The sequence below is a fragment of the Medicago sativa genome, chromosome 6, assembly GCF_051527215.1.
Source record: "Medicago sativa cultivar Bolivia chromosome 6, Bolivia_mono, whole genome shotgun sequence".
Taxonomy (NCBI): Eukaryota; Viridiplantae; Streptophyta; class Magnoliopsida; order Fabales; family Fabaceae; genus Medicago; species Medicago sativa.
Genome location: NC_140754.1, coordinates 83,842,183 through 83,983,093, shown reverse-complemented (window position 1 = coordinate 83,983,093; position 140,911 = coordinate 83,842,183). Strand labels below are relative to the sequence as shown.

At 34.5% G+C, this 140,911-nt stretch overlaps 5 protein-coding genes, 5 long non-coding RNA genes, 1 other non-coding gene and 2 pseudogenes across 24 annotated transcripts; 5 read left to right on the top strand and 8 right to left on the bottom strand.

Annotated features, from left to right (window-relative positions):
- Window positions 1-5,973: 5,973 nt before the first annotated feature.
- Window positions 5,974-7,692, bottom strand: LOC146917506 (uncharacterized). 2 transcript variants are annotated; one of them, XR_015015661.1, is made up of 3 exons: window positions 7,460-7,692; window positions 7,252-7,340; window positions 5,974-6,649 (listed from the first exon to the last, which is right to left on the bottom strand). It is a non-coding gene; the product is annotated as an uncharacterized LOC146917506 (long non-coding RNA). The 2 variants fall into 2 exon arrangements; XR_015015662.1 differs by having other exon boundaries at window positions 5,974-6,568.
- A 4,340-nt stretch (window positions 7,693-12,032) lies between these two features.
- On the bottom strand, window positions 12,033-14,199 carry LOC146917505 (uncharacterized). The gene is made up of 2 exons (XR_015015664.1): window positions 13,535-14,199; window positions 12,033-12,242 (listed from the first exon to the last, which is right to left on the bottom strand). It is a non-coding gene; the product is annotated as an uncharacterized LOC146917505 (long non-coding RNA).
- Window positions 14,200-47,118: 32,919 nt separating this feature from the next.
- On the bottom strand, window positions 47,119-47,847 carry LOC146917504 (uncharacterized). The gene has a single exon (XM_085721885.1). The coding sequence runs from the start codon at window positions 47,845-47,847 to the stop codon at window positions 47,119-47,121; it is 729 nt and encodes a 242-aa protein (XP_085578011.1).
- A 15,075-nt stretch (window positions 47,848-62,922) lies between these two features.
- Window positions 62,923-85,855, top strand: LOC146917502 (uncharacterized). Of its 2 annotated transcripts, none has more exons than XR_015015660.1 (4): window positions 62,923-63,258; window positions 63,501-63,600; window positions 63,936-64,033; window positions 85,518-85,855. It is a non-coding gene; the product is annotated as an uncharacterized LOC146917502 (long non-coding RNA). The 2 variants fall into 2 exon arrangements; XR_015015659.1 differs by lacking the exon at window positions 85,518-85,855 and adding an exon at window positions 65,727-66,073 and having other exon boundaries at window positions 62,925-63,258.
- LOC146917503 (small nucleolar RNA R71) lies at window positions 67,462-67,569 on the bottom strand. The gene has a single exon (XR_015017132.1). It is a non-coding gene; the product is annotated as a small nucleolar RNA R71 (small nucleolar RNA).
- A 3,504-nt stretch (window positions 85,856-89,359) lies between the features above and the next one.
- On the bottom strand, window positions 89,360-93,041 carry LOC146917501 (uncharacterized). 7 transcript variants are annotated; one of them, XR_015015656.1, is made up of 6 exons: window positions 92,907-93,041; window positions 92,472-92,562; window positions 92,320-92,384; window positions 92,173-92,215; window positions 89,851-89,907; window positions 89,360-89,779 (listed from the first exon to the last, which is right to left on the bottom strand). XR_015015656.1 is itself a non-coding variant. In XM_085719333.1 (5 exons), exons 1-4 carry the CDS (start codon window positions 93,017-93,019, stop codon window positions 92,179-92,181), a joined length of 306 nt encoding a protein of 101 aa, XP_085575459.1. In that variant the 5' UTR covers window positions 93,020-93,041; the 3' UTR covers window positions 89,360-89,907; window positions 92,173-92,178. The 7 variants fall into 7 exon arrangements, 5 of the variants coding, with proteins under 5 accessions (XP_085575459.1, XP_085575455.1, XP_085575456.1 ...); XR_015015655.1 differs by having other exon boundaries at window positions 89,851-89,902; XM_085719333.1 differs by having other exon boundaries at window positions 89,360-89,907.
- Window positions 93,042-93,348: 307 nt separating this feature from the next.
- LOC146917500 (uncharacterized) lies at window positions 93,349-93,681 on the top strand. The gene is made up of 2 exons (XR_015015657.1): window positions 93,349-93,470; window positions 93,505-93,681. It is a non-coding gene; the product is annotated as an uncharacterized LOC146917500 (long non-coding RNA).
- A 2,986-nt stretch (window positions 93,682-96,667) lies between these two features.
- On the top strand, window positions 96,668-98,699 carry LOC146917499 (uncharacterized). Its single transcript, XR_015015658.1, has 2 exons — window positions 96,668-97,356; window positions 97,478-98,699. It is a non-coding gene; the product is annotated as an uncharacterized LOC146917499 (long non-coding RNA).
- Window positions 98,700-99,407: 708 nt separating this feature from the next.
- On the bottom strand, window positions 99,408-102,149 carry LOC146917498 (eukaryotic peptide chain release factor subunit 1-2 pseudogene; annotated as a pseudogene). The gene is made up of 2 exons (XR_015015654.1): window positions 101,189-102,149; window positions 99,408-100,056 (listed from the first exon to the last, which is right to left on the bottom strand). The product of XR_015015654.1 is annotated as a eukaryotic peptide chain release factor subunit 1-2 pseudogene (transcript).
- A 3,794-nt stretch (window positions 102,150-105,943) lies between these two features.
- LOC146917497 (uncharacterized) lies at window positions 105,944-119,629 on the bottom strand. 4 transcript variants are annotated; one of them, XM_085719324.1, is made up of 9 exons: window positions 119,217-119,629; window positions 118,617-118,759; window positions 116,265-117,931; window positions 108,484-108,721; window positions 108,084-108,270; window positions 107,207-107,347; window positions 106,980-107,121; window positions 106,756-106,899; window positions 105,944-106,172 (listed from the first exon to the last, which is right to left on the bottom strand). In XM_085719324.1, exons 4-6 carry the CDS (start codon window positions 108,700-108,702, stop codon window positions 107,253-107,255), a joined length of 501 nt encoding a protein of 166 aa, XP_085575450.1. In that variant the 5' UTR covers window positions 108,703-108,721; window positions 116,265-117,931; window positions 118,617-118,759; window positions 119,217-119,629; the 3' UTR covers window positions 105,944-106,172; window positions 106,756-106,899; window positions 106,980-107,121; window positions 107,207-107,252. The 4 variants fall into 4 exon arrangements, with proteins under 4 accessions (XP_085575450.1, XP_085575453.1, XP_085575451.1 ...); XM_085719327.1 differs by having other exon boundaries at window positions 107,238-107,347; XM_085719325.1 differs by having other exon boundaries at window positions 118,641-118,759.
- Window positions 119,630-125,838: 6,209 nt separating this feature from the next.
- LOC146917496 (heat shock cognate 70 kDa protein-like) lies at window positions 125,839-128,665 on the top strand. 2 transcript variants are annotated; one of them, XM_085719322.1, is made up of 3 exons: window positions 125,839-125,895; window positions 126,297-126,531; window positions 126,650-128,665. In XM_085719322.1, the coding sequence occupies exons 2-3, from the start codon at window positions 126,312-126,314 to the stop codon at window positions 128,281-128,283; spliced, it is 1,854 nt and encodes a 617-aa protein (XP_085575448.1). In that variant the 5' UTR covers window positions 125,839-125,895; window positions 126,297-126,311; the 3' UTR covers window positions 128,284-128,665. The 2 variants fall into 2 exon arrangements, with proteins under 2 accessions (XP_085575448.1, XP_085575449.1); XM_085719323.1 differs by having other exon boundaries at window positions 125,839-126,100.
- Window positions 128,666-129,670: 1,005 nt separating this feature from the next.
- On the bottom strand, window positions 129,671-130,728 carry LOC146917495 (eukaryotic peptide chain release factor subunit 1-1 pseudogene; annotated as a pseudogene).
- Window positions 130,729-132,120: 1,392 nt separating this feature from the next.
- On the top strand, window positions 132,121-138,492 carry LOC146917494 (dehydrogenase/reductase SDR family member FEY-like). The gene is made up of 8 exons (XM_085719320.1): window positions 132,121-132,422; window positions 134,386-134,512; window positions 135,122-135,239; window positions 135,486-135,622; window positions 135,744-135,845; window positions 136,858-136,950; window positions 137,363-137,435; window positions 137,907-138,492. Exons 1-8 carry the CDS (start codon window positions 132,187-132,189, stop codon window positions 138,167-138,169), a joined length of 1,149 nt encoding a protein of 382 aa, XP_085575446.1. The 5' UTR covers window positions 132,121-132,186; the 3' UTR covers window positions 138,170-138,492.
- Window positions 138,493-140,911: the final 2,419 nt, after the last annotated feature.

Genomic DNA, 140,911 nt, shown 5'->3' with positions numbered 1-140,911 from the left:
GATTGTTTGAAATTAGAGAGTTATGGATACTTATTTTAATAGAAATACTTTTTTTGCCGGTACAAATACTACACAAAGGATCTTGCACTTGTTAGCCACTTAATTAAATAGAAGATTGAGTAAAACGGCTCACAATGTAAGTATCAAATATCTAATTGTTATAATGCTCATTAAACATTCATGGTTGATCTAAATTTAGAGTCAAAGAATGTTCGGTGTAGTTGCCAACATTTGAATATATGGGAATACTTATGTAGACTCATTATGGTAATTTTTCAAGCTATAAGTATACTTGAAATTCCGAGTCAATATATTTTGCAGCGCTGGACATAAGAAGTCAATAGATACATGGAGATTAGTGTGGCATATGTTCACAATCTTGACTCGGATACTGTGAGAAGCATGCATGTGGAGCAACAATTTAGCAAAATTATATATTTTGCTAAAAGATCATCAGTAGCATACAAGTTTATTATGGTAGAACTTAACTTAATCGCATTTGTAATACACTTGCAACGATGGGATTAGATCCATCGGATGTAAATGTAGCTTGTGTGAAATTGTTGCAACAAAATTTTTTGAGTGACACATTTCATAATGTTTCAAATTTGAATGTCAAAGACCCTTGTGTATGGAAGAAAAAGGAAAGATTATGACAATGCACCTACAGCATCAAGGTATAAAGTGGTCTAGAATTATCAATAGATAAGAAATTAGTTAAAAGGAGGACATTCAAATCTCCTAGAGAATATGGTCAATATTTCGTTTTAGTTTGAATAAACATCTTAGAATCATACTAGCATGGTGGTATATTTCTTATGTTTCCATTCAATTTTCCAGGTATTTGTGCAATTAACTAGATGAAATAACTCATGGATACAATTTTTGTATATTGATAAGAGATTGATGCTATTCTTTCATAGAGGAGATTACTTCTGATTCATCTGAGAGTCGTAAAATACAATTTTGATATAATTATAGGTATTATGAGATCCATTTTTTTCCAAAGAGGGACTATTACGGAGTTTGATTGATTTGTTATTTTCAAACAGTAAGTTTAGGATGTGGTATCAATGTTGATCTCTTGTGTTTTTTATGCTAAATTCTGGTGCTAAGTAGCTTGGAGTTAAGTCAAGAGTATCAGCTATATTAGGTGCCTATATCCATAGTGCTTTTGTGCAATTTTAAGGCCTACTGTTTCAGCAATGTGCCTCTTTGTGTTGCTGTCCTATTTGATTCTTGTTAGTATCATGTTGGTAGTTGTGTTTCCAGATTGGGAGGGGTGTATTTTTGTTGAGATTACTCTGGGTTCGGTAACCGCAGACTGAGAAATTGCAGAAACCATGTTCGGCATTTTGCAGAATTTCAGTCATGAAAAACAACAGATGGCAGAAGACCAAGATATTTAGGTTTTGGCGGACTTTTCTTCTGTTTGATCAACTTGCTGTATTATTTGTCACTTTATGGAGAATATCAAAACAAAGGAATAATAAGATTTAGAATAACGTATCGGAAACTCGAGCTCATGTTTGTGGCCGTGGCTTAACTCTTTTAACAGGTTGAAAAAATGCTCAAGATATTTGATATAGGAATTCGAGCAGCCAGTGATATTATCTTTTTACTCAAGCACAAGTAGAGGGAATAAATATAATGTTGATTCTTTGTACTCAAGCACTAAATTTAATTTTACATGTCAACCAAAAATATTATCTTTTTCATTTTAATACCATATGTCTAAGTGATAGTAAATAATGCAGAACATTGTATGATCATTTTGTATCGATTGTCACTACTCAAGGTGACAACTAGAGTATATTAATTTTTTTAATCTTTTTCCTTATCAGTTGTTTGATCATTTTGTATCGATTTAGAGTTCTCTTTGGTAATCCATTTGGAAACTTAACATAGAGTAGTTCTATCTCAAGGCGGGCAATGAAAAATTTAAATCCACTATCAATAATGACAACATCTAAATTTTCAACTAAAATATCTTCATTATTATCTTTTTATTTTTGACAGTAAAACAACTGGAAATCAATCATAAATGACAGCTCCAGCATCATTCCTAGATATTAAGCCCCAACAAGTGTTGCCATTGTTCATACATCCGGCATCAATATTAACATAAATTTGGTCGTGCCCGCAGCAAGTGCCTCCTAACTGATGTTTTCTGGGACTGGAATCGAGTGTGGAGCAGCAGTATTAGCAATACTAAAATCGTCCACAAAGCCTGCAGCTGATTTGGCTAGCAGCAGCGGATTGAAAACATATTTATTGAAGCATCTTTCTTTCTAAGCTCTACAATAATCATCTTATTTTTCTGCAAAAACCCCTGCACTAAAAAGACATAAACCTGCCCCAAAAAACAACAGATAAATTGCCTCATAAAGTGGCATAAACCAAAGCAACCTCTTACAACAATCCGCAGCGACACCTCCAAAAAACTGAAACCCGACACAATGGAAATAAAACAAAAACAGTCTCTGCAAAATAATCACAGAAGCGGAACACTCCACTCAAGCACACAAAGTATCGTTGGCAAAAAAATGTTCATAGTATTTAATTCCTTCAATGTAATTAACTAATTTAATTTTTTGGCAAAATAATCACATAAGGAACTAATTACATTGCACAAGATTAATTAATTACATTTGCAAAAAAAAACCCACATTACTTGAAAATCAAGGCTAATAGTATTTTATAAACCCTCACACTTGTCTACCCATCAAAACGCCTTTTATAAATAAGAAAACTATAAGGGCTCACACAAATCTAAAGCGAACAATACATAATAGGGCTTAAGGTTGAAGACTTTTTATCACATTTATGATAGAAGACTTAAGGCAGAAGACTTAGGGTTTAGGACTTAAGGTAGAAATATTTATACGTAGACATAGTAATCACATCATGTTGAATTTAACTCTTCAAAATTCATTATACTTGATAAAATAATAAAATCAAAATTTTAAATAAAAATTTAGAATAACAAGATTCCTAATTTCGTATATGATTCCTAATTGATTAAGATAGCATAACAGTAGCTCATTATCATAATTCCTTTAATCTTAGGGTTTTATCTTTTTTGCTTATAACAAAAATTATACTTTAAAAGATAGCAAGAGGTTCCTGTTAAGGAACAGACACTATAATCATTGCATTTAGTCATGGAATGTTGGTGCTTCTCGAGAAGAAACATAGCTATTTCTTTTCCATTGCAAATTATAAGTATGAAATCATTCGCTATTCAAAGACAACCAAGATATGAACCATCCTTAAAACGTCATTCAATGCAAAGAGGTAAAAGTAAAAGGAAGCTTTGCTAGGCAACGTAGACAGACAGGTTCAACAAAGACTGCAACACAGAAATTATATAAAATATACAAAAGAAAAAGAAAGCTCATAACTCTATTATACAAGCAGGTAGGAGATGAATAACACTCTAATGGGGAAACTTTCACCGGCTGTCGGCAAAGTTTGCACTGACTCATCTGACGGTACTTTTGGGGCAAAGCAGCTGAAAACAAATACAAACATAGTTTGTGGAATCTATTTCTGCCAAAACAAATAGACATATTCAATATGAATTCTTCAAGATATATGAATTTCTTCTGCTTGAAGGCAGACTTGTGCCCCGACTATTCCTTGGCCGGTTGAGTATATTCCCCCATGAAATCCAACCTTTTTTCGGAGTTAGCAGGGCCGCTATCATGACACCGTCAACCGAAAAGGATGGGTTGCATGGGGGAATAAATCCAACTGGGTAAAGAATGGTCGGGACTCAACTTGATCTTTATTTGTTATTAGAGACGAAAGCTGCTAATACTGCAATGTGCTCTCAAACCTTTATATAAAAGAAAGCTCCTAATTAATTCGTAAAAGAAAGTGGAAAATTGAAACCGTAAATGCATGTTATTAGGATTGACTAGCTAATATCAAATAAATAGCAACAAATTTTGACCGGGCAACAAGGACGTTTCTTTTTTGAAGGATCAAGGCAACAAGGACATAAAATCGTGCATCATGTAATTTAATAAATAATTTTCCCTAAAAAAAGTAATTATAAATAATTAATAATAACAGTAATATTAATTCTTTAAAATATATAAAAATGCTTATAACATTAAAGAACATTAAAAAACATGGATTGTACACAGTACCATAAGAAATCAAGAGAAATTCTAAGCAATTCAAAATACATGGGACGACTTTGGGTTATAATAACTTATATATAATTACTAATACGGGCTTTATTAGATTTTAGAGGAAATAATATAGAGACTGTTAAAGTTTTATTTTTAACTTTTGAAGGCAAAATAAAATATATTAAGCAAACCGCCAAGTTTTTCTAACACAAAAATTTGTCAGAAAAGGACTTAGAAAATGTTTAAACAATAACAATGCAATACTAGATAAAACACGTAATCAAGTAATTTAATAAATAATTTTCCCTCAAAAAAAGTAATTGAAAAATAATTAATAATAACAGTTATATTAATTCTTTAAAATATATAAAACTGCTTATAACTTTAAAATAATTTGTAACATAAAAAATCCAACATTAAAAAATAATATGGATTGTATGCATGAGTAGAGTAAGAAAATCGAAAAAAATGTAGAAAATGTTTAAACTGTTACAGTGCAATAATAGATAAATAATCACAAACACATAAGGGATTAAACCACAAAACATGTTAGTCGAAAACAAAAGTGGCATATTTTGCCATTGACCAACAAAAAGACTAAAGATTAATTTTGTTAAGTAAATGTTGCTAAGTTTCCTCCTTATGCTGGAAAATTTGAGTTTATTTTTCTTTCCGGATAATCCAAATGCGTGAAAGCAAAATTAGATGCAAAGTTGACCGTATATTCTTTGAAAATCCTCCTAAAAATCCAAATTGAAGTAAATGATATGAGAGTCGCGTTAAAATTACCATTTTAATAACTATCAAATACGAAATTGACGACCTTATTTCTGTTTATTGTTTATATATTGTGCTATATTGTCGTAACTATTGTCCGCGACATCAGGTAGGACATCTGTCCAGCGATTGCCAGAATTTCAAAGATCATACACATTGTCGACGGTATATATTTGTTGTACGAGAAATGATATTTTTACAACAGTTTTGTAAAAATTATTTGAACAACTCTCTATCATAATCTATCCAAAAATGCTTATATGAATACGATAAAGAATAAACAACATGCTTTTCTTATTTTAAGAAAAAAATAAACAAGCAGTATGATATTACTTCAAAAGTAGAATAGAAAAGTCTTAAGTTAACAAATTACAGTTACTAATGAAGGTTTTCCACAAACTTGCCACCATCTATTCTTATGGCACATTTTCGTAATTTTTTAAGCTAAAATTACACTTGTGAACGTAGCGTGTTAACAACGATTTTCTATTTTTCAGGTTTTGTTAAAAATCACCAGAAGCATACAAGTTTATTATAGTAGAACTTGATCACATTTATTATACACTTGCAACGATGTTATTAGATGCATATGATGTAAATGAAGCTTGTGTAGAATTGCTGCAACAAAATTTCTTCAGTGACATATTTGATAATATTTCATATTTGAATATCAAAGACTCTTGTGTATCGCAAACAAAAGAAAGAAAAAGGAAAGATTACGACAATGCACCTGCAGCATCAAGGTATAAAGTGGTCTAGAGTTATCAATATAGAAGACATTAGTTAAAAGGAGGACATGCAGATCTTGTGGAGAAAAAATAAAACAACTTAGCATTCTGGTATTGTAAGCATCATAGCATCATACTAGCATGATTGTATAGTTATAATATTTTGCAGGCAGTTGCTTCTATTCTAGGATATTATATTACAACATTAATTCCATCAGATTTGATCATAGATGAGATTGCTTCTGATTCATACTTGGGAGGGGTGTGTTTTTGTTGAGATGGCTCTGGTTTAACTTTTACTCAAAGTTAACCAAAAACATAAAATATAACACAAGCACTAAATTTAATTTTATATGTTGTCAACCAAAAATATTATCTTTTTCATTTAGTACCATATGTCTAAGTGATATTGAATTATGATATATTTCCTAAAATATCTTCACTTTATCTTTTTTTCTTTCGAAGGTAAAAAACAACTAGAAATCAAGCCTAGACATCAAGCCCCAACAAGTGTTGCCATTGTTCAAAGTGGCTGCATAAATGACAGAAATCAAGCCTAGACATCAAGCCCCAACAAGTGTTGCCATTGTTCAAAGTGGCCGCATAAATGACAGCTCCAGCATCATTCCTAGAAATCAAGCCCCAGCATCATCCTGCACCGCTATTAACTTTAATTTGGTCGTGCCCGCAGCAGGTGCCTCCTGACTGATGTTGTCCGGGACTGGAATCAAGCGTGCAGCAGCAAAATTTGCAATATTAAAATCGTCCACAAAGCCTGCAGCTGATTCGACTAGCAGCAGCAGATTGAAAACATATTTATTGAAGACTATGTCACATTGGATAATGAAGCATCTTTCTTTCTAAGCTCTAAAATAATATCTTATTTTTCTGCAACAACCCCTGCACTAAAAAGACATGAACCTGCCCCAAAAAACAAGAGATAAACTACCTCATAAAGTGTCTTAAACCAAAGCAACCTCTTACAACATTCCGCAGCCACACCTACAAAAAACTGAAACCCGACACAATGGAAACAACCAAAACAATCTCTGCAAAATAATCACAGAAGCGGAAGACTCCACTCAAGCGCACAAGAATCGTTGGCAAAAAAAATGTTCATATAATTTAATTCCTTCAATGTAATTAATTTATTTATTTCTTTGGCAAAATAATCACAGAAGGAATTAATTACATTCCACAGGATTAATTAATTAATTAATACATTTTTTTGTGAAGGAATCAGTTACATTTGCAAACAAACTCACATTACTTGAAAATCAAGGTTAACAGTATTTTATAAACCCTAACACTTGTCTATCGAAACACCTTTTATAAATAACAAAACTGTAAGGGCTCACACAAAATCTAAAGCGAATACATCATAGGGCTTAAGGTAGAAGAGTTTGTATCACATTTATGATAGAAGACTTAGGGTTTAGTTAAGGTAGAAAACTTGGATAAATTCTCTAATCAGAAAGGTTCAACAAAGCCTACAATACACAATTGTTATATAAAATATACAAAAGAAAAGGAAGATAGAACATAACACTATTATACAAGCAGGTAGCAAATGTTTATTTGGCAAAGGAGTAACACTATTATACCAGCAGTTGTTGAAGTTTGCAGTGCCAGAGACCGAACGAAGGGAGAACAAGATAGTAACTCATAAGACTGCACTTATGGGGCAAAGCACCTGCAAAACAAATACAAATTAAATATTAATTCTTCAAGATATATTGAAAAACATAAACTTGATGCATGGTCAAAAAACATTAAACATGAAACATAATATCAAATCAATTAATCTTATACTTTTCTTTTGTTTGAACGCAGACTTTTGACCCGACTATTCGTTGGCCGGTTGAGTATATTCCCCATGAAATCCAACCTTTTTTGAAGTTGACCGGGTGCTATAAAGACAACAAATACTTCTATAGGGGCCGTCAACCCAAAAGGTTGGATTGGATGGGGTATAAATCCAACCCGGCAAAATTCAATATTTGATATGTATTAGTTATTAAAGACCAAATGAAAAGAAGAGAGAAAGCAGCTATTACTACAATGTGTATGTTCTCCCTCGCACTCAGTACCTTATATATACAGACACGTAAAAGAAAGCTCCTACTTAAGTGGAAAATTAAAACTATAAATGCAAGTTAATAGGATTGACTAGGTAATACCAAATAAATAGCAACAAATTTTGACCAGGCAACAAGGACATATAAACGTGCATCAACTAATTAATAAATAATTTTCCCTAAAAATAGTAATCAATAAATAATTAATAATAACAGTGATATTAATTCTTTAAAATATATAAAAATCCTTATAACTTTAAAATAAATTGAAAAATAAAAAAAAAAAACATGGATTGTACACAGTACCATAAGAAAATCAAGAAAAATTCTAAGCCATTCACAATACATGGGACAATTTTGGGTTATAATAACTTATATATAATTCCCAATATATGCTTTATTAGATTTTTGAGGAAATAATATAAGGACTGTTAAAGATATTTGAGGAAATAATATCAAACAGCCAAGTTCTTTGAGCACAAGAAGTGTCGGTAAAACAATTACAACGCAATACCAAATAAATCACATAATCGAAAGAAACATGAAAACAAACTAAGAAACAGCTTCCAAACACATAAGGGGATTAAGCCACAAAAAAATTGGTAGTCGAAGACGAAAGTAGCATATCGTGCTTCCGATCACCAAAAAGACCAAATCTTAATTTTGTTAAGTAAATGTTGCTAAGTTTCCTTCTTATGCCGGAAAATTTGAGTGTTTTTTTTTCTTTCTAAACAATCTAAACGAGTGAAAGCCAAATTAGATGCAAAGCAGAATGTATATTATTTGAAAATCCTCCTAAAAATCCAAATTGAAATATATGATTCGAAAGTCGCGTCACATTTACCGTGTCAATGACTATCCAATACAAAACTGATGACCAAATTCTTCCGGAAAAAAATCATATTTCAGGATTAGATGATCCACATCCTCGTGATTACCACAATCTTCCACACAAAGCTGCACATTAGTCTGAAATACCCCCTCGCGTAAATTGCTACAATTTTGTTTTTAAAATGATCTTTATAGTGTATCAATTTTATTATATTATCTTTCAAAATTGTTTAAATAGATTGTAAGTGTTTTTGTAACGCCCATACTAAACTTATCTAGAATGTTTAGAATGTGTGTTAAATTTAGTACTGGATACATTAAAATTACAATAATAAAAATTTCAACTGAATAAATATATACATCATTGCAAGATCGTACATTTGCTATCTGAATACATGTCTGGAACCGTAATAAATAATCTGAACTATTACGACACGAACATGTGAATCTGATATCTTTCGAGTAAATTCCTTGTTCCACATACTCTTTATAAATTGTCTTAGGTTACTCCTACTTGTTTACCTTTACTGAATTCTTGAAAAATCTCATATGTCTACTAGAATAACACTTTTATCGACTTCGTCAACTTTTATCTTGTCTTGGACGGATATGACCTTTGAGTGATCTTTCATGCTATGTCTGGTCCCAATAAAATTTTATTTCTGAACTATGCCCCAAATAACGAGGTCTTATAATGATAATCGTATCATACTCTATATAAGATCGTCCCTACTCTGAGCAATATCTGACGTCAAGTTTATTTCATTGAGAGTAAGAATTGTTTCAACTTTCTCCGTTAATCAACAAATAAATAGGAAAATGTTTCTTCTGATATCTGTTATATTTTATATGAATAAACTCAACATGGTGCTACCTCAAACATCTGTTGGAAGTACTAACTGACGAGTACAATCCATAAGTCAGATTTAAATACATAGTGTACTAACTGGCTAGTACATTAAATATATAAATCTTATATGAGAATGGTGCACTGACTGGCGGGTACACAATACAAGAGGTAGTAAAACTGATAGCTGAATATATGACATATATCTATAGTCATCCGACTTTACATCATCTATACTAAACTTTCAACATTCCTAAATCAATCAAAATACACCTTGATCGAGTCAGAATAAGTAGAATCTACAATCATGGATTTTCTCTTGAACTCATCTTTTCAAAATATAAATTTCATTCTTGAACAATATTGTTATAACTGTTACTCTAGGGAATGTCTTATCATCTTTTTCTTAATTCCATACTCATAACCTGAACATGTGTAGTCCCATATCGTAGCTCACATAATTTTCTAACTTGTGTGATATCAATCTTTTCTTTACCTCAAAAAATATGGAGTTTAGATTCCTGAACTTCACGACTAAAATTGCATTCAAGCATTTGCATTCATACTCTAAGTAGTATATGTTCCCTCAGATACATGTTAATATACCTGATATTCCATGATAGTATTTCAAACCAAAATAAAATAAAATCTTCAAGATACAACATTCATATTCGTTGCCTCATACATGACTCCTTTTTAACTAATCTGATGCTTCTAAGTCATTCTTCGAAATCACCGCGTCGATTAACCGGGTTATATACTATAGGTGATTCCAATTTCTTATATTTAATAAGGTAGGAACACCTTCATCATACTCTTACCACTTGAACTTTTAATATCTATGAATTATGAGGTTTGGAAAATTGTTTAATTCGTCTCTTAAGATCTCCCATGAATATCTCATTCAAAGTCTTAAACTTTTGCACATTATGTTACTTCTTGCTGATTAATATCTCGCTGCGCTACTCTGATTTATTAGTTCACTTCGCTCAGACGTACTGCTCCAACCATACTGTAAATTTCTCCATCTCATTAATACATGTTATGAACATGGGGCTAACTCTACACTTCTTGCTATTTTGAGCACCGACTTATAATCACTGATGAGTCATTTTCAAATACTGAATTTTTTCTTTAAACATGCACTACATACTTGTTCTCGCAAAGTGTTACTTGAATGATTCTCACATTCATATTATTTATGAACTAAAACATACTTGACAATTCGCGGCTTATTTCCATTCTATTTCATTCGTGTCGTGCTGATAATTATACTTACGAGCTCTCTTGAGATAACTTCGATTCTCAAAATTCATTCTAATCGACCAATTCATTCTTTTAGTTTTTAGAACAATTACGTGTGAGAAAAATCATCAAAAGAAAATATTTGATTCCTTAATACTTTACTTCATTCTTAACACTTTCGCACTAACAACAACCTTCCATATAACGGAACCTTAAAATAAATTCTCAAATTCAAAAATCTTGATTAATCTTTATCACATCAACCTATTGTATTCATGCGTTAATACATTTTTTCCTCTTGATAGAGCTTGACATCATTCGTCCATTAGTTCACTGTACTTTGGCAACTTCTTATTCAGTCTTCATTTTTTTCGATTAAAAGTTACATCTTGTCTCTGACCATTACCGGGATCTCTTTCCACTTTCTGTTATACTTGTATTTCTTAGTTCGAAGAACAACTTAATATCATGATATATGCAAGGGGTCTTATTCAATTTCCTTAGCGTACAATTCTTATTAGTTTAACTTTTCTGCAATTCCTTGCTAATAAAAAATACATCCAAATCGTGCTCTAATCCGTAAGGATCTTTCCACTACTATTTATTCATCCTTCTTGACTCTTATGCTGCATAGCATCTTCACTTTACTGATTCATAAATCGAGCACTTTAGATTTCGGGAGGTGCGACTAATCCAACATAGTTTATCTGACTTACGTTGTCCATTCTTTGCTCACATCGAGGGGGTTTCCTTGTCTGTTCCAAAATGATTTACGTATTCCTTAATTAGTTCGCTTAACAGTTCAAGCATCGAAATCCAACTCGTTTCGGCATTTCAAGTCCTTCACTTCTTACATACTCTACATCCATCGAGAGCTTTTAGATTCCATTAATCATCTGACAATTTTTTTTCATACCTTACATCATACTTCTTATATTGCGACTCTACTTAAGGTTACAATCGTCCCTGAGCCTCTTACTTCTCTTGTATCCATATACGAAGTGCAGTTTAATAATATCAAAGTACTCCGCTTTACTCATAACATTTTCTATCCATTCCTGAGGAATTTCCTTCTTCACAAATCACCAGCCACCTTTTGGCATTAAATACTTCCTTATCAAGATTCGTTATAAAACCTGACTTTCCTTCTTCATGCGCTTCATTCCTCCTAGGTCCTATTCAGCTCTCAGACATTTTTTATAACTGTCATATACTAGTTTGAGTTGATCAGGCTCAGCTAGATACGACATTTAGAATAAATATCCGAAACCCAATTGTCCCACTACATTTTATTGAATTTTAATGACCCAAGGCACAATCTGAATCGACCTGCTCTGATACCAAATTGTAACGCCCATATTAAACTTATCTAGAATGTTTAGAATGTGCGTTAAATTTAGTACTGGATACATTAAAATTACAATAATAAAAATTTCAACTGAATAAATATATACATCATTGCAGGATCGTACATTTGCTATCTGAATACATGTCTGGAACCGTAATAAATAATCTGAACTATTACGACACGAACATGTGAAAATATATCATTCAGCCTCCTGTATTGTCTCCTTGCCACGTACAACCTGCTGATCTGAAATAAAATAAAAGAGATTGGGGTGAGACGGGATGTCTCAGTGAGTTCCACCTATCCTAGGCTATAGGCAATCTCAGGGAACCTAGGATTGCCATCTGTCTCTAAGCTCAACCCGTTCCGGGTTTATATTGTTCTTATCTGCATAACTCAGCGATTTGGGAATAACTACGATCGCTGTCTGAAATACTAATATAATTCTGTTACCAATACTAAAATCATAACCATAATTATAATCATAATGTCTGTCATATTATGTTAGAAATGTTAGCATTGAACAAACAATATTATCTGAATTGATTTTACGGAATAAACCCAGGTGGAGTAACCCCGGAATTTATTCCACTCTGACCGGTAATAATTTCCAACTGGCGGGAACCCAACTGACGGGGATACCGGACTCCTCTGATTATCGTGAGGTCATCCTTACGGATAGTGCCTGTTCCAACTGGCGGGAACCTTTTGTATCCTAACTGGCGATGCTAGCAAAAGCCACGACTTATAAATTATTTAATATTATAAACTGAACTGATTCTCTGATAACTAAGTTAATCCTCAACCCCACTACTGACGGGGAGCTAGAGAGGAATAACTTATCTTAACTGATTTCTTATAATAACAACATTCTTAGTCTAATAATAAAGACGTAGTAATTTCGTCTCTATTCAGGTTCTAGGCATATCGTTGTCATATGTCATTCCTAAAAGGTTATAAAATTTTCTCCATATCCTGATAAATTAAATTCGACTAATTAAGTCGAACTTCCATACTTAGAATTCTTTTCTTTCCAATATATTGGAAATCTACTCATGAATGATTTGTTCCAATGCCTAATTTACTCTAAACATTCTTTTACACAAATAAATATACACTATGGTAGCATATGATCAGAGGATATTCATAATACAATTTCGGCTACATATTCGATAAAAATGAGAATTTAGAGTCTTAGCCAAACCAAACCATCATATCACTTTAAAAGTATAATTTATGTTAGCTAAGAGTCGAAATAAAGTAATAAAATCCAACAATTCTCACTTTCCGGAATGTTAGCCGAAATTGCATATTTATTCATACTCACGTAAAACTTATCATAATAATTTTCCTCTAACTCCTACATTACCATAAGCATATTTATCAACATAAAAACTATTTTAGAGTACACTAGCAAGGGTGTGAACCTTAAATCATAATGTCACTAAATTATGTTCTAATGTACCAAATTATATTCTATTATTCTAAAGGCATTATTTAACAACCCAAAGGGAAGTTTTCTAACTAAAGGAACTCACCATGAAAGTTCTGAGATCTCTCCAAGCTTTCCCTGCTCCATGCTTCTGCACTCAAACCTTTCCCTAAGCCGTAAAACCATTCTTTAAACTAACATGAAAACAATGTCTTCAACTCAAATCCTGCATCAGTCACCATACTTCAAAATCGTCTCCGGACTTCAATACTGAGCCAAAATTCGTGAAACCAGTGCCAAAACGACGGCAATTTCGTTAGCTAACCATAGAAACAAGAACCACCTGTTTCGGAGTTACAGAGAGAAAGTTATTACCATTTTAGTGGAGCTCTGTCCCAAAACCCGTAACCAAAAATCCAGCAGAATTTACTCAACTTCAAACGCACTTTCCGAGTTCATCACTAATCCAAAACACATGAAATTTATAACCAAATCGTAGGGAATTAAATGTAGAATCCAAAAATCCAATAATTACTTGATTATGGATTACACAGCAGTATGCACAAGCCAGTGAAGATCATACGAATTTCGTCTCAAGGTCCTAAATTCAAGTGTAATTACTTATCTAAACATTCACCATTCAAAACACATCAACAATTCATCAAAGTTTCTAAATCACTTTTCTATATTAATTTCCTTCAATTCCAAGTTTCTACTACTAGCCCATTCTCCAAAAACTCAACTTACTAGTAAACTCACCTTGAATGTAATTCATAAGCTCCTTGTGCATCAACTTGTCACTACCATAATCACTCACAACACAATTTTGCATTCCTATAACATTGAAATGAATAATTCAACAAAAGAGACATTAGTGGTAGTAGTGTGGTTTGGCCCCCATAAAGAAAGGAAGAGAGGAAAAGATTGAAGCTTGCCTAGTGATTACTCCATCATGGGTATCTCTAAAAGCTTGCTTACAAGTGATTTCCAATGGATTGGAGTGAAAAAATGAAAGATTGGAAAGAAAGAAAGAAAAAATATGAGAGAGGCGGTTTGCTTTAAGGAGAGGGAAGGATGAATTTTTGTTTGCTAAACACTTGTATTAGCACCACAAGGAACCTATTGGTTGCTTAATTTTGATGATTCCATGAAGAAATGAAAGTTTGTGATGAAGAGGGTGTTATACCCTAATTTTGGACCTAAAAATACCAATCAATTTTCCCTTTCTTGCATTTCAAGTTATTTGAATTGTCACTGATCAACTGCATCTTTCTCTGCATTTTATTTCAATATTGTTTGCAAAATTCACAACAGAAGGGCATTTTAGTCATTTCTTATGTCAAAATCTCTTCCAATCTTTAAAACTTTGTTTGAGTCCTTTCAAGTAGTTTGAATAAGTCTCTGTTTCATTCTATGTCAAAATCCATTTCAAAAATTGCATTTGAAGTCATTTTGAGTCAGTTTTTGCCCCTAGGGGGCATTTTAGTCTTTTCAAGTGTCAAGACTCTGTTCAAATCTTAAAAATTGTCTCTGAGTCTTTCAAGTTGGTTTAAATAAACTTTTGTTTCAATTCTCTGTTAAAAATCATTTTAAAGTTGCATCTGAGTCATTTTTAGTCGTTTTAGCCCCAGGGGCATTTTGGTCATTTCACACGAAATTTCGGCAGAGAGAGGTTACTTTAAAGTACCTCATTTAGGCCATTGGTTCATTTTAGTCCGTTTTGTCAATTTTAGGCGTTTCACTTTACGTTTGTTTCAAATTACATTTTTTTTTTTTAATTCAATTTTATCATTTTTTATTTTTAAAAGTCCCAACATTTCCAAAATTTGCATATAAGTCCTTTTCCTAGTTTAAATTTCACTTTTAAGTTTTTATTATTTTCGAATTTCTGAGTTTTCCTTTTTAAGTCCTTTTTTTGTCCAAAGTTTTGCAAAATAGTCCTCCAACTTTCAAAAATTGCAGAAAGGGTCCCAAGTCCAAATGCAGTCATTTTGTTCGAACCTTAGTCCAAGTCCAGGTGGCAATCTTCTATTCGTCCAGTGGCACACATGGCACCTATAAAGCCCTGCCAACTCAAGTCAAAGTCAGAATTTTCCCAATTACTCAAAGACACATCATCATCAGAGAAACTCTAACAGAATTTCTCTCTCCCAAGTCACCACCGTAACAGAATCCAATCACCACCGTAACAGAATCCAAAACCGCCACAACAGAATCAAAAACCACCGCACAAATTCTCAATTTCGTACCAGTTCCACCAAATTCATCATCGAACATACAGAATCAATATGAATTTCTGGAAAATCAGAACCGAAGCATTAAATTCAACAAAGTTCTTTTGAATTTGGTGCGTTCTCAGAGATTTTCCACGAAAATCATCATCATCGAACTGTTTTCCTTCACTTTCTTGCAATTCAAGTCCGAAGACGATCACAAGAAAATTTGAGGGAGGGAAGAAGAGAAATTGAAGAAGAATCAAACCAGTTCGAAGAAGAAGAAGATTGAATACCGATTTATTTTCGGTTTCAAAGCTTACCAGAGGGATCAAAAGCTCGCAAGGATTCACTTGTCCAAATCTCCAAGTAATTCAGGTAAAAACACAAAGAAACTTTCTCATAATCATCATCGAAGCTTTGTGTTGAAAGATGAACGGTGAATCCAATTGAAAAGCTTAAAAAATTCGAACAAGTCGAAAACTGAAACCCTAAAAATGCAAGATCGTGAAGATTCACCGTTTACCTTTCAATTCAGAATGCAAATTCATCATTAACGAATCAAATTAGGGTTTCAGTTCCAAGAAAGTCCCAAAATCCAAAACGCTTCGAACTTGCGAAGAATTAGGATAGGATCCGTTCGAATCAGTGTAGTTTGAAACGTTTCGATTCAATTTTCCTCAAAAAACATCAAGTTTAAAGTGATTCAAACAACTTCCTTCGAAAAATCTGGATTGAAACGTTTTAAACGGTGTTCTTCAAGAAAACACCAAGTTTAAAATATTTCGAATGGTTTTCTTCAAAAATATCCAGATCGAAGCATTTCTAAACAAAAAATATCCAGATCGAACTATTTCAAACGATTTTCGTCAAAAAGTAGCAAGATCGAAACGTTTCGAACTGATTCCATAGAAAGATGCTTAGATCGAAACGTTTCAAACGGTCTCCTTCAAAAGGCAACAACAACGAAGCATTTCGAACGGATTCTCTTCGAAAAAGTACCAAGATTCAAAAGCGTTTTGACCAGGCTATGTAGGTGTGTGGTTTTGTTTTGTCATATGTGATTTGAATCCATGAGTATGGTAGGAAGAAGATGAATGGCGCCGTTAGGGTTAGGATGAGAGGAAGAGAGAACGAGAGAACGAAAAGAAGAGAGAGGGATTAGGTTTAGAAATGGTTTAGACCGGTCCTTCTTGTTTTTATACAGGTGTGAACCGGATTGGTTCATGTGAACCGGTCTGGTTCACTCCTGGATATTGTATCAGCCGTTGATCTTGCATTCAGATTAGATGTGTGGTCCTGATTTGTTCTTGTTGTGTGTCTATCTGAGCTTATCATGCGCCCTGCATTCCTGGCCTTTGGATTTAGGGTTTCCTAGGAGTTGGATCAATCCAACGCCTCTGAGGCTGTTGGAGGGTCCAAGATCCATCAGGAACCCTGGGCCTGGGTCCTTTTTGCTGGTTTTTTTTTTTTCGTTTTGGCTTATTTCCTGCTAGTTGTACCACTGGACTTTGCTTCCTGCACCTCTTGTGCATCAAAACCTTTTACAAAAAATTCCAAAATATATTTTCATGATTTCTTGATGATTTTTAGGTGTTTTTCTAACATTTTTGCAAAATAAAATTTGATGAAAAAAGACATGTGTAGTAACTCTTGTTACTTGTTTACTTTTCTTAAACTTCTTGAGGAATTTTGCTATAATTTTGATTGTGATACATTTGTGCATAATATAGGTACCTAATATGTGATTGTAAGATGTGTTAGCCACTGTTTGAACCTGATTTTGATACTTGTGTATAGAATTTAGTTAGTTACTTAGCTTACAAGTTAGTTGTGTAGTTAAAAAATGTAAATATGCTTAAAATTTGTTTTAAAATGCCAAGTAAATCATGTTGCCTTAATTCCCATTCCAAGACCTGTTTCTAAACCTTTAAGAATGTATTGGAATGTGAGAATTATAGATCATATGGTTCTTGCATTCTATGAACAAATTTTAGCCATGTTTGCACTCATTTTCTATCCTTTATGTTCTAGTGTTTCTCTTGCTTTATTTCCTTTGATATTGTCATGTGCTACTAACTCCCTTCATTTCATGCTTCATCATTTCATAAGCATCTCCATTTCATCCCATATTCATCCCTATTTTTTCCTTGCAATTTAATTTGTACCAAAGTTAGAATGTAAACACTTAGGAATTGTGTAATATTTTACTTCATGCAATTTTCAATCTCTTGGCAAAGAGGCCATAGAATGTATCTAGGCCAAAGATGTAAAGGACAATGGACTCTAATGATGTACACCGACACAAGCACCTACACATGCACACACATCACTATATAGTTAGAATATGCATGTTTAGATGTATGTTTAGGATTGTATGTTTAGATGTATGTTTAGGCTTTAGACTTAGAAAAAACCAATTTTCCAAAAAATGTGAACAAACATCATTCAAACCATTTTCAAAATAAACCTTGGGGTCCAAAACCCCATTGAATTTTCCTTTTATTTTCTTAATCAAATTTCAATGAAAATAATCAAACTTAGACCACATTTTGCAAATGACTAATTCAACCTCACAATTTCCCAATCTCATGCCCTTGAGGCCTCTTTCTATTCTTCAAATTCCAATTTTCAAACTTAAAATCAACCAACAAAAACAAAAACATTTTTGGAAGAGAACTACGGTGGATTTGATCCCTTAAACGGGTACGTAGGCAAGGAACAAAATTCCTTCAATTCAAATAAAATAAAAATTCAAACACATTCTTCTCCCTCCAATTCTTCACTTAGAATCCCTTTAGGTGTAAATAACATTTCAAAATAGCATTTAAAAATAGAGCGCGCGCGTAGAAATTAAAGACGGTTCCTATAGGTTACTATAGTCGTTATGGGTGCCTAACACCTTCCCGTAGCGAAAACAACTCCCGGACCTCGATTCTCAAGGGTTTTGCTTACTTTTTCCCTTCCCAAGAAAAAATAAGATATCACCGGTTTAAAAGGTTCAAACGTAATCAATGTTTGACACCCGAAAACCAAGATAAAACAGCTGGCGACTTCACTGGGGAGTTTCGAGAGTTACGCCTAGTCTTTATTTCCACGCTTGCGCTTGTATTTTTACTTGTTTCTTTTACTTGCTTTCCTATGTGAATAAATGTTTAATTTCTTGCAAACGTGTGGGGTGAGAATATCAAAAGTCCTGCACCCGGGCTGAGTGAACTTAGGATTTAGGAGGGATATAATCGACAATTCATTCCGGGGGTTGCCTCGTGTTTTGGATTATGCGATCAATCCCACATAGCCGAGGCATTTTAGGGGTGATGTTGTCGGCGCGTGTTGTCGCGTTTAGGCACTTTACTTCTAATTATTCTATGACGCTATGAACCGTAGATAACCAAACCCATCCATGGCCATTTTCTAGGATGTAGTGCGGAGGCTAAACCGAGTGTCGTCTCGAGTTTTAATCGTCACGCGATACTACACTCAAGTTAGACCTTCCACGTATAATCATGGAGCGAGTGTTGTCTCGTGACACCATGAGATACGTCGGAGAGGTTGCAACTTGGGAACCTTTTTAGAACCCGGTTACTATTTCCTAAAGCCTTAGTTTCACCGGACACCGTGTCCACCCATGACTCCTCGACTTTGAACTTCAACCCACCATGTTTTCTCCGAACTTGAACATAATCATGCATTCATGCATACATGCATACATGCATAAATCTTTTGTCATGCATTGTTATCGAAGGGCTTAGACAAGTTGAATTTGTAAACATTGTAGGGATGAAGATGACTAAGTCCTACAAATTCAAGGAAGTGGATTTGGCTAGTTTGAGAGATTTGGCACTCAAGATTGAGGATCCGACTGGTTTCCGACGTCGTTACGGGGCTTTACTTCCTATTCTCCATACTAATGTGGATGAGAAGCTTGTGCACACTCTAGTGCAATTTTATGATCGGGGGTATCGGTGCTTCACTTTCCCAGACTTTCAGTTGGTGCCTACTCTAGAGGCTTATTCTTCCTTGATGGGTTTATCTATTGCTAAGGGGATACCTTTCTCAGGACCTGAAAATCCTCCTACTCCATTGGTTATTGCTAAAGATCTCTATCTCAAGACCACCGATGTCTCCAAGAATCTTATCACTAAGGCACGCATCCGAGGGTTCACTTCAGAGTATCTTCTTGGGAAAGCCAACCTCAATACCACTTGTCAGGACACTCTTGAGGCTATTCTTGCACTTCTCATCTATGGGCTTATTCTCTTTCCGAATCTTGATGGCTTCGTGGACATGAATGCTATTATGATCTTCCACTCCAAGAATCCGGTTCCTACTTTGCTAGCTGACACATACCATGCCATTCACGATCGTTCCGACAAAGGTCGTGGATACATTCTTTGTTGTGTGCCTCTCCTCTATAGGTGGTTTATTTCGCACCTTCCGCAGTCTTTCCACGACAATCCGAGGAATTGGTCTATTTCACAGAGGATTATGGCTCTCACTCCTAATGAAGTGGTTTGGCTCACTCCCGCTTCTAGGGTTAAGGAAATTATCTTTGGCGGTGGAAAGTTTCTTAATGTACCTCTTCTTGGTACCCGGGGTGGAATTAACTATAACCCGGAGCTTGCTTTGCGACAATTTGGTTTCCCGATGAAAGATAAGCCCATCAATCTGGCTACAGCTCCTTACTTCTTTCACTACTCCAGTGCTCCCACCGGCATAAAAGAGGATTTCATGGATGCTTGGTCCAAGCTTCGGAAGAAAGAGGTGAAGCATATGGGTGTAAGGTCCGGTATTGCTCATGAGGCCTATACACAGTGGGTGATAAACCAAGCTGAGGAGATTGGTATGCCTTACCCCTCTATGAGATATGTGTCTGCATCTGTTCCTACCATGCCTTTGCCTCTACTCCCACCTACCCAGGAGATGTATCAGGAGCATCTAGCTATGGAGAGTCGGGAGAAGCATCAGTGGAGAGCTAGATACTATGAGGCTGAGAACTTGATCATGACTTTGGATGGAAAGGATGAGCAGCAGACTCATGAGGTCTTGACACTGAAGAAAGAGCTAGCTAAGGCTAAGAGAGAGATTGAAGAGAAGGATATGTTGCTTATGAGAGACTCTAAGAGGGCTAGGGGTGCCCGTGACTTCTATGCACGATACTGCGACTATGAGTCTGAGTCTGAGGACGACGCTTCCACTTCCTATGCTTGAGGATTCCCATTTCCTGTTGTTATTTCCATTTGTTTATGTCGGAATTGTCTTGTAAAACTATATGTTGATTGTTTGTTTCTCGTTTATGTCAACTGTTGTTTAGTAATGTTTACAAGTTTCTAATTTGTCTAAAACCCTTCGATAACGCAAAAAAGAGTCTTTTGCATATGCATTAACACATTTCATGCATCATACGCATTCATTGGTCACAAAAAACTTCTCTCGTGCTCATTGCCTCCTGGTTTTGTCCGCCGCAGTCTGAAAAGTGGCTCGTGTTCGCAAGGTCTACCAACCAGATAGAATTCATCAGACAAGATTTCACAAGAGAAGGATGATGGCTAATTTTGAAGAAGAAAATGCTCAGCTCCGTGCCGAATTGGCTGCTATGAAAGAAGATTTGGCTAAGGCTCATGACGCTATGTCCGCTATGATGGCTGCACAGGAACAACCAGCCACTTCTGTTCCAGTTACTGCTGAGGTGATTCCCTCTATCCCTCTGTCTACTGTGGCTACTGATGCTCGGTTTGTTATGCCCAACGGCCGTCCTTATGGACTCCCACCTTTCTATTCTCCTAATACTGCTGCTGGTGTCTCTGGTTTTGCTGGTCAAGGACAGATTCCTGTGTCTACTGCTATGCCCCAGGTGACTACTGTTGTTACCGACCCTATTGTACACACTGTGCAACAGGTGATTGATGTTGACACTCCGCGGGGACAAGATCCCGCAATGGAAGCTATGAAGAGACAGTTAAGGGAGTTGGCTGGAGAACTCCGTGAGGTCAAGGCTAGCCGAGGAAACAATGGTGCTCCTGCTAAAGCTCGTGATCTATGCTTGGTATCCCGATTTGAGGTTCCTAAGAAATTCAAAGAGCCAGAATTTGACAAGTACAATGGGACTTCTTGTCCACACAACCATGTCATCCGGTACGTCCGAAAGATGGCTAACTATGCAGACAATGATGCACTAATGATCCATTGCTTCCAGAGTAGTTTGACAGATGATGCAGCAGATTGGTACACTAGTTTGAGCAAAGACAACATCCATACCTTTGAGGAACTCGTTGCTGCTTTTGAAGGTCAATATGAGTTCAACACCCGTCTGAGGCCAAACAGGGACTCTCTTAAAGCCCTATCTCAGAAATCAGATGAAACCTTTCGAGAATATGCTCAGAGATGGAGAGGGGCAGCTTCCCGTGTTTCTCCTCGACTTGATGAGGAAGAATTAACACAGACATTCCTGAAGACTCTGAAGAAGGAATATAAAGAGAGAATGATAGTCTCTGCTCCAAACAACTTCTCTGATATGGTCACAATGGGAACTCGGTTAGAGGAGGCTGTCCGAGATGGTATTATTGTTCTTGAGAAAGGTGAGTCTTCAAACAGTGCACCAAAGAAGTATGGTAACGGTCATCACAAGAGGAGAGAATCTGATGTAGGGATGGTGTCTGGTAACCCATCTGCAGCTGCTACACAATTACCTCTGCCTTATCAATACATGCAGTACTCTCAACATCCTTTCTTCCCACCATTCTACCAGCAATATCCTCTGCCACCGGGACAACCACCAGTGCCCGTCAATGCCATTGCTCAACAAGTACAACAACAGCCTCCCGCTCAACAGCAACGGCAGCAACAACAGGGTCCCCGACCCAAACCTTCTTTTCCACAAATACCAATGCGGTACAGTGAGCTGCTCCCAACTCTACTGGCTAAGGGACACTGTGTCACTAGACCAGGCAAGCCTCCGCCTAACCCATTGCCTCCCAGGTTCCGTCAGGACCTGACATGTGAATTCCATCAGGGTGCTCAAGGCCATGATGTTGAAGGTTGCTTTGCTCTGAAATATATTGTGAAAGACCTGATAGAAAAAGGACGGTTGACTTTTGAGAACAGTGTTCCTCATGTCCTTGACAATCCACTTCCAAACCATGCTGCCGTTAACATGATTGAGGCCTTTGAAAGGGTTCCCGTTCCTCAAGAGGATCCCATGTTGGATGTCCGCAATGTTGTTACTCCCTTGGTGCCATTACATGTCAAGCTATGCCAGGCTTCTCTGTTCAAACATGATCATGATTCTTGTTCAGAATGTCTGCAGAATCCTATCGGCTGTTGTATAGAGCAAAATGATATCCAGAGTCTGATGGATAACAAGCACTTGATTGCCAGTGATGTATGTGTGATTGTACCAGTGTTCTATGACTCTCCTGTTGAAAGTGTAGCTCAGGCAAAGAATGTTGAGCCTTTGGTGATCAGGCTACCTGGTCCGGTATCTTATACCTCTACCAAAGCAATTCCCTACAAGTACAATGCAACCATGATTGAGAACGGGGTGGAGGTGCCTCTGGTATCCCCAGCTACAGTTGACAATGTTGCCGGTGAAATTACAACTCTGAGAAGTGGAAAAATCCGTCCACCCTTGTTTCAAAAGAAGGTGGTGACACCTATTGCCACAATAACTCCACCAGTTGTTCCTCCTGTTGACAAGAACACCGGCCCAGCAGGCCAATCTATTGAAGAGTCCAATCTGGACGAAATCCTGAGGCTTATCAAGAAAAGTGACTATAAGATTGTTGACCAGCTGCTACAAACCCCATCAAAGATATCCATCTTGTCTCTGCTCATGAGCTCAGAAGCTCACAGGAAGGTGTTGATGAAGATACTTGAGCAATCTTACGTTGATCACGAAGTCTCTGTGGAGCAATTCAATGGAATAGTGGGTAATATCATTGCTTGCAACAGTTTGGGATTCGGTGATGATGAACTCCCCGAAGCAGGGAAACATCACAACTTGGCTCTACATATCTCGGTGCACTGTGGGTCTGATATGATATCCAACGTTTTGGTGGACACCGGATCATCGTTGAATGTAATGCCTAAGTCCACACTAAGGCAATTAAGTCATCACGGAATTTCCCTGAGGGGTAGCAGCTATCTGGTTAAAGCTTTTGATGGGTCCCGCAAAGATGTTCTTAGGGAAGTAGACTTGCCAATTACCATTGGTCCTGAGACATTTCAGATTACTTTCCAAGTCATGGACATCAATGCTTCTTACAGCTGTCTCCTCGGAAGACCGTGGATCCACGACGCTGGAGCAATCACTTCTACTTTACATCAGAAGCTCAAGTTCATGAGGAATGGTAAGATTGTTACTGTGCATGGTGAAGAGGCATTTCTGGTTAGCCAAATATCATCGTTCTCTTGTGTTGAAGCAGGGTCCGCAGAAGGAACGTCGTTTCAAGGCTTGACTGTCGAGGGTGCAGAACCCCGGAGGGCTGGTGCTAGCATGGCCTCACTGAAAGATGCCCAGAAGGCTGTCCAAGCAGGGCAAGCTGCTGGCTGGGGCAAGGTGATTCAGATCTTGGAAAACAAGCGTAAAGAGGGCCTTGGATTCTCCCCGACATCTGCTGTTTCAAAGGGAACCTTTTACAGTGCTGGGTTCATCAATGCTATTACTGAAGATGCTGCTGAAGGTGGTTACGTGCCCGCATTTGTTATACCAGGAGGCACTGTGAGAAATTGGGAAGCCATTGATGTTCCCTTAGTCATGCATGCTTCCATGTAATGTGTCCTGTTGCTCATGTTTTTTGTTTTCAAAATAACAATCCTTTCGCTCTGCCCAAGGCGAAAGTGATATCATTGTAAGGGCGTGTTTGTTTCGGCATTGCCGTTTTCAATAAAAGTTGTCGTTTTTCTCACGACTCTTCGTTTTTTACTTTTTAGTGCCTTTTTCTTGGAAATAATGGTAATGCCAGAAAAAAACCAAAACATTTGTTGTTTTTCTTATTAATTTCAAAAATCTGCATAGAAAAACATTTTTCTAAAAAAATCATCCCAATCATATTATGCAGATTGAACCATAATAAACCCGTTGAACACAGTGACCCTATGGTTCCTCCAAATTTTGAATTCCATGTATATGAAGCTGAAGATGAGGATGAGGATGACGAAGAGATACCGTATGAGATCACTCGACTGCTTGAGCAAGAAAGAAGAGCCATTCAGCCTCACCAGGAAGAGATTGAGCTTATCAACCTGGGTACTGAAGAGAACAAGCGAGAGATCAAGATCGGTGCTGCACTTGAGCCAGAAGTGAAAAAGAAGATTACTCAGCTTCTCCATGATTATCCAGATGTCTTTGCATGATCCTATGAAGATATGCCGGGTCTAGATCCCAAGATTGTGGAACACCGGATACCGACAAGACCTGAATGTCTTCCTGTCAAACAGAAATTGAGAAGGTCTCGTCCAGACATGGCTCTTAAGATCAAAACTGAGGTGCAGAAGCAAATTGATGCGGGTTTCCTCATGACAGCTGAATATCCTGAGTGGATTGCCAACATTGTACCGGTACCAAAGAAAGATGGGAAAGTTCGAATGTGTGTTGATTACAGAGATCTGAACAAAGCCAGTCCGAAAGATAACTTCCCATTGCCTCATATTGATGTACTTGTTGACAGTACTGCTCAATCCAAAGTGTTCTCCTTTATGGATGGTTTCTCTGGTTACAATCAGATACGAATGTCACCTGAAGATAGAGAAAAGACGTCCTTCATTACTCCGTGGGGAACGTTCTGTTATAAAGTGATGCCGTTCGGCTTGATAAATGCTGGTGCTACCTATCAAAGGGGTGTGACAACTCTGTTTCATGATATGATTCACAAAGAGATTGAAGTATATGTTGATGATATGATTGTGAAGTCAAGTGATGAAGAGAAGCATGTTGTGTATTTGAAAAAGATGTTTGAAAGACTGAGAAAGTACAAGCTGCGGTTAAATCCTAACAAGTGCACATTCGGTGTAAGATCTGGAAAGTTGTTAGGCTTCATTGTCAGCCAAAGAGGCATTGAAGTTGATCCTGACAAAGTCCGAGCCATCAGAGAGATGCCGGCCCCTCAAACTGAGAAGCAAGTCAGAGGTTTCCTCGGACGTCTGAACTATATTTCAAGATTCATATCTCACATGACTACTACCTGCGGACCAATTTTCAAATTGCTCAGAAAGAACCAGCCTGTTGCATGGAATGATGAATGTCAAGAAGCTTTTGATAGCATTAAAGAATACCTGTTGGAACCACCCATCCTTGTCCCGCCAGTGGAAGGAAGGCCTTTGATTATGTATCTGTCGGTGTTAGATGATTCCGTGGGTTGTGTTCTCGGTCAACAAGATGAGCCCGTAACTCTCTCTGTTCTCACCTTTTCTCTTCATTTTGTTTCTTCCTTTCCCAAATCATCAAATTACATCACCAAACCAAGCAATCATAAGTAAAACTCTTCATCTAAGCAAAGCTATAGCCAATCCTACAAGTTAATTTGGGTTTGATTTTGGAGATTGGGGTTAGTGTTCTAAGAAAGGAGAAGAGTGCCCACTTTTGGTAATTACTCATTGAGGTATATTTATCAACATACATTTCAATTAATACATAGTAAGAAAGAGCATGCTATCTACTATCTGAGCAAGAAGTTCACCGACTGTGAGACTCGGTATACAATGCTTGAAAAGACTTGTTGTGCTTTAGCCTGGGCTGCCAAACGCCTGCGTCATTATATGGTGAATCATACAACTTGGTTGATATCCCGAATGGATCCAATGAAGTACATCTTTGAGAAGCCTGCTGTTACTGGAAAGATTGCACGTTGGCAAATGTTGTTGTCTGAATATGATATTGTGTACAAAGCTCAGAAAGAAATCAAAGGAAGCATCCTTGCTGAGCATCTTGCTTGTCAGCCTCTTGATGATTACCAGCCGATTAAGTTTGATTTCCCTGATGAAGAGATTATGTACTTGAAAGCGAAAGACTGTGAAGAACCACTGATCAATGAAGGGCCGGATCCCAATAGCAAGTGGGGACTGGTGTTTGATGGTGCTGTTAACGCTTATGGTAAAGGAATTGGAGCCATTATTGTAACCCCGCAGGGGCACCACATTCCTTTCACTGCTCGAATAATGTTTGAATGCACCAACAACATAGCTGAATATGAAGCATGCATCTTGGGCATTGAAGAAGCCCTTGATCTGAGAATTAAGCACCTTGACATCTATGGAGATTCTGCACTTGTTATTAATCAGATAAAGGGCGAATGGGAGACTCATCATGAGAAGCTGATCCCTTACCGTGACTATGCAAGACGTCTGTTGACGTATTTCACAAAGGTTGAGCTGCACCATATCCCTCGGGATGAAAATCAGATGGCTGACGCCCTTGCAACCTTGTCTTCCATGTTTCGTGTCAATCACTGGAATGATGTGCCCGTAATCAAAGTGCAGCGTCTTGACAGACCCGCTCATGTGTTTACCATTGAAAATATGCCAGATCAAGCGGATAAAGATGTGAATGACAAAAAGCCTTGGTATCACAACATCAAACAATTCTTGCAGAATCATGAATATCCACCTGGTGCTTCCAACAGAGATAAAAAGACTTTGAGAAGATGGGCCATCAAATTCCTTCTGGACGGAGAAATCCTATACAAGAGGAACTACGACATGGTCTTGTTGAGATGTGTTGACAAACAAGAAGCTGAGAAATTAATGCATGATGTACATGACGGCACCTTTGGGACCCATGCTTCGGGCCACACCATGTCAAGAAAACTGTTAAGAGCCGGCTATTACTGGATAACTATGGAGCGTGATTGCCACAAACATGCTAAAAGATGCCACAAGTGTTAAATTTATGCTGACAAGATTCATGTGCCTCCACACGCTCTCAATGTTATATCTTCCCCATGGCCTTTCTCTATGTGGGGCATTGACATGATCGGAAGAATTGAACCAAAGGCTTCCAATGGACATCGTTTCATTCTAGTGGCAATTGACTATTTCACCAAGTGGGTTGAAGCTGCCTCCTATGCCAATGTGACCAAGCAAGTGGTTGTCAAGTTTATCAAGAATAACATCATCTGTCGATATGGTGTTCCCAACAAGATCATCACTGACAATGGTTCCAATCTGAACAATAGCATGATGCAAGCTTTATGTGAAGAATTCAAGATTGAACATCACAACTCTTCTCCTTATAGACCTCAGATGAATGGTGCAGTTGAGGCCGCTAACAAGAACATCAAGAAGATTGTTCAGAAGATGGTTACCACTTACAAAGACTGGCATGAGATGCTACCATTTGCCTTGCATGGTTATCGTACTACAGTGCGTAGTTCAACCGGGGCAACCCCTTTCTCTCTGGTATATGGTATGGAAGCAGTTCTCCCTCTGGAAGTGGAGATTCCATCTCTTCGAGTAATCATGGAAGCAAAATTAACTGAGGCTGAATGGTGTCAAAGTCGGTATGATCAATTGAATCTGATTGAAGAGAAACGTATGGATGCTATGACTCATGGACAGTTGTATCAGGTGCGAATGAAGAATGCTTTTGACAAGAAAGTCCGACCTCGAGAATTCAAGGAGGGCGAACTTGTATTGAAAAGAAGGATAAGTCAACAACCCGACCCAAGGGGCAAGTGGACACCTAACTATGAAGGTCCTTATGTTGTCAAGAAGGCTTTCTCTGGTGGTGCTTTGATTCTTACACACATGGATGGTGTTGAGCTTCCAAATCCTGTTAATGCCGATATAGTCAAGAAATACTTTGTCTTGAAAGAAAAGAACAGCGTGGTAGGTCGAAAACCCGAAAGGGCGGCCTAGGCAAAAATGCGCTTCCCGGTGGATCGAAAACCCGAAAGGGCGATCCAAGCAAAAGTTAGGGACAAAAAAAAATGAATATGAAAGAGCTCGCTGAGATTGTACGCAACTCAGGCAAGAATGAGCGCCTCGATGAGCCGAAAACCCGAAAGGGCGGTTCATGCAAAAATGAGGTTGACAATAAAAGACAAGTAACTATATCTGGCAAATCACCATCACCCTTGCAGCATCCGCAACTGTCAATAATCATCTTCATCAGAAGTTTCTGTACTTGTGAATTCAAAATTTCTATGAAATGTAGCGGTCACCGTGTTCAATGTATCACCAATCAATCAAATTACCATTTTCCAAGCTTTGTAAATCCGTGAAGTCATGCCTTTGGCTGACTTTCACTCTTTTACATCAATTTGAGCCTTTCTACTGTTTGAAATTCTATTTTTCTTTCTACTTTCAATGCTATATACAAAACATTTTCTTTCTATTTGATAATGTCAATGTCTGAAACAAACATCTTTGAAAATTGAAAAATCTTTTTTTGTCTATTTGGAAGCAAACCTGAGCAACAGGGTACATTTCAATGAAACATGCATGAATGAATGAGTGTCAATGTCTATTTCAATACATGTCGCAAGCAGGTTACTCCCCAGGATGATCTGTGGTCAATGGCAAGAATGAAAAAACAGAATGAAAAGAAAAAATTGGAAAAAATGGAAATGAAAGGCTCGCTAAGTCGAAAACCCGAAAGGGCGGCTTAGGCAAAAATGAGCACCCCGCTGATTGACAACCTATGAAGGCAATTCAGGCAAAAATGGGGCAATGAAAAGAACTTTACTCCCCGGTGAATCGAAAACCCGAAAGGGCGGTTCAGGCAAAAGTGGGGTTTGAAAATGAAAAATGAAATAATGAAAAGCATTGACCACAGATGCGAACATCCAATGATTACCCAGCACTGACACGCCTAGCAACGGCGACCTGTATCCAAGAACCTTCCAAGGGTCCTCCCTTTACAAGTTTTATTGCCCTCAGCCATGGTTTCGATACGTCTCTCAACGACGGTTTCTCCAAAGAGGTTTTTCCCCTGTGAATATGATGCAGCACGAGCCACTACGTGCCCAATCTTCCAATGTTTTGTCTGTCTCTGTGAAACTTTCTCTGTCAAATTACAAGCCAATCATGCATTTCAAGCATTCATACATGCATAATCATGCATTTTATGTGCTCATACATCCAATAATCCTGCTATACCATGCATACATGTTGCATACCCAAATCTCCACTGTCAAATTCAATTTCAATCTCCAATTTCAAACCAATCACAACTCCAATTCCAATGTCAAATTCAATCCAATTTCAACTGCCAAATTCGATGCAATCTCAACTTTCCAATCTCAATTCCAAACAATGTCAACTGTCAAATTCGAAGCAATCTCAATTCCAATTCCAATTCAATGTCAATTCGAAGCAATTTCCAATCTCCAATTTCAATTCCAATTTCAATGACAATCTCCAATGTCAATATCCAATCTCAATGTCAATGTCAATGTCAATGTCAATGTCAATGTCAATATCCAATGTCAATGTCAATGTCAATGTCAATATCCAATGTCAATGTCAATGTCAATGTCAATGTCAATGTCAATTTTCAGTTCAATTCCAATCCAATTCCAATGTCAATTGCAACTCTCCAATCCAATGTCTATGTCTATGTCTATGTCTCTGCTCAATCTCAATTTTCAATCTCTCTTTCAATGTCAACTTTCACTTCAAATCAATGTCAATTCTATCTCAATTTGCTTTTGGGCCAACAAAAATGGTCATGTCTATTTTCAAATCAAGTCAATGACAATTTACCCTCAATGGGTATCTTGTTAAACCAGACTTTCAATACTGGTCAAGTGCCAGGTTCGATCCAAAAAAGAACCACTTGTACCTGCTTATATGCCTATGCTTCCGGACAAACGACAAGTTCGATCTAAAAGAACAGTTTGTACCCAGCTTATGCTTTGTTATCAGTCAAACGGCAAGTTCAATCTAAAAGAACAGTTTGTACCCAGCTTATGCTTTGTTATCGGTCAAACGGCAAGTTCGATTTAAAAGAACAGTTTGCACCTTCCCACATGATGTGGTGATAATCCAACAAGCAAGTTCGATCCAAAGAAACAGCTTGTATCAACCCTTTTGTCTATGTCTCCAGCCAAACAGCCAGTTCAATCCAAAAGAACAGTTTGTGTCTGCCTATCTGTTTGTATCTTCAATCAAGTGTCAAGTTCGATCCAAAGAACAGCTCGTGTCTGCCTATATGTCTATGTTTCCGGTCAAGTGCCAAGTTCAATCCCAAGAATAGCTTACACCTATCTCTTGTTTTGTATTCCTTGGTCAAGTGGCTAGTTCGACCCAAAGAACAACTTGTACCCTATTTTCTACTCCCTGGTTTGTCTACCCTGTCAATGTCCACCTGAATCCCCAGTGACATGACAGGTTCCATAGACTCCAGTTGTTTGTCTTACATTCATAATCAAAGTATTGCATGGCATCCATATCTTTGAAACTCTGAAAGCGTATTTTTATGTCCAAAAACAGTGCAAATGCTAATATTTAAGTATCTTCGTCCCGTCAACTCTAAGACTTCGTCTCTTGACTCTCCGGACAAAGAAACTTAAATAGGGGCAGCTGTTATACCCTAATTTTGGACCTAAAAATACCAATCAATTTTCCCTTTCTTGCATTTCAAGTTATTTGAATTGTCACTGATCAACTGCATCTTTCTCTGCATTTTATTTCAATATTGTTTGCAAAATTCACAACAGAAGGGCATTTTAGTCATTTCTTATGTCAAAATCTCTTCCAATCTTTAAAACTTTGTTTGAGTCCTTTCAAGTAGTTTGAATAAGTCTCTGTTTCATTCTATGTCAAAATCCATTTCAAAAATTGCATTTGAAGTCATTTTGAGTCAGTTTTTGCCCCTAGGGGGCATTTTAGTCTTTTCAAGTGTCAAGACTCTGTTCAAATCTTAAAAATTGTCTCTGAGTCTTTCAAGTTGGTTTAAATAAACTTTTGTTTCAATTCTCTGTTAAAAATCATTTTAAAGTTGCATCTGAGTCATTTTTAGTCGTTTTAGCCCCAAGGGCATTTTGGTCATTTCACACGAAATTTCGGCAGAGAGAGGTTACTTTAAAGTACCTCATTTAGGCCATTGGTTCATTTTAGTCCGTTTTGTCAATTTTAGGCGTTTCACTTTACGTTTGTTTCAAATTACATTTTTTTTTTAATTCAATTTTATCATTTTTTATTTTTATAAGTCCCAACATTTCCAAAATTTGCATATAAGTCCTTTTCCTAGTTTAAATTTCACTTTTAAGTTTTTATTATTTTCGAATTTCTGAGTTTTCCTTTTTAAGTCCTTTTTTTGTCCAAAGTTTTGCAAAATAGTCCTCCAACTTTCAAAAATTGCAGAAAGGGTCCCAAGTCCAAATGCAGTCATTTTGTTCGAACCTTAGTCCAAGTCCAGGTGGCAATCTTCTATTCGTCCAGTGGCACACATGGCACCTATAAAGCCCTGCCAACTCAAGTCAAAGTCAGAATTTTCCCAATTACTCAAAGACACATCATCATCAGAGAAACTCTAACAGAATTTCTCTCTCCCAAGTCACCACCGTAACAGAATCCAATCACCACCGTAACAGAATCCAAAACCGCCACAACAGAATCAAAAACCACCGCACAAATTCTCAATTTCGTACCAGTTCCACCAAATTCATCATCGAACATACAGAATCAATATGAATTTCTGGAAAATCAGAACCGAAGCATTAAATTCAACAAAGTTCTTTTGAATTTGGTGCGTTCTCAGAGATTTTCCACGAAAATCATCATCATCGAACTGTTTTCCTTCACTTTCTTGCAATTCAAGTCCGAAGACGATCACAAGAAAATTTGAGGGAGGGAAGAAGAGAAATTGAAGAAGAATCAAACCAGTTCGAAGAAGAAGAAGATTGAATACCGATTTATTTTCGGTTTCAAAGCTTACCAGAGGGATCAAAAGCTCGCAAGGATTCACTTGTCCAAATCTCCAAGTAATTCAGGTAAAAACACAAAGAAACTTTCTCATAATCATCATCGAAGCTTTGTGTTGAAAGATGAACGGTGAATCCAATTGAAAAGCTTAAAAAATTCGAACAAGTCGAAAACTGAAACCCTAAAAATGCAAGATCGTGAAGATTCACCGTTTACCTTTCAATTTAGAATGCAAATTCATCATTAACGAATCAAATTAGGGTTTCAGTTCCAAGAAAGTCCCAAAATCCAAAACGCTTCGAACTTGCGAAGAATTAGGATAGGATCCGTTCGAATCAGTGTAGTTTGAAACGTTTCGATTCAATTTTCCTCAAAAAACATCAAGTTTAAAGTGATTCAAACAACTTCCTTCGAAAAATCTGGATTGAAACGTTTTAAACGGTGTTCTTCAAGAAAACACCAAGTTTAAAATATTTCGAATGGTTTTCTTCAAAAATATCCAGATCGAAGCATTTCTAAACAAAAAATATCCAGATCGAACTATTTCAAACGATTTTCGTCAAAAAGTAGCAAGATCGAAACGTTTCGAACTGATTCCATAGAAAGATGCTTAGATCGAAACGTTTCAAACGGTCTCCTTCAAAAGGCAACAACAACGAAGCATTTCGAACGGATTCTCTTCGAAAAAGTACCAAGATTCAAAAGCGTTTTGACCAGGCTATGTAGGTGTGTGGTTTTGTTTTGTCATATGTGATTTGAATCCATGAGTATGGTAGGAAGAAGATGAATGGCGCCGTTAGGGTTAGGATGAGAGGAAGAGAGAACGAGAGAACGAAAGGAAGAGAGAGGGATTAGGTTTAGAAATGGTTTAGACCGGTCCTTCTTGTTTTTATACAGGTGTGAACCGGATTGGTTCATGTGAACCGGTCTGGTTCACTCCTGGATATTGTATCAGCCGTTGATCTTGCATTCAGATTAGATGTGTGGTCCTGATTTGTTCTTGTTGTGTGTCTATCTGAGCTTATCATGCGCCCTGCATTCCTGGCCTTTGGATTTAGGGTTTCCTAGGAGTTGGATCAATCCAACGCCTCTGAGGCTGTTGGAGGGTCCAAGATCCATCAGGAACCCTGGGCCTGGGTCCTTTTTGCTGGTTTTTTTTTTCGTTTTGGCCTATTTCCTGCTAGTTGTACCACTGGACTTTGCTTCCTGCACCTCTTGTGCATCAAAACCTTTTACAAAAAATTCCAAAATATATTTTCATGATTTCTTGATGATTTTTAGGTGTTTTTCTAACATTTTTGCAAAATAAAATTTGATGAAAAAAGACATGTGTAGTAACTCTTGTTACTTGTTTACTTTTCTTAAACTTCTTGAGGAATTTTGCTATAATTTTGATTGTGATACATTTGTGCATAATATAGGTACCTAATATGTGATTGTAAGATGTGTTAGCCACTGTTTGAACCTGATTTTGATACTTGTGTATAGAATTTAGTTAGTTACTTAGCTTACAAGTTAGTTGTGTAGTTAAAAAATGTAAATATGCTTAAAATTTGTTTTAAAATGCCAAGTAAATCATGTTGCCTTAATTCCCATTCCAAGACCTGTTTCTAAACCTTTAAGAATGTATTGGAATGTGAGAATTATAGATCATATGGTTCTTGCATTCTATGAACAAATTTTAGCCATGTTTGCACTCATTTTCTATCCTTTATGTTCTAGTGTTTCTCTTGCTTTATTTCCTTTGATATTGTCATGTGCTACTAACTCCCTTCATTTCATGCTTCATCATTTCATAAGCATCTCCATTTCATCCCATATTCATCCCTATTTTTTCCTTGCAATTTAATTTGTACCAAAGTTAGAATGTAAACACTTAGGAATTGTGTAATATTTTACTTCATGCAATTTTCAATCTCTTGGCAAAGAGGCCATAGAATGTATCTAGGCCAAAGATGTAAAGGACAATGGACTCTAATGATGTACACCGACACAAGCACCTACACATGCACACACATCACTATATAGTTAGAATATGCATGTTTAGATGTATGTTTAGGATTGTATGTTTAGGCTTTAGACTTAGAAAAAACCAATTTTCCAAAAAATGTGAACAAACATCATTCAAACCATTTTCAAAATAAACCTTGGGGTCCAAAACCCCATTGAATTTTCCTTTTATTTTCTTAATCAAATTTCAATGAAAATAATCAAACTTAGACCACATTTTGCAAATGACTAATTCAACCTCACAATTTCCCAATCTCATGCCCTTGAGGCCTCTTTCTATTCTTCAAATTCCAATTTTCAAACTTAAAATCAACCAACAAAAACAAAAACATTTTTGGAAGAGAACTACGGTGGATTTGATCCCTTAAACGGGTACGTAGGCAAGGAACAAAATTCCTTCAATTCAAATAAAATAAAAATTCAAACACATTCTTCTCCCTCCAATTCTTCACTTAGAATCCCTTTAGGTGTAAATAACATTTCAAAATAGCATTTAAAAATAGAGCGCGCGCGTAGAAATTAAAGACGGTTCCTATAGGTTACTATAGTCGTTATGGGTGCCTAACACCTTCCCGTAGCGAAAACAACTCCCGGACCTCGATTCTCAAGGGTTTTGCTTACTTTTTCCCTTCCCAAGAAAAAATAAGATATCACCGGTTTAAAAGGTTCAAACGTAATGAATGTTTGACACCCGAAAACCAAGATAAAACAGAGGGTTGAGGGAAGAAGAGGCCGATTGTGTTCTTGGGAGAGAAGGGAAGGTAATAATGAAAATGTTTTTTAGAAATAGTGAATGGAAGTGTGTGGATTTTCCTCTTTAAAAATATCTCTTGGATGGTAAATGCCCATTTTGCCCTTGGTTCAATAAAATCTCATAGATAATTTGAAAAATAGCTGACACAGATAAATGACAAATGACAGTGTTGTTAAGCGGGATATTACAGTTTTATCACATTTACAAACTAAATTTGTTCTTTACCCAATAAATGGTGTCATGTGTATAAAATATGACTGGCCATTACAACTAACAAAAAGTAGAATCAAGTAAACATAAGAGAGAGGTTCCTTCAAACAAAAAAAGTAAGCATAAGAGACTAAACTCAATAACGGAAGAAAGATTCATGGAGCTTTGAATTTTATTTTATTTTTACCGTTACAAATGTTAGTATTGTTAATTTTTATGTGGAGGGTAGCGATCAAACTATTCATGTTCTTTTCACTATACTTTTTTTGTCAAATATAAAATACACATTTAAAATGAACAAGTTGGATGCCGGGGTTCGAACCCAGCTCCAGCAGGAACTTTCAGTATACTCTTTAACTCCTCCATCTCAGTCAAGAAATATTCCCAACTCTTTCATTTTATTGAAATAGGGGATGAGATTCTCTCATAAGTGGAATATTAACCGTAAATGCAAATTATTAGGATTGACTAAGTAATACCAAATAAATAGCAACAAATGTTGACCAGGCAACAAGGACATGAAATCGTGCAACAAGTAATTTAATAAATAATTTTCCCTCAAAAAGGTAATTAATAAATCATTAATAATAACAGTGATATTAATTTATAAAAATATATAAAAATGCTTATAACTTTAAAATAAATTGTAACATACAAAACCCAACATTAAAAAAACATGGCTGGTATATACAGTAGTATAAGAAAATCAAGAACAATTCTAAACAATTCACAAGAACGAACAACCTTCCCCTAAAAACAAAACACTATCCCCTAAATTTGCTAACTTCACCCACTTCTTCTTTTTCTCATCAAGCCTCAACACATCAATCCTTACATCATCGCCACCATCACCATCATAGCTATCCACTAGCAACAACTCACATTGAGTCTCCTCCAAGAATTTAACAATGCCACCAATCAACAGCTCAACCCAAATGAATGCTCAAGTCTGATCCGATCATCATTGTCCGGCTGGTTTTGTCTACCACACATGGCTGCCCTTTAAAAATGAAAATGTCTTTGTGAGATTTTGCAACTTCGGGAATCCTCGTCCAATAGTCGCCACCACAGAGGAACATTTCCATCTTACCATAATAGTCATGTGTGACAATTTGATAGATTGTTGCTCCTGACACGTGGCAACAATGACCTTTTCAGAATATACATCGCTCCATGTATATGAAAGTATTCTCTCGTGAATGTAGAACATGTGTCCGAGATTGATGACGGAGAATTGGTTGAAGTCGAGCTCTTCGTTATGGAATGGTAACAGTTGGTCACGTGAACAGTCGAGTTTGATGATTATGTATTATGGGTGGTTTGATGAGAAAGATGTTGTGTTTGAAAAGCTTGCAAACTATGTTCTCTAGGTCAGAGAAGGATCGAAGCTTCAAGGGAAATGGTTGTGAGGGTAGTTTTCACCGTTGTTGAGTTTTTTGGAGATTATTTGAAGAAGTGTAGAGTTCGTTGAAAATGATAATGAAGAAGTGAATGACATATTAAGAAGATTAGCATCTTTATCCCATTAAAACATAATCACAATGAGAAGCAAGGGAAGTAAGATTGAATGAAACAGGATCCTTAGTAGGTTGAATAAAAAGGAAGGAAAAAATCTATAGAGGAATTAAGGTTAGGATCGATACGAATGCGGAATGGGAAATTTCGATTGAGAATGGGTTGATAAAGTTTTTTTATTTGTTTTAGAGGCTAAGTCATAAATTGGGTCTTTGACAAAAATTGGGTCAGTTGATATAGTTTTTGTTTTTGAGAAAATGAATTATTATATCTTTAAATCTAAATCACATTTTTTAATTACATGCAGATCGACATTAGCAAATTGGTAAACAAAGCTGGAAGATTAACATTAGCTTCATCTACGCTCTCATCCATCCCATCTTATTACATGCAAATTGCACGACTTCCTTAAAACATTTGTGACGTTATTGACCAAACTATTAGAAATTTCATTTGGAGAGATGCTAACAACAAAGGTATTCATTGGATTGGTTGGAAAAAAAAATTGCTAGAGCCAAGTATCAAGGTGGCCTAGGAATTAGAACATCCAGGGAAAACAACATATGTCTCCTTGGGAAGCTAGTTTGGGATATGCTCCAATCTTCTAATAAATTATGGGTTGATCTCCTATCCGATAAGTATCATGATAACGCGCGTCTTTTGTATGCTCCTGCTCGGCCTAGCGACTCCTCCACTTGGTCTGCCATAATTCATGCTAAAATTGTCTCAAATCTGGTTTCTCGTGGTGCGCATGGTTAGGTAACTCTTCTTTTCGGTAATATCCTTGGAGCACTCTTGGTTACATAGGAACTTTGGTACCATACATTGGTATCCATGATATCCATTTATCTGTTAAAGATGTGTTAGCCTACAACAACCCTCATACTCAGGTTCTTTACACTTATCTCCCCCACATAGTGTCTGATACCATTAACAACATGCATATGAAGTTCAATGATGCCATAGAAGATAGTTTCATCTGGTCTACCAATAACAACGGTGTCTACACCCCAAAAGTGGATATCGTTGGCTGATTTCTCATGATAACTCCGCTCATAATCACTCTTGGTCTTGGATTTGGAAACTAAAAATTTCGGAAAAAATTAAATACCTTATTTGGTTGGCTTGCCATTCTTCGGTCCCTACCTTGTCTTTACTCAACCATAGGAACATCTTCACATCTGCTACTTGTGCTAGTTGTGGACTTCATGAGGAGAATTTTTTTTATTGTGTTCGTGCTGCGAATTTTTATGGAATATTTGGTACCATTTCAACTTCAATCACTCATCTTTATTTGACTACTTGGTTCCTCATGATTGGCTCAAAGACGGGTTGTTGTGAGCTCATTTCTTTACCTTTGCTGCCATTGGTGGGCTTGGCGTCACTGAAACATCATGTGTCTTAGTCATGAACATTGGTCCCTAAACTGCCTCGTCTTCAACATCTAAAGCATGATAGTAACTTTCAAAAATTGCTTCTCTATCAACCAAAAAGGTGTTATTGAAGAGAGATTCACCAAGTGGAATGGCAACAACCACAATGTGATTCTTAATGTTGATGGTAGTTGTCTTGGCTCCTCTCCTAGAGCTTGCTACGGTGGTCTTCTTCGTAATAATGCAGGCTACTACCTCACTGGACTTTCAGGTTACATCCATAATTCTTCCGACATTCTTTACGCGAAACTTTTTTCAATTTATCAGGGTCTCTTGTTAGCCAAGGAAAAGAACATTGTTGATCTTGTTTTTCTATTCAGACTCATTGCACTATATTAAATTAATTTAAGGGCCAACTATGAAATTTCACAGTTATGCAATGTTGATTCAAGACATAAAGGAGTTGTTTGATCTTTTGAATGTCACTATTTGTCATACTTTGAGAGAAGGGAATCAATGGGCGAATTTTATGGCCAAGCTTAGAGTATCCTTGGATATGGACTTATGCCATCATGCATCACCGCCGGAGGGCCTCCAAAGGATTTTAAGGATTGATGCAGCTGGAACTATCTTTCCTAGATTGTAGTTTGCTTTGTTTCTTTTCTTTTTCTTCTGTTGTTCTTATTTATCTTCGTAACAAAAAAAAAATTAACAAAAATCTAATCATATTTTAGAGATTAATTTTCATGTAAACAATTTTGCATTGTTTATATGTTGTTTGATTAGAAAATAATAATTACTGAACAGGAGAATGCAATTCTTTAAGATATTATACAACTTTTGTCTTATAGGATGTTTGATAGGCAATAAGGGAGAGATATAGAGAAAAGATGAGGGAGAGAGAATATTTTTTTTAAATTAAAAAATGTAAGTTATTTGTTATTTTAAACGAACAAAAAGTTCTCTCCTATTTTAACGAGTGACAAAAATATCAATCTTCATTTTGTTTGTTCATAATAAAAGTTTTAAAATCAAACACAATACAACGTAACTAACTTAAGTTTCTATATAAGGTGTTTTCGTTGTTGGTTCTGGGGGTTAGCCATGTTCGTTTGTGTTTATGTCTTGGGTTTTAAATCATCTGTTTATCCTTCTATCATTGAGGTTTTTGGTTGGGTCTCTTTGATTGTTTGTGGATTAAGTGTGGTTATGCGACTTTACCTAATTTGCAGTTTTTGGTGTATGCGGCATGGGATAGTCATGTCCGTTTTTTTCCTGTCTTTTTTCTTTCTGTTGTTGAATAAAACAACAGTTGTGATAGTTTTGTTAATGAAAAGTGAGTTACACATAACGTCGAACACGTAGAAGAATGAAATTAAAATTACCTTAATTGACATCTCCAAAGGAAGAGAAAGCATCTTTAAGGGATTTTTCATCCACAGACCAATATAGGCCTCCTACGAAGAGCTTGTAAGAAGAAGCTGATGATGATGATTGTGAAGAAGAGGTGAAGAATCTCCATTGAGAATGAGAAGAAGGATGTAGCTCATGCTTCATTGAGAACATTGATATCAATTTAGATCCTCTCATAATTGTTATTACTAAAATGAAATTACTAAGTCCCTCAACTAAGTCCCACATCGATCGATTGAAAAATTGTGTTAGTCTTTATATACGGATAGTGTCAAGTGGAGAGCACCGGGTTTGGTAACGCAAACCTATCACCCAAGTGGGGGTATTAAAATGACGGGAAATATCAAAGTATGATCAAGGTTGAGTTGCCCAAGGGCAATCACTCAAGGGTTGCACCCTGAGATTGGTGACTGAAGTCTTATAATTTCAAGCATGTCATAATGTTGTCTTAACAGAGCAGCGGCTCTTGGTGCATGCAAGTGTTCCCTCAGGTGCTCAACCCATACGCGGGTAATAAACCATCAATTTTTGTAATGATGGTTATATCAATAAATGAGCTGTTTAAAAAAAAACCTATATAAATTCGGGATGCAGATCATCTCCATTTGTGGAGGAAATTGCAATCTCAATTTCCTTTCATAAACACCAGACACGTGGAAAAGTAAAGTTGAAAGGTTCTTATTCATTCATAATGTTGTTATTTTATTTTATATTAACAAACAAAACATAGAAAACCGCATCGCTTCTCTCTGTTATTTGCAGTTCCTGGACAAATTCTAAAGAGCCCATATGCGTATCGTCACCCACCATACGTCATCATTCTATCGTATCGCCGTCGTTGTCGTGTTACCGAACATGAAGTTGTCGTCGTTGCATCGACCCATTTATGTGTTGCTGTCGTTGTTCCGGCTCATCGTTGTCTCTATGATTCCCTTCTATTTCAGTTGAATCAGAGGTGGGTTTCAATTTATAAATGAACAATCTAACCAAAAGCCAGAAGGTTGTGAGACTATAAACAGTAAAAAAATTAACATGGTAAAAAAATTTAAGGAAATTAACATGGACCAAACCGAAAAAATATCCGACCTTGCTTGGTTCGGTTTGAAACCGATCCGAACCAATTGAAACCGATCTAGTTTGGTTTGGTTCATGGTTTTTCATTTTGAGATCCGTGAAACCGATGAACCAATCCGATGATAACCACACTCCTTATTTTACTAATATTATCCTACCTCATACAAACTTATGGTTAGGCCCAAAATTAAAGTCAACATAAAATACTTTTTAATCCATTCATTTTCTCTCATTTTTATCTGAGATCTCATCTCTTTCATTTCTACTAAAAAAGAAACCCTAGCCGTTAACCACACCAAACTCATTGTCCATCGCCACCACCGGTCACCGCTAAGATCGTTCATCTCTTGGTTAGTTTTATCATGTTTATGCCATTGATTTATACTCATTATATTTCATTGTTTTCCATGTTCATTTTCTATGTCATTGATTTATTTATACACGTTATAACTTATAAGTCATTGTTTAGTGAAGATTAGAAAAAGCCATTAAAAAAAGAATTGCGATTTGCGCACCGTAAATTTAGAACACCGTAAAAGCCATTCAAAAAGATTAGAACACTGTAAAAGCCTAGAAAATTTTGTCAACAGTAACAGAAATTGAATGTGTATCCCTATAGTAACAAACCGATCAACCAAATTAATCCAAACCAAACCAAACCGATGAAGGTTTCATCGGTTCGGACAATTTTTTGACTGAAAACCAATCCAAACGGAACCGTTACACCCCTACGGACAGAGGTGGCAAGCGGTGGCAAGTTGTGATTCAGCGGTCGACGGAAATTACAAAACTGGGCAAGGGTTACGAGATTACAAAATAATATTATTATTTTTTAAGTGTTTTAATTGATAGGAGCTATGTAACAAATAAATGTCGGTCGTTGATATTTTACATTCCACGTGTCTTGTGTTTATAAAAGGAAATTGAGATTGCAATTTCTTCCACAAATGGAGAGGATCTGCACCCATAAATCCGAGCCTCTCAAGTGTATATGATTTTATAAGAAGTTATTTTATTAGTAATAATTACATATGATGCTTTTTTCTTTTTAGGGATGAAGATTTTTATTTTTTTTATATATTTTTTTGGATTTGGAATAATGATTTTTTATTAAGGGACACTATGTAAACTAAGAGCCTGTTTGTTACGGATTAAAATAAAAGTTATTTTTTTTTGTTACATGAGAAAAAGGAAAAAAAGGAAGAAAAAGACGGGAAAAAAAAACTAAGTCCTTGAAAAGGACACGCCTAAGGCATCGACTAGTAAAGCTGATGCTAAACAATGAAGAAGTTCACTGAAAGTAACAAGATGGTCTGAACTGTTAGCTCCCATCTTAGCAAGAATGTCAGCACAAGAATTCCCCTCTCGAAGGATATGATGAATCGAAATAGACTAATCATTAGCAAGATACATCCGAATGAGTTCTAAGAGATTTGCATAATGGTGGAATCTTGTAGTCTCCTTCATTACCAATTGCACTACGTGAAGAGAGTCGGAGTAGCATATGAGCTTTCTATATCCTGCATCCCAACACAACTTTACACCAGTCAATAGAGCTTGAATTTCAGCATGTAGGATATTTGAGATCCCTACACTACCAAAGAAACCAAGTTGAAAACTTCCGTCGTGCTTACGAATTGGACCACCATAACCTGCCTTTCCTGGATTTTTCAACGCGCTTCCATCAACATTAAGAATCATGGTGTCCTCATCCCCATGCTGCCAACTCACCATCCTTGAAGTATGAGTACGAGTCTCCAAGGAGTTAGTACCAAAAGCCTGGTGAGCAAGATGATGCTGGGAAAAAATAGTTACGACCATCGAATGCATGTTTGGTTGGATATTATCAAAAACTAACTTGTTTCTTGTACACCAAATATTCCACATAATCAAAGCTGTAAGAATCCCAATATCACTTACTATTTTGTGGATGATCTTAGCTATATTATTCATGTCTATCATCTAGCACAAAGAAAGAGGGTTTGGGAAACCACATATGTGCCAAACTGCTGTGGATCTCGAGCAAGAAAGGAGACAATGAAGAATAGTCTCATCTTCATTCAGGCAAAATGGGCAGTGGGAGAGACATTGACGCCTCTGTGTACCAAAACTGATTTGGTAGGAATAGAACAGTGGCAAGTTTGCCAAATAAAGAATTGTACGCTAGCTGCCACAAGTAATTTCCAAATCCAATTCCAAGTTTCTTTAGAGGATTCCATTTCTCGTTGAGAAAGAAGCCAATGATAACCACTACGCGTTGAATACTCTCCATTTAAACTAGCATTCCAAATCCAGGTGTCCTCCATCGACGGTATAATGCTTTAAACTTTTGATGTCCTCGGAAATTGTAAGGGGTAAAGCTGTATGCAAGTCATCTACAATACATCTATCATTATTCCACAAATTATTGATCTTGAGGCATAAATCTGTTGGAGATATATCTTGAATCAAATCGCAAAGTGGTTGCTTACGGATCCAAGCTTGAAACCAAATGTTAGTATCCCCGTCACCAATTTTGAACGAAAAACCATCTTCCAAGATACTCAGAGCCTTGATAATAGATTTCCAAGTTGAGGAGCCAATAACTTTCTTATCAAGGAACAATTTTCCCTCCTTTAAATATTTGTCTTCAAGTAATGATACCCATAACTTGTTTTCAGATTGAAGTAGGCTCCAAACTAGTTTACCAAGTAAGGCGGTATTTTGAAGACTTGCAGGGTGAATCCCTAAACCACCCTCTTTACGAGGCTTAATTATCTTGTTCCAACTAACCATATGCATAGCATGGTCATTCATTCCATTCCAAATAAAGTTTCTAACACTTTTATCCAAAGTATCACAAGCATATTGGGGAAACCATTGAATTTGCATACTATAAGTTGGGAGAGAGGTAAGCACAGCCTTTGCAAGAGTAACTCTTCCAGGTTTATTCAAAAGGCGACCCTTCCAAGAAGCAAGTTTTGAGGCCACCCTATCATAGATATCAAGAAATCCTCTTTTGTAGTATGCTCATGTTTCATCTTGAATCCCAAATACTTATCTAAGCGATCTGTGCATTTCATATGCGTAAGTTGCTCAAGAGACTCCTTGGTGGATCTACTTACTCCTTTGGAAGCATACATTCTTGATTTCTCAAGACTCACTTTCAAACCTGAAAAAACACAAAAACTATTTAACAAGGTAGCTATGTGTTGTGCTTGACTGTGTTTTGCCTTAGCAAAGAGAAGCACGTCATCTGCAAGGAATAAATGAGAAATCTTGGGTCCTCCTGGAGAAAGTTGTAAGGGTTTCTAGCTGCCATCTTGAACCGATTTATCAATCATGTCACCAAGCCTCTCCATGCAAAGTACGAAAAGATAGGGTGAAAGAGGATCCCCTTGACGAAGACCCCGAAGAGGACTGAAATTTTCTAACCTACTCCCATTCCATAATAGAGAAACAGAAGTAGCTGAAATACTACTCATGATAAAAGAAACAATAATAGGAGGAAAACCAAAATAATTTAGAGTGTCTCGAAGGAAACCCCAATCCATACGGTCATAAACTTTCTTAAGATCCAATTTATAGATAACATCACCTTGCTTCTTCTTAGATTTTTGCATGTGATAAATAAATTCTTGAAGAATAATGGCATTATCAACCGTACCTTATCCGGGTATAAAACTACTTTGCAAGGGACTAACAATGTTAGTTAACATGGGCCTAAGGCGGTTAACAAGAACTTTTGAAACCAACTTGCATGTTACATTACATAGACTAATGGGCCTGAATTCTTAAATGTGCGAGGGCTATCCACCTTAGGAATCAGAACCATAAGAGATTATGCGCTTTGAGGGTCCATGATACCTGTCTCAAAAACATTTTTGACAAACTTCCAAACATCATCACCAATATCCTCCCATAACATCTTAAAGAAAATTGGTTGAAAACCATCTGGTCCCAGGGCTTTATATGACTTCATGCTCATAAGTGCTTGATATACCTTAGGTTTTGTAACCAGAGTCGTAAGCTTTTGTACTTGAGACTCCTGAAGATGGGATGAGCTAGAAGAGGGAATGACAGCGGTAAGTTGTTCTCGAGTACAAAAGAGACTTTTAAAATATCTTAAAGCTTCAATTTGCAATACCTCATTGCCGGTGCACCAAATCCCAGAAGGGAGGGTAATTCCATGAATTTTACTTCTTTTACGACGAATGACAGTTTGTGCATGAAAGAATGAGGTGTTGCGACTTCCTAGTCTAACCCACTGCTCTCTAGATTTTTGAAACCAAAGAGTCTCCTCTTGCTGAGTCACAACGCTCCAATGATTTTTGAATACCATGAAGTCGTGCCTCATACTCTATCTTTCTCAGAAAAATATTACCAAACACCTCCTTATTGAAAATTAAAGACTCATGTTTCACATTGTTGAGGGATAAAGAGACATTCCATTGGTCTTTCCTCCATGCTTGTTTAACAATGTCTGAGTGTGCCTCATGAGTGCACCATGCTGCCTGAAATCTAAATGGACGTCCTTCTCTTGAAGATATCCCAGTATGACATTTCATCAAAATAGGATTATGATCAGACTGACGACGAACTAAGTGCTCCACTGTGGCCTCAGGAAATTTGAGATGCCAATCCATATCACACAACCCTCTATCCAAACGACGAGACACCAAACGACCCCCTCTACAATTAGCTTGCCAAGTATACTTGCTACCAAAGGAATGAAGATCTAAAAGGTTACAATCAGTAATTACCTGGGCAAATTTATTCGCTCTAGATTGAGAGAAAATGCCTCCTCGTTGCTCCGACGGAAGTAATATATCGTTGAAATCACCAAGAAGTTCTCACGGTTGATTTAAACAATTTCTCAAATCTCGAAGATAGTCCCATAAAGTCTCGCGTATAGAAATGATAGGGCTAGCATAAATACCGGAGCAGAACCAAGAACTATTACCACGGTTAACTTCAACAGTGGTACATTGATAAATGCTCTCAAAAACGGTAAAGGAGTAAAGACAGTTTATATTACCAAGAACCCATAAACTTCCAGAGTGTCCCACAGCTTCAATGATATTAACTGTTGTGTGCCCCTCTTTTTCCCAAAATCGCTTGGAATTCTCAAATTGTGTATGTGTCTCACTAAGAATAATTAAGTCAGGTTTAAACCTACCCAATATCTCATGCATATGACGATGACTTTTGCAATTTGCAAAGCCACTAACATTCCATGCTAACACAGAGAAATCATTAAAACTATCCATGATAACAATAAAAAAAGAAAACCTACTCAATATCTCATGCATATGACGATGACTTTTGCAATTTGCAAAGCCTCTAACATTCCATGCTAACACAGAGAAATCATTAAAACTATCCATGATAACAATAAAAAAAGAAAACCTACTCAATATCTCATGCATATGACGATGACTTTTGCAATTTGCAAAGCCTCTAACATTCCATGCTAACACAGAGAAATCATTAAAACTATCCATGATAACAATAAAAAAAGAAAAGAAAAGACTATTGCAAGTCTTATGTGGGGGTCTCTGCCACCGTATCAATCATATCCTCTTCCATACCTTTTCCCTCTTCTTCATGGGAATTGTCTCTATTATTCCTGGAGGCTTGGTTCTTGGAGATGTCAGGTGGTTTAGCGTCCTTAAATAACTGAATATGATTTGGCGATACGACTCTAGCCGGCATTGTTGTTTTAATACCAAACGGGAGTTCATGGATATTTTTTGTTGAGCTCTTAGCATGATCAGAAGCTTTCAAGTTAATGACCTTGTTTGAACTTGTGTTATTATCATGTATCAACATAAATTGTCCAGGGAATTTGGAGTTGTGGGGTCCCACGGTGATGGGGCGGTTTGTTATATGTGTAGCATTAGCAGGCTGTTTTTTAATTGTATCAATTTCTTTGCGTGCTCTCTTCTTTCTATCCACAAATTTTCGTTTCCCTTGATGATAGGAGACAATATTGTTTGCATCAATTAAGGGAAAATTATGTGTATCTTTTTCTCTCTCCTCATTGAGTTGGAGGATTTGAAACTTATTTGTATCAAAACTTGTTGTTTTCTCGCTTGACTTGCTAATAGAATTGCCACGCTCCTTGCCTTTTTTTATGGGTTTGGAAACCACCAACCAGTCGCCGTAGTTGCTAGTTTTTGAATCAACTCCTTGATTATCGCTGAAAGTAACATGAGGTTCAGGTGTATTGTGCATGGAAAACGGATTATGCTTATCAGAATCAGAACTTGTAGGCACTGCCTTTTCAATGTGTCACCGGAGTTGGATTTTCTTGTGTCGCCGCCAACATACAGTTTCGGTCAACATGATCGTAATGCCCATAATTTTTACACAGGAGGAGTAATCCTTCGTATTCAACATGAAACCACTTATCACGGAACCAAACTTGACCCACAACAGGCAGATTGAGATCAATCTCTATGCATATGCGAGCAAATCTCCCCCGAGACGCATCAATCGTACGAAAGTCTACCTTCACAGGCTTTCCTATAGCTGTTCCTAAAGCAAGAAGCACACTTTCATCATAATACTCCATGCCTAACCTGGGAATACGAACCCAAACCGAAGTACGATCGATACTAACCTCTTCTGGATCGTAGTCAGGTGTCCATGCACGAACTGCCAAATAATGATCAAAGATCATCCAAGGACCTTCACCAATCACTTTCTCGCGGTCTTCCCTTACATCGAACTTTACCATGAAGAAGTCATTACCGACATCCACAATTTCAATTCCTCCAGTAGGCTTCCACATAGCATATAGTCTATTCATCATCGTGTTGTAACCAATTTTCTTGTCGAGTAACTTGATGATAACAGCATCTTGAAGAGGTTTCCGCAGCCCCTCTACAATATTCTCATCCAAGAAACATCTTGGCTTCAAACGATCGCCGTCTTGTAGTTCTATCTTGAATAGATTCTTCTCAATTAAATTAGTTCTTTCTAACCTCGGGAGAGGCTCTTGGCCTCCCATGAGTTTGTCACGGAAATATATTTTTTGCAGATTAGGATCGTCCGGTGGTTTATGAGATTTCGCATTGAACTCCACAAAAGAAACCTAGCAGAGCCACACTTTTGGAATCGCTTTTGTATATCGCTCAGTGCAAATCGCAAATCGCTCTATTTTTTATAATCGCAAATCGCATATCCTAAAATCATAAATAAAAGTTAGAGCCCGTTTGTTATAGCTTTTTTAAGAAAAAAATCACTTTTTTTTAAAAAAATAATCACTTTTAAGAGTTTTGCATTTGTTTGTTATAGTTTTTTAAAAAAATCAGAATCTAAAAATAATCTAAAAACAGCTTCAAATGAGAAGCTGTTAAGAGCAGCTTCTCAAAAAATAGATTTTTTTTAGAGGAGAGAGAAAATATTGTTTAAAAGATTGAAATAATTTTGTAACAAAAAATCCCTTTTATATAGTTGTATACAAAAAAACTAGATTATTTGTTTAAAAAAAGTGTTTTTTATTACGGTAAACAAACGTAAAATAGATTCTGATTTTTCGTAAAATCTTTAAAATTTAATCTCTAAATTATTTTATGTCAAAATATATTTAAGTTCTTATATATTCATCTATGTCAAATCACAATAAGTTTTGGTTTAGACTAAAATATTATACCAAACAAATTCTATTAAAATTATGCTATCAGATACATGGCAGCGAATTATGTTAATTATGATGATGTGAATGCAAAGCAACAAATTATGGTTAATTGGACTTAACACAGTCAGGTTGGGTTACAATCAACTCAGATGGTGCGTGTCAAGGTGGCTTGCGAGCAGGGTGTGGTGGTTTGATTAGAGGAGATGCAGGAGAGTGGTTAGTGCATATGTTGCAGAGTTGTGGGGTGTTTTGGAGAGTTTGAGATTGGCCCAGAGATATGGATTTAGCAAGGTAGAGGTGCATGTGGATTCTAAAGTGGTTGTGAACAACTTAACTAGTGATGGCGATGTTGGGGCTGTAGGGTTCCGGTTAGTTCAAAAAATTCGTCAATTGTTGGAATTAGATTGGGAGGTTAAGGTGTGACGTCACACGTACCGCGAAGCTAACTTTTGTGCAGATGCCTTAGCAGCAATGGGTTGTAGCAGTGGTTCCAAGATGATTATTTATGAGCAACCACCAGCTCATTTTAGTTCGCTTCTTTTTGCTGACTCTATTGGGATATTACATTCCCGTAGTGTTGCCGTGTAGTTGTTTCTTTCGGGCTCAGATCCTCTTTGTTTCCAATATATATATATATATATATATATATGGGGAATGCTAATGCACACACACTCATTTTTATGAAGGTGTATATTAGCAAGATGCACATTTTAGAGTTGGACAAAAGTACCCTTATGTTTAAACTAAAAGAAAATAAAATTAGGGGTAGGAATGTAATTTTGTTTTGTTTTCTCTCACATGGCCATCATCATGCCCACCTACTGATTGAATGGGTTGACTTAAAAAACCCCACCGCATCTGAATTTTCTCCAGCATCTCGCCGCCGGAAAGCCACTTCCTCCTCCTATGTCGATGTTGTCTTTCTCGGAGAAGCACCATGCCAACACAGACGACGAATCAGAAATCCCAACGTTTCCTCTCCCTTTGGTCCTCTTCCCCGAAGCAATCCTCCATCTCCAGATCTCCGATCTCCATGAAGTCGGATCTTAATTTTTGTTTTTTTTTTTGACAAGAGATCTTAATTTTTGTTATCAAAATATGGATTAATATGTTTTTAATTAGTTCTTCTGAAAACAAAATAGATTTTTTTAGCTTTGTTTCTCGTTTTAAATTCACAACATGAATTGGGGATCTTGAATTTTTTCTTTCTCGTGAAATATTGTACCTAGGAATGAGATGCTTCATAGTATAGTCATGGCAAAAGGCCAATTTTTGCTTTTGTCTACCCATACTGAATGTGTTGTGAATGTGTTCTGCCGAGGAAGATGGAGATGTGAGAGAAACACAACAAAACTACATTCTTACCCCTAACTTTATGTTATTTTGATTTAAACATAAGGGTACTTTTGTCCAACTCTAAAATGTGCATCTTGCTAATACACACCTTAATAAAAATGAGTGTGTGTGCATTAGCATTCCCCTATATATATATATATATATATATATATATATATATATATATATATATATATATTATACCAAACGATGACTATTGAAGGAAAAGCACGTTGGAAAACAGCTATGAATGTGAAAGTGTAGAAACAAAAAAGCGTACGATGCAAATAATGTTGTTTTGAATAATGATGTGAAAGTAGTGGTACCGTGGAAATAATGATGTTTTGAATATAGAATCATGAAGATACGAAAACCTAAAACAAAATGAAAAATTGGAACCTTTTACATCTTATTTTTCATTTGTTTAATGTAGGGGTGGGAATAGGCTAGGCCGCCCGTCAGGGGCCTATGGTTCGGCCTACTAAAAGCCCGGCTCGGCCTAGCTCGTTTAATAAATGAGTCAAGCTTGAGCTTTTTAAAAAGCCTATTAACTTAATTAGGTCGGGCTTAGGCTTATTAAAAAGCCTATCAAGCCTATCAGGCCGGCCCGTATATAAGTATATTACATTTTTCCACATTTATATATATATATATATATATATATATATATATATATATATATATATATATATATATATCAGAAAGAATTACTGATCCTTCAAATTTTCGTACCACAATTATTATTATTTCAGTTTTTATTTATTTATTTTGTATTTGGGATACAACACAACTCTTGCTATTTCCCTCATATATCAGATGAAGTTCATCTAACGAGTCAAGAGTTACTCACATCAATTGTGTTTTATTAGTTTAATTTGTATCTAATTAATGTTTATCTCTATATTAAGTATGTTGCACAAATTGAAAGGAAAAAATTGATGAACAAACTCTGTTTGAAATTTATAACACAAACTAGGCTTTTAGACAGGCTAATAGGCCAGGCGAGGCTTTTAAAAAGGTCAGGCCAGGCTTAAAATAAAGCCTTTGACAGGTAAAAGGCCAAGGCTTAGGCCTTAGTTTTTTCAACTAGGCCTAGCCTATTTAAGCAAAGCCCGGCTCGGCCCGGCTCATTCCCACCCCTAGTTTAATGCAATTACACATAAATATAAATGTTAGAAAACAAAAAGAAAAATTGAAACCTTTATTTTATTTGTTTATGTTAGATTTGCAATTATTCCGTCTTAAAAATGTTGGTTTAAGATTTTCAAACCATTTTATTTGATTTTTTAAATTCTATTTTGAAAAGAAAAAAAAATTATCTACCAAATCTGTTACTAGATTGACCTAAATACAAAATGAGCATCCTCAAATAACGGTTAAACCAATACCTTGAGATAAATCATTAATAAAAATCATATATTGTTTCAAAAACATATCATTCAAATATGCTTTTTATGACAAATTTGACATAGCTTTTTATTTTAAATATTTTTTGAATTTTTATTATCCAAAAAAAAGTTATAACAAATTGATAGAATACTTAAAATGACATTTTAAAAAAAGAAGCTAGTCAAACAAATTTTTATTTGAAGCTTTCTTTAACGGTGGTGGAGAGTTAGGTACAATTTGCAGGTCAACACAAGACATGTTATTTATTTGCTTTTGTTTTGTGTGTTTAATTTGAGCTAATAATTCCTTAAGTTAGTGGAATTCCCATAGCCTCCCATAGACTCTCATGGAATCGCACATGTTCCTATTAAAATGGGGGCAATGCTAAAATGTCTTTATTGAAAGCATAGTACTTGTCTGGTTAGATAAGTTAGATAATCACTTTTCTTTCTTGCCAAGAAATTGAGCTTACATGTCAACTTTAATTTGGAATGGACAAGTTTCCTAATTAGGGTGAAAAAAAGATTGTCAAGTAATTACATTAATAATCAAACTTTAATTTGGAATCTAAGCTTAATACTACATGTCACATTTAAGCTTTAATCTAGTAATTTTTTTTAAAGGACGAACCCAATGCATTATGTTCATAATCTAATCAACAATACAACTAATTTCATTTTATTACTGTTGTATATTTCTTAAAATTTCGAGTCTAGAAGTGTTCAAGTTTTGCCTATCTCATGATGCAAAGAGAAGGCTCGCAACGCGCATGCAAGAAAGATTGCAGGATATTCAGCTCCTACCTATCTCATGATGCGGGTAATGGAATGGACTCACAAAACGGATGTGCGATTTTTCTGTTTTCTTAGTCGCCAAGATTTAAGGGATGGTTGAATCCTACAAATAGGCAGCTTAGGATTAGGGTTTAATGACGTGAAAAAAATAAGGGTTTTGCAGCCAACACTCAAACTAGGGTTTAGAGAAAATTATTAGACTTTCTCTTATTAAGATCTTTAGGGTTGGAAGATCTTTGTTGGATTCACCTGTAGAAAATTATCTACCAAATTATGCAGAACATTGTTTGATCATTTGGTATCGATTGTCACTACTCAAGGTGACAACTAGAGTACATTCAAAAATATTATATTTTTCCTTATCAATTGTTTGATCATTTTGTATTGATTTAGAGTTCTCTTTTGTAATCTATTTGGAAACTTAACAAAAATTTAAATCCACTATCAATAATGAAAACATATAAATTTTCAACTAAAATATCTTTTTTCTTTTGACAGTAAAACAACTAGAAATCAAGCCTAGACATCAAGCCCCAACAAGTGTTGCCATTGTTCATACATCCGGCATCAATATTAACATTAATTTGGTCTTGCCCGCAGCAAGTGCCTCCTAATTGGTGTTTTCTGTGACTGGAATCGAGCGTGGAGCAGCTGCATTTGCAATATTAAAATCGTCCACAAAGCCTGCAGCTGATTCGGCTAGCAGCAGTGGATTGAAAACATTTATTGAAATAATGAAGCATCTTTCTTTCTAAGCTCTACAATAATCATCTTATTTTTCTGCAACAACCCCTGCACTAAAAAGAGATAAACCTGCCCCAAAAACAAAGAGATAAACTGCCTCATAAAGTGGCTTAAACCAAAGCAACCTCTTACAACAATCCGTAGCCACACCTCCAAAAAACTGAAACCCGACACAATGGAATCAAAACCAAAACAATCTCTGCAAAATAATCACAGAAGCGGTTGACTCCACTCAAGAACACAAGAATCTTTGGCAAAAAAAATGTTCATAGTATTTAATTCCATCAATGTAATTAATTAGTTTAATTTTTGGCAAAATAATCACAGAAGGAATTAATTACATTGCACAAGTTTAATTAATTAATACATTTTTTTGTGAAGGAATTAATTATATTTGCAAAAAAATATCTCCCATTACTTGAAAATCAAGATTAATAGTATTTTATGAACCCTCACGCTTGTCTACCCATCAAAACACCTTTTATAAATAACAAAACTGTAATTAAGGTAGAAGACTGTGTATCACATTTATGATAGAAGACTTAAGGTAGAAGACTTCGGGTTTAGGAATTAAGGTAGAAATATTTATCCGTAGACATAGTAATTACATCATGTTGAATTTAACTCTTCAAAATTCAATACTTGATAAAATAATAAAATCAAATTTTTAAAAAAATTTAGAAGAAACAACCATTCCAAATTTAAATCATAAGGGTAGCTCATTATCATCATTCCTTTAGTCTTAGGGTTTTATATTTTCTGCTTATAACAAAAATGATACTTAAAAAGATAGCAAAATGTTATTACTAACGTCACTTGGCATGTTTTAAAAGTGATACTTAAAACAAAGCGTTTGAACCCCTCCCCCCAAACAAAGCATTCCAATTTCCAACAGGATTTCAAGAAACTTTTTTATTTTAATAACAACAAAATTAAGTTTCCATATAACAAAACCATTTTACGAATTTAACTCGGTTAAGGAATAGAAACTGAAGTTAGTCATGGAATGTTGGTGTTTCTCGAGAAGTATGAAATCATTTGCTGTTCACCATCAAACACCGAATAAATTCTCTAATCAGAAAGGTTCGACAAAGCCTGCAATACACAAGTTATATAAAATATACAAAAGAAAAGGAAGCTAGAACATAACACTATTATACAAGCGGGTTGCAGATGTTTGCAGTGCCAGAGATCGAACGATGGGAGAACAAGATAGTAACTCATAAGACGACACTTTTTTGGCAAAGCAGCTGCAAAACAAATACAAACCAAGTTTGTGGAACCTATTTCTGCCAAAACAAATAGACAAATTAAATATTAATTATTCAAGATATATAGAAAAACATAAACTTGATGCATGGTGAAAAAACATCAAACATGAAACATAATATCAAATCAATTCATCCTATACTTTTCTTTTGTTTGAACGCAGACTTGTGACCCAACTATTCCTTGGCCGGTTGAGTATATTCCCATGAAATCCAACCTTTTTTTGAAGTTGACGGGACCGCTATAAATACAATAAATACAACTGCTCCGTCAACACAAGGAATGGACATCATGGGAATAAATCCAACTGGGCAAATAACGGAACTCCCTCACACTCATACCTTGTGCTCTAAAACCACATCTTATATACATGTAAAAGAAAGCTCCTATTTGAGTGGAAAACTGAAACTGTAAATGCAAGTTATTAGTATTGACTAGGTAATATCAAGTAAATAGTAACAAATTTTGACCAGGCAACAAGCAGATAAAAACGTGCATCAACTAATTAGTAAAAAAAAAAAAAAAATTCTCTTTTCTAAATGCAAAGTAAAGAATGAAAACACTAAACCTAAACCTAATAAAGAGGGTATGAGTCTGAAGTGAGAGCTGAGTTGCGTATTTATAATCGAAATGCAGGGCTGGGCCTAGGAAACATATCGTGGCCGTTTATTTTGGACTGATCCGATCTGATGGATATAAAGGAGGTAGTAGAAATAAAACTTAATCAAATTCCTTAAGTTAGTGGAATTCCCATAGCCTCTCATAGACTCTCATAGAATCGCACATGTTCCTATTAAAATGGGGGCAATGCTAAATTGTCTTTATTGAAAGCATAGTACTTGTCTGGTTAGATAAGTTAGATAAGCACTTTTTTTTTGTTCTTGCCAAGAAATTATGCTTAATACTACATGTCAACTTTAATTTGGAATGGACAAGTTTCCTAATTAGGGTGAAACTTTAATTTGGAATCAAACTTTAATTTGGAATCTAAGCTTAATACATGTCACATTTAAGCTTTAATCTAGAAATTTTTTTTTTTTTAAAGGACGGACCCAATGCATTATGTTCATAATCTAATCAACAATACAACTAATTTCACTTTATTACTGTTGTATACTAGTACTTTTACCCGTGCTACCGCCCGGGACATTAACAATAGAGAAGCTGATATATTGCAATATGATCTATTACATCGAAAACAAAATGATTCAATATTTTATGTCCTTAGATCAACCACCCGTGCATCGTACGGGCGAGATATATGTAAAATATATTACTGTCATGAATTGATATAGATAAAATTATCGTTAAGAATCCAATTCAAAGACAATGTATAGTAACACATAAAAACACTATTAAGATAACAAACATGATCCATAATTGGATAGCAGTTCAGATTGTGAAATCTCACTCTAAATTTGTATCTAATTGAGTATGAAGAGTTGGTAGGTTTGGATAGAAGCTAGCGTTAAGCCTTTTTGTTTTATAAAAAAATTGACTTTTTATCATCAAGTTAGTAGATCCAACTTTTAGAGTTATCTTGGTAGAGTGGATGTTGGATTCAAGAATATCAAATCCCAAAAATCATACACTTTAGAGATTTCTTATGAATCTTTCTGTTTACCTCATCCTTGCAACTATATCAGTTTGTTTGATTGTAAAAAAATAATCAAGTTTGCATTCAAACGTGGCTATTTAATGAAAAATTAACATTACTAATGAAAGAAGCATGGAGACAGCATAATTGTGCCAACACTACCAATTACAATACTCATTACAACTTTTCACAAATTGCCATACTACAAACCTTTGTCATAGTAAATATCAAGATAAGTCCCCTAAGCTGTTTTAACGATCATCAAATCTCTACCACTTCCATCAACATATGCCATAAAGTGTGTACTTGAAGTGTTTAGCGCTTCCAATTCCTTTATGCATATTCTTGGTTGAGATACCTATAATTTTGAAGGCATGTTGGCGCCACACCAGTCCGGAACGGATATAAATACACGCCACATCAACCAAATCATGTGCAACAAAAGAATAGCTCTATCAACGATTCGATATACAAAATCAATCTAAATTAGCTACACAAAGTAATGCTCCTTGAAAAATCATAAAACAAAGCAAAGAAAGAACTTTTAAACAGTGGTTGATACCTTACAAATTGATCAAAATGGCCAAAATAGACTCAAAATCCCAATATTTACTTTTTACTTACAACTCAAAACAAACTGATATAGTTGCAACTTGCAATCAACATACATTTATAGCGCACTGCAGAATATGTGATCCTTGATTTTACAAAGACTTTAATTGTTAGATTGATAAATTGTCTTCTTGCTGTTCAATTTCACATTTCTACAACATTTAAAATAACTACCAACAGGGGCACATTTATTTCAATTAAGCATAGAAAAATTGTAGACTTTTAAAAACATAACACAATTATCTATATAATATATGTAAATTATTTGATAAAGCATTATGAATGAGTTAAATTTAATCTCTTATAAACGGCGAATGACTATGAATACGTTAACAATGCGCTTAGCAATAGTAAACATACACAATCACTATTGGAGCATATAATAATGTCTCAACAATGTCATAAAACATATAATCAAAAGACATATTGACGGAAAGGTCCCGTAACGATATTAGTCATAAACAGTCTCAAATAAGTTGCATACTTAGTGAATAGAAATTATTTTGTTATCGGTGGGACAACCCTTTTAGTGGCTGATATGAACCTGATCACACATCCATAGGATTAACAATGTTTCATTTATAGACTATAAACCTTAAATATGATATCTTTCACATATCCCTCATCTACACACCAGCACATAACTTATTGTTATTACACCAGGTTCGCATTCATTATGAATGTAATTCTAACTCCAATATCTTGTCTGAATTAATAGGCTTATAATCAAAGCCTCAAAGCACGAATTCTCAAACACAAATGACTTTGCATATAGGTAAAACTGAAATCAGCAAAAGTATTAATATCAGAAAAAACTTTGATTCATTCAGACAAATTATTTGACAGCAACATGAAAGGATAGTATATGAGACACTTGGGTCTTAGGTTCAAAAAAGAGTACACCGAAAACAGCAATAGTTTCAGGAAAATAAACTAAACATCCTGATCCAGAACAGAGACAAAATCTGGTATCAGATAAAATAGAAATAAAAAACATCCTTCTCAATCTTGACGTATTTCATCTTATGTGGTATGTTAATAGATCTTTCTCCAAGGTTATTACATAAGAAACAATTAAACAAAAGTCACCATGTTGTTCACAATTCAATTTCTACTATCTACCTTACAACACAAAGAGGACTGTTGAAAACACAAATTATAGATTATTATTAACATTGACACAAAATCAAACTTTCAACCCCCAAAATATATAAATCAAGATCGGTGGGCATATAAAATCAAACTCAAAATAAAAAAAATTCATAAGCTTTCAAAATATCATGATTATCCCCTCAAAATCCCTAAAAACAAATAGAAAAATGAAATTCAAGAGATACCGTTTAGCTTGCAATCACGACGATACACCGTCAACAATGAATCCAGTCTTCCTAATATAGTTATCTGGATGCACCTGTATTGAATTCATTCAACCGTGTTCTTCCTTTTTACTGAACACAGAGTGTCGTGACTCTAGGGTCCTTTCCTTGATACGAATTTCATCTGCAGGTAGTCTCTACATGTACACTTTTACGGTAAAACCCTTGAAAACCAAATTGCAAAATCATATTCTAAAACTAAAAGAAAAAACCAAGGTTTCAATTGCTTGAAATAAAAATCCATATATGAATAGGATAAAAAAAACAACAATAATTGAAGATGGAATTTAATCTTGCAAAGAAACAAAGGAAGAGAAACGGCATCGTGGGGAAAAAGAAAAGGCAAACCCAAAATACAGAAAAAGTTGATTGAGCTTAGAAGCAACAATAAAATCAAATTAGAATCTGACCAGAAATATATTCCAACTACAACAATAGTTAAACAACAAAACTAAAACGAAAATAAACAGAGAATTCAATCAATCTCACAGGCAAATATGATGTTCAAAGTAGGGATGGTGAACAGGATTACGGTTTTAAAAAATAAATAAATTCTTGAGCACAAACTGAGCAAAGTAAGGAAGAAGAAGACTAACCCACTAAACGATGCAGTATCCTGTATAATCAATAATTTCACAAATAGAAATGGGTCATCAACAGTTTCTGAATTCCTATCTAATCACACCATGATCTTCATACCACCGTTGGAATTATCTGAGAATCTCGCCACTCCACCGCCGACCTCGTCAAAGCAGGCTAGAAGGAATAATGGGAGAGGAGAGAAGAGAACGTGAGAAATGAAGGAGAAAGAGGTGGTCATCGATAAGTGTGGAGTCAATTTGGGAATTGGAGGATAATAATGAGTGAAAACCATAGGAAATATACATCAAATTTGAAAGTTTGACTCAGATTAGATCAAAGGATGAGATGCATGCTTAGCCAAATGATGAGATCCAACGGTCTTCCTTGTTTTGGAGCCAAAACCATTTAGGTTTAGGGTTTGCAAAGTTATTAGCATTGTTAACAAAGATTAGATATAAGTATGATTTCTTAAAATCTTGAGTCTAGAAGTGTTCAAATTTTGCCTATCTCATGATGCGAAGAGAATGCTCGCGATGCGGATGATGCAGGAAAGATTGCAGGATATTCAGCTCCTACCTATCTCACGATGCGGGTAATGGACTCACGACACGGATGTGCGATTTTTCTGTTTTCTTAGTCGCCAAGATTTAAGGGACGGTTGAATCCTACAAATAGGCAGCTCAGGATTAGGGTTTAATGAGGTGAAAAAAATAAGGGTTTTGCAGCCAACACTCAAACTAGGGTTCAGAGAAAATTATTAGACTTTCTCTTAGTAAGATTTTTAGGGGTGGAAGATCATTGTTGGATTCATCTTTTAGAACACTAAAGAAATTGAGTCTCTGGGCACGGGAAGAGATTTGAGAAAAGAGTCAAATAAGGTTTGAAGATCAATTCCTGTAATTAGTTTTAGGATCTTTGTTTAAAGTTACTCTCTTAATTAATGGAACGAATAGTTGCTCTCTCCTCTTGAGTAAGTCATTATTGAAGCGAACTGGATAGACAATATTGTGTGTTTTTTTCTCTTTTATTTTCTTCTTCCTTCAAATTGGTGTTTAATTTTGTTCGTGATTATTATTGCGGTCTTTTGGTTTTGTTGTCATTGATTTGATTCATACATCAAGTATTTGTGTGACTTTATCGGAGAATTCACAACAATGACTTGTTCTCTAATCTAAATTAGACTCTTGATCTTTCTTTTTTGGTTTAAATGTGTAATTGGTCCCTGCACTTTTAACAGATTTTGGCATTGGTCCCTGCACTTTTTTTTGTTTGGCATTGGTCCCTGCACTTTGTAAAAATATTGGCATTGGTCCCTGCACTTTTTTTTGTTTGGCATTGGTCCCTGCACTTTGTAAAAATATTGGTATTGGTCCCTGCACTTTGAAAAAATATTGGTATTGGTGCCACGTGGCATGAAATGATTGGGACCAATACCAATATTTTTCCAAAGTGCAGGGGCCAATACCAATATTTTTACAAAGTGCAGGGACCAATGCCAAACAAAAAAAAGTACAGGGACCAATGCCAATATTTTTACAAAGTGCAGGGACCAATGGCAAACAAAAAAAAGTGCAGGGACCAATGCCAAAATCTGTTGAAAGTGCAGGGACCAATTACACATTTAAACCTTCTTTTTTTATCTGTTAAGTTATTTTTAGATATTATTTTGATTTCTTAAGTTTTTTCCTTTAAGTTACAAACACTAGTCATTGTTATCCTGTACTTAATTGTGACATAATTAATCAATAATTAAAAATAACAGCTCATCTTTGAAGAACTAAGATTCCTTCAAAAAAAAAAATCTTTGAAGAACTAAGATAATATTACTTTACTATTAAGATTATATTCAAGTTCTTATATATTTATCATTTATCTATGTCAAATCACAATAAGTTTTGGTTTAGACTAGAATATTATACCAAACGGTGACTATTGAAGGAAAACTCTCTTAAGTTTTTTTTTTTTTTTTGTGGTGGACGGAGTTTGAACCCAGGACCTTGCATATTATCATGCGTTGTCCCTACCAACTGAGTTAGGTTCACGAGGACAAACTCTCTTTAAGTCTTTGAACACATATATCAAAGGATCTATAATCATGGGTGGCATTTCACATGGGAAGGTGGAAAACCTTCCCACCATGGGTCAATTAATTTTTGCCATTTGATTAAATGAAGCACACTGTATTACCATGTTCTCACAGCACTAGATTTTTTTTCTCATTATCTTCCTTAACCATTCTCTCTCCTTCATTCCCATTCCTCATCCACCTGCAAAAAAATTATTTTTCCACCGAGTTAGCCACCGAATCAACTCGTTAGCCACCGAGTTCTTCATCATCGCCATTTGGAATGAGGATTTTTTAGGGCTATATAAGGGAGTTCCAACTCGTAGTGTGGAGATGGGAAGGTAGGCTAAAATTCAGGCAAAGTAGCCTAGTGGAATCAAGCAGCCTCCAAGGGGCTTTGTGCCATTTGACTTGTATCACAGCTCCCAGGAAAAATTTGATTCTTGCATATTTTTCCAAAAGTGTTTGGTTTTCCAAAGTAGTATTTTGTAAAATTCCCAAAAACACTCATGAATAGATATGTTGGGGTTTTGGCGATAATGGAATCTGGGAACAGCAATCGCAAGCCGCAATGGCTGCTATTGTGGTGGTGGTGCTGGTATGGTGGGTAGAAAGGATGGAGGAGTTAGTTATGTTGGCTGGGTAGTATTATTTTTTTTCAAAACGGGATCCTGGGTGTTAAAGAAAAGCTTGGTTTTTGGCTAAAACAGGGGAATGTTGCATCATTCAGTTTAAGACTCATTTTATTGAAGAACAAGGATGATTTAGGTTGACTCGGTCAACAAGGATGATTTAGGTTGACTCGGACCGAGTCAACTCAGTTTAAGACTCATTTGCATGAAGAACAAGGATGATATAGGTTGGGAGTGTGTGATGTTGCTGGAGAAGAGAAGGTTGAGGATGATATAGTGTGGGCAGACCATTATAAAATATGTGTTCCCTTTCAATCTCATGGTTAAAAAAAAATTTCCCATGGTGGGAAGGGATTGTCCCTTCCCATGTGATCCGCCACCATAATCATGCCTTCTGGAACCATGATAGACAATGTACGTAATAGACCATATGCATCCAAAGTTCCTAACCACCATCATTATATACGGTATAAAAGGTTTTGCAGCTCATGTGAATTTATTCGCTGAGTGGGCCTTCTCACTTACCATGATTTCCAAACTAGAGAAAGGGGTTATAGGTTCATAGCTTGAGTGACTATGATAAGTGTTTGAACAAATATGTGAAAAGTCCCCTCTGTGATCGAGAGGTTTACGAAGCACTAGCTAGTTAAAGAAAACCATTGTAGAAATATTGGGAGTGCGGAAAAGTTGTATATGACATATGTTAAACAAACTCTAAAAGAAAATATGAATGAATGACCTACATTTGAGGTCCAAACAAAATATCTAAAAGACTTTTGAAATTCAAATAAAATATCACTTTAACTCTCAATTTATTTTTAGGGTCCCAGTTGAAAATGTCAGCTTGATTTTTAAGGCATTCACATTGGTTTACATAAGATAGGAAATGAGAAAGAAGTTTCCTACCTGGTACACAAACGGAGAACCTCATAGTAAGGTGATAAAATTAAAAAAATATTTAAAGAGTAATAAATAATAGATTTAATGGTTAAATATATTTTTTCATGACCAACAAATTATTTTAATTTAATTTTTTCTTCTCTAGAAAAAAATGGTGACGCTTTTTGTTCCCCTGAGGTACATTAAATAATGTATAATTCCAAATATGTAATAGAAAAGGTAGAATACAACATTATTGTGAAATATGAGGGAACACGGTTAATACAAGACTTTGAAATTGTGTTAAAGGCTAAACCATTTATTTTTTCCTAGAGAATGAATGTCATGAAAGCAAATGCATTATCACACCTGCACCATCATTCATCACCATCCAACTTTATCATCACCACTTTGAATAAGAGTCATCAAATGGATATTCTTTTGGCACTTATAATTTACAAGCACTAGTGAAAGTGAAAGTTGTGTGCTTTTTTGACAGACAATGTTAATCAATTTCATTCATTGAAAGTGGAACAAAATTGAAAGATTAGACTACTATATTATTTGGTTATTCAAAAAATGAATAGTAATCTTTGTCAAGAAATTACATGGAAGAAGATTGATGAGGAGAGGTGACAATAGTGAGGAAGATGATGAAAATAATGTACCACATGAAAATTATTTGTCTTCCCATTTAATCCATTATTTCCTAGTGAGTATAGTCATTGTCTACCACATGAAAATAACCATGCCTACACCTGCAAACCATCAAATATGTTTTTCTAATTTCAGCAATATGCATATGCACAAATACCCCACACACTGAAACACTAATTACAAATTTTGACAAAGTAATAATAAACATCACCAGATCATAACATCACATTGGAGGTTCGATTGCTATGCTCATTACATTTGATTTCATCAAATTGATTTAACATGACTAAATAGCGTGCATCAAAATATAAATATATTTTTATGGAGATAAAATTAAAATTAAAATTTACAAGTTTTGTGAACTAAATTCAATTTTTAAAAAAGACGGAAAAAGAAGAAAAAGAGAGGTCCAAATCATCAATTTTGATTTTGATCAAACAACTGAGATTTGCTAATGGAGATCCTTCTTCTCACTTTACCCACTTTATTAACATTTCAAATCCCTCTCCACTCACTTCTCCAAACAACGGAGAAAAAAAAAATTACTACTCTATATGTTTGTTTATGATATATGATATGATATATGATTGTAAAACTTTACATTAAATTAAATATTGTCAAATTAATGGTAACATCCATCAATTACTATGCTAGCTCTTCATCTATCTATAAATAAATCAACCTCTTCCTCAAAATCAATATCAATCTCATCATCCCTCTACGTTTCTCCCAAAATCAATTTCTTCAATTCCAATAACAACATAACCCCTGCAACTTTATTAACAACTCTAACACCTCTAACCATTTTCTAAGTCCAAACCGTTTCAAAATCCATCACACAGCTATTGAGGTAATACATGTTGCTATTTCGATTTTTCTTTTTTACTTTCTTGATTTCGTCTTGAACTTTCATCAAGTTTCTATTAGTATTTATATAAGTTAAAATTTTCAATGTTGAAATTTACACAACACAGTTTTCTCATATTATTATCGTGCTAATTAAGGACCACAATATTTTTTTACTTGTCTACCTTTGTTTTATGTCTTTGAACATGATTTTTAATTTTATACATTTTTTACAATGTTTTATAGAATGAAGATAACTTTGGTCCTGTGCTAAGAAAAAAAAATGCCACAACGCATGGCAAGAAGTTCAAGAGGCCTCAAAGTGGTAGGAAATGTTTTGTACACGGTAAGTATTTCTCTGGCCATGTATTTGTTTCCACATGTTTTTAGTTGAGAAAAAAGTTTCAATTCAAAATGTTTTTAGTTGAGAAAATATTTATCTTCTTCTTTGTTAGGTCTAATTCCATTATCCACTGAATTTAATTCATGTGTTGTTCTAATCGGGAGAAGATTCCCTCCAGTGAAATCATCTACACCATTAAATACACTATCTCTCTTAATTTTAACATTTAATTGCTCATGTGTATTTATTATTCAATGGTTGAGATTACACTTGACCCTCCAGTCACTGGAGAGGATCCTTTCCCGTTCTAATCTTTGCTATATTAAATTAATCTGCAGTCTCCACTGCCGGAGGACAGTCTCATGCAGCTCCATTTAAAGATTTGATGCTTTTGTTGAAGATTATTTCTATGACTATGATTTCCGTGATTAATAAGGTAAAATCGTAAAGCTTTTATCTTATTAATACTCCCTCCGATCATATTTAAAAGAAATAATTTACTTTTTAGATACATTAAATAATTTATGTATTTGGTTTAGGTTCTTGACTAGATACATACATTATTCAATGTATTTAAAAAGTCAACTTTCTTTTGTAAATAGGACCGGATGGAGTAATTAATAATACCATGATTATGTTATTTAAATTTTTTGCTGATCGGTATTAGTATATTTTAAAGAGTAATTTTGGCTAGTAATTTAACTGAGCTTATAATATTTTAATATAATTATGAAAATAATTACAATGATGAGAGAATACAGAGTTAAAGGTTAACCTATTTTATGTAAACTACATCACATTATTTGTTATATTCTCATGAACAAAGCGCACAATATTTATTTATTTATTTTTCATGGGAAGAAAGAAAAGGAATTAGAAGGAAAAACTGGATTTGAAAAAGGGAATTTGAACATGAGAGAAGAAAATGGAAAAAAAATACAAGTATTGTGCGTTTTGTTCGTGAGAGTATAGCGAATAATGTGAGTTGTCGGTAATTTCATGTGTTTTTTTTTAAGAAGTTGGAAGCTTTTGGATAATTACTTTATCAAAAAATTAGATTCAATTTTAAAGTTATCGTATTATTTCCTAAATAATAAAATATAATATTCAGTCTAAGGTGGGTTTGGAGAGGTTTACAAGGTGAGGAAATGCAAGATACAGTTAAAACTCTATAAATTAATAATGTCAGGACCGGAGAAATTTATTAATTTAGAGAGTTATTAATTTATCGATAAATTAATAATTATTAATTTAAAGAGTTTTTAAGTAATTATACTGTACATACCAAACAAAAAGGCAAATTAGTCTACGCCTCTTAGAATTACGTTGCAGCGAACCTTGGGACTCAACATAAATTAGTAACTATTGTGTTCATATGCATTGGAAATCAATAATGACTTTTGAAGTACAGTAAATGTAAACAAGAGGAACAAATGTGTTCAATGTATTCTTAATATATTTTTTTCAGTATCTATGAATTATTAATTTATGATTTTATTGGGACCGAAAATTATAAAGGGATCTCCCGAAAAATTATTATCTTAATATTTTATCGAGTTTTTCAATTTTTTACATTGGCCCAAGTCGGGACCGGACAAATTTATTATTTTAGAGAGTTTATTAATTTACCGAGTATTAATTCAAAGAGTTTCTACTGTAGCTTAGTGTCTATTTACTTATAATATGATATAATAATTCTTGTCTTTATTTTCTAAGATAAACAAAAATTAAAGAAGAGGTTATAAAAATTTTTGAAAAACGCATTTGAAAAAAGTATCTCTGTAAATTTTGAAAAAACTCAAATATTGTTCTAGTATTTTTTAAAGTGCGTTTTTTCTCTAGTTAATTAGCTTTCTTCTTCACTTTATCACAAATGAAAACAAAAACCCATAACCAAATGTCACATAAAGTAAAATTTGAAATTTTTGTTTAAAATTAAATGAATCCTTATTTTTATAATCTCATTTTTTTTTTATAATTCTATTTTATAGGGTGTGCTTTGATGAGTCATAGATAGTCTAATTTATTGCCTTATTTAGTTTAGTTTTATTTTAGATTTGATTTTATTTTATTGCATTTTATTTTAGTTTAGAATATTTTACTTCAAATTGTCTTTTATTTTATTTTAGGAATAAATATATGGTGGAAGGTGCCTTGGAGCAAAAGAAAGAGGACTGGAGCAAATACAGCGCAAGAATACAAAGATACGGGGCAAAAATAAGTTCCCCCAAACTCAGAAGCTTGGCACGGCCCGTGCCAACATCTGGCACGGCCGTGCCCGTCTCCAGGACCTGTTTTGCTGCTTTTCTTCAAGCCCAAGTTACCCTGTTGCAGCTTTACCGTTTTACCCTTTTAGTTGCTTAGTTTCTAAGTCAGATGTAAAGCTATAAATAGAGTAGCTCTCCACCATAAACAATCATCTTTACTTTGTTTATTTCAAGTATTATTTTAATAAAAGTCTTTATTTTCCCTTTTACTTTCTTTGCAATTTATTTTACCGTATTTCTCTCCTCTTCCTCTATGTCTACGATGAACATGAGTGAGTAGACTTCTTAGTCTTAGGATTATTGGGGAGTCTAATGACTCAATCCTAAACAAAACATGTCTAAACCCTAATTTCTATGTAACCCTAATTTCTAATCTAGATTCACCGTCTTCACGTGGATTAACAATTATCAAACTGTGGAAGCGAAAGCGGAGGGTTTGATAATCGTTAATCCATCATCCCAAACATCAATTCATAAAGCGAGAGCGGAGTCTTGATGTTAGAACAAGTGAATCTAGACAATAATTGCAAAACAGTGAAATAGTCTTTGCAATTATTGAGACAAAGAGTAGTTTCAATCCTCTATGCATCTTCTAGTAATCATGTCAGTGAAATAGGCTTGGTTGCTAGAAGTAAACTCTCACCGGACTTTCATCGGAAAGGTGAGGGGCTAAGGGAAACCGGTCTTTAGAAATTAGTGTGTAAATCATGAAATTAGATGTTTAGGTTTTGTCTAGTGAAGGATTAGTTATTAAGATGAACCAATGATCCTAAGGCCTTTATTATTATTGTTTTTACCTTCAGCAATCAAACTCTTTCTTATCAACTTTCTCTCCTCTAATCATTCATTAAAAGTTAATTAAGTTGAACAACTCCCTAGCGGAACGATACTCTACTTACTACTATTACTTCGATAGGCCGTGCACTTGCGGTTTGGCTTTATCAAGTTTTTGGCGCCGCTGCCGGGGAGTTGTTGAAATTTGATTAACTTTTTAATAGTGATTAGACTATAAAAAAATAAAAAAATAAAAATCTTTTTCGTTGTTTTATTTTATTTTATTTTATTGTTTCTATATTTCTTTCTAAAAAAAATAAAAAAAAATCTTTATTTGATTCTATTTTATTTTATTTACTTCATATAAAAAAAAATCTTTCTCTTTATTTTATTTTATTTTATAAAAAAAAAAAATTCTATTTCTTCTTTTGCCTTTAACTTCTTGGGAAGATAATAACGATATGGCTAAGGAATGCACTCTCATAGAGTATGCAATCCCATCTTCAAATGAGTCATACGATGCTATTGTGTACCCAACGGTTGATGACAATTTTGAAATAGAACCTGAACTTATTGAGTTAGTTCAGCAAAATCAATTATTCGGATCAACCACTGAGGATCCGAATTTTCATATTTCAACTTTTTTAAGACTCAGTGGAACCGTGAATGCAAACCAAGAGGTCGTAAGGCTGCACTACTTTCCTTTTTCCTTAGGGGGAAGAGCTAGTGCTTGGTTTAATTCATTAAAACTTGGTTCTATCACTTCATGGCAACAAATGAGGCAAACTTTTCTTGCCCAATTCTTTCCTCATTCTAAAATTGTTCACTTAAGAAAACAAATCATACAATTCACTCAAAAAGATGGAGAATCTCTTTACGATGCGTGGGAGCGTTTCAAAGAAATGCTTAGACTTTGTCCCCATCATGGTTTAGAGAATTGGCTTATTATTCACACTTTTTATAATGGCCTTTTGTATCCCACAAAAATTTATGTTGATGCAGCTGCAGGTGGAGCTCTGATGAACAAAACATACACAGAAGCATATGCTTTGATCGAGGACATGGCACAAAACCACTATCAGTGGACCTACGGAAGGGACACCACTAATGTTGCTCCTTCACCCTCTCAGAAAGAGGTAGGTATGTATGAAAATTCTTCCCTTGATCATCTAGCTGCTAAAGTTGACGCACTCACACAAAAATTTGATAAAATAAATACTAGTGCTGTCACACCTCCCCCTGTATCACCTCTTTGTGAAGTTTGTGGTGTATTTGGCCATATTGGCATTGATTGCCAACTAGGTAGTGTTGTTAGAAGTCCTGAGCAAGTAAACTATGCTCAATATAATCAAGGGTTTAAAAATAACCAAATTTTTTTTCAAACCCCTCAAAATCTTTTTGGACAAGAAACAACACCACTCAGTTATGCAAACAACCAAATAGTCCCTCAAAAATCCAGCTTGGAACTTTTTTTAGAAAATTTTCTTATAAATCAATCTGAGCAGCTTCAAGAGTTTAAAAACCAAACTGAATTTTTGAAGGACTCTCTTGCCAAACATACATTGAACGTAGACTCCATAGTTACTCACAGTAAGATGATAGAGACTCAGACTTCCCAAGTACCCCAACAGCTGGCTACTCCCTCTCAAACCTCCGAAGTCCTTCTAAGCCAAACCGAAACCAACCCCAAAGACCATATACGTGCTATTATTTTTAGGGATGGTAACCAATTAGAGGACCCCGTAGTGAAAATTAAGAACAATGAACGAGAGATAGGAAGTGATAAGCCTCAAAGTGAGAAAGCTATAGGAGAGAATGACAAGCCATTTGTTTCACCATCTCATGAGCCTAAAATTCCTTTAACACAAGAGTTTGCTAAATCCAAGTTAGATGAGCAGTTTAGAAATTTTATTGAAATACTTCCAAACAAATTGCCACCTAAACTTAAGGATCCAGAGAGATTTTCCATACCTTGTGTCATAGGATATAAAACATTTGAGAAAGCCATGTGTGATTTGGGAGAGCATGTTAGTTTGTTGCCATTATCCCTTTCTGAGAGATTGGGTATAGGATAGATAAATCACCTTCTAATCGTCAAGCTAGTGACTCTAAACAAGCGCTTCGTGGGAGGCAACCCATGATTTTTATTGCTTTTATTTTTGTTTGTTTTGTGTTATTTTAATTTATTTTGTATGTATTTGTCCAAATATGATACAAAAAAGTGAAAGAAAGTTGAAGCCATTGACCTGGAAAAAAAAATTGAAAAAAAAAAATTTGAAAAAAATAAAAATAAATTGTGTCTAAGGTCCAGAGGCTAGGCACGGCCCGTGCCTAAGGTGGCACGCCGTGCCCAAGAAAAAAAAACTTTTTTTTAAAAAAAAAAAAAAATTATTTTTTTCCATCATTCAAAATAACCTCTTTCATCCTTTATCCATAACCCTCTAAACCAAATTCATACACCATTAAACCATAACCCAAAAACCAAAACTTCTTCACCAATCTCCATCATTCAACTCTTAAACTTCACTTAAACCACAACCCCATCACTAAACCAACCCTTCCCAACCAAAACCTTGCCTAACCCTAACCTTCACCCAAAATCCACACCAAGTCAAGTTAAGGTCAATGGCATCAATGAAGAAAGGTAAGGAGATTGAAGACTCCGGAAGTGGTGCAAGAAGCAATCAACAACCTGCAATCATAGGATCAAATTCAAGGATCCCGAGCAAAGAAATAGGTATAAATCTCTAATCTCTAGAACTATCTCTACTTGCAGGTACCTTGATGTTAATGCTATGGATAGACTAGGAATAGAGGATAATGTGATTAGGCTGTTGAATAACACAGCCCTATGCTTAGGTACCTTGAAAGGTTTATGGCTTGCACCGTATAGAGTAGGAAAGAGGTAGGGAATGATGAGAGCTGTTTATGTTGTGGGTTATGCTTTATAACCATCATATTAACATTTGCTATTATTTGCTTGATTATCTTGTTTCAATTGTTAAAAAGAAACCGGATGATAAGGGTGATATAATGGTAGGTGGAATCATCACTTTTCTTGCTAGGAAGTTTGGGGTGAGTGTGAATCAAGGGATCAAGAGGATAGAGGGAAACTTTTGGCTAGACTTATATACTATCACTACTTTGTCCTTAGAACCCATGAACCTACTCACAATTACCAATATGAATGGAGAATTATTAGAGCTTATCATTCTACCTAATCCGGACATAACTAATCCGGAGGTGGTGGAAAATTTGTTTTATGTTGGCACTAACCCACAGGTACATAATGATGGTGATGATGATGGTAATCAAGAAGGAGGTAGGTGCAAACTTGCACCATGAGCAAGAAGCCGGTGGAAGCTATAATGAAGAACGGTGGGCATGGATGCAAACCAAGGTTCACAAAATAAGCACCGAGAAACAAAGACAAGGTGTTGAAATGGCCGGGCTAAGAAACAATGTCCTAAGGGGCAATCGAATAAATGAAGAAAATAATCAAATGCTACGGAACATGATACAACACCTTCTCCTCCATGGTCTACTTTATAAAATTGTGAGCTTTCCTCTTCCTTTACTCTCTCTTCTTCCTCCTCTTCTTCTACTTCTTCTTCTACTTCTTCTTCTTCTTCTTCTTCTTCTTCTTCTTCTTCTTCTATTCTTCTTCTTTTATTTTTCTTTTTGAATCATTGAGGACAATGCTTCTCCTAAGTGTGGGGGGGGCCTAATAAAGTGTCTAGAGTCGTAGTGTTCCCAAACTCCCTTGAACTTTATTCTTTTGTTTTGTTTTTATAGCAAGAGGCATGACTAAGTAGCTTGTTTTTAATGTAAATATGGCATGAAAATTTTTGTTTTGTCTCTTCTTTAGGTCGCCTCTTGTACATGAAAATAGTTTCTTGTGGTTCTTATGTTCTTGCTATACCCATGTCTTGTTTTAATGTGAAAATTCTCCAATGAGAAAAGCACCCGGTTGCAATCCTTGAGTAAATGTATGAATAGGTATTTTAAGGAACACGTTCTATCTTTAGTGTTAACTTAGACCCTTTAAAGTCTTAAGAGTAAAAGTAGTATAAGTTTGTGTGGGAAAATTAATCAAATTGTTCTTAATTGTTATATTCTTTTTAATTTGTTAATGTTAAATGGGGCGGGAGAATGGCACCAACATGTGGGGGAAAGGACAATCCCTAACTTCCAAATTGTGGTGGTGACTCCCTAATTGAACTTAAGTTCCAAATCCCTCAAATGAGGAAAACAAATTCATCAATGCTAGGGGGAAAGGACACCCTCTCCAAAAAGACTTCCTACGCGGAGATGATAAAATTTTGCAGCACTACTTAGGGTGATTTTGAATCTAGGAGGAAAGGACAATTACATCCAAAAAGACTTCCTATGAGGATAGATAGCCCCTAAGCATCTGCAGCCCCTTGTGCTTAATTGTTAAATTAATCTAAATTAAATTTTAACTCAAATTCCCATCACTCTTATATGAAATGAAGAAAGGACTTTTCTCGGTTACTTTAGCACTAAGGATAGAACCTATTCCTCATAATATCTGTCTTATACAGGAGCAAGAAAAGGGTTGAACTGCACACACACACTCACTAGAGACTTGATGTTGGGTAGAATAGGTTCATGAGAAGTATTTGAAATTGTAATTAGTGTACTTGAGGCAAAGCCTTTCTCTAGAGACATTTGTTCTTAATATTGCCGTAGTAATCTTTTTGTTGCTGCTATGTTTGTTGCCTTTTGCTTGAGGACAAGCAAAGATTCAAGTGTGGGGGAGTTTGATGAGTCATAGATAGTCTAATTTATTGCCTTATTTAGTTTAGTTTTATTTTAGATTTGATTTTATTTTATTGCATTTTATTTTAGTTTAGAATATTTTACTTCAAATTGTCTTTTATTTTATTTTAGGAATAAATATATGGTGGAAGGTGCCTTGGAGCAAAAGAAAGAGGACTGGAGCAAATACAGCGCAAGAATACGAAGATACGGGGCAAAAATAAGTTCCCCCAAACTCAGAAGCTTGGCACGGCCCGTGCCAACATCTGGCACGGCTGTGCCCGTCTCCAGGACCTGTTTTGCTGCTTTTCTTCAAGCCCAAGTTACCCTGTTGCAGCTTTACCGTTTTACCCTTTTAGTTGCTTAGTTTCTAAGTCAGATGTAAAGCTATAAATAGAGTAGCTCTCCACCATAAACAATCATCTTTACTTTGTTTATTTCAAGTATTATTTTTATAAAAGTCTTTATTTTCCCTTTTACTTTCTTTGCAATTTATTTTACCGTATTTCTCTCCTCTTCCTCTATGTCTACGATGAACATGAGTGAGTAGACTTCTTAGTCTTAGGATTATTGGGGAGTCTAATGACTCAATCCTAAACAAAACATGTCTAAACCCTAATTTCTATGTAACCCTAATTTCTAATCTAGATTCACCGTCTTCACGTGGATTAACAATTATCAAACTGTGGAAGCGAAAGCGGAGGGTTTGATAATCGTTAATCCATCATCCCAAACATCAATTCATAAAGCGAGAGCGGAGTCTTGATGTTAGAACAAGTGAATCTAGACAATAATTGCAAAACAGTGAAATAGTCTTTGCAATTATTGAGACAAAGAGTAGTTTCAATCCTCTATGCATCTTCTAGTAATCATGTCAGTGAAATAGGCTTGGTTGCTAGAAGTAAACTCTCACCGGACTTTCATCGGAAAGGTGAGGGGCTAAGGGAAACCGGTCTTTAGAAATTAGTGTGTAAATCATGAAATTAGATGTTTAGGTTTTGTCTAGTGAAGGATTAGTTATTAAGATGAACCAATGATCCTAAGGCCTTTATTATTATTGTTTTTACCTTCAGCAATCAAACTCTTTCTTATCAACTTTCTCTCCTCTAATCATTCATTAAAAGTTAATTAAGTTGAACAACTCCCTAGCGGAACGATACTCTACTTACTACTATTACTTCGATAGGCCGTGCACTTGCGGTTTGGCTTTATCATGCTTCATAATGGCGACGCCGTTGCAATAAAGAAAATGACAAGATTGTTGGAACAAAATGTGTTTAACAATGAACCTTAAAGAGTTTTGATGATAACAAGGTATTAAAAATTGTAAATTGGACTAGCTAATATTTGTTCAAGTGTACAGGACCATAATTAAAAAGTTACATCATTTATTGGTTCTGAATGAGCAAATAAAGAGCAAAGGAAACAACAAAATTTGATGCTTGGACGCTCCTGAAGGCAACTTGCTACTGAAGAGAAAAAGCGCTCCTGAAGTTTAGTCGCTTCTGAAGTAAGAATAGTGCTTCTGAAGAATAGTGCTCCTGAAGACAAGAGGTCGAGAAGTCGTATCATCAGAAGCTGTATCATCAGAAGCTGTATCATCAGAAGCTGCAGAAGCTGCCTCATCAGAAGCTATTTCACCAGAAGCTGAATATCAACTGGATTTGCAAAGATTCAAGAATTGAAGAATTATCACTGCAAAAGTTGTCTATTGGATTCGAAAACACAACAAAGGATTAGTGGAATTTTGCAACGGTCATTTCAAAGGTGTTTGAAGGCATGTGCTTTTTGGACGAAAGCGTTGACATTTGTACGAATTGTACAACCACGTTCTCCACTACTCTGTTTTGTGTCCACGCTACAAGACAAGAAAACAGCTCCAGAATACGGCTTCGCCTGCATAGATGTTCCTTTGGATAAGGAATGGATTTCAAATTAGTTCTTCATAGGACAACAACCAAATCAGGCAAAAGATCAAAGGTGAAAGATCAAGCTTCAACAACGACTCTTTGGTGTGCTGGCAATTTCACAACGTCTCTTTCACACCTCAATATAAAGGAGTGAAGACCTAGAGATTTGGTAATGATGAACAACAGACTCTCAATATTTTTACAAGTGCCAAATCTCTGCTGAAATTGTTCTGCATTCACTTAGAATTTATGTGTCTCAAAGTCATTTCTTAGAAATTCTTAAGTCCATTGAGTCTGTATCTGATTTGTATTGTGAGCACCTCTGATTGTATATCAAGTGTTCAACCTAAACAATTTTTTGTGTAATTTTGTTTAGTTAGGAAGTCTCTTGCAGTTGTGCTTGAGCAGGAAGTCTCTTGATTGTGTTCTTGAGCAAAGGAAGTCTCTAGCTTGTGTGCTTGAGCAAAGGAAGTCTCTTGCTTGTGTGCTTGAGCAATTGTAATCAGATATTACTCTTAGTGAAATCTCCTTGGAAGTGCAAGGGGGACTGGACTACTTCCGGATTGTGGAAGGAACCAGTATAATTGTTTTGTGTCGTTCTTCTTCTCTCTCTCTCTGTTTTATTCCGCTGCATTTAGATTCTGATTATCACTTCAGAAGCTGTCTCACTTAGCTTCTGATCAGTGTGTTTAGGTTTTAGGAGAAACGAAGAATTTTTCAAAACACAATTCAACCCCCCTTCTTGTGTTTTTCTCACCTTCAATTGGTATCTAGAGCCTTGGTCTGTTGTGAAACACTTAACCGTGCAACAGTCAAAGATCTGAGAAAAACATGTCTACTCCTCCTCCTACTGGTTCTGGTGATACTAGCTATAAAAATGTCTCACATGATTATAGTGATAGTAAGAAATCCAGTGTTGGGAAGATTCCAAAATTCAATGGAGATGCTGAAGAATTCTCTTGGTGGAAGACCGACTTTTACAGTTACATCATGAGCCTAGATGAAGAATTATGGGATATTCTGGAAGATGGTGTTGGTGATTTAGTCCTTGATGAAGAAGGAGCTGCTGTGGATAGAAAGAAACATACTCCAGAACTGAGGAAACTCTACAAGAAGCATCATATTATCAGAGGAGCTCTTGTCACTGCCATACCCAAAGCAGAATACATGAAGATGAGTGACAAGTCCACTGCCAAAGCTATGTTTGCTTCTCTCTGTTCAAACTACGAAGGGAGCAAAAAGGTCAAAGAAGCAAAGGCTCTCCTGCTTGTACATCAGTATGAGTTATTCAAGATGAAGGATGATGAAACTATTGAGGAGATGTACTCAAGGTTTCAAACCTTAGTCTCTGGGCTACAGATTCTGAAGAAGAGCTATGTTGCTTCTGATCATGTAAGCAAGATACTCAGAAGCTTACCTGCCAGGTGGAGACCAAAGGTGACTGCCATTGAGGAAGCTAAAGATTTAAACACTTTAAGTGTCGAAGATCTTGTTAGTTCTCTCAAAGTTCATGAGTTAAGTCTTAATGAACATGAGTCCACTAAGAAGAGTAAATCAATAGCTCTTCCATCCAAAGGCAAGTCATCAAAAGCTCTCAAAGTGGTTGAATCTAAAGAGGAAGAACAGTCAAGATCAGATTCTGAACCAGATGCTGCTGAAATGGCCATGCTCTCAAACAGACTTCAGTATCTGGCCAAGAAGAACAGAAAGTTTCTTGCCAGAAGGGGTAACTCCAGAAGCTCAAGGAAAGAAGATCAGAAGGGATGCTTCAACTGTAAGAAGCCTGGACACTTCATTGTTGAATGCCCTGATCTTCAAAGAGAAAAGTCAAAGGACAAGTCAAAGAGGTCTACATTCAAACCAAGCAAATTCAAGAAGTAGATTAAGCAGAGTTTAATGGCAACCTGGGATGATTTGGGAAGTGAATCTGATAAAGAGGAAGCTGATGAAGATGCAAAGGTAGTTGTTGGGTTGGTAGCAACAGCAACTTCAGAAGCTGGATCAGATTCAGACTCAGAAGATGAAAACGAGGTATAATCCAAAATTCCCAGAGATGAACTTGTTGAGTCACTTAAAGAACTCCTTACACATTTTGAAGTAAGAACCAATGAGTTGAAGGATTTAAAAGAAAAATATGCTGATTTGGTAAAACAGCAAAAATCAACTCTATTGGATCTGAAAGCTTCTGAACAAGGACTTATGGGCTTTGACTTCATGTGTAAAACGTATGAAGATCAGCTCAGGTTCTTATGTCAGAAGCTACAAGATAAGTGTAATGAAAAATCTTTAAGTAACCATGAAATTGCTCTTGAAGATTTTATTATATCTGGCATTGACAGAAGCAGAGTGGCTTCTATGATTTATAGCATTTACAAGAACAATGGCAGAGGAATTGGTTTTCCAGAAGTGAAACTTGAGAAAACCAACCTAAAATCTTGTTGTGAATGCATCAAGGAAGGTCTGAAAACCTTCTTTGTACCAGAAGGGGCTGAGTTGGAAACTGTTGTTCAATCAGAACCTGAAGCTTCTAGTTCTAAGGCTAAGATTACTTCAAAGCCAAATAACTCTAGGTCAAAGGCTATGATCAAATCTGATTCCAAGATTTCAAAGGTTAGGATCCTGAAAAGATCAGAACCTATTCCTCAGAGTCTGGTGAAACCAAAATCTGAGGTTCTGAAGTCTAAGTTTCAGAAGAAGACAGTTGCTGCTTCTGAAGTACCAAAACCTAAGGTGATGGTTAATCAGAAGCAATCCAACTCACAGCACAAGGTACAGGAAGTGAAGAGTAAAGCCTCAAGTACTAACCTTCCAGGACCCATAGGACAATGGGTACCTAAATCTAAAAATGTCAATGATGCAGGTATGTCTAAGAGCAGTGTCAAAGCAAAGATCATGGTACCTAGACAGCGGTTGCTCAAGACACATGACAGGAGACAAGTCCATGTTCCTCAGCCTAACAATGAAAGAGGGAGGAAATGTGAAGTTTGGAGGCAACCAGTCAGGCAAGATCATAGGTACAGAAACTATTGGTAATTCCTCTACCTCAATTAATAATGTATGGTTGGTAGATGGTCTTGAACATAACCTTTTGAGCATTAGTCAATTTTGTGATAATGGTTATGATGTGCTTTTTGAAAAACCCAACTGTACAGTAATCAACAAGGAAGACAAATCCATTGTGTTCAAGGGAAAGAGAGTTGACAATGTCTATAAAATCAATTTTTCTGAACTGGCTGATCAGAAGGTAATTTGTCTACTATCAGTGAATGATAAGAAATGGATGTGGCACAGAAGGTTGGGACATGCTAACTGGAGGTTAATCTCTAAGCTTAGTAAGTTACAACTTGTGAAAGGGCTACCAGACATTGACTATCATTCAGATGCACTCTGTGGTGCATGCCAGAGAGGGAAAATAGTGAAATCATCTTTTAAAACCAAAGACATTGTTTCAACCTCAAGACCTTTAGAATTACTCCATATTGATTTATTTGGACCAGTGAGTATTGCATCCTTATATGGAAGTAAATATGGATCAGTCATTGTTGATGATTACAGCAGATGGACTTGGGTGAAATTCCTGAAAAGTAAGGATCATGCATATGAGGTATTCAGTAACTTCTGCACACAAATTCAAACTGAAAAAGAGTCAAAGATTTTGAAAATCAGAAGTGATCATGGTGGAGAATTTGAAAATGAGCCATTTGAAGCTTTTTGTGAAAAACATGGAATTATCCATGAATTCTCTTCTCCTAGAACTCCACAACAAAATGGGGTTGTAGAGAGAAAGAATAGAACTTTACAAGAAATGGACAGAACCATGATCCATGAAAACAATTTGGCTAAACATTTTTGGGCAGAAGCAGTGAATACAGCATGTTATGTTCAAAACAGGATCTATATTAGACCTATTTTGGAGAAAACTGCATATGAACTCTTTAAAGGAAGAAAACCCAATATCTCTTACTTTCATCAATTTGGATGTACATGTTACATTCTGAACAACAAGCTCTACCTAAAGAAATTTGATGCCAAGGCCTAAAGAGGAATCTTTTTAGGTTACTCTGAAAGGTCAAAGGCATACAGAGTGTATAATTCAGAAACACTCTGTGTTGAAGAATCTATGCACGTTAAATTTGATGACAAGGAGCTTGAAGATAAAACTTCAAAGCAAGATGAAAGTTTTGCAGAGATACAGGTTCCTGAAGTTACTCCAGAACCTGATCAGATAGCTGAATCTGAAGATAGTCCAGAAGTTGAACCCATATCAGAAGCGCAAGATGAAACTGCTTCTGATGAAGCACAAGATGGCTCACATCAAGCAGATCCTCCCAGAAACACATTCAAACACAAGTCTTCACATCCTGAGGAGCTAATCATTGGAAACAAAGATAGTCCAAGAAGAACAAGATCACATTTCAGACAAGTAGAGTCAATGATTGGACTAATCTCAATGATTGAACCTACAACAGTTGATGAAGCACTTTCAGATGATGGATGGATCCTAGTTATGCAAGAAGAGTTGAATCAATTTCAAAGAAATGATGTGTGGGATCTGGTACCCAAACCTCAGCACAAGAACATTATTGGAACAAAATGGGTATTCAGAAACAAGCTGAATGAGCAAGGTGAAGTAACAAGAAACAAAGCCAGACTTGTTGCACAAGGGTATAGTCAACAAGAAGGCATTGATTACACTGAAACGTTTGCTCCAGTTGCAAGATTGGAAGCAATCAGGTTACTTCTTTCCTATGCAGTTAATCATGGCATAATATTATATCAAATGGATGTCAAGAGTGCATTTCTAAATGGTGTCATAGAAGAAGAAGTGTATGTCAAGCAACCTCCTGGATTTGAGGATATTAAATATCCTGACCATGTTTTTAAACTGAAGAAATCACTATATGGCTTGAAACAAGCTCCCAGAGCTTGGTATGATAGACTAAGTAATTTCTTAATCAAGAATGATTTTAAAAGAGGACAGGTTGATACAACACTCTTCAGAAGGACCTTTGGGAAAGATATTCTTGTTGTGCAAATATATGTTGATGATATAATATTTGGTTCTACTAATGCATCCCTTTGCAAGGAATTTTCTGAGTTAATGCAGGATGAATTTGAAATGAGCATGATGGGAGAGCTGAAGTTCTTCCTGGGCATTCAAATTAATCAATGCAAAGATGGAGTCTATGTTCATCAATCTAAGTATACAAAGGAGCTTCTGAAGAAGTTCAAGCTTGAAGATTGTAAAGTGATGAACACTCCAATGCACCCTACGTGCACCTTAAGCAAAAAAGTTGAAGGAGCTAAAGTTGACCAGAAGCTGTATAGAGGTATGATTGGTTCTTTGTTATACCTCACTGCATCTAGGCCAGATATTTTATTCAGTGTATGCTTGTGTGCAAGATTCCAATCAGATCCTAGAGAATCTCATATGACTGCTGTCAAGAGAATCTTCAAGTATTTGAAAGGAACAACTAATCTTGGACTCCTTTATAAGAAATCCTTAGATTATAAGCTAATTGGATTCTGTGATGCTGATTATGCTGGTGATAGGATTGAAAGAAAGTCAACCAGTGGCAATTGTCAATTTCTGGGTGATAATCTTATATCCTGGGCTAGCAAAAGACAAACAACTATTGCTATGTCTACAGCAGAAGCAGAATACATTTCAGCTGCAAGTTGTTGTACACAACTACTTTGGATGAAACATCAGTTGGAAGATTATCAGATAATTGCTAACAGTATTCCCATTTATTGTGATAATACTGCTGCTATTTGTTTGTCTAAAAATCCAATTTTGCATTCAAGAGCTAAGCACATTGAAATCAAACACCATTTTATCAGAGATTATGTTCAAAAAGGAATTTTAGATATACAATTCATTGATACTGAAAATCAATGGGCTGGCATATTTACTAAGCCTTTAACTGTTGAAAGATTTGATTTTATAAAGAAAAATTTGAACATGCACTTTGTATCTGATTAAATGCTTGCTTGCTCCTGAATAGGATTTTAGGTTCTGAAGTCAGTTCAGAAGCAGTAGTCCATCAGAAGCTCTTTATTGAGGTTCTGAGGAAAACTCGCTTCTGATAATAATGATGTCAGCATCTGAAGTCCAGAAGCTGGATTTGTTGCTTCTGAATAGTTGAATTAGTGGAAACATTGGGAGTTACTTTTTAAAAGTAACTTCTGGCCCACTAACTTGGTAGTTACTCTGTGAACTTCTGACGTGGCCTGTATGTATTGGTGTATAACTAAAAGGGCAATGATGATTTAATAGCTTTGAAAGTACTTTTCACGCGCCCCCAATTTTGTCATTAATGTTATGTTTGTTTGTCTCTTTTGAATTGCAATCGTTTTACTTTTAACACTTTGTCAATTCACACACTACTCACTCACAACAAACATATTTGCTTTCAAACCTCTTGCGAAGTAAGCGCATTCTCTCAACCCTAGAACCCTAAAATCCTGATCTTCTTCAAATCTTCTTCAATCATCAAATGGCATCATCAAGCTCAAAAGTTTCAGAATCTACCTCAAACATGCATAGCGTACCAGAATCTGGGTCCGTCTACAAAGAGAAGACTATGGATATTCCATGGAAATCCTTAATAGTTCAAGTAGAGTCACCGGTGGATTTTGCTTCACTCAAGAAGTACGAAGTGAATATGGAAGGATTGATAGAAACTCAGAAGTTGTCTGAGTATTTCAAGATGCTAAATGGGCCAACATATGTGAACTTGGTCAAGGACTTTTGGTTAAAAGCTGAAGTGTACAATGAAAAGCCTGCAAAAGTCGTAAGCAAACAAGCTGGGTCAAAGAAAGGGAAAATGACCATGGATATGAATCCTACATCATTTGATAGCTTAGAAATAAGGTCTGAAGTGATGGGCATTCCTATAACCATCACTGAGGGCGTTATAGCTAAAGCTTGTAGAATGAATGCAGAAGGAAGATTCCAAGAGATAGTCAAGAAGGAAGATGTCCTGCTAAAAGGCTACTACAACACTCTTCTGGGTGGAAAGAAAGATGCCAAGCCTTCAGAAATGGAGATTCACAACAGGATGTTGGTGAAATTCAGTAATGATTGCTTCTTTCAAAGAGCAGGAGGGTCTGATCAACCCAACAACCAACAGAAGCTAGCAATTTACTTCATGGCTATTCTGGAAAAGATAAACTTCCCCAGATATGTAATGGATCATCTCTGCTGGGCTATAAACGAAAGCACTATTAGAGGAAGGAAACAAGTGCCCTATGGAAGATTGCTCTCTGAGATCTTTCATCAAGGAAGGGTGGTGGAGTTCTTAAAGAGGACAAGGAGTGCTTCTGATAGATGCTTCGAAGTATCTACTGCTGAAAGGACTATCAGTAGCAGGAGTTTATTCTCTATGAAGTTTATCAAGGAAGCCCCTCAAGATGAAAAGTGGTTGGAGATGACCACAGAAGAAATTGAGATTATCAGGGACTTTCCTTCCATCTTTAAGGAAAGCAATCCTGAAATCTTAGCCAAATCAGTAGCTGAGTACGTCCTGGAGGGAGATGCTAGCCCTCAGAAGGAAGCTGTTCCTGGAAAAGGAAAGAAGGTTAAGGGTGCTACTGCATCAGAAACTGCTACAGATAAGGGCAAGCAAAAGAAGGATGTTAAAAGAAAGAGGGGGAAAGCTGAAACAGTTTATCACAAGGAAAAACCGGATGAAGCTTTGGATGAAATAGAAAAGGAAGAAGCTGAGCCCAAGCTGAAGAAGAAAAGGGCACCTGTTGAAATGAAAACATCTTCTATTGAAGTGACTCCAGCCATGAAGAGGATGGCTAAGGAACATTCTGATGATTATCTAGCAAATTGGCGAGAAGCAAAGGCTTTGAAAGAATTTGCTGGTGCTGATAACGTAGAGCAAGAACAGATGGATCAGAATGTGAATCTTAGAACTCCAGAAGCTGATGCTTCAGAGTCTGATGCTGCAAAGGATAAAGGAAAGAGGCAGAAAGTTGGTGCTGCTTCTATTCCTATAAAAAGAAGTAAAGGCAGAACCTATCATAACCAAGGAGCATCTGAGTAAAGCTCTTGATGGGATAAGAGCAAAAGATCACGAGAAGAAAGCATCTGGGCCAATCTTCACTCCAATGATGGAAGTTACTTCTGACATGAAGAAGAAGGCTGATGAAGAAGCTGCTCAGATGATAGCTGAACTGCAGGAAAGGGAAGCTCAGAAGAGAAGGGATAGGGATGAAAGTCTTAAAGCCTCAGGCCTTGAACATTGTGATGAGTTCTTCAAGGATAAATCTGCAGAAGTCAAGGAAGTGGCCGTTCAAACTTTGAAGAAAGTTGGAACTTCAGAAGCTGTTCTAAAAGCACCAGATGCTACCACTTCAGTAGCTGGCTCTTCAGTCAAGGTAATTCAGATTCCAGTTACCTCACCCCTCATTTCACCCTCTTCATCACAACCACCTGCACCTGAACCTTCAGAAGACACTTCTGTCTTAGAAAGCCTTGCTCTCCACTACTCAGGTGAGTTACCTATAGACAAACCCACCTCAGAAAAAGCCTCTGAGACAACTCCAGAAGCAGCTGCTTCTGATAAAGTTGTTTCAGAAAGCCCCCATCAACAAACACCTGAACCACACAAATCCACAACACCCCCACAATCACCAGTAGATACCATTGACCTCCAACTCAACAATCAACCATCAACTTCACCACAACAACCACCAACTGAAACTGAAACCCAACCAGAGCACATTGAACCCCAACCAACTCCCATGGATATTGACAACTCTCAAGTCAATGTCCAAGACCTAACCTCTACCGCACACATTGCTTCTGACCAGCCTTCATCTTCAACCACACAAACACACATTACCATTCCAGTTCCTAACCCTGTTCAGGACCTTACTCACAATGATTCTGATCTTGAAACCCTTGAACAACCACCCACAAACATCCTGGAATCTGGATATATTAACGCTGAGCTTCTCACAATCCTAAGTCATATGCATAATCTGGTGGATCAAAGAAGGTCAATTGATCTCACCAGTGCATATGAAGATTCCTGGGCATCACTTCAGAACCGGGCAGCTGAGCTTATTGAGGACATAAAGGCTAAGTGCATCAGAGTCAAGCAAGCTTCAGTCAGAAGGCTTATGGAAAATCTGAATCAGAGTCTCAGAGTTAGAAATCCTACACTGCTCCTGGCAAACCAGCCCTTCTTCTTAGAAATGGACTACTTGACCAGAGAAGCAAGGTTGTGTAAGCTTCTGAAGAAACAGATGGCACAGCAGCAGCAAGAAGCTAGAGCAAGGGAACAGGCTCTTCTCCAGAGGCAACAATATCTTGAAGAACTGTTGCAGAAGCAAACGGAAGAAATGGAGAAGATGAAGAAACAACAACAAACCAACCCATAGTTGCACACCTTAGTGTTATTTTTTTTGTTTGTTGTTTGTTTTAGATCTGCAGTTCTTGCTTCTGAAACTTTCTTGTTTTATTGCTTAATGCTTCTGAATGCTTAATGGTTCTGACTGCTTAGCTGGTTTTGATTCACATATGTCTGGATATTCTTGTTCATATACATATACATTGCTCTGATTTATTTAGTCGTTTATGCTCTATATTATTGATAAGTCTATAGGCTCTGAGTTTACTTATTATACTCTCTTCATGTTTGAGTTTTTCTCAAATCTTTTTGTCTTTTATGTTTATTTGTTTTTTTTGATAATGACAAAAGGGGGAGTATATGTGATAGTATTTAAAGGCTCTGAGCCCCATTAATGATATTTGAAAATTCTTTTGAAAAACTTCTATCATTTTTTTTACCTTAAGGGTATAAGCTATGAACGAAAGAAGGAGTATCAAATTTCAAATAAAATTAATTGAATCATTCTTCTTATCTACAAGTTAATTCTTTCAATTTTGCTCTGATTTTTTTTAAGCGCTAAAATGAATTTAATTAACCTGGATAGAACTTAGGGGGAGCTTACAAACCTCACCTTAAAGACTATCAAACTCAGGGGGAGTTTGAGCTTACAAACCTCAGATTCTGAGCTTACAAACCTCAGAACCCCAAGGTCAACTTGTTAATTAGATTAACAACAATTGATCAATTTTAAATACTATTGTTTGTCATCATCAAAAAGGGGGAGATTGTTGGAACAAAATGTGTTTAACAATGAACCTTAAAGAGTTTTGATGATAACAAGGTATTAAAAATGGTAAATTGGACTAGCTAATATTTGTTCAAGTGTACAGGACCATAATTAAAAAGTTACATCATTTATTGGTTCTGAATGAGCAAATAAAGAGCAAAGGAAACAACAAAATTTGATGCTTGGACGCTCCTGAAGGCAATTTGCTACTGAAGAGAAAAAGCGCTCCTGAAGTTTAGTCGCTTCTGAAGTAAGAATAGTGCTCCTGAAGAATAGTGCTCCTGAAGACAAGAGGTCCAGAAGTCGTATCATCAGAAGCTGTATCATCAGAAGCTGCAGAAGCTGCCTCATCAGAAGCTATTTCACCAGAAGCTAAATATCAACTGGATTTGCAAAGATTCAAGAATTGAAGAATTATCACTGCAAAAGCTGTCTATTGGATTCGAAAACGCAACAAAGGATTAGTGAAATTTTGCAACGGTCATTTCAAAGGTGTTTGAAGGCATGTGCTTGCAATTTGGACGAAAGCGTTGACATTTGTACGAATTGTACAACCACGTTCTCCACTACTCTGTTTTGTGTCCACGCTACAAGACAAGAAAACAGCTCCAGAATACGGCTTCGCCTGCATAGATGTTCCTTTGGATAAGGAATGGATTTCAAATTAGTTCTTCATAGGACAACAACCAAATCAGGCAAAAGATCAAAGGTGAAAGATCAAGCTTCAACAATGACTCTTTGGTGTGCTGGCAATTTCACAACGTCTCTTTCACACCTCTATATAAAGGAGTGAAGACCTAGAGATTTGGTAATGTTGAACAACAGACTCTCAATATTTTTACAAGTGCCAAATCTCTGCTGAAATTGTTCTGCATTCACTTAGAATTTCTGTGTCTCAAAGTCATTTCTTAGAAATTCTTAAGTCCATTGAGTCTGTATCTGATTTGTATTGTGAGCACCTCTGATTGTATATCAAGTGTTCAACCTAAACAATTTTCTGTGTAATTTTGTTTAGTTAGGAAGTCTCTTGCAGTTGTGCTTGAGCAGGAAGTCTCTTGATTGTGTTCTTGAGCAAAGTAAGTCTCTAGCTTGTGTGCTTGAGCAAAGGAAGTCTCTTGCTTGTGTGCTTGAGCAATTGTAATCAGATATTACTCTTAGTGAAATCTCCTTGGAAGTGCAAGGGGGACTGGACTACTTCCGGATTGTGGAAGGAACCAGTATAATTGTTTTGTGTCGTTCTTCTTCTCTCTCTCTCTGTTTTGTTCCGCTGCATTTAGATTCTGATTATCACTTCAGAAGCTGTCTCACTTAGCTTCTGATCAGTGTGTTCAGGTTTTAGGAGAAACGAAGAATTTTTCAAAACACAATTCAACCCCCCCTTCTTGTGTTTTTCTCACCTTCAAAGATCTCCTCCCATGTGTGGTGACAAAGAATTTACATCCGAGATCACAACAATAGGAAATCTTGTGAAATTAGTTGGCTTTGCTATTAACGAAAATTAGACTCTTTGCGATAATACACCTCTTCGCGAAATTTGTAAGTAGAAATTATGGAGGAAAAAAAAAAGTCTTTTGTAATTGTATTTCTTTTTTATAAGCTTCAGCAAGTTTAATATATAATTGTTTAAACACTAAATCATATAATTTTTATATAGTTGGTGACGGATATGTAAGTCTACAGCATCTTCAATTTACTTGGTCTGAAATTGAAGAAGCAACCAATAGATTTTCAAGTGAGAATGTTATAGGCAAGGGCGGGTTTGGAGAAGTTTACAAGGTGAGAAAATGAAAGATAGCTTAGTCTCTATTTACTTGTTTTTATTTTCAAAGATAAACTAAACATTAAAGAAGAGGTTATAAAAGTTTCTGAAAAATGCATTTGAAAAAAAGTTAAAATATTGTTCTAGTATTTTTGAAAATGCATTTTTTTTCTAGTTAATTACCTTTCTTCTTCACTTTATCTCAATTAAAAATAAAAACCCATAACCAAATGTCATATAGAGTAAAATTTGAAATTTTTGTTTAAAATTAAATGAATCCTTATTTTTTAGGGTGTGCTTCATAATGGTGCCGTGGTTGCTGTCAAGAAAATGATCGGATCTCGCATGAGTGATGACATACAATTCCCCGCATGAGTGATAACTGTTCCTTGTCAAAACGCATGGCAAGAAGTTCAAGAGGCCTCAGAGAAGCTCATAAACTAATATTTTTTTCTTCTTTCGTTAATAGCAAAGTCAACATCGTAATTTGGTTACATTAGTTGGCTTTGGTATTAACGAAGAAGAAAAAATATTAGTAAAACAAAACACCATGTTTAAGATTGTTACGAAATGGGTCCCTAAATATTTTGGATAAGAAAATGTTCATGCAATGGTGAATATTCTTCAAACTTTCTTTCTGGTTCTTTACAAATTTCATATTGTGCCAATAAGAGATAAGAAGTTCAACATGAATCCATTAGATAACCGGTAGGCATAACACAAAAAGTATGAGTGACACTGCAAGAAGTTTTTTATTAAAAATAGGGAAAACATTATAAACTCTTTAAAACAAAGTTGTTTAAAACTTGAGTGAAGCTATTAATATTTTACTAATATATAGCTGAAAAGGCACGTGTAGGTTTTTTTATCTTCTCTACTGTAACTTTGAGCTTGAGTGTGCTTGCAAGAATATGCACTTATGGACAGAGTTATTTTAGGTATGGAAAGAGTGGAAGAATGGAAGTCCATTAAATTTATTGGATCCAAGTATTCCTGAAAGTTGTTCTCATGAAGGCATAGGATATATTCAGATTGCTTTAATGTGCGTTCAAGAAGAGAGGGCTAGTAGTACAAGAAAATATAGGTTCCTTCATCTTGCCTATGAGAACCTATAAAACCTGAAAAGCCTTCATGATCTCTAGTTCAATTTTTAAGTAATCCATAAACACAATCCTCTACAAATCAAATTTCAGAAAGTACATTTAATCTTAGATAGTTAGTTAAATTTATTTTAATTGTATTATGTTGTTGTCAATCAAGTGTTAGAAAATACTTTGTATATACGGTAATCAGTGTTCTAAGATTGCCACATTAACTGGATAAACATCTACATTAACAGCAAGAAAAGAATTTAATTTTCCAATCCATAACCATGTACACATCTTTGAGAAAAAAAATAAATAACATGACATGTTCCAAAGCAATTAAAATATGTGCAACAAATATTTCCTTGTGTCAAACTGCTGGCCATTCTAAGTATATAAAATTCAACAAATTATGGAACAAATTCACTTTGGTTAGGCAAATATATTTGAGTAGAAATATAGATTATTCATACTACGTATAAGCTTAACTAACTAATGGAGTCACTACCTTAATGCATGTCATTCAATGTTGGGCTTCGTATCAAAGGAGTTGCAATTGTAAATTGCATATCAAATTGGCTTAATAGTCATTGTTTTATCAATGGAATCCCTCAATTTCTCCAATGTACTTTTTCTTCAATAGTCATTAAATTGGATATTCATAAAAATTTACATGCAGATGTCGTTGGACAACATCTAACTATCCAAATATATATATATATGAAATCATCTATAGTCCAAATGTTTTGTCAAATACAAAATTAAGAAAACAAAGCTCTCCCAATACTATCACTGCCTGCATAAAAAGCAAATCACTGCCTGCATAAAAAGCAAATCAATAAGAATTAGTATAAAGCAATTACGAGAGAAGCAACATGATATTCAAACAAGCAAAAATTATGGTGTGGTACAATGTAAACTGGGACAATAAATTAGATGCAAAATTAATTTTTTATTTCTCTTAGAAATTTTTTTGGGAAATGTTGCAATTTAATTTTTTAAAAAGGCCTATTTTGCAAATACAAATTCTATGTAAGAGAGGGGACACCTTAAGTTACCCTTCATTCATCATAGTTAGATAATATTTAATTGAATAATTAACTCAATGGTAAAAAAAGGCAATTCAAGATGCTAAATGCCACTCTGAGAAATGAAGTCCTTATCGTCCAGAATTTGTGGATGGTCTGGTCCACATTTTTATATCTTCAGCATTATATTATAAAGGGTCTTGTTTATGACTGCCCCGGGACACTATTTAACTATGTTAAATAAAGTAATTATTCTTTCAGAACTTAAAATTTTTTAATTTACAATACACTAATCACACAAATTTTTATAAAAAGTTACTATTTAAAGTCCTTAATCAGTGTCCCGGGGGCACTAGTTAACATTTTCATGTTATAAAAGGGAGAAGACCATTATGTCTGGTCCACATTTTCTTAAAAGTTGGAAGCCATTTAACAGACATGCAGTTACGTACCATGACCTTATGAAACAAATGTTTAAAATATACTTCCTCCGTTTCAAAATGAGTGTCGCTTTAGGCTTTGGCACACAGATTAAGAAATGGAATGAAATAATCATTGGATATAACGCTTTTACTAAACTGTCCTTACTTTATTAGAAAAAGACAAACTTAAAATTGCATTGAAAATTGTGTGAGAGAAAAGTTTGAGAGGGTAAAGTTGGAAGAAAAAAATTAAAGTTGTATTGGAAATGTAAAACGACATTCATTTTGAAACAAATTTTTTTGATTAAAAGTGACACTCATTTTGAAACAGATGGAGTACGGAACAGCCCATGTGAATCTATTCATTGAGGGGCCTTTATAATTTACATCACTTTATTTGGTTATTTTTTTCCTTTCAGCCAGTTAGGGTTACAACTTACAAGCACTAGTGAAAGTGACCATATACGAACTTCATGATGAAAGGGACCACACGGTTATTGAAGATTCAAAGGAAGTTTCTCACATGATGAAATCAAACCACATTTTCATAGGAAAGATTCCACAAAATTATTGAGTGCCCGAGAAGATGTAAAGGAAAGTAAATTCTGCTCCTGGCCTACTTAGGTGAATTGACCTTAATAAGGACAAAATTGACTTAATATGTTATTATTATTAGTGCAAAATGATCAATAAACCAACTTGTTTTTCCTTCAATAGTCATCGTTTGGTATAATATTTTAGTTTAACCCAAAACTTAATGTGATTTGATATAGATGAATATATAAGAACTTGAATCTTAATAGTAAAGTAATATTATCTTAGTTCTTCAAAGATGAACGCTGTTATTTTTAATTATTGATGATTTATTGATTAATTATGTCACAATTAAGTACTAGATAACAATGACTAGTGTTTTTAACTTAAAGGAAAAAACTTAAGAAATCAAAATAATATCTAAAAATAACTTAACAGATAAAAAAAGAAAGATCAAAAGTCTAATTTAGATTAGAGAATGAGTCATAGTTGTGAATTCTTCAATAAAGTCACACAAATACTTGATAAGTGAATCAAATCAATGGCAACAAAACCAAAAGACCGCAATATAATAATAATCACAAACAAATTAAAAACCAATATGAAGGAAGAAGAAAGAAAAGAAAGAAAAAAACACACAATATTGTTTACCCAGTTCGGTCCAATAATAACCTACTCAAGAGGACAGGGCAGCTCTCCTTTCCATTATTCAAGAGAGTAATTTTACACAAAAATTCTAAAAGGAATCACAAGAAACATTCTTCAAATCTTAGTCGACTCTTTTCTCAAATATCCTCCCGTGGCCAAGAGACTCAATTTTTTTAATGTTCTACAAGATGAATCCAACAATGATTCTCCCAAACCTAAAGATATTACCAACAAATCAGAATTTTGGTGTAATTATTGGTCTTGCCGTGTTTTTTAATTTTGAACAACAAATAAGAATTGATCTAAGGGTGTAGAACAATTGGCAATTGATGTGAAGTGGACCTGCTTCTATTTATAACCCCTCTCCCCTCAGCTCTTCTCAAACAAATTTAGAACTTCAACCCTCTTCCACTCACTTCTCAAAGTCCAAACCATTTCATAAGTATTCATCTTCTCATGTATTTGATACATGTTTTAAGTTGGAAAAAAAATTTCACTTCTTCACTAGATATAGTTCTACTACACATAATTTCATTCCTATTTTTTGTTATAATTCATGGAGGCCTGAAACCTGCTAACATTTTAGAAGAGGTCGAAGTAAGATTGGTAGCGTAGTTATGTGATGGGTTAACCGGATCATGCGAAAATCTAGAATGAGTCAAAAGAGTCAGATCAAGATTCATGACAAATGAGTCAAATCAAAATTCTAGATTTTCTCATGATCCAATTTACCTTGTCACGTAATTGCTCTACCAATCATACTTCGACCTCTTTTAAAAACCTTGATTTTCTCCTATCTAATTTGGCCACCAAGGTCACAGCTGGTAAGACTTCTTACAAAGTTACTGTTTATAGGTTATTGTGGAGCTGTATAGTTCCTGTGTTAGCTTCTGTCATTTTTCTTCTTTCTGTATTGCTGTTTTGGCTGGGTCCTTGTATTTTTCTTTGCCATCATTTCTCTATTCTAAAAAAAAAAAAAAAAAAAAAAAAAAAACAAGTTACTTAAATTTTATTTTAATTGTATTATACTGTTTTCAGTAAGACTAGACATGATAGGATTAGGAATGACATCATTAGAGAGAGAGTGGGGGTAGCACCTATAGTAGAAAAGTTGGTAGAAAATAGGCTTAGATGGTTTGGACATGTAGAGAGAAGGCCCGTAGACGCCGTGGTAAGAAGAGTAGATCAAATGGAGGAGAGTCAGGTTAAAAGAGGTAGAGGAAGACCTAAGAAAACTATTAGAGAAACCATTAGAAAAGATTTAGAGGTCAATGAGTTGGATCCAAATATGGTCTTTGATAGAACATTATGGCGGCATTTGATCCATGTAGCCGACCCCACTTAGTGGGATAAGGCGTTGTTGTTGTTGTTGTTGTTGTATTATACTGTTTTCAAGCTAATGCTAGAAAGTACTTTGTATCTAGAGTCATGTTTGTGTGGTAACTAGACCAACACATCATTTATGGGCAATTCCAATTAAAACATTACACATCATTCAATTAATTTAAAAAAATCGATTGTAAGGGTTCCCAAATGGGGATCTCTTGAGATTTTTTTTTTTACTATATGACATTAAGATATGATTTATTGTCTAAATACTTTCAGATTATTATTTTCATTGAATTCTCTGTGTCCAATTCCTAGATAACAATGAAATGTAAACAAGAAAAGTGATATAATCAGTGTTCTAAGATTGCCACATTAACTGGATAAGCATTTTCATTAACAGCAACAAAACATTTAATTTTCCAATCCATAACCATGTACACATCTTTGCAACAAAAAAAAAAAAAAAAGACATGTTCCAAAGCATGGGTAAAGAATTAAAATATGTGTAAGAAATATTTCCTTGTGTCAAGTTACTGTTGCCCATTCTAAGTATATAAAATTCAACAAATTATGGAACAAATTCACTTTAGTTAGGCAAATATATTTGAGTGGGATATAGATCATTCCTAGCTACTACGTATAAGCTTAACTAACCAGAAAAAAGCCAAATTTTTCGTTGTCTTATAGCATAACAATCTTATGTAATGTAAGTCCAAATCATAAGTATATCATGAATGGTTAGAAAACATTCAAACATGAAAAAAAGATAATGGATTTAATACATGTATTCAAGCCCTATGGAACAAATGTTAAAAAATTATACGCATAGACCATGCATCCTTACCATCAAACAGTGAAAAAGGCTTTACAGGCCATGTGACTTTATTAATTGAGGGGCTCACTGCAACGTATATGAGATTTAGTAACATTTGAAAATTGTAACTAAATGAAGAAAAATGTTACTAATTAAATTTAGTAACACTTGAAAAATTGTTAGGTAAAGTCCTTGTTACTAAAGAGTTTAAGTTACATTTTATAGTACTATCTGTAACAATCAAAAAGTGTCGTAAATGTTACATTATTGCAACACTTTTTGTATCACTAGTTACAAAAAAAAAAATGTTACATTTATAATTTTTGAGAAGTTGTAAAAAGTGTCGCAAAATTGTCTAGACTAATTTTTTTTGAATCTACCAAGTTTGTCTTTGCGTAGACTTCATTCATATTTGAATTAACCAAAATTAGATACAAGTTTTAATAACTAGTTTGACTTACATACTCTAAAATTCCCCCCTTCACTGTTCTTATTCTTGCATAATGAAAATGAACTATGCAACACAATTTGAATGACATACTAACCATTACAAGTTTTCATCCAATGTAACATCTACTCTAAAAACTATTCCACTTCACTGTTCTTATTCTTCCAACCATATTATCAACCTTCCAGTTTGTTTTCTGCTTGAATCTTTTTGCTCCAAGTTGTTGATGCTCTACAAATTTATTTTTCTTGTCTTTCTTCTTCAAATCTTCTCACATCCTTTTACAGTATTCAACTTTTTGTCCTGCCAAAATAAACAACATAATGCATCCTTAAGCAGTGGTCACATATAAACTAAAAGATAGTCATAGGTAGCAACATAGAAAAACTTGCAATGATATCAACAATCACAAAGCAATATACAATAGCAAAGTCAAATATTGTTGAACCAAAAAAACAAAACAATACTTAGAACTGAGCAACAAAACAAACACTCCAAAACCCAAACATAAATCTAAGCAATAATGCCATCCTAATTAGTGATAGTATCAACATGAAGCAGAAGGATGAAACTAAAGCAATCCAGAGACATTAACACTAAATTTGTTATCTAAAAGAACAAGGCAATTTAAAAATTACCATTATTCAAATTGTGAAGCATTCCACCATTCTCGGAGTCACCCTATTCAATCAAACACACAAAGATAATTCACACAATTATAAGAATATTATTAGAAATTGAGTTCAGTAACACAAAATCAATTAAATTTGGGATAAACATAGTACCTTTTCTTAAGTTTCTCATGTTTTGCCTTGCGCTTAGATGCTTTATCCAAATAATGTTGTTTATCCTGATTAAATAATATAATCAATTTTAAAAGACAAACATTATTTATGTTCATCAAATTGCATGTGTTGTAATATACTAGAGGACTTACTTCATTACTCATGGAGTTCCATGCTTTAACAACCATTTTATTAACATCATAATTTTGATCTAATTCTTTAAAAAAATTGCCAAACTTATCCCTGAAATATAAATTTTATACTTATTAATAAATAACGCAAAATTAAAAAATATATTAAACAAAGAAGATTTCTTATTCTTTGGCAACATCAAACACATGGATTTCAAAGAAAACATAAATCACAAATGTGAAACAGAACAAGAAGAATTTGAGTTAAATTGTGAAACGAAAATTAAACACAGAGAATTTCAAAACGAAAATTAAACAATGTGAGCGAAATAGATCAAAATTGTGATTCATAATATAGAAAAAGCATGAATCGAAGATAATTGCGCTGAAATCTAAAGAAATCAAAATTGAAAGCGCGAAAAATGCAAAACATAAGAAGAATTCGAGAAGTGTTACCTGTGAGCGAAAGAGGAAAAAAGATTTGTTTCTATCTGCAACTGTGAAATTGGAGGATGAAGTTCAATAGATCCGGGACTGTGAAGCTCGATCGGTGAAGTGTGAAGCTCCATGGTAAGATTCAATGGTGTGAGTTCATCGGTGAGAAGCTCGAAGGTATGAGAATGTGTGATGGTGAAGGGTGAGAAGAATGAATAACGGTGTCAAATTCATCGGTGAAGCTCCACAGTGGTCGAGGGTGTGAGCATGACGGTGGTCGCGGGAAGTGCGGCGGTTGAGAAAAGGGTTCCGTTGAATTGAGTGTGAGTGTGACGGTGAGAGAGAAAAGTGTGACACAATGGCTTATACTCCCTTCGTTTTACAATACTTGTCCATTTTGAATAAATTACACATATCAAATAATCAAATAAATGTTGTCATTTTTATGAAATTCTTTGTGTTTTTTCTATAATACCCTTACTCATTTATTATTTCATTCTATTGTTTATCTCTCTACAATAAATAGGTAAAGGGTATTATTGATAAACCAATAATTAATGTTGCATTGAAACTTGAAAGTGACAAGTAAAGTGAATCAAAATTATTATTTTTTTTGAAGGAAAAGTGAAACAAAATTATTCTCCAAAATATACAAGTATTGTGAAACGGAGGGAGTAACACCTTTTTTTGACTATTTCTTATTATTGTTGACTAATTGACTATTTTATTTTTACTATAGTTGACTAAAATTGTTAACACGTGAGTGAATAATGAATGGGTTATATTGTTGCTTGGTGTATTGGACCTAACACTTTTACTCAATTGTTACTATATCATTACATCAGCTAACAATTTTTCAGGTGAACCCTACAATAATTCTTTAAAAATATTATCTACTAGGGCACCAAAAAAATATATTATCTAGTAGGGTTCACATCGGTAAAAAAACATATGTGTCTTAATTTTTTTGTATTATAACTATATTAAAAATTTAAGTTACACACATCACATGTAAATTGCTACTTTATTTAATGGGGATAATAATTTTCCTGTAAGAATTTATGACATAAAAGTGAATGTATTCCTTTTATAGAGAAATAAAAAATTATTTTCAACGAAGTTTTAAATAGATACTAAATGTTGAAGAAAAATAAATAATTAATAAACATAATCATAAATTTGCAAGATCCGAGTTCAAACTCCGACCAACAAAAAAAAAATATATTCTTATAATCATGCGATAAAGTTGTTGATTGTGATATCTTGTATAAGGAAATTAAGGTATGAATACTTCCATTTTATAATAGTATCCTTTTGTGTTTGTGATAAATATTGAAAAGCCATCGAAATATGAATCAAATTTTGAAGTAAATAATAAAATTACAAACATTTTGATGTATAAATAAAATTATAAGGGGAATTAGTCACTTTAGTCCCTGAATGGGAAAGGAGTAGTCACTTTAGTCTCTGGATGCAGAGAAATTGCAAAACAGTCCCTGAATGTAGACTAGGGACTAAAGTGACTACGGAGTCTACATTCAGAGACTAAATTGAATAACGGAGTCTGCATTCAGGGACTAAAATAACTAACAGAATCTACATTCAGGGACTATTTTGCAATTTATCTGCATTCAGGGACTAAAGTGACGACTCCTTCCTTATTCAGGGACTAAAGTGACTAACATCCCAAAATTATAAACTTAGAGGGAGCATAATTATTTCTAAACATCAAGGTACTCACAAAATCCACCAATACAACGCCATAATGTATGATAGTCAAGATCTGGACAATCAGTGATAGAATGGCAGGGAATTTTACCTACATTGTCATATGAAAATTTTCTTTTACTAAAATATGATAAAATATTGTGTTAAATATATTTTAAAATCAAAAAAAATGTTAAAAAGATGACATACTTCTGCTGGTTACAATAAGAAATAGAGAAAGAAAGATGATCAAAACATAAACAAACATGAGAGTTTGATCCATATTTTTTATTCTTTGCATGTAATAAACAAATTTTTTTGAAAGCTTTATAAGTAAAAAGAATGGATTTTTTTCTCGGAAAAAGCATAAACAAATGTTATATGTCTCTAATAATATGTTGTGTGTATCCCTTTATAAGCTAACTAAATTATTCAAAGCATAAACAAACATAATAGTTTCATCCATAGTTTCAATTAAATAGTTTTAGCACATAGGAGTTGCAAAAAGCCATTTACAAATTTGGAAGAAAAATATTATATGTCTCTAGTTAATGTGTCGTTTGTATCCCTTTAGCAAACTGAAGTGATCACTTAACCCTCAGTAAAAGATCTAACATAAAACCTTTATGATCATAATAATTCATCTTTTTTTATTATATTTTATTATTATTTTTTTATATTTTAACCTTTCATAATAGATAGGGGAAAACCCCCAAAAGAGAAACAATCATATGAATGGTGAAAATAATTCAATGTATAAATAACACATCGAAGAGGTGACAAAATATTTATTTATAAATTAAAGTATCATATTGATGGATAATTTTTTGCAATATTTTATATCGAAGTTAATAATAATACATAACAGGTTTTGGGTCAATTCTTGACCTAAAATCACCCTTCTTCATCTTTTTCTCTCTATTTTAATCTAAATAAGTGATTTTCACATAGATCTAGGTTTTTTTTCTCTGTGATTTCATCATCTAAGTGTGGTGGTTTGTTGTTCGTCGTCTTGTGCGGCGTTGTTTGATTTCCCGTTTTCGTGCGGTGTTCATTTGATTCATATTGAAAGATCAATTATTCAATCAAAGATTTGGGCGACAACGTTGCAGATCCGGAGGCCATGGATATTCCGGTCACTTTAATTTTATCATGTATTTTTGTAGGCATTATGCCGTTATATGCTATTAACTTGGATGCTGTGAGTTTGTTCGCAGATTCATCATTTACGTTTTTAGCGGTGTTGAATGATGTAATCTCTCGATTTGAATAAATGAATATCATTTTGTTTTTGTCAAAAAAAATAATAATACATAACAAACGTAGAAAGTGTTAAGACTTGAGAAAATAATCGACTTTTGGTTAGCAATAATAGATTGATGAAATATAAAAAATAAAAATAAAAATAAAAACTTGAAATTACTTAAGCGGGGATCTAAATCTTATATTATATTTCCTTAAAAAAAATCTTATATTATATTATAAATTAATAACAATATTATTTGATTAGTTAAGTGATCAAATTAGGTTTAATCAAAGTTTAGAGTTAACTGAGATTTTGAGCTTCATAAAATCGATTTTTGGGCTGATGAGAATTGAAAGACCTTAGTTGTCTATAAGGAATGACTAGTTAAATCTAAATAATTTAGATAATGAACTTAATTAAGGTATGGATATAGACTAAATCTACTTGGGTTAGTCTCATGGTGTATTGGTGTTGGCTTAAGACGTTGAAGTGTGCTTCTCTCAAGGTCTCAAGTTTGATTCTATCCGGTGTCAACTTCATGGATATTATGTTGTGTGCAGTGGCGGAGCCAGAATTATTATAAAGTCTGGGCAAAAAAAAAAATTGCAACACATTCAGAGGGGTTTACATAAGAAATTACAAGTAAATAATCAATAAATCTAAAGAAATTGCCCAATTTATAGGGATTTACATAAGAAATTGCAAAAAAAATTGGGTCAGAGCCCGGGCAACTGCCCAAGCTAGCCAGGCCTTGAAACCGCCCCTGGTTGTGCGATTATACTTAAAGTTGTTGATATTATACATCGTTGGTATCGCTATACCTTTATGACATATGAGTTGCAATATGGGTTTGGTGTGGTAGTCGTTTCGTTGCAAATGAAATCATGTCGCATTATGGGCTGAGTGTCATTTGACGGTGTTGTTGTAGATAAGTTAGGGCATGTCGAGGGCATTGACGACATGATTGAGGTCTAGAGGTCTTACAAGAAAAGTTTGGCAGGTTATTCCAAATGTTCTATTGGTACCTGTATTGGCTATTCTCCTTACTGACATTGAACACGACACAAATACTGACATGTCCATGCCGATAATAATTTTAGATCGCGACATATTTCAATATCACTTGTGTAAGTGTCGTTTCGATGCCCAACACCGACAATGTTACTTGAAAATGAAAAGGATCATTTTCCATTTCTCCTTCTTAAGAATGAGTTTTTTGAGTCTAAGAACAAAACCTGAAACGTTATGCTTCTTGCTTCTTCTTAATCTTGATTTGATTTTGTTTGTACCAGCATCCTTGAAAGAAAATGGCAAAAAAGAAATAGGAAGGATTCTTGTGGGAATTGACCTTGGAATAACGTATTTGTGTGTTGTTGTGTGGCTTGATGAGCACAATAGAGTTAATATTATTCACAATGATCAAGGCATCAAAAACCACACCTTTCACTGATGATCAAAGGTTGATTGGTGATGCTGCTAAAAATCAGGTTGCCACCAACCCGGAAAACACTGTTTTCGGTATATTTCTATTTTGTATTCCTTCATGTTTTTGTTGTTGTCGATAATGTTGTTGCATTGTATTACTATGTCTGTTGGACAAATGAATGATGAGAATTTATTATCAATTTTGTTTTGACAGATGCTAAGAGGTAAATTGGTAGGCAAGGATCAAGAGAAGCAATTATGTGCTGAGGAAATCTCGTCTATGGTTCTCACAAAGATGCGCAAGATTGCAGTGACATTTTTGGAATTGCTTGTCAAGAATGCAGTTGTTACTCTCCGCTTATTTCAATGATTCTCAGCGGAAAGCCACCATAGATGTTGGTTCCATTTCTGGACTTAATGTTATGCGGATAATCAATGAGCTCACTGCTGCAGCTATTGCATATGGGCTCGACAAGAGAACCAAGTGTGCGGGAAAACAAAATACTTTCATCTTCGACCTGGGTGGTGGGACTTTTGATGTGTCTCTACTTACAATTAAGGATAAGGTCTTCCAAGTTAAGGCCGCCGCTGGAAACACTCACCTCAAGGGAGAGGACATTGATAATAGGATGGTGAACTACCGTAGATTGTCATCCAAAGAAATTCAAGAAACGATCAGAGAAGCTAAGAATGACCGTGTTGAAGATGAAAAATTTCTAGGGAAGGCCAATGTAATGAATGCATTACATTATTGTGTTTACAAGATGAAGAATGCTTTAAAGAAGAAGGATATTAATCTAAATCTCTCCTCTCAAGAAAATGATAAGATCAATTCTGCAATTACAAAGGCTACAAATTTGCTTTAAAGTAACCAGCAGAGTGAATTAGATGTTCTTGAGAATCATCCGAAGGAGCTTGAGAGTATTGTTGCTTGCGTATCAGTATTTGATCTCAGTATGAAAACATGGCTCTAACAAATTATAGTAGTTTATGCATGGACATTATAACATGAAGATAAATTGAGCACTATAATTATGTCACTGACAAGCTGGTAAATACTCCGAAACCAAAGTCATTTCTACAATACTGATTTGTTTTATATCAGGAAGAAAAAAACAGAACTGTAACAGAAACAACATTGCAACAAGCAAACCTTTCTTCTTAGGTTGTTATATATGTTTTCACTCTCTGCGTTCACTCATTGTGGGAGGAAAATGAAAAATGCTACCATCTATTTATATCTTAAGATCCGTCCCGTCTCTCCAAAGAACCCTGCCAACCTGCAACGCTAAGACTTGCAGCACTAGCCTCGATTTGAAGATCAACACTAGGAAGATCTTGTCACGACAGACTAAGGCAAGCCATTGGATTCAGGCACCATTGTTATATGATATAATCAAGGTTATTCGATTTAATATATGCTCAACCATCTTATCTACACAATTTTACTTGCTCTAAATGACCTTTCATGTCTTGCCTTCCAAATACTTCAGACGCAAGCAAACCATATCATACTTGCTCGCTTCACATGTGTTCTATTGCTGTCCATCAGACCTGCGAACTTTTCTTCTGTGATGCTGTAGAAATACCAAACCAACTTATTATATTTACATAGTTTATGCACTAAATTGAGATGAGAGTGGTAGTTTAAGGACTAAACCGATACCAAACCATATCATAGTTTATTACAAAATACATATTCTAGTCATACTAACTTTCCCAACGGTTGGGTATGACGTGACAGTTCCAGATGGGGGTGTTGTATGCAAACCGACCGATCTCCCTGTCCAAACTTTAGTACCTCAATTTTAAAATTTGGGTTTTTGCTCCCGATTTTCACACGCTAATGCAATTTTGATCCTAACCCACATTTTTCTGTAATATATTTACTCTTCAATTTTGAAATTAGAGTGTAAAATCGCCACTTTTGGGTCAAAAAATCACATTCTTTACATAAAATTTTTGAATTGAGGTCAAAATTGCTACAATGTACGAAATTGGGGGACTGAAAACTGGGTGATAGAATAAAGGGACTAAAATTATATTCCACCTACGTAAAGCGATAAAAAATGCATTTAAGCCCCTAATTGAATAAGCATTATAAATAAAACTAAAAACCATCTATAAAATAACACCAAAAAATATGTTAGAATGCAATATATCATGCTAATAAAATAAAATAAATAAGTACTAAAATTTATGCACGCATTTTTCGTTCGGTCTTGAGAAATGAATCCAAAATCTGATTCAACATGTGCGAACTATTTTTAAAAACCCTAATTTTCCAAGCACAAACTATAGTCCTGAGCAAACTTTGTCTTGGACAGAATTTCAGAAGATAATTCAATAGCCTGATTAAATCCATTCTCCCCTCCATAAGATACATCTACAACATTAACTATTTTTTCCTTAAGAATGGGATCAATTATATCGGCTAACTCACTAGTTTTGTATTGAACAGAACCAGCAAGTATTAATCCAGAAACATTAGGTTGTCTGGTATTAGGATCGATATAAAGCATGCTTGCAAGCTCAGCAGTCTTCCTCGCATGGTTAATACGCTTCAAGAAGTGAGCACGGGAAAACCGTAGGGCTGGTTCCCCTCCTCTTCCATGTTTCTTTGCAGGAAACAATCGATACCTGTAAAGCACCTGTCTTGTATTACCCGTCAAGGTCCCAAACAGAGTGCCTTCACCATCCATGACGATAAATCCAAACATGTCATCAGATTCCATGAGCTTATCAGTATAATGAGCATCAGCCATCTTTGTACAACAATGATAGATGAATAACCTTGAAAGAAATAAGGACAACAAATAAGCTATATATCCACAGAGAATTTGTTATGTGAAAAACTTAAAACTTGATGCATGGTAAAAAAACATATCATCCTATAAAACATAAATCAGTAAGAAACTACACTCTTATTGCAAATCATCCTACTGATCACATATCACTTTCATTCTATGAAGCAATGACAAATACATGAACATTAGACAAGCCGCTGCCACATTGACCGGTAAAAAATTGAGAACATGAATAAATTGAATGCAATCACATATGTTAGTATTGTGTGGGACTGGAACACTAACATGTGGTGGATACCGGACACGACACGCATTCAATAAGAAATATCAGCACTACAAAGCTTTCATATAACCCTCCAAAAACTTAGAAACAAGCATAGCACTCCAATGACAAAAGCAACAGAAAAACACACCATACAAGATTCAATTTTCAATTTGTTTTATTTTGACCATACATCACATGAAAAAGTTATCCATATCAAATTCAATACAGGTAAAGCTTTTCCATCTATTCTAGCCTTTTTCCACCAGAAACTCCTCCAAAACAGGAAATTCCAACTCAATCCACAAATTCTCATTTAAACTAGTAATAAACAAATAAATCAGATGATTAAATAAACCACAGCAAAAAAGCCCTAATATTTAAATCAACAACTTTGAAACACATTAGTACATATTAGTACACGTTGGTGTCCGACACTGACACCTATGACTACACTGAATTATGTCATTTTTTTCAAATTAAGTGTTGCTAGATAGCTACAATAACACGAATTTAAACAAATCACTATTGTTTCATGATACACTATTTAATCAAAACTATTGTTAAATAGTGGCTATAATGATTCACTATTTAATACAAAACATACACAAACATGAGCATGTAAGGTCTAGACTCTAGAGCATACAAAATCATTATGACGATTAATCGATTATCAATTTATGATAATGATGATAAAATGAAAAACGAAATCGCAAAAATTCATATGTATCACTGCAGAATTAAAATGCAAGAATGGGGGGAACACACAAATATATAATTAAAAAGCAAGAATGGGGAAACACACAAATATATAATATGATCGACAATAAAGAAACTGCAGAATCGTTAAAAGTACCGAAGAGTGGACGTGAAGAATGAGAGATTGAAGAGGCGTGCCCTATCTGATATTTGGAGCACTTGTAATTGAGAGCGATTTGATTCCAAGAAAAGAAATTTCAAACCGAGAATATATATTTTGATGGCATGCAGGAGAATAATACGGGGGAGAGATTTGATTTCATTAAAAGAAGAATTTTCTACACACCTCACATATTTTTCGTTACACCTACGTCACATATTTAGACTAACATACATAGTCTTTTTTCGTTACACCTCATTGTTAGTCTAAACTTTCACCTACAACAATCATGAATATTCAATTAATCTCAATAAAAGATTAAAGATTGAATCAAAAAGTCTTTCATCCATAGTCTATTACATATATGTAAGTTAATTTCTTCTTGACTTCAATGAGGCTAAGTTTTTATATTTTTTTTCTTGTTGTTCAACGTGTTGATATGTTATGCACTTTACAAACGACGAGTATGTGTTGGTGCACCACGCGTTAGCGTTAATTAAATTTAAGTAAACATTCATTTAAAGATTGAGGTTAAATTAAATTCAGTTTCAGTAGGTACATGTAAATTGAGTCAGTTTACATTACTTAAAATAAAGATTACGTTGAGTCATTAAACAAGGTTAAGGAGGTTAACGCAAATTTAGTTTAAGTATGTATACTTAAATTCAGTACATGACCTACTTAAATAGGGTTTAGATGACCTACTTAAACCGAGTTTTGGAATAGGAAGAACGATGCAAAGGGTTTTCGGTGAATTTGAAAATTAAATTTTAATTAAAGATAATTTTATCATTTTAGGGTGTAACAAGAATTAAATAGGGCGTAACTAGAAAAAGTTTTTAAAAGAATTTCGGTAACATCCAGATTGATTCGGTTTTCAATAAAAAAAATGTTCAAACCGATCAAATATATATCGGTTCGGTTTGTATAAATATTAGGGGTAATATTTATACTAGATTGACCTACCATGAGAATACGGTATAGTATAGGTTATGAAGATGTCATAAGTTATTCTCATAGTGATAGTGATAATGGTGTATATCACAATTAGACCTGAAATTGTTATGATCCCTAGATGTGGACTCAAGTGTCTTATTGTCATTCAAAAGTAAAGTTGGTTAATAGGCCGTTGACAAATCATGTTGAGAGACATGAGGGACGTAGATGGGATTTGTCCCTCCTGTATAATAGGAGAGATATCTTTAGGTCTCTTGATGGAATATGACTCTAACATACATGACCATGCCAAATTAAATCAATACGAAATATTAGACTTATTCGTTACTACTTCCAGAGTATATTCTAGAATCAAGAAATCTAAATATTGGAATATACAAGGGAGACATAATTTATGTTGTGTTCCATATAGAAATAAAGACAAAGGGGTAATTATACACATGATCGTTATCACAAAAAGATTTCGTCATATGACATAACATTTTTGTCACTTAGGTGACAACAATGTATTGTTAGATGTTTATCGTTGTTTATAATATTAATATATGATTTAACATTTTTACTATTTACTAAAGGGATAAGAATCTATAGGATCGCACACATAGAACAACAGATAGATGATAAAAGATAAATAAATAAGTACAAATTATATATAAATTGATAAATAAGACTTATTCATAATTAAATTAATAAATATGATTTAATAATTAAATTATTAAATGCAAAACATGGTAAAGTACAATGTGTTTAAGTGTAATCATCATTACAAAAAGAAAAATTAACGAGGGAAATTAATGACACAAAAATTGAAATCTCTCGCTAATTTGCTCGTCACAAAATTTAGTGACCAAATTAGAGATAGATTTCATGTTTCCCTTGCTAAATTTGCCTCACTAACTTTGGGTTTTTTATTAGTGAATGCATTGCATTATAAGCTACGGAGTGCACAAGTAAGTCCATAAATAGAATAATATAAGATAGAATAAACATAAAGCTTCGAGTAATACCTCAAATTCGTCCTTGAATTTTCAAAAATCAGCCAAATTCGTCCTTGAATTTTGCGAAATATCTATTTAGTCCCTGAATTTTACAGACATCCATCAAAATGGTCCCTCAATCCAAAAGCTCCGTTAGTGGTGATGATGTGTCCTCTTGCATGTTGTGTTGTCATGTACACGTGTCAACAAGGCAGCCATGTGTACAAGGACTAATTTGATGGAAATGGTAAAAATTGCAGTTTTAACTTTTCAGTGTCATTTTTTTTGTTTCTAATTATACCCCTCTATGATAAGTGTCATACCCCATTTTTTGACCTAATCAAAGCTTTCTTTCTTCTCATTTTCTAAAAAAAATTCAAAAAAACGTCAATATTGACCAAGGTCAACTGTTGATCGAAGTCAACCTTTGACCCAGGTCAACAGTTGACCAAAAGTCAACTTTTCAAAATAAACCTTTTTTTTCACACCAAATTCATTCCCATTAATGTTTTTCCCGTTACTTATTTTACAAGTTAACTTCAAATTTTCTTTTTTTTATGCATTTTTATTTTATTTTTTTCACATTTTTTTATTTTGTTACTTCATTTTCAAGAAAACTCAATTTCATTACACTAAACATTCCAATTTCAATTCTTCTCTTTTCTATTACATTTCTAATCACAAACTTTACACCATTTTGTTTTATTATTTTCAAAGTCACAAAGTTCATTTTCAAAAATACCAAAAAACACTAACTTTAACAAATTCACCAAAAATGCACATTTCACTCTCATTTCATTTCTTTCCCCACAAATTGTGCATCTAGATTCTTCTTCACATATAACAACTCATCATTATCCAACACATCATCACTCACCATAAAAAATCATCCAAAAAAGTTCCAAAAACTCTTTTTTTTTTTGGCAAAATTTCAAACTACCCTTTCTTACCCACCACTTAACCTAATTTTTGCACTCTTGGTTACCAAGTCACTCCCTCTATAAGTACCCAACAACTCATAGAGAGAGGGGGCCGAAATTTTGAGTGGCCAAAATCACCATTTTCATCAAAAATTCCAAAATCTCCATTTCTCCATGAAACTTCACCATTTTTCAACCAAAAGTTCATAAACACTTCCAACAAATCAAAAACACTCAAAAACTCAAGAAAAACCATTCAAATTCGTGAATTCAAAACCACAATTTCTCAAGAAAAGTGATAGTGAGTTAGACCATTTCAAGACCTAAACAAGGTGGGTTTTGATACCCCTGGAGTTGTTATGATGCTTTTCACATATGAGCACATATAAACACACATAAATAAATAATAAAATAAATCTAGCGAAAAATCAGGCTGTTACATTTAGCATGTAAGTGGGGTGAAAATATAATGTAGTTGAGTTTTGTAAATGCACGCTAACGTAACTAGAACTTTTACCCGTGCTACCGCCCGGGTCATAAACAATGGAGAAGCTAATATATTGCAAAGAGAAATTATCGGGCTTTTCTTGAGGTTATGGTGAGTGATAATCGCAGCCTTGACATGAATTTTGGTTCTTATCCGTTGTGTGTTTTATTTCAGTTCATGTGTTATGATTGTTATTTGCTTCAGAAATTTTTTCAATTAGACAGTGAATTTGGTTAATTTTGCATCAGAAGTTAAGTTCACGATGTAAGCATAACAGATTTTATATCAAATGTAGCAGTATGTCATAAATATCATATCCAAAAGCTTAATTCGGAAGAAATGTTTAACAAACATTGTACTTAAAAACATAATGAAATTAGATCCAAAAGCTTAATTCGGAAGAAATGTTTAACAAACATTGTACTTAAAAACAGAATGAATATCTCCATTTGTTTAATATAATTAAAACATGTGATTCATTGCCTTCTAAAACCAATGTAACAGACATTCTTTAAAAAAAAAAACTAATGTAATAGACATATCTATTTTTTTTTTTTAAATCGTTACTTTGATTGAGAAATAGCATAGATATTGAGACGATAGGAATGTTGAAGTGATCACTGCAATCTTTACATATTAAAAAAACGAATCAAATCATAGCAATTTTATTGTAGGAATACATTTGCTGTTATGAATTCAACAGCGAATGTTCGCCATGTTATGAGACACACAATTTCATGTCCTTCTAACAAAAAACAACACCTACTGAACTTCCTGCTTAGAACTTTGATGCCTCTTACAATTTTCCAAACATAGTTCCTAGGTTCTTCCAACTCTTCGGTAATTATTTTGATTAAACATTCACAATCACTTTCAAATATTACAGATCTCAAGCAGCATTCCATCATCGTTAGCTGCATCACTTTGTACATAGAAAAAGCTTTTGCAGCTTCTGCACACTCAAAGCCATCGATCTTCCAAGCACTACAAGAATTTTGGTTTTTTACTGGGGGACAAAATCCCTCAGTAATGCAAAAAATCCCTCACTGATATGTATTACTGGCAGATTCGAATCCCTCAGTAATATGAGCGTCAGTAATGTTACTGGCGGAATTTTCCCTCAGTAAAAGGGAGGTAGTTTTGACAAAGCATTACTGAGGGATTATTCCGCCAGTAATTACTGACGGAATAATCCCTCAATAATGCTTTGTCAAAACCACCTTTCCATTACTGAGGGAAAATTCCGCCAGTAATGTTTATACATATCTGAATTACTGACGGAAATTTCCGCCAGTAATGTACTTCCCCCTTTTTTTGATTCCTTTCCACTTTTTAATTTTAATTAAAGAAATAAAATTTATTAAACGCAAATAAATTAATGAAATACAATTTTAATTTAATAAGACGCAAATTAATTAAACGACATATATCATCATAATATTCGTACAAAACCATAAATATATCAATAATATTTGTACAGTCTAAAAACTAAATTAATAAACTAAGTATCATAATATTCGGGAAAATTTGATCTTGATCTCTCTCCTAACTCAAAATCCTTGCAAATCCTTCAACGCTTCTTGAGTATTAGATGTTGCTTGACCCTTAAATGTCAATTAATGTGTTACCAAAGCTAGCTTCTGGAAAACAAAAAAGTGAAACAAGAAATTAACATTAATTGAACAATTCAAACACTCACAACTTTTAGTGACACAAATTCAAAATAATAAGGGAAGAAAATTAGAGTCGATCACCATAAAAGAAAAGGAGTATATCTATGTAACACTTGAGTATATGCACCACACACACTATGAAAACAACATCAACTACTTTGACAACTAAAACTTAAAAGGCATGTTGCACATTCAAACCTGAAGACCTCAAATTCTCGATTCAACAAGCATTCAATATATGTATAAATTTGCAAAACTGAGATGCTTATAGGAGTAGGTTCAGGAAAAACACGCAGGCAAACCAGGTGTACGGTTAGGCAATCTTGCAAGCTTGTATAACTTATGTTCGTACAGGTTGCCTTTGAACTCAAACTAAGACATAATCATAAGAACAACTGTTGTATGACTTCCAACTAGCATAGATATCTTTCTAACATAAATAAAGTAACTTAAATGCGAGATAGCTATTGCAAATGAAAAAATCGAAATAAGAAACAAATCTATCATTTCATTTTACTTTATTTTGGAGAGTGGTAGAGGGTAAACTCACCCGCAGAGGGTAATTGCTGAAATCAACGGTACCCTGAGAATCACAAGGCAAGCTCACTTGAGAGAACCTGGGACCCTGAGTGGGATTACACGAACCCATTTGCCTTGAACCTTGATGGCGGTTTGGTGTCAATGATACACATACCTAATCAACAGAGCTGCTTAGTATTTTCTCTCCATATGACAATTACTATAGTAATGTCGTACAAAAATCCATTAAGTCACCTGTTCTTCATGTTGAATGTAAGGCACCAAATATAACTGTGTTGCACTTCCATATTCAAGGCAAAATTCCTCGCTTGTTTGAATATCACACTCTACAGAACTTGCAATGTATGGTTTGTCCAGGGCAAGCATGCTTCCTACTCTGTAACCCACCAAAATGGTGAATGTTATCCACATATAAGAAAAGAATGACTCATCTTCATAAGTTTGACAATGTGAAAATTCACCTGAAAAAATTGGCAAGGAGAATCTGCTCACCCCACAAGAAAAATTTTAATGTGACGCCATCACCATCAACAAGAGTGATCTGTTTTCTTTGTGAGGTCCCAAAATTCCCTCGAACTTCCGCAGATTCAATGTTTTCAATCCTGTAATGAATAAAAGAAACTAGTGAGGGTATGCTTCCTTGTAAAAGGGAAAAAATATCATAATTCAAGGTTATGGATCATGTTGATGAATTCATATATAGAGGAACATTGATGAACTAGTAAATTATTTAAACCTCATAGTTACACTTAAGTATCTTTATACAACAACAACAACAACCAAGCCTTATCCCACTAAGTGGGGTCGGCTACATGGATCAAATGACGCCAATGTTTTTAACTCATAAACCTGATGTATACTAAGCTAAAGTCCATTGTCGGCAATCTATCCTAGTAACCGAGACAACAGCCAATCCTTGTCCTAGCAACTGGGATTAGTAACACGATGGCCACAATCGGAAGAGCTAATTTTTTAAAATCTAATTTAGAGTGAGGTATTTTTTACTTATATCTCCTAAACCAAATCACTTCCAAGTGCACTAAAAATGGGGTAAAAAATATCAAAACAAATGTTAATTAAAAATAATTTGATAGAACTGTGCCTCAACGGTAGGTTATATAAGTGCTACAGTCAACCTTTGCCATGGGAATGTGGCATGTTTTGAACCTCCTCCATGCAGTTGACAATGTTAAATGAACATTCAACATGCTTATTCTACTTAATATGCGAAAAATGCCAACACAGTTTGATGGGAATAGATCAACTGCCATGTAGAACATCCATGTTTTTTTACCATATAATAAACTAAAACAAGAAAATGCTTTGATTTCAATGTACCTGGAAGTACATAAGCATCAATAATAACAGCTTCCAGAACACTATTCAAAGCAATGAATTTCTTCTCATAAATGGAATCAATAGTAACCGTGTTTGGAAGCTTTATCCTCCGATTATTTTTCTTCAGACTATTAATTAATTCAAGCCTCTTCTTCGGTACCGCAACCCTGCGCTGCTCGCTCCACGCCTTCAAAAAACAAAATCATCACTCAAAACCCTAATTAAACACAAAACCTCATCACAATAACATCAAAAACAACCCTAACAACTAAATTAACCTACCTAATTCCAAATTAGATTAATCTAACCAACTACAAATCCCTAATTAAGGCATTTTATCATCTAACATAACTAACTAGTATAATTGATTGTTGTAACTAACTAGTACGTCTAATAATACCTGAGAAAGTTCAGAGAGCAAAATCACGGGAGTAACGCCGCTTGAATAAGCAATGCAAGTTTTAAGAATGCGAGATACAATCCAACTCCAACCATAACCAGATGTATCCAAATCATCACGATTAGAATCGTCATCTAGCGACAATAGCTCGGATCTTGCTTGGTCAACGAAATTGAGAAAAGGATCTTCTTCCTCTTTCTGTTGTTCTTCTACGTCCATTTGGGTGTCTTCAACTTAACTTTTATGTTGCAAAGAAACAATTTATCAATTTCATTTCATCTTAACTTCGACATACGGTTTATGCATAATATGAAGCAAAGATAGTTGTTGACAGAGAACAGGCAACCAAGGACACTAAGTCTGCTCTTTTGAAACATTGTTATAGACAAGTTCTTATTTACACATTAATAAACATACACAAGTTCTTGTCCCTGAGAGGCATGTTAAAGTGTAACTGGAAAAGAAAATCAATGGCACTATATTGAAAATAACATACACAAGTTACACAGAGCACTTTCATAACGTAAAAGTGAAAGTGGAAGTGAACAATAATAGTAAGAGTACTACAAAAATTGAAACATAACAGGAAGTGAAAGTGAAAGTGAACAATAACAGCAACAGCACTTTCATAACACACAGCAATATATTGAACATAACAGTTTTAATAACAAATAGGGGTCCCATAAAGCACTTACGGAATTACATTTACTCCAGAAAACTGAAAGTGAAAGTGTCGATTTGCAATTTTGCATAAAGCCATATTAACAATAACAGTTCTACAGAAATTGAAAGTATGGATTTTACAATAACAGAAATTGAAAGTGAGTGGTTTGTTTATTCACCCACACATTAAAAATATTAGAATAAGAAAAGTGAAACAAGAATTCAAACAATAAGCTTCTTATATAATGCTTAGATTTTGGCTCAATTTAGATTAAGTCATAAGTTTGTGGTTACTTAAGAGTTTTTATAAGCTTAAAATTGATAGTAGAGACGTTATAGATAAAAAGTTGAGATAATGAAATTGAATTCCGTTTATGCAGCTCATGAGTTTTTAAGAGATGTATTAAACTTCCTTAAAAAAATAGCATTCAACTGATTGTTTGAAATAATATATATATATATATATATATATATATATATATATATATATATATATATATATATATATACATATATATAGGGGAATGCTACAACACACCCACTCACTTTTGTGAAGGTGTGTTTTAGCATGATGCACCTTTATAAAATGGACAAAAAAAACCACTTTTCCTTTTTAAAAGTTGTTTTAAGTAGTGGGTAGTTTTGTAATTTGATATTTAATTTATTTCTTTAAGTCAAAATTGTCCAGATTTTTTCTTCTTCCACACCTCGTTTCCAACGTTAACAATGGCTGGAGTGGATTCTAAATTGGTACGGCTGTCTACTCTCTGGAATGAACATTCCCTAACACTTAATTAACAATAAGAAGGATAAAATTCTAATGTTAACATTATCATATATTATTGTTAGCAGATTATAATGAAGAAGTTTCCTATGATTTATTCATACTATCATTTTAGTATGATCCAAATTTAATGCCATGAATGTGGAATTTGTTTCATAAACTCTTCTTCTGTTTTTACCTTAATTTCTATAATAAAAAAAAAAAAAATCAGTTGCAGGTTTCCTGGTACAGGAAGGAAACGTGAAAAGAGGGAGTGAAGATTGAAGAACAGTGGGACGTAGGAAAGAGAATTGAATGGACCCAAGACAAGAATATGGAATTTAAAAATAAAAAATAAACATTTGAATGTCAATTACAATTATGTCCTCTAATGTTGTCTTTTTTAAAATAAACTAAGGGGTCTTTTTGTCTAAATGAAAAAGGTGCATCATGCTAAAACACACCTTCACAAAAGTGAGTGGGTGTGTTGTAGCATTCCCTATATATATATATATATATATATATATATATATATATATATATATATATATATATATATATGGGGGTTGTTAACTTGCACCCACCTAAAAACACTAAGGTGCAAGTTAACAAGCTACACCTACTAGTTCTTTACCAAATTACCCACTACTATCCTTTTAAAATATGTTTTAAGTAAAGGACAAACTTGTAAATTTGCTTTTATTTTATTTCTTAAACAAACAAAATATTGCTACCTCACTGTACATGTTTTTTTTAAGGATGGTTTGTACATGTTCTAAAGCCATGACTATTAACAAAAACAAAAAAAAAATCATGTAATTAACTAAATTACAGTACTACCCTTCCATTTAAAGTCATTTAGAATAGTGATAATTAGGTTATTTGGTAAAGAACTAGTAGGTGTAACTTGTTAACTTGCACCTTAATGTTTTTAGATGGGTGCAAGTTAACAGCCCCCTATATATATATATATATATATATATATATATATATATATATATATATATATATATATATATATGAGTTAGGATCTGTTGACACCAGATGTTAACGAATTCGTTGACACCAAATCTCAACCGTTCAATCTAATTAATCTAATGGTTGAAAATATGGAAACTAAAGATTTAAATGTGTGTGTATCATGTGATAATAATTTGTTGACAGGGCCGGCCCTAGGCATAGGCGGGTGGTGCGACGGCCTAGGGCCCTTGCCGGTAGGGGGCCCTAAAAAAAATTTTACAATAGGGGGTGTATATAGAAATATTTGGTTTTTAAGGGGGTGTGTATAGCAAGATTTAGTTAAAGGCCCAAACATGTTGAAAGCTGTGATTAAGCCTGTTAATATGTATGGCCCTTTTGTCTCAATTTGCTATATATACCCCCTTATATACAAATATTTCTATATACACCCTCCCTATAAAATTTTTAGTTGTTCTTAATAATGTGCCAAAAAAATTATTATCGAATAAATTTGTGATATTTTTTGGGCCTTTAATTTCTAATAATGTGCCTCGCTAATATTAAATATATTGTTCATATTTATTATCTAAGAAATTGGAATTTTATAACAAAAAAAAATTATATTTTAGTTGAAAATAAGCCTACTAGAGAAATTAATCTTATTATTGTCTTTAAAATGTTCCAAAAAATTAAATTATATCATTACGCTAAATCATGCGAGACGAATTTAGGATCATATGGCCCACTCACCTTTTTTTGGTAGTAAAAAGCAGGGAAAAAATGAAAAGAAGGCCTATAAAATCACAACAATGAACTAAAAAAAATTATGATTTATTATGTAAAGGGCCCTTTTCTCATATTACGCCTAAGGCCTATAAAACTCTAGGAACGACCCTATTTGTTGATTTAATTAATCCCTGAGATTACTCCAACAAAAACAAAACGCATAATCCTTGATCGTCTTCCTTGAAGATCTTTTGTTATTGAGTACACAAGAATGAGGAATGAAGCAAGGACCACAACATTAAGCCTTTGAAACTTAATTTAGTCCCTAATTCAATTTCAAATGTAATTTGTTTCTTGATACTACATAGGGGGATTTTTGTCATGATGTATTGGAGTTTCTTGCAAAGGGCAATAAAGGTGAAACTGAAGCAACATGGTCACATATGTATACTGGAATAAATCCCACAAGATATGGTGTAAGCAATTGGAAATAGAAAGAAAAAAAAAATCATGCGTTGCTGCTTGATCGAGTTTGCGATAGCTTTAGGGATTTGTTTCAATTCCGTAAATGACAATTGGGTGAAGAAAAAAAAAAGGAATGAGTGAATAATGTTGATGAGTCCCCACATTAACAATTAAGTGAATAAATGGGAACCATTAAGATCAAAATGAAGAACGGTTAAGATTTGGTGTCAACGAATTCGTTGACACCTAGTGTCAACAGATCCTGACTATATATATATATATATATATATATATATATATATAGGGATTTGCTAGAACACACCCACTAGTTTTTATGTGGGAGTGTTTTAGCAAGCTACACCTTAGGGTGTATTTAACTACTTTTTAGTTATAACTTGCTAAAACACACCTTCTAAAAAATAAGTGGGTGTATCCTAGCAAATGCCTATAGGAGTTGCTAACGTACACCCATTTATTTTTTAGAAGGTGTGTTTTAGCAACATTCACCTTAATGTGTATTTAACAACTTTTTAGTTATATCTTTGCTAAAACACACCTTAATAAAAACTAGTGGGTGTATCCTAGCAAACCCCATATATATATATATATATATATATATATATATATATATATATATATATATATATATAGGGATTTGCTAGAACACACCCACTAGTTTTTATGTGGGAGTGTTTTAGCAAGCTACACCTTAAGGTGTATTTAACTAGTTTTTAGTTATAACTTGCTAAAACACACTTTCTAAAAAATAAGTGGGTGTATCCTAGCAAATGCCTATGGGATTTGCTAGAGCACACCCACTAGTTTTTATGTGGGAGTGTTTTAGCAAGTTACACCTTAAGGTGTATTTAACTACTTTTTAGTTATAACTTGCTAAAACACACCTTCTAAAAAATAAGTGGGTGTATCATAGCAAATGCCTATATATATATATATATATTGAGTGATTTATATATATATATAAATATGTTTAAAGTTACTCCTAACATTGACCATTGATCTTATTATTAATGAGTGGTTATGATTAATTACTAATTATTCCTCCCATGAGACTTCCACACACTATCTGAAAATTATCCAGCCTGTTTTTTTTTATTTTTGGTAGTAATCCAGCCTGCTTAAATCCTATTCAATAAAAAAATTTGTTGAGATAGTATTGATGAAGGCAAGCGACATTGAGGTAGCCATTTATTTTAGATCCTCATGGGATGTACACGAAGGAGTAGAAGAAGGCTTATGATAGGGATTGATAGTAATTAATGACAACCATTGATTAATATTGAAATTAAGGGCTAAGATGTGGAGTAACTTTAAACACTTACTCTTGGAATCAATATATCCCTCCCCATATATATATATATGATCCATTGACACCAGGTATCAACGGATTCGTTAACATCAAATCTTAGCCATTTAATACATTTAATCCAAGGGTCCTAATTATTGTAAAATTAACTCACATGTGTGTTTAATTAACAAGACACACTAGATTTAAATTCTACTTGAAAGCTAACAAATTGTTTGTTTTGTTTTTTTTTGGTAAAAGCTAACGAATTGTTTTTCTCGACTAGATCCAATTGTCAGAATTCATTCATCATTTGCAATCTTCATTTCCCTTCTGTTAATTCCATATATTAATAGCAAATTAATGACAATTTTTTATGTAGAACTCATGAAATCGTAAGCAAATTGAGACAGGATTATAAGTCTAGGAATTGGGTTTATAAATCAATTGACCGGCTTGTAAATCATCAAAGCAAATACATATTTGGATTCATGATATATCAATATATAAAATCAATTTTTATGATTATGGTAAATTAGAAAACCCTTTAAATTAAACTGTGTGGTAGCCAATTATCGATGTGCATAGAAATTAATCGGCGTTGTCTTTGTTGGATATGAATAAGTAGTGGCAGGATTTGAGATAATTGATAAGAAAAAGAAGCTTTCATTGTTGTTCTTTCAAGCTTTGGTGGTTAGTACAAAGGAGAAGGTGCGAGTGTGCATATTAGGGGGGATCAAGTGGAGAACGTTTCACGTGAGTTAATTTCACAATAATTAGGACCCTTCGATTAAACATAATAAATGATTAAGATTTGGTGTCAACGGATCCCATCTCATACCCATACTACAATTCAACAACACTCTAGAAAAATAGTAAAGGCTTGTTTACATGAATAAAATTTTAGTTTCAATCTTAGGTAGAGAGCCAACAGCCAATTAACCATTATTGTTGCTAACTTCTATTAGATGATAGATCAATTAGTCATTTATGTTATTTATTTGGGAATATGTTATATGACATATCCATAATCAACCACCACCACCTCTGTCTAAGACTAAGGTTATATCTTAAGTTAGACTTATGCCAAATATCCCAACTTGAATTTGTTTGATTGGTGGGGTTATGTTCTCTTAGCTTCATTCAACTTTAACTGTATACTCTTTAAAGAAGTTGTATGTTTTCACCTATGGTTTTGATAGTCACAGATTATTAATTATGCTCTGTTAGAATTGGGTCACTGCCCTCAAAGGTTGGTAATTCCACCTTCTTCATTCAAGAACAAGGTAGATCTTTATCTTTTTCATCAGAATATTGACCACAAATTGTGCTGGCCGCAAATTTGTTATTCATCAAGTTATCATAATTCACCGTGGCCTTGCTCTTCGTCATAAATCAAGAACCATCTCCTTAATATAATTGACCGAAGATTGTATCTCAGTCGACAGTCATCTTGACTATTTGTTCATTCTCCTGATTCATAGGTCTTAAGCAAAACATAAAGGTAAATACCAAAAACAAGTATAAAAAACATAGAAGTTTAAGCATCTAAGGCTTAAAGGAACTAAACATTAATATTAACACTCAAATTAAAGAAATCGTTTTTTTTCTTGAAGCCCTGTCACAACTCACAACCACAAACAGCTGCCATGTGACATTAGCAGGTGCTGTTTTTTTGTTTTTATGCGAACCAAACTGTTGCTGTTTTTTTCAACTGATTTTTTAGTTGTCATTCTCTTAGTTTGAATGTTTGATTTACTCTTTTCCACAAACTTATTTGGGTGTCGAAAACTTAAGTTTTTTTTTTCCAAACATGGATTCACAAATGAGAACACAAGCAGCGTAGTTGGGCAGAATACAGACCAAGTATAAAAAAATTGTCTCCAACAAGGCTGAATCTGAAACCATGCACTCAAACCCAACACCTCCTTGAAAACCATACAATGAAACAAAGCAGGAAACACAAAGCCAAGAACAATACACACACTGTTTCCAACAAGTCACAGTAAATCAGCAAAATTAGGCACCAGAAGAGCAACCAAATTAGTCACAAAACCTTCTCTCAAACACCTCACAAACAGGGTTCACTGTCAAAGGAGAAGTAATAAACAAAATAATACAAAGCCTCAACTGAACCACGACACTTATCAACCCTTGACCCAAATTTGTAGTGATGTTATAATATCCTTTGTTTCCTCACCAAAGCAAAGTATTATAAAGCACCAAACAATAGAGAAATCAAACCATCCCCAAACTCAAACGCCCTACCTACCAAAGTTCTCTTAATCTTTAGCCTCATATTCCAAATGCAATTATCAATTGAATCATAACCATGTTAAATTCACCAATAGACAGGTGTGACTAACAATTAACAGACTGAAACAAATCAACACTAATAATTGAATAACCTAAACACTAACATTTTGCTCAAATTATGAAAATACAACCCTACACAACCCACATTGCATGTAAATAGGAAGAAAGGTACTTACTTGTGATTAACTTGAAGCAAATTGGATGATTTTCGTGCAAATAAAGGTTTGGGTGAATTTGGTATGTTTTTGAACTTTGTTGCATGTGTTTCTGTTAACCAGAAACTGGAAGTTTTATGCGTTCTTATGATACAGACTGCAACGGCAGTTAACTACCGCTGGGAGCTTTAATGTAATTTTCTTGTGTCAATATGACGTTTTTGAAGTCAGAAAAGCAATTTTCCAACAACTATCCTTAGAGGTTGATTAAGGCCCAAAATATACTCCTACAACAGAAATTGAAATTGAAAGTATGGATTTTTATTTCCAAAAGAACTCATGGCAATCAACTAAAGAACTCATGTAATCATCAAATCAAAATCATAATTGAAGAAAATTACATTCAATATTTCAGTTTCACATTACTTACAACAATTAGGGTTTGTGGAGAGAGATGGAGATAACTCTCAAAACTGAAGAAGGAGGGGAGTAATTGAGCCGGTGATGGATGGAGAAGGAGCTGAGTGGTCGCGGCGGCTGGCCGGCAGCGGTGTGGTGGTTGTCTTGTGGATCGATTGGCTTTGTTGGTTGGGAGAAGAAGAGAACGCGTTCTCACTTCTGAAGCGTGTTTTTGTTTCTGCTTTTGATCTAATTTTCTTATTTTGTTTTTTTATTATTATAAGTTGAATTAATTGGTTAGTGGCGGAAATAAAGGGATAGTGGTGGATTTGTTAATCTCTCATAACATTACTGACAGATTAAAATCCCTCACTAGTTCAATCCCATGTGCAACATCATTATTGACGGAAAAAATCCGCCACTAATCTAAGGCAGATCTGTCAATTGCAGTACTGACGGAATTTATCCGTCAGTAACATAATTAACCGAATTATTGAGGGTTTATTCCGTCAGTAATGTTATTGAGGGTTTTTATTGCATTACTGAGGGTTTAGACCGCCAGTAATTACTGAGGGTCTAAATCTGCCAGTAATGCAATTTTAAATTGGTCACTAATATAGGGAATTCTTGTAGTGAAGTAGCTGCCGCAAGAACACAACCCTACACCAAAGAATACAATTAACAAAACCGAAATATCTCTATTTTTCAACGAAACTTGATAAATAAATAAAATTTATCACGTTAGTCTTCAATAGACGAAAATCAATGGTGGTGAGCCTTACATATATAGTAGGAACATGAAATATGGCTTTTAAGTTTGTCTATAGACCAGACTTTTATATTTCAGCTAATGTAAACTCCCTCGTTAACTATGATTATAAGTAATTTATAGGAGTTAATATTATCTTCATCAAATTAAGAGTTGCTAAAATAAGGACATCAAACTAATCTTACATAAAATAAGAGGTAGAAAATCCAGCAATTCAAATAAAAATAAAAGGAAGAAAGAATTTCCTAATGCAACACAGAGCAGAAAAAATATTTAAAAAGATGCCAAATACAATGGACATCAAACACAACATAACACACATAAAGGTTCAAAAGATGATCATTTTGAAGCTTATGTATGAGAGGGCAATCTATTATAAGGGATACTTAGCTGCCAATCAAACCTTCAAATAAAATCAGTAGCAAATATGAAGTACGAACCATTACATTTCTGAAGAAGAATGAAACTAAGCAACAATTAGTATTTCAATCAAATTTTTATAATATATGTTATGCTAATTAAATTCAGCTGACATTTTAAAATCGCCGAAATCAAATTCATGAAGAAATGCTTTTGATATTCTTTTACCTGGTAAATATCAGACATAAAAATTGGAAACAAAATGTCTGGAAAAAAAAATCCAAAAACCAAATTGAAGATGTGAACAAAAATCAGAGATTACACACAAAACACTGACAACCATCAGAAGCATCCCTATGTGCTCCATCCAAACTGTTATCCCTTGCACACACATTGGATTCTGTCCATATAATCCACATAACTTAACCACCAAGATCCCTAAGGCTTTAAAATATGAGATAATTCTTCATATACATATCTTCTAATTGTATATTTTTATATCAAGCTGCATAATCAACCTTCTTTCAAGATTCATAGAGTTGAATTTGTCTGCTGCAAAATCATTCAATCTGCAAAAATAGATAAGGAAAGTGTCTATATTTTAGATGAACAGGTATGTAGTAGAATTGTCAAAAGACACATAGTAGTGATTTCTACCAACATACACTCAATCACAACAAATATAAACTAAAGAAACTGCGAGGGAAAATATAAAAAGAGAACCATAGAACACTTTCACCACATCCTATTGAAAATCCAAAAACTGTCTGAAATTTCTTACATGGTAAGAAAGGAATAAAACTTTCAACAATTCATTTAGCACTAAGACTAAAAATCATAAATAATATCTTACTCTATCAATCATACATTAACTACAGCAAGTGAATTAAATAAAAAACCAAAAGAATCACAGACAAAATAATAGTTGTAACATTTAAAATACCAACAAACAAAATAAACTCAATTTGCATTACTAAATATAAGATAGCAATGTTCAAGCTCCAAGTCAATTTCAGAATCATCTCACCCTCGATCACCAAGTCAATTTCAAATCATACTAGAACTACAAATATATTGTTTGTTTGTTTGAAAAATAACAACCTTAGCACACCTCAAAATAGACACCAAAGAGCAATAAAAATTACAGTCGAAGCACATCTCAAAACACCAAAGCCGAAGAACACTGCTGGTGACATGCAAACCATTGTAAAAACTCGAATTCTACTTGAATTAACCCAAAAGAGTAAAACATACCAGTAGCTGAAAATTAAAACTAACATATGGGACCGATGAAAGCTTGTACTTCAAGTATAACGCTTATAACCAACAAAACATATCAGTCTCAAAGCCACATCCAGACCACTACACCTGACCTTTGAATCCAATCTTTCTTGCCCCTGTAACAACAGCTACCAACTACGTTAGCTAATCTAGATTGCAACATGAACAATATGAACAAACAGAAAAGAAGCAACCATAAGTCATAACCCTAAGAATTCATGATGCTTACTATAACAGCTTTTCTAATCTATAAAAAGAGTAATGTTGGATTGTTTTATATCAAAAATCATGAATTCAATAGGAATTCACTTTTTATTTTAAAATTTTAACCAAACCACTCAAAGTATATTATTTTTTTAATCTATACTCTATATTCTACATTCAAGAAAAGAAAAGAAAAACTAAAAAAACATTGACGTAAAAAGAAACAAAATCTCAAAATTCACAAAACCTAAACCTTGTATCACAATAATCATTATCAATTTCCCTAAAAAATTACAACCCTAAGAAATCACATGCATTTTCATAATCAAAATCAATAAAAAGTTTTAAAATAAAAAAAATGAAATTTACCTCTTCTGACCACCAGCATAATACTCCTACGGTTCAACAGACCCGGAATCAGAATCTTGATCGCATTTCACATCACGCAAAGTCTAAATCCCACTTTGCCGACTACCAGGGGAGCACGTGAAGGTGATTGCGAAGGAGGAGAATCATCAGGATGAAAATCAGGGGGAATAGAGGACGGGATTCATGAAGGGGGAATAGAGAGATCTGGATTTGATGTGAGATTCTCTTCAGGGTATGTTTACTCTCAACCACGGTTCTCGCGGTGGTTTCTGGTGAGGTGGCCGGAACTGGAGGAGGATGAAGAGAAGTCGCGATTGAGAGAGGAGAAGAGCAAAGATTGAGAGAGAAGAGGGAAAATGAGAGAGAAAACAGAGGTTTGATTTGAGCAAGATGAGAGTGTTGGAAAGAGACACGTCTTTGTTGCCGAGTTTTGGCCAACATATTGCAGCAAAGATTTGGAATGGAGGGGCAAGAATTTCTTTTATTTATTTTATGGGAAATGTTAACTTGTGCCCTTGGGGAATAAGTTAAGGAACCAAATGTAGAAACTTTTTTTTAAAAGTTGTGCATTCAATGCTTTGAAAGTTTCAAAAGTTATCATTTAAATATAAAATTTATTTGTTAATTCTATTTTAAGCTCCTTAACTTGTGCCCTTAGGGCACAAGTTAACAAGACCCTTATTTTATTCGCTTTTGAATGTGGTAGTTTAGTACTCCCTCCGTTTCAAAATGAGTGTCGCTTTAGCCAAAAAAAATTGTTTCAAAATGAGTGTCGCTCTCAGTTTCCAATGCATTAATAACTTTTTCTTTTCAATTGTACCCTCCAATTAATACTCTGCACACTACTTCCAAAGTATTGCTTTTAAAACCAACCAATAGTTAATAAGAATAATTTGGTAAAATAATCATTCTCTTTCTTTTAATCATTGCATTTCTTAATATGTGTGTAAACACCTAAAACGACACTCATTTTAAAACGGAGGGAGTAGTAGAGTTTAGTGAATTTTGTCAGTACATAGGAGTCAGAACTAAGAATACAAGTGAGACTAATCGTCAGTAAAGGTAAAACTATTTTTGTCAATATACACATGAATCAGTACTTGTTAGAGGTTTTAGAGTTTTTGATTGTTCTCAGTTCTATCAGACTATGTGAGGTTACTGTGTTGCAGATGGTTTTCAGATAATTTTGTATCATTGCAATTCTTTATCCTTCTGGAATTGTGAATGAATTTTTAATGAATTAGTTTAGTTTTTAGTTCTGAGTATAGTCTTGCAGGTGGTTTTCAGATAATTTTATATCATTGCATCTTCTGGATCAGCCAGGGATGCAGGCAAGTGTTTAGGGGCTTGAGCCCATTTATAATTTTTTTAAATTTGTAATTAAAGCTCAATGCACATAAACCTATTTGAAACTAATATTTGCTTTATTAAAGCTAGCCATTGTGGTAGTGTGTCCAAAGGCCACGTAAACAGTACCCCCCGTACCTCTCATCTTTTCTAGAATTTTTATAAAAAATTGTCACTAACTTTTTGTTTTGGCCTCTGTGAGACAATAGTCTGGCTCTGCTCTTGGGATCAGCCTAGTGTGTGTGCACTCTGATTGGATGATTAATATCCTTTGTGGTTGACACAGTTAATACATGGGCGTAAATAAAGAACCTTTCAAAATGTGCATCTGGAATGTAACTACCGGAAGTGCAAATGTGAAAATGTGAAATGTGCCTCCGGTATGTACACACTGAAGGTGCAAAATAAAAATGTACTTCCGGTTTTTTATGTACCGAACGTTTAATAAAGGTTATTCTTGTATTTTTAGGGGCTTAAAAAGATATTGGGGGACCTAAAAAGTAACCACCAAATTAATAAGACAGGAAGCAAGTTATAGGCAACAAAGCGAGAAGCCGAGAAAGTCTCTTGGTCAGGTGCAATTTGAGAAACTCAGGGTGTGCAAATAGAAGGGAAAAAAAGGATTATTTGTGTGAATTTCATAACTGCATGGTGTGCAGGTGCACACCCTCACACCTTACTAGATCCGCCCTGAATACTTAGATATCAACCAATATTATCGCTGATTCATGTCAAATTTGTATTGATTCAAGGAAGTGAAAAACAAAATTTAATTTTCTTTGTATTTTATATCACGACTTCCCTTTACAACGGGAATACAAAACAATTCTTGCTCAAGAGGAGATGATGTGGTGCTAAAAGTTCATAAGAAAAATGTTTAAATATATGGGAACAATAATTGTAAAAAAAACGGGAACAAAAACAATACATTTTTGGAATTTACTTTTCCCACCTTATGCCATTCTTGCGCGTCATATAAAAATTCTGAAAATACCCTCAGTACGGATTATAAAATCCGAATAAGATTGTTAGGGATTTTCAGAATCTAAAATCCAAAACTTCACGAAACTCTATTTTATGTATCGTATTTGATGTCAAAGGTCTCTGCTGACCGTCGTAGAATCCCCGCATAAAATGCAAAGTAATTGCAGGGATTCTATGAACGTTCAGCAATGACCATGACATCATAAACACTGCTTAAAAACTAAAATGTTTAAGAAAAGATGGGAATTGAAGAATGAATGAAATTTTTGATGCATGCAAGCTTATTTATAGCCTTAAACCAGGTCTCAATTTGTTAATCAAATTGGACCAACGAAGCTTCCAACGTCGTCGTCGTTCATGAGCTTCATCCGACTGAACCTCACACTCCCGACTCAGTCGGTCGTTGGATGTCGATGCTCAACACCGTCCATCCTCCTTGTGTCTCTGTGGTTGAGTTGACGGTTGATTTGATCTGGATGATCCTTCAAACCAGAGAGGGTGACATCAATGTGAATCTTGAACAGATGGGGCGGTTTTCTCCGTTGTAGTAAACTGTTGTTAGCTTGGTGTTGAGATCATTGACATCAATTTTCATGGTTTTTTTTTGTGTGGTTTACTGCTAATGAAAACAGGTACACTTACTTATAGAGGTTTTTGGACACCGTGGACCACAAAAATTGAAGGTACAATGTGGACCACACAAAAAACATTATGTACATAATATTTTGGAATTATGTAATACGAAATATCTCTCACCCTACAAAGTATGAAGTTTGACTCATTTTCACCCATTATTGAAGCATTTCAGATTATATAATCTAAAAAGCTTTGATAATTTTTGGATTATATAATCTGAAACAAGTAAGAGTTTTGGACGAGTAACTCATGGAACATATTTTTCAAAGGGTTTTAGCAGCTTTAATGGCTGGTAAAACCCTTTGAACACGTTTTTTACCCTTAATTAAGAGTCGTTACGCTCTATGCAACACAATCCTCAAAAATTTCTCCTATAAATACCCTTCAAACCTTCATCATTTCTCACATCATCATCTCACATTCTCTCCTCCTCTTCCTTCTACAACAATGTGTTTTTATCATTGGTGATATGCTGTAAAGAAGTGCGGTTTGTTTGAGTGCAAGGTTGACCATCAAGGTCTCTTTCGCCCTTGAAAGGAAACAAACCTTACTCAGCCTCCTCCCTCCACCATCTTTTTCTCCCCCCTTCTTTCCTCTCCATCAGTTTGCAACACTAGTTTGGCTTTAGGTTTTTTAATAGATTAACATAGCTTACTCCTTCTATGGATGAATTTCTCTATGGTTCTGATGGATCCAACTGGTGTTCTTCACATCTTTTTGGCACATAGTCTCTTATGAAAAAATTTATTCAAAAATATGAATTCTTCATATGAGTTTGCTTTAAAGGATGGACCATAAATGAAGATTGAAAAAATTTTAGGGACAAAAAAGTTAAAGAAATTTTTTAGAGAAACAAATTTTTTAGAGAAACTAAAACTAAAAGCTGATGACAAAAAAGTTAAACAAATTTTTTAGAGAAACTAAAACTAAAAGCTGATATGATATATTTTTTTTGGTAGTGGTCGGGGTTTGAACCCCGGACCTTGCATATTTTTTTATTTTTTATGCATTGTCCTAATCAACTGAGCTAAGCTCACGAGGACAAAAACTGATATATTTATAAAGACTAAAAACATATTTAACTCTTGTCTAAAAGACACAAATATTAAAAAATGAAAATATAAAAATGTGATATCGGTTTTAATTTAATTTTATAATATCTATACTACTCGGAAAGTGTTGTTTAAAAATAGGTTGAGAGTAAAATTTGTAGTTAGATTTTTAGTTCCTTAAAATATGGTATACATTTAAATTTGAATTATTAGATAAAGTTAAATTATAAATTTTTATGGGATACATTTAAATTTGCATTATTAGATAAAGTTAAATTATAGTCCTTGAAATATAGATTTTTAGTTCCTTAAAATATGGTATACATTTGAATGGTTTGGTCTTTAGTGAGAAGTGAAATTAAATAAAACAAACTGTTTTGGTTTAGTTCGGTTGATTGGTTTTATTTGGTTTAGACTAGAACATTTGTAATGATTTGTCGATAATCCTATAACACAGTTTTCCTCGATCTTTCTCTCATGATTTTGAGTCTTTTTCCATAAAAAAGAAGAAAAAATAGGAAAAATGAGGTGTGGCTATAGCCATACCTATAGCCTTATACTAGATTCGTTCCTGTAGTTAAGTGATAAAATTAGGTTTAATCAAAGTCTAGAGTTAACCAAGCTTTTGAGCTTCATAAAATCGATTTTTGGGTTAACAAAAATTTATTTCTAAGATGAAAAATCAAGAAAAACTCTAGGTACTACCGAAGTCAATACTTAGGATGATAACAATTGAAATACCTTAGATAATGAACTTAATTAAGGTATGGATAGACTAAACTCATTTGGGTTGGTCTGGAGGTGTTGACTTAGGACTTTGAAATGTGTTCCTCTGAAGGCCTCAAATTTGATTCATTCAGTGCCAATTTCGGTGAGTTAGTTTGGTTTCTTAAAAAAAATATATATATAAATTATTAGGTTGATGGTGCGCGATTACACTTAACATTGTTGATATTATACATTGTTGGTATCGCTATACCCTTATGACATACGAGTTACAATATGGGTTAGGTGTGGTAGTTGTTTCGTTGTAGATGAAATCAAGTTGCATAATGGGATGAGTGTCGTTTGACGGTGTTGTTGTTGAATCATCGATAATGAACTCATCTCGCACCATGGACTGAGTATCGTTTGATGAAGATGTTATCCATAAAAGTCATTTTGCATTATGGGTTATCGTTGTTAACAACTAATTATCAATATTTGTTATTAAAAAAAGGAAAATGCTAACCAGTGTCCCAAGACACTAGTTAAAAAGTATAATATAGTAAAAAAAATTGAACTTGTAAGTCAAATTCTTAAAAATGTAAAGAGCATTCTTTTTATTCTAAAACTTTCTACTTTTTTTTCTTTAACTAGTTTTTCAAATGACTAGTTAGCATGATTCTTAGAAGAAAAATAAAATAATCACCCATGTTCGTTACAAGAGTTAAATATGTTTTTGGTCCATATAAATATACCAACTTTTCGTTTTACTCCCTCTAAAATTTTCTTTTTAACTTTTAGTCCCAATAAAATTTACAATCACTACTTTTAGTCCCTATTTTTAAGTTAATTTTTGTATTTTTTTTAATGAAATTATGCAGAAATTTGTATAATATTGTAAAAAAAATCCCAAAAAAAATTAGAATAAAAAAATTAGAATTTTTTTAACAAAACATAGATTAAATATGAATTTTTAACCGTCAAAAATATAAAAATTCATATTTTGTTAAAAAATTCTAAAATTTTTTGGGAGAGATTCTTATAAGTTTATGAATTTTTCTGAAAAATTTTATTCAAAAATATGAATTCTTTATATGAGTTTACTTTAAAGGGGATATCAAAAGTGAAGACGAAAAAAATTTAAAGATTAAAAGTTGAAGAATCTTATAAGTTTATGAATTTTTCTGAAAAATTTTATTCAAAAATATGAATTCTTTATATGAGTTTACTTTAAAGAAGAGATCAAAAGTGAAGTTGAAAAAAATTTTAGAGATTAAAAGTTGAAGAAAATTTTTTAAAAGACTAAAACGAAAAGCTAACATATTTATCGCGACCGAAAACATATTTAACCATCATCTAAAAGACACAAGTATTCAAAAATGAAAATATAAAAATGTTTGACGGTAGCTTGTAATGGAAGATGAAACGGTTGGGAATTGGAAATGGGAAATGATAAATAGTACGGTCAAAGTGGCTACGAATTTTCACGGAATGCCTGGATTTTTTTTGTTCTAGTATGCTTAGTATAGAAGCAATTGAACACTGATTTGATTTTTTGTCCATATACCTATTTTGTTGGTTTCTAAAAAATAAATTGACCTCATAACACCTTTTTTGCTAATCCAGTGGACTTCATCGTCATCACATGATCACTATCTTTATCTTTATTATTTTTTTTAAGGAATCTTTATCTTTATTAGTAGGGAAATGTTAAAGTTAAATATAGTAGTATCTTGTATTGAAAGTTGTGTTGTCATTGCATTAAAAGCTTAAAAAGTGTTCTTTTTGACTTAAAATTTCCACTTTTGCCTTCCTTAACCAGTGTCCGGGGCACTGGTTAACATGACCCTTATTATTATTATTATTTCTATAAAGCTGGTACAAACAAAAGCGAAAACAAGAAGAAAGATAGACTGAAACTTTTGTTCTTCATTCACGCTTCACTACACTAAAAGGTTCTTAAATCTCTTGTTTTTTTTTCTTCTTTCTTGTTCATTCATAGTTCTCATTTCAGCTTTGTTTTTAGTTCTTTCCTATGAAGCACCGTAACAGACACGGCTCGGTTGTTTTTAGCTCTTTTACGAAGCACTGACACAGACACGACACGGATATAGTAATTTTAGATTATGACATATCTTGGACATACGTCCGATTAGAAGTGTAGGTGCTAGGTTTTTCCTTTACTAGTCATTTATCCTCTTGAATCTCTATCAAAATGTTACTTGAAAATGAAAAGGAGGAGAACAAACCCATTTCTCCTTTCTAAGAAAGGGTTTTTGTAGTCTTAGAACAAAACCTAAAACGTTATGCTTCTTCAGTCTTAATCTTGATTTGATTGTGATTTTGTTTGTACCAGCTTCCTTGAAAGATAATGGCAAAAAAATATGAAGGATGTGCTGTGGGAATTGACCTTGGAACAACGTATTCGTGTGTTGCTGTGTGGCTTGATGAACACAATAGAGTTGAGATTATTCACAATGATCAAGGCAACAAAACCACACCTTCTTTTGTTGCTTTCACTGATGATCAAAGATTGATTGGTGATGCCGCTAAGAATCAGGCTGCCACCAACCCTGAGAACACCGTTTTTGGTATATTTCTATTTTGTATTCCTTTGTGTTTCTGTTGTTATTGTTTTTGTTGCATTGTGTTGCTATGTCAGTTGGACAAATGAATGATGAGAATTTACTATCAATTTTATTTTGACAGATGCTAAGAGGTTAATTGGCAGGAAGTTTAGTGATCCTGTTGTTCAAAACGATACAATGTTGTGGCCGTTCAAGGTCATTGCCAGTGTCGATGACAAACCCATGATTTCTGTTAAGTATAAGGATCAGGAGAAGCACCTATGTGCCGAGGAAATCTCATCTATGGTTCTCACAAAGATGCGTGAGATTGCGGAGACATTTTTGGAATTGCCTGTCAAGAATGCAGTTGTTACTGTGCCTGCTTATTTCAATGATTCTCAGCGGAAAGCCACCATAGATGCTGGTGCCATTGCTGGACTTAATGTTATGCGGATAATCAATGAGCCCACTGCTGCCGCTATTGCATATGGCCTCGACAAGAGAACTAACTGTGCAGGAGAACGAAATATTTTTATCTTTGACCTGGGTGGTGGGACTTTCGATGTTTCTCTCCTTACAATCAAGGATAAAGTCTTCCAAGTTAAGGCCACCGCTGGAAACACTCACCTCGGGGGAGAAGACTTTGATAATAGGATGGTGAACTACTTTGCACAAGAGTTTAAGAAGAAGAACAAGGTGGACATTACTGGGAACTCAAGAGCCTTAAGGAGGTTAAGAACAGCTTGCGAGAGAGCAAAAAGGACACTATCTTTTGCTGTTGTCACAACCATTGAGGTAGATTCTTTATTTCAAGGCATTGACTTCTTTTCATCAATTACTCGTGCTAAGTTTGAGGAAATCAATATGGATCTTTTCAATGAGTGTTTGGAAACTGTTGAGAGTTGTCTTGTTGATGCTAAGATGAACAAGAATGCTATACATGATGTTGTCCTGGTTGGTGGCTCCTCTAGAATTCCAAAAGTACAACAGCTATTGCAGGAATTTTTTAAGGGGAAGGATTTGTGCAAGAGCATCAACCCTGATGAGGCTGTTGCTTATGGTGCAGCTGTGCAAGCTGCTTTATTGAGTGAAGGCTTTAAAAATGTTCCAAACTTGGTGCTGCTAGATGTTGCACCTTTGTCTCTTGGTATCTCTACTAAAGGAGATATCATGGACGTGGTAATTTCGAGAAACACCAACATTCCTATCAACGAAACAAAAGTTTATCACACAACGGTTGATAACCAAGATGTTGTTGACATTAATGTTTATGAAGGTGAGAGATCAAGAGCTAGTGACAACAATCTACTTGGTTTTTTTTGTCTTTCTGGCCTCCCATATGCTCCTCGCGGTCACCCTTTAGAGGTATGCTTTTCTATTGATGAAAATGGTATCCTAATCGTTTCTGCTAATGAAAAATCCACTGGTAGTAAGAATGAGATTACGATAACTAATGACAAAGAAAGATTGTCATCCAAAGAAATTAAAGAAATGATCATAGAAGCTGAGAATTACCGTGTTCAAGATGAAAAATTTCTAAGGAAAGCCAATGCAATGAATGCATTAGATTATTGTGTTTACAAGGTGAATAATGCTTTAAAGAAGAAGGATATTAATCTAAGGCTCTCCTCTCAAGAGAATGACAAGATCAATTCTGCAATTACAAATGCCACACATTTGCTTGAGAGTAACCAGCAAAGTGAAATAGATTTTCTTGAGAATCATCTGAAGGAGCTTGAGAGTATGTTCCAGCTTATTATCGGCAAATCTGTCTAGTTTTTCCGTTTTGTCAGTATTGTTATTTTAATTGTTGGACTTGATTTCTGATTGGTACTCTAAGGCGTAGAGATAGGAGAAATTGTAGTGAAGTATTGTTGCTTGCATATCCGTATCTGTGACAAATTAAAAAAATGGTTGCTTTGATAGGAGAATGTTCATTGGAAACATTCACTTAACTGCATTCAAATTTGAAAAATTGGTTGGAAGGTGCATGCAGGTCTACTAAGGTATAGGAAATTATTCTCATTTCATAATTTGCATTACATTTTAAGATGGTGTCTTTTAATTAATGGCTATGAGGTCATTCTTCCTTTTAAATGATGCTAGTTCAGTAGTTTCTGCATGGACATTATAATATGACAAGCCACTCTCTTTATCATTTTACATTTGCATAATTATATGTCTTCTATATTTGTGTCTGCTTCAAGCTGTTAATTACGCATCTCAAACCAAACTCATTTCTACAAATAAACAATACTTATTTGTTTTAATTCAGGAAAAAAACTGAACTGTAACAGAAATAACATAGCAACAAGCAAACCTTTCTTCTTGGGTTGTTATATCTGTTTTCACTCTCTACTTTCACTCGTTATGCGAAGAAGATGAAAAGGAGGAAAAAGGAAGAAGGTAATTGTTTAAAATTTAAAAAGGATTGAAGGGTATTTTTGTCAAATTGGGGTGTAACTGAAATTTCATGGGGTGTAACTAAAATAAATCAACATATTTTTATGTCATCATTTTGATTTATTATTCGTTTATAAAATAATGTAGAAATTATCAACCCATGTTAAGTGAAAGGACTGAATTATATCTATAATCAACATACATTTACAAGTATTATTCTTTAAAGAGAAAGCCTTAGAATTAGCCAAAGATATCATCAGAAAGTGATACCATGCACACTCATTAACAGTTTCAGGAAGTTGTATCATAACTCATAATGATCAGTTTTAGTTTATTTGATTGCATCAAAATGGTGGAAGATAATGAGTTACCACAAATAACTGATCTAAATGGTATAAATGATTATAGCAAAACAGAAAGAAACTAGCTACTCCATTGCAAATTATAAGCATGAAATCATTTGCTATTCACTATCAAACACTGAACACACTCAATGGAAAAAGGTAGAACTAATTGCACCTTGATAACTTAGTGAGCGAGCTGCTTCTTCATCAAAGCTTTGCTAGGTTACATCGACAGATAGGTTCAACAAAGACTGCAATACACAAGAATTTTCAATTTATTTATAACGTTATTATCTTACAAAGCATAGAAAGAGATATCATATGAGGACTGACCTTATTTGATGCTAGGTTGTGTTCTTTTGGTAATATGACTTTGTTTTTGCCCTTCTGAATATAAGCAGATAGCCGAGAATAAGAAATAACACACCAATAATAGATTAAAACTTACTAGGAAGTGACATATTTTCATCAGCTGTTGCCAGCGATGATGCTGAAATTTGTAGTGCCAGAGATGGAACGTTGGGGGAACAAATAAGGGCATTAAAATTCCTATCAGAGGGAACTTTCAGATGATAGTTTAATAGCCTCATTGAACCCATTCTCTCCTCCATAAGATACATCGACAACATTAACTATTTCTGCATGAAGACGGGGATCAAACATATCTGACTTGCTAAGCTCGGTTTTGAAATCAGCAGAACCAGCAAGAATTAATCCAGAAACATTAGGCTGGCTGGTAGCAGGATTGATATAAAACTGGGTTGCCAGCTCGGCAATCTTCCTCACATAGTTATGACGCTTCTCCATACGAAGACGAGCAAACCTTAGGGCTGATTGCCTCCTCTTCCATGTTTCTTTGGAAGGTAAACACTATACTTCAGAAGTACCTCTCTTGTATTACCACTCAAGGTCCCAAACAATGTGCCATTACCATCCATGCAATAAATCCATGCTTGTCATCCGATTCCAGGAGCTCCTTTAGCGCTTCAGTGTGAAACTTGTTGTCACAAAGATAGAGAGACGCGTTGATAGGTCTAAATCGTTCAAAATCTCTGATCTCTGTTTTCTCTTTTCGATCATTCTTCTCAACTGTGCCACTATACAAAACAAGCCCATTTGGAGGAACCTTTTTGTAAAGCTTAAGCCTCTGCTGACCAGAAGTGATTGCATCAAGAACAGACTGTCGATTCACCCTATTTTTTATGTTAGAAGCAGTTCCAAACTCATTGACAAGCATCTTGGAAACACGAGCTATTTGATCGCGCGGAGGCATAATAAGAGAAATCATACTCGTCCCATTTCCTCTTGCATCTTCCAGATCCTTGATCAAGTTCTTGATTTTCCACATCTCAATGTTCTTATCGGTATCATGAGCATCAGCCATCTCTGAATAATAAGAAAGAAAACAACTAAGCTATATTTATTCAAATAAATTAAAATTAAAAAACATAAACTTGATCAAAAAACATCAAACATGAAACATAATATATTAACATCGTCATCAAACCATCCTGCTAATCGCATACCAATTCATCCCTCCAAAAGCAAGCATAGTAGACTTGGTTCTCTTAACACTAACATTATTCTACACAATTTAGCCCTCAAAAAAATCATTTTGAGTGAAAACACATTTTGGTCCCTCATAATTTATCGCAGCCCAATTTAGTCCCTTACAAAAGACTGAAAACACATTTTGGTCCCTCATAATTTCTTGCGGCCCAATTTAGTCCCTTACAAAATATACCATCCAAATTAGTCTATGACATTTTTATACCGAATACAAATTAGTCACTTTGTTACAATGAGTCGGAGACCAATTTGTCCTCCGTATAAAAATATAGAAGACTACTTTAGTACTATTATTTTTTTTAGGAGACTAAATTGTGTCCCAAGAAAATTGTGAAAAAACCAAAATGGATCTTCACTCAAATTGATATATTAAGGTTAAATACCTTTTTTGGTCCGAATTCTCAAGTTGGTCATTTAAGTTTCAAAAGTTTCAAATAAGTCATTTTAGTTGATAAACTATTTCACTATTACCTCTACTGTCAGTCTTCATTTAACTGATGATGATGTGACCATTAAGTTGCTGACTTAAATTAAAACGATGTGTTTCAAAGGCTCAAGGTAGTCAAAACATTGCTTTAATGGTCACAAATGATCGTTAGTTAGGCTAGAAAAGTAGCTATTAACAACAAGAACTGTCTTTCTAGACACAATCATAAATATAAATAATTTATATACACATAAATATACATATCAATTAGTTATTTAAGAAATATATTATTTAATTTATTACTCTTTTATCTTTTCTTAACTATGTGTGCGCACCCAAATCATTTTGATGTGGGGTCGTGATCAACCAAATCTTACTCCTCCACTTCCCCCAAAAATTGATGCAGAAAAAGAAAGAAGTCGATAATAGAAAGATATAAATCCTTTAAGAATCTCTGTTTCATCAGAAAATACGACTCAAAAAATTAATTTATATGGCTACACGCAGATAATACTCGATTCACACGATTTTGCACCCGATAAGTGACGTTCTATTATTTCTCTTAACACCATAGCTTTTTTATTTTCATTTAATAATTAGTTGTTCTAATTATATCATTGGGTCCATCTAAACCACCTCAACCTCGACGAGAACACAGTTTGACTCAAATTATTAATGAGCTCCACTAAAAGACTCATTGTCATAAAGAATCTAATCTTAATTCAATTTGGATGAAACAATTTTTGAGTCTGTAATTTTTGTAAAAAAATTAAATTAAATTTTGAGTCTATAATTACCTCGCGATAAAACTTCGGATTATCACCAACACCGAAACAAATAAAAAAAAGGCACACTGTAACATACAACTACACTCTCTTGTTTCCTACTAAAGACAAAGATCTCAGATTCTTTCAATTCTCACACAAACACAGAAACATGGCAACAACAACAACATCATCATCATCAAGCAACGAACCATTGTTGAAGAAGAAAAAGAAGCAATGTTTGGGTTGGATAGAATGGTTAAGAGGATGGTTCAATTTATTCTACGAATTTCTATTCCAAAGAATCACGGCAAGTCATTTGCATAACCCTATGCCATTACCACCAATCAATGATCTTACTTGTATTGTTACTGGTTCCACTAGTGGCATTGGTCTTGAAATTGCAAGGTACTACTACCCTTTTGTTTTTTCTGATCAAATTTTGGTTTTTGATTGGATATTATTTGTGGGGTTTTGTTTTTGATTGAAAAAAATTGATCTTTGTAAGTTGGGTTTGTGGCATTGGTATTGAAATTGCAAGGTACCCTTTTGTTTTTTATGATCAATTTTTGGTTTATAATTGGATATGAATTATGGGGTTTTGTTTTTGATTGAAAAAAATGATCTTTGTAAATTGGGTTGGTTTATGTTGTTTGATTATGTAAAAATGAGTGATTTAGAGAAGTGGGTAGGTGTTATTTTTAGGTAATTATGGAGAAATGAATGAATTTTCATGATGGGGTTTTATGTTTGATTGAAAAAATTTGATTTTTGTAACTTGGGTTGGTGCATTGGTTTTGAAATTGATAGGTACCCTTTTTCGCCTCTTGTTTTTTCTCTTTGATTTTTGGTTTGTAATTGAATATTAATTGTGGGGTTTTGTTTTTGATTGAAAAAATTTGATCTTTGTAACTTGGGGTGGTTGCTTTTGTTTGATTAGCATGAAATGGGTAATTTTGAGAAGTGGGTAGGTGTTGTTTTTGGGTATGCGTATGATAGAATTATAGAAACTCTAGATTCATAGAGATTTGAGACGGAATATAGAATGTTATTGAACTGATTTTGATTGAATGAATTCAGTTACAGTTACAATGGTGAGCAATAAACTTGTTCATAACCAGCCATAGCCGGTTTAGGGGGAGAGGGGTGACGGACAAATGTCAGTTAGATAGTTACGGTAGTTATGGTGATAACTGAATCTGTTTTGACAGTTACTCCAGATACGGAGTTTGATATGTGCTACACTAGAGTTTAGGCTAACTACCCTGTGTCTTAACCTCTGTGTCTTAATCGAGTTTTGCTTTTGATTGAAAAAATTAGACCTTTGTAACTGGAGGCAGTGGTTGTTGATTGATTAGGGAGAAATGGGTGATTTTGTGGAGTGGGGCAGTGTTATTTATGTAGTTGTTATAGGTAGTGTGTTGGAAAGGAGGGACATTTATGGTTCTTCATTGAAGTGGATCATAAATTTGATATTTGATATCAGTATAATACAACAACAACCAAGTCTTATTATCTCCCATTAAGAAGGGTCGGTTACATGTATCAAATTAAGCCAGAATTTTCTATCATAAATCATATTTTGATGTCAGTTTTAATAACTAAACAAAATTCACACCACACACACGTGCGCGCGCAGAGTAGCGAGACATAGGATGAGCTCTGTAATTGCAACAATGTCTTTCGACTTAATTGATTCAATACAAAACAATCCATATGTATACCCCTTTATAGAAAAACTACTACAACTTTACTTAATTGCTAAGAAAATGAATTCTTATACGTTCAGTAAAAAAAAATCCAAATGTTGCTGCATAACTTTGAACGGCGTCTGCAATTACTTTTCCTTTGCTCCAATCATAGACTTGCTTAATAAGGAAGAATAACTTCAAGTCATACTTCTATAATCTTCTACATATACTTGATTTTATTTCTTCCAATATAAATTGTGTTTCACTTTTTTGTTTGAAATCATTAATGATGTTTGATGTTTTTGCAATGTGTTTTGCTCACTTGCAAGTCGAAGTAGTTAACTAGGCATGTTTTACTATGTTTTCTTTACTTGTAATGTGTTTTGTACTGTGTTTTTAACTTTTTTTTGTTTGAAATCAGAAATAATGATATTTAATGTCTTGTACTTTTAGTTGATCATTTCAGTGAAGTCGGATACGTTTGGAATTTGGCTCCTCTAAAGTGATTGAGAAAATCAATATTTGTCGTGATGATTTGTTATTTGTAATTTTCATCTTTAATAAATCTTAAGTGATGAACACTTTATAGGAGTCGGATATGTAGGTTTGGAAATGTGTTTTAAGTTGTGGAGTTTGACAAGTTTTTTTTGGGGGGTAATGTTGTTCTCTCCATTATGCAGGCAGTTGGCAGAGTCAGGGGCACATGTTGTTATGGCTGTGAGGAACACAAAGCGGGCTAATGACTTGATCCAGAAGTGGCAGATTGAGTCTGACGGATTGGGATTGGGTATGGCACTCAATGTTGAGGTATCTAGCATGAACCAACTATCTCAAAAACTTTGGAAGTTGGGTATAAACAAATTGATGATTTTATATTATATTTTTTTACTCACCTTCTCACTCAGATCCCTCTAGACTTGAAGTGTGGAAAATGCATGCCTATCTTTTGCTGAAACTTAATTTTTTTTTTTAGAAGAACGTAGCGGCAAGGATAGGCTTTAATTCCATATCATGAACTAAGTATCAGAAAAGCGTAATCTATTGTGTGAAAATACATGAATGATTTTCATTATATCCATAACTGTAACTTGTATATCCATTACTCAGTACTGTGTAAGGCACCTTAAACCATCATTTTGAATTTTCGAGTGCCTGTTTTGTTAAATTTTATACAATCTGAATCAAAGGAAACTTTTTGTGTTGGTTCGTGTGTTTGGATTAGGATTGGTTGGTGGTTGTTGTCTAGTGTTTGGATTAGCTTAATTTTGTTTTTGGCAAAGTGTTTTTTTGCATAATGCTCAAGAGATAGTTTTTGGTTGAATAGCTTTTGATATCAAAACGAGTTTTAGACTTTTAGTTCATACGCATGATTCGGAATTACTTGTGTTCACGGACTTTTCATTTTGGCTCATCAAGGTGATGGAGGTAGATCTTCTCTCATTGGATTCTGTTGCAAGGTTTGCTGAAGCTTGGAATGCACGCGCAACACCTTTGCACGCTCTCATTAATAATGCTGGCATTTTTTCTATTGGAGGTCGGTAATTCATATATTGTTGATGAATTTTGGCCTATCTTTTGTCTATCATTTTGAATTCTGAATCAGTGACGGTACTAGGTACTGGTTCTCTATACTTCTGTTGAAAAAAATTAAACTGTTTTCATATTTTTCGGTAACAGGATTATCAGGATTATAGTAGTCATAGATAATTCCAGATTGGTTCTCACTGAATTTGAATACAATTTGTAACTTACCCTCTTGGTTGTTTTTGCTCTTATTCAGAACCACAAAAGTTTTCAAAAGATGGCTATGAAGAACACTTGCAAGTGAATCATCTTGCTCCTGCTTTGCTTTCAATACTTCTTTTGCCATCCCTTATTAGGGGCTCTCCTAGTCGAATTGTGAATGTGAATTCCATTGTAAGTCTCTTGCAATTTAAACACTAAAATTTACAATTGTACATAGGATGTGACCAGACATGTCAAAGTTTTCTTTCATCTAATATTGCTTTTGATTTTTTTTATCCCCTTTTTTCTTTAGATGCATCATATTGGCTTTGTTGATACTGAAGACATGAATGTCACATCTGGAAAAAGAAAATTTTCTAGTGTGGTGGGATACTCAAGTAGCAAGTTAGCACAGGTACATTTCCTTGTTGAAGGTTTTGATAACGGCCTGAAAGTTTCTTCACTAATAACTATCTTTATCCAATGAAGTTATGTATATAGTTTTTCTTTCGTTTAAATCTTATGTACTTAATTAGTTGTGCACTGTTCAGTCCTCATGAGCTTAGCTCAGTTGGTATGGACAATGCATAAAATATGCAAGGTCTGAGGTTCGAACCCCGGCCACCACCAAAAAAAAGTTGTGCACTGTTCAACTGACAGGGTTTATGCTAAAAAAAATGAATTAATCTGTTTATATGTATGTATCCTTCCGACCATTTTAATTATTACCTATGAAGCATTGACACAGACGCCGGCATTAGACAGAAACCAACATGTAGACACCGGTAATGAGTTAAGAAAATTGAAGTGATTGAATGTAACCTTCTGTCAGTCATAACTGGCGCATGCCAGACACTATCACGCGTCGGATGTCGGACGTGTCTGTAATTTGAAGTTCGGTGCAATATAGCTAATATTGTCCTTGCACGTTAAATTTCCAAGAATGGAAAACAAAAGCAAGCATGTAATAGATTGATTGATATTTTCTTTTGTTTACAAAGTATAGTGTTAGTGTACAAAAACTCCAGGATAACTGAGTACAAAACAATTATGCATTAACAAGGAATTGTATCACATTCATATGCATGATACAAAAGTAGCAGCAGCAATAGGACAGTGGACAAAGCTGCGCTCAGAATTCATGACTTCCTTTTATGCATTAAATAATTGAGTATATACAGTTTCCACTTTTGGTTTATGGGTTTCCTAACTTTCCTTGGTATAATTGCATCTTGTTTGTTGTTGGGCTCGATTTGTTGTTTTCTTCCTTTGTTTCTTCTTTTTTATCAGCTGTTAAAGTTTGTTGTCAGTATCGACGTCAAAAATTGATTGTTACTGGTCAACTATGTTATCACTTGAAAATGAATTGCTTGGTTTACTTGTATCTTGAAATTGTGAATGAAAAAGGGGTTGTGTATTTATTGCAGGTTATGTTCAGCAGTGTTCTTTTTAAGCGACTACCTGCTGAAGCCGGTATCAGTGTATTATGCGTATCGCCTGGAATTGTCCAGACCAATGTTGTAAGTATTCTGAAACAAACAATTGTACATCTGTTCCTGGGTCGAACAAGTACAGCTGTAACTGTAATCATTTTATTGATACGATTTAGTAATACTGGGAAACTTAATTCAATGTTTGCTTTAATCATTTTATTTTACTGCAAAATGGTAAATTTCATAGTTCTCATATTTTTTGTATCGGTTTAAAAGGCTATTCTGCTATGCACCTGTTTGTTTTAGAGTTTTTCCCTCTAAGCAAATTCATCTTGTTTGGATAATTTTACCATATAATTTCTGGTTATGATTTCTGGTGAATGTGGAGCAATCGTAATTTTACCTTTGGACTTTTAGTTATTGATTCACTAGTTTTACTTTTACTGTGTTATTTCATAAGATTTCTACTTTGCTAATAGTTTCAACTTCATCTATGCAGGCAAGGGATCTTCCAAAATCTCTTCAAACTGGATATCATTTGATACCTTACTTCATCTTTAATGCTCAAGAAGGTTTGTTTATCCATTGCTTTGGTTGAATGCAATTAATATTTCCTTATTCGTTCATTCTTTTCTTTTATTCATGATCTGATAGTTTCCATAGATTGAGTAGATACAACTGTTATCTCTCTCAAACATTGTGTTTATTTTTACTATTCCTTCTCCTCATAATTCAATAGTATACCAAATTTTTAGTATTTCAAGCAGTTTTGTCAAATAATAGATATATAGCGGCACTCTAGCAATGAATAACCGCTATATAATAGCATAGCAGATTTTTATCAAACCACTATTGTTTCACAATACGTGATATAGTACAAAGTGTTGTCGATTAGTGGCTACAGCAACGCTATAGCACTAGACCATTGCGAAATTTGAACAAACTGCTATTTTCCACGATTGAGGACACTGATTTGAAGTGTTTTGGTTCTAGAAGTACTTAAGAATATTGAGTTGTCTCTTATCGATTTTGCTGCAATGCAGGTTCTAGGAGTACTCTTTTTGCTGCAACTGATCCTCAAGTTTCAGAGTATTGTGAATTGTTGAAATCAGATGAATGGCCTGTTTGTCCGTATATTTCTCATGATTGTCGTCCTGCAAATGCTTCAGAAGAAGCACACAATCTTCAAACATCACATGAAGTATGGGAAAAAACATTAGAGATGATTGGTCTTCCTTCGGATGCTGTGGAGAAGTTTCTAGAAGGAGAAGAAGTTAAATGTCGTTACGGACAAGAACAACAATGATGAAACCAAATCACGCGATTAACACAAGTATAACCCTACATACTCACCCTTAATGAAGGACACTTTCAATTCATAATTTTTTCAACAAGGTTGATATGCCTTGCAATGCCTAGCATTTCCTTAGTAGGGGGGAAATTTCCAAATCCAAAAAGTTTATGTACATTAATTTTATTTTAATCTTATTTATACACATAAACAAGTGTTTTTTTTTTACCTTAAATTAGCACTATACTGTATTTGTATTTTGACCCTTGTAATAGGTGAAATTGACTGTGGTAAACAAATAGAGGGTTCTATCTTACAATGGTTGTTTTCAGTTTGAATATGTTGTGTGTGATTCATTAATTATTTTTTTTTTATAGGTTCCATCAATTTCTTTTTACTGGGGAGGGAGGGACCATGAAAAATAAATCTTGATCAATATACTTTTCGATATTTAATTCATTTAATATAGGAACATATGTACCTTTTGTTTTATCTTACCAAAAAACAAAGAACTCTCTGCTTCTTTTTTTTTTTTTTTCCATTTTCTCTCTTCTCTCCTATTTCTTTGGACCTTTTTTATTTCCTTCCTACTTCTCCCCATATCCGAACATAGCATAATGTATTGTTTATTTACATATAAAATGAAATTGTACTCAAATTCTTCTAGTTTATCAAGATAATAGTCTATTGAAAATAACACTGTTATTTTTAGGTTTCTCACTAGGTCTTTCTACTAGAGGTAATCACGTTCATGATACTATTGAAACCCTAAATATGAACCTCCATCATAAGAGATTCAAGCTTTAGTTCGTCACTTTGTAGGAGATTAGTGGCTTCGTAAGACTCAATCATCATTGGTTCCGAAGTGTGTTATTTTAGGTTCGAACCCCAAACCTTGCATATATTATGCATTGTCCATACCAACTGAGCTAAACTCACGAGGACAGAAGTGTGTTATTTAAATTGATGAATGTTATTTCTCAAATTATAGAATTAATGGTGTCATTTAATTTCATATTGGAGAAACATTAAACTATTATTTTGCTCAAAAGAATGTTTAGCACCCCCTTCAAAGTCTTCAAACAAGTGTCTTTGTTCCCAAGCATGAACAAACACAATCCATTTATGAATGTGAAACTCTACTCTTACCAAGAAAATCACCAACATGAAACTGTTTTTCCACCCGACCAGTTGTTGAAATCAAGAAGTCATCCCAACCATAGACTGTCACCGACAGTGTACAATTCTGCCTTTGCATATAGCACATTAATGGAGGTAGTTACTCAAACATTGGTTACACTGAAGACCCATTTTTGTCTCCCTCTTTGAATTTCACTCTAAAATAAAATGGCCATAGAATATTAAGAAACTTTTTCAACATGATAACACAACATTGAAAGCTTACATCACTTTGGTATCATAAAATTTTATCCGACTCCTCTAAAATGAACGATTATATGAACTAGTACTGATTCATAGGTCAATGGTAAATATTACAAGTATATTATAATAAACACGAGTTTGTTGAAATAACAACTTTTAATTTTATCTTCTCGTTTTTCACTTTACTCATGTTGAAGTTTGAAGATTTTGAAGAAATTGAGTGAAAAGATTTCTTAAACAAGAGTAAAATTTATAGGAAATCATTTTGATAAATGATATGTAAAATGTATACCAAGTGATCTATACACGTAGAACTCATTGAATGAAAAATTTTCTTAAATGAGAGAAAATTTAAAATAATTGCATTAATTATAGTATTGGTAAAACAATTTTGATATTTTTGTCGTTTATATTCGAGACGGAAGGATTAGATTTTTGCCTTGGCTTATATCACATTAATGGAGGCAGTAACTCAAAGGTAAACCATGATTACACATGAACATTGGTTACATTGAACAGACACACTTTGTCCCCATCATTGACTTTCAAACTGAAGAAAATGAGCATAGAATAATTATAAAACGTTTCCAACAACATGATTAAGATACATTGGAGCTTACATCACACTGGTTCCAGTCAATTAGGTACTCATATCGTTTTAACCTTTGTTGTCATCATTATATTGTGTTGGGTTAATTCTATGATGCACAGATAAAATGGTCATGTTAACCGGTGCCTCGGACACTGGTTAAGGAAGCTAAATGAAGAAATTGTAAGTTAAAAAAGACATTTTTTAAGTTTTTAATGCATTAATTACACAACTTTTAATGTAAATATTACTATATTTGCTTGCTTAACTTGTGCTCTGGGGACACTGATTAACATTTCCCCAAATAAAATAGTGTTGTACACACAAGTTTATTTTCCACCATTTAATCAATAACCTTCAACATATCTCGTTTTTAATAGTAAGATTTATTGATTCAATGATGAAAATAAATATTTGCTTTATACAACACTTTGTGCACTATAAAACTAGCCATTGAGTTGTAAATAATTGGAACTTATAAGAATATATGTAGGAATTCGAGTTGAGATTGATGTATATGAAAGAATATTTATTAGAAGATATTAACTTCTTAAATAGATCTCATTGGTAATTTTCATCTTAGTGTGATATCAATCTCAAAAGTTCTCTCTCATGTGTTACCAATTTCACCATTGATTTTTTATATTAAAAACTCATCTCACATTTGTCTATTCAATGGTGAGATTGATAACATATAAGAGACACGAAAGAAAAACTTAAGAGGACCCATTTTCGTCTGATTGACCATACTCCTACATGGTTTCACCTCAAAATAAATGTTTGGT

Coding starts and splice junctions, on each gene's coding strand:
- LOC146917504 (XM_085721885.1), bottom strand. CDS start 47,847: ATGGGAGGCCAAGAGCCTCTCCCGAGGTTAGAAAGAACTAATTTAATT.
- LOC146917501 (XM_085719333.1), bottom strand. CDS start 93,019: ATGGAGCTTCACACTTCACCGATCGAGCTTCACAGTCCCGGATCTATT. Junction 92,563..92,906: donor TTTTCCTCTTTCGCTCACAG/GTAACACTTCTC, acceptor TTTATATTTCAG/GGATAAGTTTGGCAATTTTT. Junction 92,385..92,471: donor GGAACTCCATGAGTAATGAA/GTAAGTCCTCTA, acceptor TTATTTAATCAG/GATAAACAACATTATTTGGA.
- LOC146917497 (XM_085719324.1), bottom strand. CDS start 108,702: ATGGACGTAGAAGAACAACAGAAAGAGGAAGAAGATCCTTTTCTCAAT. Junction 108,271..108,483: donor TGCTCTCTGAACTTTCTCAG/GTATTATTAGAC, acceptor TGTTTTTTGAAG/GCGTGGAGCGAGCAGCGCAG. Junction 107,348..108,083: donor TGATGCTTATGTACTTCCAG/GTACATTGAAAT, acceptor TATTCATTACAG/GATTGAAAACATTGAATCTG.
- LOC146917496 (XM_085719322.1), top strand. CDS start 126,312: ATGGCAAAAAAATATGAAGGATGTGCTGTGGGAATTGACCTTGGAACA. Junction 126,532..126,649: donor CCCTGAGAACACCGTTTTTG/GTATATTTCTAT, acceptor TTATTTTGACAG/ATGCTAAGAGGTTAATTGGC.
- LOC146917494 (XM_085719320.1), top strand. CDS start 132,187: ATGGCAACAACAACAACATCATCATCATCAAGCAACGAACCATTGTTG. Junction 135,846..136,857: donor CAAGTAGCAAGTTAGCACAG/GTACATTTCCTT, acceptor TATTTATTGCAG/GTTATGTTCAGCAGTGTTCT. Junction 136,951..137,362: donor GAATTGTCCAGACCAATGTT/GTAAGTATTCTG, acceptor TCATCTATGCAG/GCAAGGGATCTTCCAAAATC.